This window comes from Mirounga leonina, unplaced genomic scaffold (assembly GCF_011800145.1).
Source record: "Mirounga leonina isolate KUSES-001 unplaced genomic scaffold, KU_Mleo_1.0 Mir_129, whole genome shotgun sequence".
Classification (NCBI taxonomy): Eukaryota; Metazoa; Chordata; class Mammalia; order Carnivora; family Phocidae; genus Mirounga; species Mirounga leonina.
Window position 1 is genome coordinate 1,660,173 of NW_023270323.1, and position 144,179 is coordinate 1,804,351.

The following is a 144,179-nucleotide window of genomic DNA, read 5'->3' on the forward strand; positions in this document are numbered from 1 at the left end:
CCAATTGATTTTAAGTAAATTAGTTTTAAGCAATTTGACATTCTCCCCCTAAAGGAGCCTTCCCACTCTGAAATTCTAGGACGTCTGATGTGCACTGCCCAAGACAGGGTTTGTCAAGCAGAGTGGCAGCTTTTGTTTGGCTCTATCTCCAAATAAGGCCAAGATTTCTGATACAAAGTAATGACAAAATCAGTACACAGATAAATGAGTTATTTACTGCAGGCCAGGTATACACCTATGCATTTCACATTTATTTATTCAATAAACTCTTACTGAGTATCTACTATATGCCAGGCACTGTTCTGAATGAGCTCATGTAATCCTTACACTGACCTTGTGGGTGATCCCCAAATGTGGCAGGTGGGGAGATGGGAACTGAAGCAAAGAAAAGTTAACCAATTGCCTAATTAAGTGGTGAAGGTGGGTTTTGAACCTTTGGGCTCAGTGCCTTACTGCCTCAGCACATAGGCTCTGCTGGTAAGTCATTACCTACAGGGCTCTAGGCGATTTTTTTCAAACTGGGTAAAACACCAAAGCAGGTTGTGGGGATGTAGATAACATCTCCTATATAGTTAAAAAGCAAATGTAAGGGCTAAGACTTTGCAGTGATAGCATTACCAGCAGATCAGAAATCACTCTTGGAGAGTCATTCACTTTTTCTGAGTGTATCTAATAATCTCCGTGTTCTAGACTGAGATGAAAGAAGACACCTATCAAAAGGAGCAAGTGATGAGCAAGAAATTTGAGACACATCCTATTAAAAGAGCAACAGCATGGCATGCTAATGTTCATGTTCCTTCTCCCTACTGTCTGGTTGTACATGGAGCCCAAATTCTTGTTTCCTTGCCTCCCTACTTGGGAATACTTCTGTAATGGATGGGAGTTGAATGTTTGGAGGGTATTACTGTGAGAAGGACTTCAATGCCGGCACTTTGCTGTGCAAGGTGCCACAAGTAGGAGCTGATGATGGAGGTCACTTCTGTGTCTTTTATGCTGTTGAACAGGTGAATGACTAGAATAATCAGAGATCTACCACCCTCATCCAGTATCCAGCCTTTGGTGCTAAACATCAGACACCATTCTGTCAATAGAAACTGTAACATTCTAGGGGCACTTGGATGGCTCAGTCAGTTAAGCGTCTGCCTTCGGCTCAGGTCATGATCCCAGGGTCCTGTGATTGAGCCTGAGTCAGGCTCCCCTGATCAGTAGGGAGTCTGCTTCTCCCTCTCCCTCTTCCCAACCCCCACTCATGCTCTCTCTCTCTATCTCTCTCTGTCTCTCTCTCTCTCAAATAAATAAATAAAATCTTAAAAAAAGAAACTGTCACATTCTAATATAACTACTGATAGTACTTATGGTGTCCTTAGTTAAATAAAATTTCCACTATGAGATGGTTATAATGAATCCTAAGACATAGTTTTCATGTAAATTTGTTAGCAAATAAAACAAATAAACCAACAAAATATACATTACTAATCGGAAATGTAGGAAACAATAAACAAAAAAAGAAAAAGAAAAAAGCCTCAGGTTGGAATTATTTAAAGCCAGTATTGCTTGATGATTTGAGCTTTAATTTGCAAGATTAAAAAAAAAGAGATAAAGACATTTTGGTATGGCTACAGAAATATTTGCAAAGGGTAAAATGTTCTTGCACTGCAACTTAACCCACTGGGGACAGTCTTTCCACAGAAGTAAAAATGTCTTCTGGAGCTCAGCTGGCTATCAGCTTATGCCCTGAAGCATGATTATAATGTTAACCTTGAAAGGTCCTAATAAAATGAGTTTGGTGGTCTCAGCCTATATATTTTTATATGTGCCAGTGCATGCCTTGGAACATATCTTGATGGACTGTCTGCGGAATAGCCCAGCATGTGTCTGAGATTACAGTGTGACCCACCATCTTCACACTATAACTCCTTATTTTTTTCTCACATGATGCACCTCTCAAAATTCAGCCCAGAAGGGAGGAATGACTTCTTAATGACAGTCTGTACATTATTGATGGGGCAAAGAGATAACCCTAGGTGTCTTGTTTGCCAGTTGATTAACTAGCGTGAGTGCATTCCCTAGGGAAAACATGCTTTGCAGAAAACCAGTTATCCATTCAGTGTCTCTCTAATGACAATATTGCAAAATTTGAGAACTCCCTTTCCTCAAAACCTTGACTGAGTATCACTCTTTAAATCAGACTGCAAAAAAAGACAAAAATTAAAATTGAGATGCATATGGGCCATTTGAGTCAATGGGTCTTAAGAGAACTTAAGTTGAAGTAAATGACTGAGTTCTATTATTTGTATTTCATTGTAATGGTGACAGTTCTCCTGGGTAATCTTTCCAAGTTTTATCTTTTTGTCTGAAAGGGATATGAGATTGCTATTTCTATTACATTTGATTCAAATAAAATATTTAGAAGTGATCCCATGACAGGTTAAAGCCTTAGCATCTGAGGACTGACTGGTGACGTTCTCATGTGATGGTGCCACTCTTTCATGAAAACAGAGATCAAGTTGTAGTTGTCCAGTCTTTCGTATCTACTCTGGAACTAGCCCAGCGATGTCAGCGGTTTCTTCTCAGTCCCTCGGAGGAAAAGACATTTAACTTCTCCTGAAACCATTGCTTCATGACATAAACCAGCTCAGGATGTCCTTCTCTTATATTATACAAGACTGGAATGTGGGGCAAAATTCAGTGGCGAAACTTTTTTTCATAACTAAAAACTTTGCATGTCTTGCTCTGTGAATGTGAATGTCAGACTGATAAATAGATTGCATTCTTTATACTTAACTTCTCTGAATGGAATTCAAGATTTTTTTCTCTGAGGCCATCAGGAATTTATGAACCATTTTTTCTCCTCTCTAGTCTTCAGGGAAGAATCTATTTGTACAAAGAAGACTCCAAGGCATTTGTCATTTTATAGAGTGTACCCATTAGCAAGCATTAAACAGGAACCTAAGATTTTAGGAGTTCTGAGGAACTGTGGAACTGAGGCACATGTATTTAAAGAATATAGACTAAGCACAAACTTTTTATTCTCCCTCATTGAGCATCTTTTCTTCTGCGTCTTGCAGAAAACTCAAATTATAACATTATTCAGATGTTGGCAATTTCTTTGAAAATTTCTGCTGGTTATCATGTATTAGTGGGGACATTTCCACACACCACTGCTGTTTTCTCATTACTCTTAACATACTTAAGGAATATTGGGTTTAAAATCCCCTGTGATTTCTCCTCCTGACTAATGCAAGAAACTCAGACAAGACTAAAATAAAAAAGGGAAATGAATTATTTAGCCTACAGAAGAGAAGGCTAAGTGGGTTTGAGGATCATGAAGGAAATTTAATAATAGTCTTCATGTACAGAGCAGATATTATACAGAGATTGATGGCCAGCTATTCTCTACATTTACTGAGATCATAATACGAGAAAATAAAATAGGAGAAACTAAGGTAGGAATGAGGAAACATTTCCTGATGTTGAAGTTTGTTGGTTATGAATCATTCAATATTTATTAAGTTTCTATTATATGATGTCATGGTTGCCCAGGATGGAATCGTTTACTTAGGGTTCTTTTTAGAATATATTTACATTTTGTCTGAAATGATTCAGCTGGTCTTGTTTAGAGAGAGGGAAACACATAATTGGCTTTACGATTTTTGTGATTTCTTCAAAGACACAGGAGAAAAAGTGAGATGCTGATACAAATGTCCATACTAACATAACATGGGTTTTCCCAACACCCCTCTTCAGAAGCATAGGAAAAAACAATGAAACATGAGCACCCATCAATGGAATCATTGAGGCTCTAACATCTTTAAGTCCTTCTTTTAAGCAGGGTCCAATTATGGCTGACTAATCTCCTTGGGTTCTATTAATGTTCTCTTACAGAGCTAACCATATGAAGCCTCACTGCTTCAGTGATCTTAGCTACCATTCTAGTGGCTCCCCGTGCTGAACAAAATGATAACCATTGACATGAGCCAAGATATTTCTCTCTGTTTTGCCACCAATGCCACGCTAACCTATTTGTTACTCAACTCCAATTTCTGCTTGATAGGTATCACCCTTCTCTCTCTGTAAGACATTTACTCCTCTGACCCTAAATCTATGTTATCACTAAGGTTAGAGAGGGCCATTTCCACATTAGAAAAATCACTTATTTAAACCCTTGAATAGTGTGGACTTGCTCTTAGTTAGGACACCTTCTACATTTTGCTGAGTTTGAGGAAAACATGTGAGTTGTAATATTTTATATGGACCTATAAGTGAAATCCTAACTGATAACCTAGAAGTATGTAATAATTGACTTCAAACAATTAAGACATTTATTTTAAATGAGTTTCTGCCTCCCAAGTTACCCCTCTTCATGTTTGCTATGTTCCTGGTTGTCTCCATTGCTAAGAATCTCAACTCATATATCCTGGGGCTGTCAGTTACAAAACTATCTTACCATTTTCAAATTGCAAATTAGGTCATCTTGTAAATATAGCCCTAGGTCACCAGTTTTTTAGCCATGCTTTTCCATAGTCTTACCTCTTTCATATAGTTAGGGAGAAGTACTAAATTTTAAAACCACCTGTTATAGTTACAAAGACAAAAGACGTACATCTTTGCACTCACAGGCCATCTGCTTTTGCATGACCCCTGTAGTAATTTGTAGCTAAGATATAATTAAATAGTATATACAAAGGCCAGGCCAAGGAGAAAAAGGAGCCAGAGGCATGGCTTTTTTTAAGATGGGGAGATGAACCATGAGAGGCTATGGACTCTGAGAAACAAACTGAGGGTTCTAGAGGGGAGGGGGGTGGGGGGATGGGTTAGCCTGGTGATGGGTATTAAAGAGGGCACGTATTGAATGGAGCACTGGGTGTTATACGCAAACAATGAATCATGGAACACTACATCAAAAGCTAATGATGTAATGTATGGTGATTAACATAACATAATAAAATAAAATTAAAAAAAAACAAAGGGTACCTAAAGGGAAAAAAAAAAGATGACCCCCAATTTATAAATATGATTCTACCCTTATTGGAGAAAAATGTACAGGTTTATCTAGTCAAAGCTAAAATTAAACCCTTCCAAAAACTGAATAGCTATTGAACAATATTTTCATTGATTGTAGGATGACAATATACAGCAAACTGTCAACTTCAGGGGAAGATCAGCGGATGCTTTTCTCAGGAACCTGAGATATAAAGAAGGTATGCAATTTGCCCAAGGCACACCTTGAGTGACAGAGAAAAGATTTACATTTATGTAAGTCTGAATCCAAACACATGCTTTTTCCTCTATATTAATCAACTTTTACAGTGACTATAAAATGATCTCACTATAACTTGTAATACTTCAACCCAAAATTGTAAATGTGTGGATAGCTTCTGTTGATCATTCCCTCTTCCCAGAGGCCCTTTCTTCCTTCACATGCTTTATAGGACAACACTCCTCTGGGTTTTCTTCTTGGCTCACTAGCAACCCTTTCTGTCTTCCAAACTTTTAGTTCTTGGAAGGTCCCAGGCCGTAGTACTTTGACTTACTCATATTAAACACTTATTCCTTTGGGGAATTGCTTGCAATCTTGTGGCTTTAAAAATGATTTGTGGGCTAATGGCACCAGATTTATATATACATTTTAGAACTCTGCCTTGAACTCCAGACTTCTACATTCAACTGCATACTCAGTATCTCTAGTTGGATGTCCAATAGACAGCTCATATTCAACATGTCTAAAATTGAACTCCTAACTCTGCCCCCAACCTCTGCAAAATTGCTCCATTTTAGTCTTTGTCATATTAATGGCAATTCTGCCCCACAGTTGTTTAGACACAGGTGCTTAGAATCCTCTTATTTTTCTCTGTACCTTACATCTCATTTATTAGAAAATTGGTCTGGCTCTACCTTCAGCTATTTCCAGAAGTAGACCATGCCTAAGCATCTCTACTGCTTCTACAACCAGCTCCACATCACCACCATCTCTTGCCTGGGTTACTACTCTTGCCTCCAACAATCCTCCAGCTTCCACTCTTGCTTCCTGTAGTCTATTCCCAACACAGCAAGAAGAGCGGTTCTGTTTTACCAGGGATTATGGAACAGTTCTGCTCAAACTCTCCAAATTTTCTCAATACTTCTCAGAGTTAAATCTGTAATCCTTACAATGTCTTTCAAGGATCAACTAGATTTGGCCCTGTGTTATCTTGCTGACAGGGTTGCCCATTATCTTTTCCCATTCTCAGTTTGCTCCAGCTATCTGGGCCAGAATTTTTATCTATTTCTCACATACTCCAAGCAGCTCTTGCCTCAAAGCCTTTGCCCTGGTTCTTGCCTTTCCACATAATGCTCTTTCACCAAATGCCTGCATGGCTCACTCCTTGATTTCCTTTAGCTCTTTCCAGCTGAGGATGGCCTTAACCACTCCCTTCCTTCCTCCCTCCCAATCTTCCTTACACTGCATGCACTGTTTTACCTCCTTCATGGCATCTGTCACTTTCTAAAGTGCTGTGTAATTTAATTATCATGCTTCTTTTTAACATTTTGTCTCTACTCACTAAAACATAAGGCCCATAAAGCAGGTTTTCTAGTGGCTGGTTGTTGGATGAATTCCTGTAATAGTGCCTGATACACAGTTAGCAGTCAGTAAATATTTTAAGAAAGGAAGAAAGAAAATAAATAAATGAATGGATAAAAACAGAAAGAAAAGAGAGAGGAAAGAAAAAGAAAGAAAAATGAAAATAAAAAAGGAAAGGAAGAAAGAAGAAGGTTTTTTTAAAATGGAATCTGCAATGCTCTATCTCTTACTTAAAGGGTTAGCTTATTCTCTGGATAAAACTGAAATTAAACACTTGGAATAATCAATAATATTTAGAGTCAGAATGTTTTGGGGAGGTATTTTTAAAGTAATTAAGAAGTAATTGGATGTTAGTAAAAAATAAAGATAATTCATTACAGCCAAGAAGAGCCCAAGGACACTTGAAAATTAAATGGGATTCTGGAACAAAAAAGGATATTGGGTAAAAACTAGATATCCAAAGTATGGATTTTTGTTAATAATGTCTCAGTATGGGTTCATTAATTGTAACACACACATCATACAGCTATAATATGCTAATACCAGTCGAGGCAGTGTGGGGTAAATGGAAACTCTGTGCTATCACAGCAATTTAAAAAAAATTTTTTTCATTGTTATGTTAATCCCCATACATTACATCATTAGTTTTAGATGTAGTGTTCCATGATTCATTGTTTGTGCACAACACCCAGTGCTCCATGCAGAACGTGCCCTCCTCAATACCCATCACCAGGCTAACCCATCCTCCCACCCCCCTCCCCTCTAGAACCCTCAGTTTGTTTTTCAGAGTCCATCATCTCTCATGGTTCGTCTCCCCCTCCGATTTCCCCCCCTTCATTCTTCCCCTCCTGCTATCTTCTTCTTCTTCTTTTTTTCTCTTAACATATATTGCATTATTTGTTTCAGAGGTACAGATCTGAGATTCAACAGCAATTTTTCTGTAAATCTAAAGTTGTTCTATGACAAAAAGTTTATTTTTTAAAAAATGGATGTTCACTAGAAAGAACTGATTATAAGTTTTTTTTAGGGCTTTATTTTTATTATTTATTTATTTGTTTATTTAGAACCTCATTTTCATCACATAGGATTTCTGTGTGACACCAGTCCAACCGGTTGAAAAATTTCCCAATACAACTAGTTAAAATTGTTATGAAAGTCACTTGATTTTACATGTACTCACATGTATTTTATGATTCCAAATAATTATAAAATCTTAGAAACTACCACTTATAAGAGCCTCAGAAATCTTCAATTATCTCCAAACCCCTTCCAAAAAAAGAAATTTTTAACATTATTCTTGACAAATAGTCATCAAGGAAAATTCATCTGGTGAACTGGGGAAATTTAAAAATTTTACGATTTGTCCTTTTTTTTTTTTTTAAGAGAAGGACCATGCTTGGAGTTAGCCCCTATTTTGGTTAGCCAAAATAAAAAGTAAAATTCACAAGAAAATATATTAGTATACCAGAAAATGTACAGTTAGTAATCTGAGGAAAACTTTGAAACTAAAACCAGGACATAACACAACGACATTGGAAAAACAGAGAGATTAGTTTAACACCAACTGTTGAGTGTGAGATATACTGGAAAGTAATCGGTAGTTCCTGTGTGTGTGATTTTTGATCACAGAATATTTTGCACACACCAGCACCAAAGTTGTACACCAAACTGTATGAGAGTTATCAGCAAGGATACAGCGTATAGGCAAGAGAAAGGCAGTCTATAGCATTCTCCATATCATAAACACATACAGTTACAAGGTCATAGATTGCAAGCATAATTTGGACACAGAATTAGGTAACCCTTTGAGACTATGGAAGAATTGGTATGGACCACATCGAGAGAGAGACAGAGATAGAAACAGAGATCGAGAAGTGATAGAGACCATCTTAAGATGTGGCAAAAAGGGGCATCTGAGTGGCTCAGTCCTTAAGCATCTGCCTTCAGCTCAGGTCATGATCCCAGGGTCCTGGGGTCGAGCCCCACATCAGGCTCCCTGTTCGGCGGGGAGACTGCTTCTCCCTCTCCCACTCCCCCGGCTGTGTTCTCTCTCGCACTGTGTCTCTCTCTGTCAAATAAATAAAAATCTTAAAAAAAAAAAAAAAAAAGATGTGGCAACAAACAATCCTGGAAGAAGTTCAGGAATGGAACAAATAAATAAATAAGGCTAAAGAAAGAGTGCTTTTTTATTTTTCATTAATAAGTAAATTCAAATATGCTTATTTGAGAATTTCTGGGATGCTATATGTGAATTAATGAGTTGTTCTCCTTGGTGATTCTGGTCAGATCAGCATGGTTAAAAAATCATTGATTCATCTGTGCTAGTAATCCTTTACTGCAACTTGGAAGAAGCCCCAACCCCTACCCACCTTTTGCCAGTTCGGGGACTTGGAGAACTAAAGTGTTCTAGGCAGCTTGTCCTGTTACTTACTTGCTGTCATCCACAGGAAGCAGTTGTAGGACCAGAAGACAGAAAAGCATGCCGCAGTCTGTGCACTAATTTTAGGATGGTGGGATGGGCTGAGAGTACCTATGACCTGGAGACTTTTTCAGCTCTACATGGTCAGTCCAGGGGTGGGGATGGGAGGAGTTTAACCCACAGACAAATTCCACACACAGGATCATATACCGACTTGGTTACTTTTGTGAATGAGGTAGGTGATTTATCTTTTACTCTCAATAATTGCCCCACTGAGAGTAAAAACTGACCAGATTGTTGACTGTAAGTTTTGTGGTTTCTGGCATAGGACTTCAATATTGGGTAATTTCACTTTTAGATGCATTGTCCCTACTGACCTCCAGACTTGTCATTGAGAACAGGTTATTTTCAATTTAGGAAGAGCACTTTACCTGACTCTAGTTTTATCTGGATAGATTTTTATTGTTGCTTTTACTATAGCAGTCTGTTTTCACTGGTACATATCTTATATTAACTAATCAATAATTTCTCTTGTATTTCCTCTTTGTCTTTCACTTTTAAACAGGTATGGGGTAGATGCACTCAAAGGGAGTTAGCCAACAGGACAGACTAACTTCAGGCAGAAAGACTGGATAATGTTTTTACAAACCTTTATGATGCTCCGAACAGAAGTCCTGCACTTTGATCAATACATCTATACTCAATCCAGTAATATTCCTTAAATGGTACCTGGAATCCAGGCAATTCGGTAGCACCTCAGGCCAAACCTCCCCCACAAAACTACTCTTGGGTGGGTCTAAAAGACATCACTAAAAGACTTGTTGAAACAATGCTGTTACAAATATTTTTAGAATTTGTAAGGGGATTTGGGAGATAAATGAACAAAATAACTGTTGCCTCCCTCCCCCAATATCTGGAACTTAGAAGATTGACTTGTCAGAATCAGAACAATCATAACTTCCTCATTTTGGGATATGTTTGTGCTCTAAAGAGCTGTACTACTCCCACAGGTCTACTTCTAGTTAGAATAAATTTTTTTCAGAACTATGGGTGGCTCACTTTTGGATGGGAAAGATTCCAGATCTTTATCAGGCTATTTGTATGACCACTTTGGAGTTTATTGATATATATATATACCTTCGTAAACAGTATTGCCTGGAATGAGCATGCTACTTCATCTGCCTGATATTTAGGCCCAAAGCAATAAAATTAGTACTTTCTTTTAATTGCACCATTTTGACTTTCTCTGACACCCCATCACTACCCCATACATCTAGAATTGGATTAATCAACTGCCTGACTTAAATTTTCTAAATTTAATAATTTTCCCTCAAGGTAATATTTCTATCTAGCTTATTTACTCTTTCCTTTTCATTCTAAGCCACCATTCTGCTCCCAAATTCCATCATTTATTTTTGTCATCTTCTGTTATTCTCCCACGAAATTAGTAATACTACAGACTAATGTACCCTTAATGCCCAGCCAACTTTCTGGCATATAATATACACTAAAAATGTTTTTAGTGTGAGTAAATAAGAACTATGGATAGTAGTCATTCTCAGATTATTATGTGAGTATCACATACTATCCCAATAAAATTATTCTAAGGTTTGTTGAAACATTGATAATGCTCTGACATCAAAAGTATAAACACTGATTTATTCTCTTTGATTTTTCTCAATATAATTTATGACAATGCATTCCAGAATACTAAAATGTGTTATTCATGATGTTTGTCACTATTTCCTTGTTCTTGTGTCTATGACTGAGTTCTTAAAATAAGGAAACCCTAAGACTATATGTGTATATATTGTTTTCTTTTGCTTTCTCATTTGAAAACATCACCTATTTTTCTCTGTATTAATTTTTATAGATATTGGTTTTTTTGTTTTGTTTTATTAATTTTTGTGTTAAAATGACATTTGAAATATCCATGACAGAGTTTGGGGCTCTAGCCAATAGTTTAGCATTCAGTAATTAGTAAAAAGTTACAGGATCTGATAGTGTTTTGGTTCCAGATTTGAGGAGACGTTCTGCCTGAAATTCCCTTGCTGGAATAGAATTTAAAAGCAAATACCATATGATTTCGCTCATATGTGGAATTTAAGAAACAAAACGAACAAACAAAGGAATAAAAAAGAGAGACAACCCAGAAACAGATTTTAACAGAGAACAAACTAATGTTGTCAAAGAGGAGGTGGGTGGGGAATGGGTGATATAGATGAAGGGGATAGGAGCACATATATCGAGATGAGCACTGAGTAACATACAGAATTTCTGAATTACTGTATTGTACACCCAAAATTAATATAATTCTGTATGTTAAGTATCCTGTAATTAAAATTTTAAAAAACCTTTAAATTACAATGTCTCTGTTCTATTTTGATATCTTGAGACTAAACATATCCTTTTTTTCTTTCCTTTTTTTTTTTTAAAGATTTTATTTATTTATTTGAGAGAGAGAGAATGAGAGACAGAGAGCATGAGAGGGAGGAGGGTCAGAGGGAAAAGCAGACTCCCTGCCGAGCAGGGAGCCCGATGCGGGACTTGATCAAGGGACTCCAGGATCATGACCTGAGCCAAAGGCAGTCGCTTAACCCACTGAGCGACCCAGGCGCCCCAAACATATCTTTTTTTTCTTGAGAGAGAGAAGGGGCAGAGGGAGAGGGAGACAGAGAATCTTAAGCAGGCTCCACGCCTAGCATGGAAACATGGGGATTGATCTCACAACCCTGACATCATGACCTGAACCCAAATCAAAATTCAGATGTTTAACTGACTGAGCCACCCAGGTGCTTCCCACATCCATGCTTTGAACATATTCTTAGATCATATTCAGCTCTCTCTTGTCCTTGTGTTCTTTGTTAATATCTGCATATTATTTGTGCACATTCCTGGCACTATTTAAGTGGAGAAAATATGACTTCTCCTGCCCAATAGCTAGCATAGTGTTTTGTATGAAATAGATGCTGAATCAATTTGATTAACTAAATTATAGATAATATGTGGAAGGAATAGAATTAACATTGTACTATTTCTACTAAAATTTATAATTCTTCAGTATGCTGCCAAATGGCCAAGTCTATTCTTCATTGATTTCCTGTCAATCATTAAATACATATTTTATTGTTCCATTTTACTTCATTGTTCAGAATTACCCATTTCAGCCATAATTTATTACTTGTTCTATGCTATTTAGGTCGGCTTGCTGGTTCTAAATGACCACAATATCATTTTACAGGTATAATTCACACTAGATATAAAGCTTAATATAGCTTCTCAACATTTGATCACTTAATAATGTCATGTTTTTGAATTAATGGTATATTGCATCCTATTTCACTAAGTTAAAATGAGAGTCTAATAACAATTATAGTGTCTGGAAAGTATAATTTTAGTATTTAAAATATCTAAGAGAATATATATCTAGAAGTCACATTTTTCCCTTAATTGATCACTGTAAGAACATTCTCACAGAACTGTTGTTGAATGGATGTCACTGTCAGAGAGCATGATTTAATATGATATTATGTGACTTGTGGGGAGATAAAAGTTAAAATTGGCTTTTCTGGAACCTTCCTGTCTTATCTTTCTTTCATCACAGAGAGGTATAAGTACTGATTGTACTTTTTAATTTCATGTGAACTTTATTTATTTGTGATTAGATATTTGACAGAGACCATTGTCTTGAGTCACATTCTTTCTACTGGGGCTGTCAAAAGTTTAGCTAAGCTTCTCCATGGTATTGCTGCCTAGCATTCATTTTGTTTGGCCAACTGACCTGCAGGGACCTTAAACTAACTCTAGCCCCTCAGGCAGCACATACTCTAGATAACAGCCTCCAGAGTCACAAGCAAATGCAGGTTCTTGATATGATTTCCCCAACTGTGATCAACAGTCTTTCCACCCCCTAAGGTCTTCCCCTTGTGCTTAGATAAGACCTTCATGGAACTTATCAAACTCCTGCTTTTTTTAGTTTGAGTTGACCAATCTGGCTTTAGTCCAAGAACCCCAAAGCACTGTACCCATGGACTCAAATAAAGGAATGTGCCCCAGATCCTATGGCTTTCTGTCTGTATTCTGCCTTGACCTCCCCATGTGGCTGCTTGAGGCATGCCATGTACCTTCTCCAGGACATACGAGTGATAAACTCTATTTCAATTTCTCTTGTGGTCTCTTGTTGAACTGTGGCACCGTGTGCTCCTCTTAACAAATGTTAAGTTAACAAACTCAGAACATGCACAAATTCATTTGCTAAAATATAGTATAAATATCAAATTGAGCAAAATTTGGCCAAGTATTTTCTTCTAATGGACAGAACTCAGTAGACATTAAGCCCCTGAAAAGAGAACTGTAACTCCAGTGAGGAGAAATATATTGCACTAAATGGTTGTGAGAAACAATGTGAGAACACTTAAGCAAGTATAGAATGGTATGTAAAAAATTTAGCATGGATTGATAAAAAGAAAGATGAGTGTCAGGCTTAACAAACCAATTAACTTTCATCAAGCAAGAGAGTCAATGAGTTCTTGACAGGGGTAAAGCAATAGACATAATTTGTTTACAGATTAAAAAGCCTCTTTGACGTGCTACCACATCATAGACAAGAACATGAAATTAGCAAGTTATTTATGGAGAAATTATGCATCGAAAGGAAAAAAAAGTGCACAATGGTGAAGAACATTGACAGGCATTCCAGATTACATAGAAGTAAGGAAGTAAATAGAAAGAGGGGGCTACAGCTGTGCCTACATGCCATCTCTGCTCAAAGCGACATCTGCTAACAGGAACAGAATTGAAAGCTGGGATGAAACTAGCATTGCCAATCAATAGTATTGATTGAAACAAATTAGGATCAAATTAGGTCTATTATTAGAAATTTATTTCCTTGGTTTTCTACTGGCTTTGAATTCCTTAGAAAATATTAAGGAGTTTTCATCCACAATAACTATACTTTTCATGCCATTTCACACAAATGGATAATTAGAAAATTCTGTCCAAAGGACACATAAAAACAATGGCAAATCAGATCTTTACTGCACTTCTTCAGTCATATATTTAGATATGTTTTCTCCTCTTTCTTCTTCACATTATGTTTCCCCACACCTGTAAACTCAGCCCAGGACAGTATTCTGTTATAACACATTCTGTATATCCCAATGGAGTCATATTTTTTCATATTTGCCCATCAATACTGGGTAAGACTCTACTATTTTTATACCTCAAATATTTAAAATAATTTTCCAAGGTAAGCTAAATTCTCAAGTATCTATCTCTAAAATTGGCTCCTTTTCATGTAATTCCAAATCAGATTAATGGCATAATTGCCCAGAAGATTAATTTTGATGTCCCCTTTTCCTTCTCCTATCCAGAGGCTTCCCTAATATATCTATACATTTTCTTCATTATTCTCAAACTGATATTATTCAGTTTTTATTCAAATTCTAATACTTCTAAACTATATTATTATAATCTGTAATAATATTTTTCAATTATATGTCTATTCTTTAAAAATGAAAAGTGCTAATTATTTTATAAAATTTATTTTTCTTTCTTTCTTTCTTTCTTTCTTTCTTTTTTTTTTTTTTTTTTTTGAGGGGGGTCAGTTAGGGGCAGAGGGAGAGAGAGAAAATCCAAGCAGATTTCATGCCTAGTGGGGAGCCAGACTTGGGATTCAGTTTTATATATATATATATATAATACATATATAATATTCCATTGGGTTTTTATATATATAAATATATATAGAATATAATCACATATTCTTTATCCATTCATCTGTCGATGGACATCTAGGCTCTTTCCATAGTTTGGCTATTGCAGACATTGCTGCTATAAACGTTGGAAGGGACACAAATACATGGAGGTTAAAGAGCATCCTACTAAAGAGTGAATAGGTCAACTAGGAAATTAAAGAAGAATTTTAAAAATTCCTGGAAACTAATGAAAATGAAAACACAGCTGTTCAAAACCTTTGGGATGCAGCAAAGGTGGTCCTAAGAGAGAAGTATATAGCAATTTCTCAAGAAATAAGAAAAGTCTCAAATACACAACCTAACCTTACATCTAAAGGAACTGGAGAAAGAACAGCAAATAAAGCCTAAAGCCAGAAGAAAAGAATTGATAATGATTAGAGTGAAATCAGTGAAATAGAAACCAAAAGAACAGAAGAACATATCAACAAAACTAGGAGCTGATTCTTTGAAAAAAAAATTAATAAGACTGATAAACTCCTAGCCAGACTTATCAAAAAGAAAAGAGAAAGGACCCAAATTAATAAAGTCATGAATGAAAGAGGAGAGATCACAACCAACAGTGGAGAAATACAAACAATTATAAGAACATATTATGAGCAATTATATGCCAACAAATTAGGCAATCTGGAAGAAATGGATGAATTCCTAGAAATGTACAAACTACCAAAATTGAAACAGGAAGAAATTGAAAACCTGAACAGACCCATAACCAGTAAGGAAATTGAAGCAGTTATCAAAAATCTCCCCAAAAAACAAGAGTCCAGGGCTGGATGGCTTTGCAGAGGAATTCTACCAAACATTTTAAAAAAGAATTAATACCTATTCTTCTGAAACTGTTAATGGAAGGAAAACATCCAAACTCTTTCAATGAAGCCAGCATTCCTTGATCTCAAAACCAAAGACCCCACGAAAAGGGAGAATTACAGACCAATATCCCTGATTAACATGGATGCCAAAATTCCCAAGATACTAGCCAATAGGATCCAATGGTACATTAAAAGGATTATTCACCACAACCAAGTGGGATTTATTCCTGGGCTGCTAGGATGGTTCAAAATCCACAAATTAATCAATGTGATACAATACATTAATAAAAGAAAGGACAAGAACCATATGATCCTCAGAAGAAAAAGCATTTGACAAAGGACGGCATTCTTTCTTGATTAAAACTCTCCACAGTGTAGGGATAGAGGGAACATACCTCAGTGTCATAAAATCCATATACTAAAAGCCCATACCGAACTCTATCCCGCTCACTTTTTCCCCTAAGGTCAGGAACAGGACAGGGATGTCCACTCTCACCAGTGTTGTTCAACATAGTACTAGAAGTCCTAGCCTCGGCAATCAGACAACAAAAAGAAAAAAGGCATCTGAATTGGCAAAGAAGTCAAACTCTCACTCTTCAGGTAACATGATACTCTATGTGGAAAACCCAAAAGACTCTACCCTAAAAAAATCATTCTTGTAAATATCCTCCTTAAGATATACAACTAGCAATAGGTTACTGGGTCAAGGCATGAACATTTACATGGCTTTAGAAAAGGGGTCAACAAACCATAACCTGTGGGTCAAGTATGGCCCACTGCCTGTTTTTGTAAACAAAGTTTTACTGTAACAGAGTTACACTCATTCATTTAGATATTATCTATGGTTGCTTTCATACTCCAAGGGCAGAGTTGAATAGTTTAGCCCATAAAGCTGAAAATATTTACTCTCTGGCCCTTTCCAGAAAAATTGGCCAACCTCTGCCTAGAGGACAATTTCTTATTTCTGAGAAGCAGTTTTCAGTACCTACAAAGAGTTGACTGATTTCACCATACCTTCATCTGTGATGAGAATTATGAAACTTGTAAAACATTTATGAATTGCCTTTTCTCCATTATAGTTTCACACGTTGTTCTGAAAAGAAGATTGAGAGATCTAGACCCTGTACCAAAGGGTCTGGCAGCCTAGAAAATTGCCCTGAAGCCTTGGTTATATATGCTTCCAAAGAAAGTCGATTACTTCTGGAGTTAGCATTAGCACATCAGTGACTGCCAGGTGCTTCCTCTCTCTAGCTAATGAGTTCTATGGAGAGCACACCCTCAGCTAGTTTGCAATGCCAACAAAGTGAAGAGAAATATAAGAGCTCTAACCCATCAGACTTTGTGATATTGTCTACTTTAGCATACTGAACTGCTGCAGATGTTTTCCCTTCAAGAGCACAGTTTAATATACACAAAAGTGCCTTAAAGCAAAATTTAGGTTATTGAACAAAGGTCTGCTGACTTGCTTCAGCATGGCATTATGCTGAGATTGCATGCCAGGTGCAAAAGGGCTATCACATTTCATCATTTCTGTGTTGCAAAATCAGGTAACATGGGTATATTAGAAGTTAGATTATCTTCTTGTAATACAAAGTGACCCAATTTGCCAAATAAAAATGGAATGAAAACAGCAGCTTGTAGCAACACCTAAAATATCTTCTGAGTCATTATCTCTTTAATGAAAAGCAACGTTGGACAATTTCAACACAAATTGTGGTTTAGCATCTCATTAGCTGAAAAATGGCTTATACACACCATGCATTTCTAAGCACCTGAAGTGTTATAAAAATGTTACACCAAATAAGTCAAGAGTCCATTCCTCTATCCATCCTCAGATGATAATTAAGATCTTTCTGTCCTTCATTATTTTATCATAATCATGTTTCTTCTTTTATTTTCCTCAGATATTCAGTAGAACAGAGTAAGAGTTCCAAACAGCCTATTTGACATATTCCTAGGTATTTAAATAATTTTTCCCACTGTGGATTATGTGGATGTTTGATTCTGATCTGCCATTTGACTGGCATATTTCTTTTCTTGGGGTCTAAAAATAAAAGAGGCACTGAGTTTGTATACAAAAGGCCTCCCAGAACATAAATTACTCCTGGGCATCTCCTAGTGCCAGTAAAACAAATCCTGCAACTTTTTAATTGAAGCCTACTGAGACCAGTATGTCTCTATTTTTCAGTTCATTTAAAACATCTCCCTTCAGAAGTGATATTTTCCTTTTAGTAATCAAGTAATTACTAGGCTGATTTCACTTCTTTTGCACAAACTTTGCCTTGTGTTCATCAGCCTGGTTCTTTCACTCTGATAAGCCTGGATACTGGGGCTGGCATAGCTGTTCCATACCAGGCCTGAATATCTGCAGGCATTTTCCTCCTGTTTCACACTGAGTTAGCAATCAATCCCATCTGTTCTTTATCATTAGAAATTCACAATGTGCTCAAAGCCATTCTTCAAGTAAGGTCTTAAACTTTCAAGGCAGCTTTCTAGATAGATAGATACGTACATTCATACACAGAAACATACATATACATATATATACATGCACAGAGTTTTCATACCCATAATACATAGATTTTGGATAATAAGAAAAATAGGTATCTGGAAATAATTATTTGTGAACAAACCTCATTTGTATATGCTGATTGCTTTATCATTTTCCATGAAATAGTGTAAGATGACTATATGTTTGTTTGATATACCATATTTATGCTATCACTAAAAAGTAAGTTGTTTTCAAAACATTCATGGATCTAGGCAAGATAATCAATTAGGTGTTAACTTTTTTTTATTATTTTTGCTTCAAGCAATTCTTCATTGACTTAGAAAGTATTCTTGAATTTGATGTGTTGTCAAAGTCAAGAATAATCAGTCCCAAATTCCTTCCAGTCCATTTTGTTGGGGTATCAGTGTTAAAATATAGCAGTATATAAATTAGCTAGCATATGACATGTTTCAAATAAATACAAGAAAACACTACATAAGAAAGCCCTACGAAATAGTCTTATGGCTTTATAATGAAAATAAATGAACTCTGTATAATATTTACTTTAAAATATGGACAAAGCTGAGGTACTGTGAATCCTTATGAGTGCTGTTCCATTGTGTGTGGTGTGAAGGCATTTTAGTCTAAAACTTTGCTTCACACAATGAAACCTGTTTCCACAGGTTAGTACGAGTTTCAAGTATATACAATAATTTAATCTCTTTACTGTATCTCAAAGTCTAAGTAAGTCTTGATCAAAATACTAAATCTATTTCCTTAAGAGATTTGATAATACTTTTATAGAAGTAGTTTTGTTTATTTTCATTGTCAGCATTTTTGTAAAACTATAAATGCTAATTGTACCATTTCCTAGAGCATAACAAGGTGTCCTAAGCTTTTAAAAATAATTTCAAAGAGCTGCAAAAGCTCATGGAAATCATGAACACTGAAGTATGGAACAACCCCTAAAATATCTACTTTATATAAATTATATTTCCCATCACTTGTTAAGATACTCTTAGAATAAGCATCCACTTTAATGTATCAAGTTTGAAATGTAATTTTTGTGCAACATATAGGAATTTACTAGCCAAACTTCCCCTAGTAATTGCCCATGTGATTCTCAAATATGTCTCAGTAATAAGAAAACAAATTTAAAAGGTCTTGAAATAAGATCTATGACTTTTTAAAACAATGTCTTTTGCATAACATTAAAGCATAATCATTGTAACACTTTAAAGTCAGTTTACCTAAATAAAAAAAAATTATAACAGTATGAACAGAAATTAATTGTGAAATTTATGAAGTCTCCATTGGTGATTAAGCTCTGGGGAGCAAAGCAGATTTTGTGTATATTTTCTTTGATATAGCATATCGCTGTCCATTATATAATTTCTTTTGCAGGTATCTTTCTTTATATTGAACTTGGGAAAAATGTGATTTGAAAGTACAGTGGGATCTGTGATACAAATGTCTATTAGAGGTGACTGGTACATCATTTGTCTCAAAATTTCATTAGAGAGGATGGTATAGACCAGGGAAAAATTGAAAGGAGTAATAGAAGGAGCATAGCAATGTGCTGTAAGTTTTTAGATACCTGAAGATGGAAGAAAAACATTGAGTTGGCATTCACCTGATTTCTTCCAAGTACTAATGGATAGGAAGTCAACATATTGTAAATTATTTTTCTTCCTAGCTTGTGACATTTTAGTTAACTGTATTTAATAAAAAACTCTCACCTCTTAGTCTTGATTCAAGCTAGTCATTCAGTCTCCAAAGTGTAAATGATATGTGACTCATCCCAATCCTTCTTTTTAAGATCCAGTTAGTCACCAAATTCTATGGAGTTTTCTTTCAAGATACCTCTTATCCAAGTTCTTTTCACTTTATTTTCATTATCAACATCCTAATCCACACTTTCATCACCTCACTCGGAGATGAATCAAAGAGCTTCCTACGTGTTCTAACTTATCTCCTCCATCTGCTCCATCCTACATACAAATGACAGATGAACCTTGCTTAAATCTTCTTTAAAGAAATTATATCATTATCTACTTCTCCCTCACAATGAATTTCAACAGTACATCCTGTAATGTTTCTCTTTCTCTATCCAAACAACCACATATCTTATGATATCTCAAATATAACTTTAGCTTAAATTATATCAGCCTCTACATTTCAGGGTTTTGATAACTACTGGTACTTATTTGAATTTGGCTTTGAATTGAGATTTAAAGACTGGGATAATAATACCATTACTAGAAAATGACTTTTCTAATTGTTTTCAGATGTTTTCAAGTTGATCTTTTCTTGAATCATATAATGCTTGCATTGATTGTTCTTAAAACTATGATCTAGATTAGATTTCAATCTAGTAAGCTATTATTTATTTCTCACTCAGCATTTTTCAAGATAAAGGTATATATTAATTTATATTGAAATGAACCAAATTAGAGATGGCTAAGTAGTTACAAAAAGATCTAGATAGAAAGGGATTTTTGTTTCCCAACTATTCAAATGTTATAGTATTCTTCCTTTTATTTTTTATTTTTTATTTTTATTTTTTTTTAAAGATTTTGTTTATTTCTTTTTGAGAGAGAGAATGAGATAGAGCACGAGAGGGGGGAGGGTCAGAGGGAGAAGCAGACTCCCCGCCGAGCAGGGAGCCCGATGCGGGACTCGATCCAGGGACTCCAGGATCATGACCCGAGCCGAAGGCAGTCGCTTAACCAACTGAGCCACCCAGGCGCCCCAGTATTCTTCCTTTTAGAGGTGATTCCACATAAGACAGGGTTAAGTTACTGTCCCTTAGACCCTGAAATAGGGGAAATGTGCATGTTTAATCGAATACATTTGAGTTCAGATTTTGAGGATATTCTTCCTTTGGAATTTTGGGAAAGAAACTCAACTAATTGAGATCAGAATATCACTGTGAATAATCAGTGTTGATTTTTGTTGATAGTCAACCTAAGCATATTGAAATAGATTTCCATTTTAAATTTACTTGTGTTCACCAAAAAGATGTACTGAAGTCCTAACTCCTGGCATTTGTAAATATGACCTTATCTGGAAACAGGATATTTGTAGATATAGTCAAGTTAAGGTGAGATCATATTGAATTAGAGGGGACCCTTAGCCAATGAATAGTGTCTTTATAAGAAGAGGGAAATCTGGACACAGAGACAAAAACACTGGGAACAACTCCATGTGACAATGGAGGCAAAGACTGAAGTGATGCATCTTGAAGCCCAGGAATGCCAGAAATCACTAGAAGCCAGGAGAGAAGCATGGAAGAAAATCCCCCTGGGAGCCCTCTAGAAGGAACCAACACTACCAACACCTTGCTTTTGGACTTCTAGCCACCAGAACTATGAGAGAATAAATTTCTGTTATTTTATGCCACCCAGTTTGTAGTACTTTGTTAAAGTAGCCCTGGGAAATGAAAAAATATTTAAGCATCTATCTATCTATCTATCTATCTATCTATCTATCTATCTATGCATCCATCATCTCCGGTCATCATCAATCTACTCAAACTCCATCCATCCATCCATCCATCCATCCAACCATCCATCCATCCATCCATCCATCCATTCATCCATCCATCCATTCATTCATCCATCTATCCATCCATCCATCCATCCTAATAAAGAACACAAATTTTAAAGTCAGTCAAAGCCAAACTGCAAGATTTTCAGCAAGTTCTTAGATTTTCAAGTCATCAGTTTCCTCATCTGAAACATGAATAGATTTTAAGATTAAATTAAAAAAAAAAAAACTTAGAATAGTACCAGAAACATTAGTGAGGGATCAATAATTACACACACACACACACATATAAATATGTATACACACATATAAACAGAGTATCACATATGGTTTTGTAGCAGCAAATGTTAGTTGTCTGCCTATACCCATGTTCCTTTTATTTCTTAGCAATATCTATTTGGCTAACTATGAATTTTTCTATATGTCCATACATAAATATAAACATATAAGTGGTTTTGTAGCAGAAACTGCTGGTTGTCCCCCACAATCCATTGTCTCCTACTTTCTTCAGAGCTTCATGTAAGTACATAGAAATCTGGAATAAAAGCTATATTTTCAAGCTGCCCAAACTCAAAAGTTGTGACAAAAGAACTATATTCTAGCTATTAGAATATATGCGGAATTGTTGCATTAACTTCCAGTCAGAGTGCTTAATTAAGAGACTGTCTACCTTTCTTTGACAGAGCAGATTCTATTTGCTGGTGTCCTATAATTTGTGACTTGTTGATGTCCAGCAATCATTTTGACTATTTGAAGCTGCATGTTGGGAATCATAGAGCACAAGATAAAAGTAAGATTAGTTAATCATAGTTTCTGTAGTTGTCAACTAATTCTAATAGATGTCCATATTAACAACTTGGAAATGTTTACATCTCAGTGTACATATGAATGGGCTGAATACAAGAGCATTTTATAAGTGTACTCATATTTAAGTATTTAGCCCTTTATACTTGTAATTAAGTCCCTGATGAATGTGAAACCTTCAAACCAGCCGCGAACTGCAGACCCTTAAACATCCTGTAGGTGAGAGAAATATGGGTCTTCCTATATAGGAGGCCCTTGTGCCAGTCTCTATGATTTCTAACTTAAGTGTACCCAAATGATTCACATAAAAGTGAGCAATGTGCACAGTCAATTTCAAGAACCTTTTATAAGTTTATCAGTTAACCAGCTAACAAATCCTTCATACTACGAACTAGTACTGACCCTTCCATTGGCTGACTAGGGTAAGCTCTCAGTGATCCTGGAACTAGATGTATTTTTGCTTTCATTTGTGATGTGGTTTCTTGAAATTTATTATATAACTCTATCTATATCTATAAAATATACATATATTAATCCCATTCTGCTCATGAATCATTTGTATAAGGCTATGTCTTTGACTCCCTCTGTTTTGTCTGATTTTTTCTTTGAAATGAAATTTGGAATTGTCTACCACAAGTGCATAGAAACAGCTTTGGCCTTGTCTTTGTGGTTTTGTTTCCTGTTTCCCTATACTAATCCTTCTCTCTTTTCTTTTCCTTTCTCTGTTTGCTCAAAATCATAATTTTTCTATAGGTCATTTGATAAAATTGTAGTTTCTAAGTGGGAGGCTGTACTTGCTGACCTCAGAGGTTTAATATGAGAAAAGAATAACCCGTGGAAAGAGGTCATATAAAACTACTCTGTCTCAAAAACATTTTCTGTGTTGCATTTCCTTACTCTTCCTATGACACATCCCTGTAGCAAATATAAAGTAAGATCAAAAGCATTATCTGTCCTTGGTGTTAAGGCATGGCCACACCAATCCTTGGGTGTGTTTATTCTCTATTCTTTTCATTCATAGATGCTTATGTTTAGTCACATACTAGGATCTATGTTGGGCAATGACATGACCACTGTGCATTGATCAATATAAATTCCAGCATTTCATCTTTGAACGTTGTCAACTAACAGAAGCAGTTGAGCGAAAAAATTTATCCCTGACTGGATAATAATAAAATGAGTAAATAAATTTGGATTAAGTAGAAAGAGAATGCATTAACTGACCATCGGATGCCTAATTAAGAAACTACCTCTGTGCGTATTCTTCAAAGAAAAAAGGAATCTACAAAATATTTTTTTGAATTGTCTTGATTTTGGAAAACAAACAAACAAACAAACCAGCCACCACCAAATAACAATGATAACTCTAAACTCTATTTCTCTGAGATGATTTTCGATCATAATTTCTACATATTAAAAATCAGTCCAAAATGAATAATTTTTTTAATTGTGTAGCCTTAAAAACTTAAAGAGCTATTATAAAAACTTTTAAATAGATACATAAGATATCATCTTAAAACTAGACCATGCTTTATAAATCTATGATTATACTTAATTTTTTCAAATATGTATGCATGTAATTTGCTTAATATTTAGCAAAAAAATGGAAATATTTTACGATATTGAGAAAATGTCAAAAACATTGATAATGATGATGAGAACATTTCTATTATAGTGAGAAAGTTAACCCTGCTCCTAAGGCCAAATCTTCTATTGCTTCCTAAACACTGCAAAATACTACTAGTCTTTTCAGGAAATTTGTTCCAGCTGTTATGTTTCCCTTTCCCTATATCATCATGTTTTTCCCTTGCTATTGATCATTTTATGTTTGAAAACTTACCACTAAAAACAAATGACAACTTCTGTGATCCTACATTCCAACCAAGCTGCTTTACATTTTTCTGCCTTCCTTGATAGTACAACTTCATGGAAGTGATAGTTCCTGAAAAAGATGTATTACTAATGATATATCACCTTGTGTTCTCTCTTCTACTCACTGGTATCTCACATTTCTCCCATGACTTCATAGAAAAGTCTTCTTCTTATGAACACCAGTGACCTTCATTTTGCCAAATTTTATATTCAATACTTTGTTCTCATTTTGTTTGACCTGTCAGAAATACTCAGCAAGGTTGACATCCTGCTTCATATACTCTCTTCCCTTGGTTTTCGTAACACAATCATGATTCCTCCCATCTGATTTGCTGCTCAGTCTGTCTTCTTGGCTTGTTTCTCTTCCTGTGGACATCTTCTAAATCTTGGAGGCCCCAGTCATTTTTTTTTGCCACGGTCTCGTTTCTGTCTATACATTGCTTTCTTGATATTCTAATTCGGTCTTAGGACTTCATGAGCACCTCGCATGTTTCTGACTCCCAATTTCACAGTTTAAGTCCCATCTCTCATGATCCACTGGCCTACTAGGTTATCTCCACTGGATGTCTGGTAAGTTTCTCAAACTTAGCATGCTCGAAAGAGAACTTTTGATTCCTCCTTCTCCCACACCCCATTTCTTCTTTATTATTGAAGTGCAGTCGATATATAATTTTCTACTAGTTTCAGGTGTACATCATAATGATGCAACATCCCACACCCTATTTCTGAATGTCCCCTTTCTCTGCATCTCAGTTAATGCCATAGTCACACCCCCTCCCCTGAAACTGGTCAGGTCAAAATTTCAGAAGTCATTCTTATTCCTCTCCTTGTCTTCCCCCCAACTCACAATTCTACTTGCAAATATATCTTGAATTTATTTATTTTTTATCATCTTCATTATTACTACTCTATGTGCCTATCATCTCTTCCTAACCATTGTAATTGGCCCCAAATGGTCTTTCTTCCTGCTTTCATTTTGTGTTCCACCAAAGTCTATTATCTTCATGGTAACTTGAGATTTTTTTTTTTAAAGATTTTATTTATTCATCTGAGACACAGAGATACAGAGAGAGAGAGAGAGAGAGCATGAGCAGGGAGAGAGGCAGAGGGAGAGAGAGAAGCGTGCTTCTCGCTGAGCCAGGAGTCTGATGTGGGGCTTGATCTCAGGACCCTGGGATCATGACCTGAGCCGAAGGCAGACGCTTAACCATCTGAGCCACCCAGGCACCCCGAGTTTTTTTTTCTTAAATAATGGGTCCAATTATATATTTCCCCTGCTTGAGACTCTCCAATGGCTTCCACTATACATAAATTAAATTTCTTAAAATTTATGATAAAGTCTTTCCTGGTTTGATCTGCTTTTATACTTAAATAATTTCATACAATATTCTCCTTACACCTTGCATACATGTACTGACCCTAGATTTAGTTCTATTTATCAAATATTTAAAGCTCATATTGTGTTACTTTTCTAAAGAGGACCACTTATCCAAAATTATATCCCCCTCACATATACACCTAATCTCACTGTACCAACAATCTTAAACTTAGAACCAATTCTGGTTGATGTATATGCTATTTCCATTATGTCAGGGTTCATTCTAATTAAAAGTAATAAACCTCCTATTTTTAAAAAATGATTTATTTATTTATTTTAGAGAGAGAGAGAGAGAGCACAAGTGGGAGGGGCAAAGGGAGAGGGTGAGAGAATCTCAAGCAGGCTCCACACTGAGCACGGAACCAAACACAGGGCTCGATCTCACAACCTGAGATCACGACCTGAGCAGATACCAAGAATTGGAGGCTTAGCCGACTGCACCACCCAGGCACCCCTAAACCTCCTATTTTAAATGACGGACAATTTTGTTTATTTTTGCTTTGGGTAAATCATACAGAGGAAACCTCATGTGGTCTGGGCCCATAAACATGGAACATAGAGGTGATGAGATAGTTCTTTTCTTTAGGAATGACTAGAAAAGACATAAAAGATCAATTAAAAGGTTTGGTAAGAAGGGAGCTCAACCAATCAGGAAAGAATTTATCACTTGGATGAGCCTAATGAGAAAAGCAGTGCACTGGCTGATGTGACAATGTTAAGCAACAAAATTATGATTAATTAAAGAATAACAAATTCAGGGGGAAAAATGGTACAAAAGAGAATTGGACAAACTCTTCCAAGAAAATAATTCCTTCCTCTACTTTGGTTGAATGATTTAAAATAAGAGGAGTTATTCTATTTTCAAAAAATTCTCTGTGAAATAAGTTCAAGTTTTATGTAACTTTAATAATTAAGAATTAGAAATATATTTAAAGGATTTTCAACTTCTATGTTCTAAACTTTATGAAAACTGTGCTATATTTATTCAGAGTACATTAAAAGTAGAAGAAAGGGTGCCTGGGTGGCTCAGTCGGTTAAGTGTATGCCTTCGGCTCAGGTCATGATCCCAGGGTCCTGGGATCGAGTCCCACATCCAGCTCCCTGCTTTGTAGGGGAGCCTGCTCATCCCTCTCTCTCTGCTGCTCCCCCTGCTTGTGCTCTCTCTCTCTGTCAAATAAATAAATAAATACATCTTTAAAAAAATAAATAAAAGTAGAAGAAAAGCTGATTAAGTGTAAATATAATAAAATATATTTTACTTATTAAAATGGCAACTTAATGAAATATACTTTTACACTAAATATAGTTTGGAAATTTTAGATCATATGTTTTACAGAATTGATATGTATTGTTTGACCTCTAATTCAGAGCATTTTATTTTATTTATTTAAAAAAAATTTTAAACATTTTATTTATTTGAGAGAGAGAGAGAGAGCAGAAGTAGGGGCAGAGGCAAAGGGAGAGGGAGAAGCAGACTCCCCGATGAGCAGGGAGCCTGATGCAGGGCTCCATTTCAGGACCCTGGGATCATGACCTGAGCTAAAGGCAGACATTTAACCAACTAAGATCCTCAGGTACCCAATTCAGAGCGTTTTACAACCCTCTTTCTTCTTACTTCTTTTAAGCAGAAAATTATGTATAATATGTTTTACTGACTTAAATCATAACAGTAGAGTATCATGGAAAAGATACTGGTCTTAGAATTGCTGGTCATGGATTTAAATCCTAAGCACTATTATTTTCTAACTATGTAGCCTTGAAGTTTCTTAAGTTTTCTAAGCTTCCTGAGACTCAGTTTCCTTATATTCAAACTTGACCTAACACACTGTATATGCCAGATAATTGAGGAGGATTAATAAGATGTTGTCTGGGGCAGAAACAAACAAAAATGCAAACCTGTCAGAGAACACACATCCACACTATTAATTTCCTCCTACCATTCCATTACATAGTCTTTTTTTAAAAAAAAGATTTTATTTATTTATTTGAGAGAGAGAATGAGAGACAGAGAGCCCGAGAGGGGAGAGAGTCTGAGGGTGAAGCAGACCCCCCGCTGAGCAGGGAGCCCGATGCGGGACTCGATCCCAGGGCTCCAGGATCATAACCTGAGCTGAAGGCAGTCACTTAACCAACTGAGCCACCCAGGCGCCCATCCATTACATAGTCTTAACAAAAAGTTAAAAATCTGACTTCATCCAAGATCTAATTAATAGGAGTGAGAGAAGTCAGAGAAATTTGTTTCTTGTGATGTCAAGTAGAAAGTTATACATTCCTGGGATTGACATGTTGAAGACCAGACTGGATGGAGTGTGCTCAGCACAAATAGGATAATATCCTTTTCCTTGAGGATGTGCACATTTAGTAAATGTGGATGATAAAAACAAGTACTATGTATCTAGTCATGTGCTACAAATACCTAATCTAGAGCAATCTATAAATAGGAGCAGTTTAAATAGTAAATTCATATTTTGGGTTCCTATTTGTAACATGTATTGTTAATAATTTATTCACTTCTGTTAAACTTCATGTCTTTTGAAATACCTTCATGTGTGAGTATGTTGACTGAAAACAGAAAGACATACGAAGTTTGATGACTAGAAAAAAATCTGAAGAGTGGCTTAATTCATATAGATAATACATGCAATGATAAGGAAATATGGCTCACATTAATTTGTTAATAATATTTTATTTTTAAAAATACAAGTATATTGCATAATCCTAGAGGCAATATGCATATATGCACAATGGGGAAATATTTTTCTCCCTCGGCCTAATCAGAAAGTTCCTCAAAGTGTAGGATGGAAGCTCTTTTGTTTTTGTTTTTGTTTTGCTATGGATATTTAATGACACTCTTTTCGAAAATAAAAGTTATTTTAACACACAAAGGGTCGTTTTAAGTTAAGGTCTAAAACTGTAATTATGGATATCCTCAGCATTTTTGAAATAACAAAAATAACAAATAGGGTTAGGAATAAAAAATGGGATAAAAATTGAAGAATGAGGGTGGGATCATTGCTAGGGTATAAAAAGGCCTCTGGGAGGAAACATTGACTAATCTAGGGCCCAGGTCACTTGACTCCTGACCTAATTACTTTCCATATACTCAAAGTTTATATCCTAAGCAGAGAAAGTTTGCATACATGCATGTATTTTAGATAGAAAAATTTTTCTGTACAAGCTCTGTTGGGTAAATTATTATCAGTATTAGTTATTCCTCCAAGTTGTCACAGAGTGAGGCACTTGAGCTGTGTTGCAAAGTTTTTCTTCAAACATAAACGGTCCCAGGCTGTTATTTTGTTCTCAGTGTTTAACCCTGCAGTTAGGGTTTCGGTGTTTAATCCCGCTCCTCTTTTGATGTCAAGCTTTCAGGACTCACGCTGTGGTGAGTTCAATTGCCACGGGAGTCACTTCCCTTCTCAGGGGAAACAGAGTTGTACACTCACAGTGAAAACAGAAAGAGCCTCGGAGGCAGACAGACCTGAGCTGGACCCTGGGTCTCTTGGGTTGGGCAGATCGCTCAAACTAAATGAACTCACTTTTCTCGCCTGTAAAATGAAGGTAGCGGGACCTACTTGTTGTGTGAACTAAATGAACAAACACCATCTATAAAATATGTAACAGGATTCCTGGGACACACAAAGGACTCAACAGATCCTTTTTCTCTTCCACATTCTCCCCTGCTGTTAAAAGTATGCCTTTTACGGTTGTTGATTTTGGAGAGCACTAATCTAGCTTGATAAAATATTGCCTGAAATAATGGTAAATTGGCTCTGATTAAATGCCTGAGAGACTTTCCTATGGGTTTACATTTGTCTATTTTGGCTGCTTACTTCTAGGTTTTTGGATGCATTCCAAAGAATTGAGGGTTTTTTTTTTTTTTTTTTTTTTTTTTTTTTTGAGGAAGTGAACTGTCACCACAGTATTGCAAAATCTTAACATTCACTGTTTTTTATCTTCCTGTGTTAAGACAGCCCATGTGCTAAATTCAGAACTTGTTTTCCTATTCACATATAAATAAGGAAATCAGTGGAAACATGAAATATATCAGCTATTCATCAAGTAGGCTATAAAATTTCTCAGATTGGTTATTGTAATGAATATTTTACCAAAACACACTTTAATTTAGCCAAACTGGTTCCATGTATATTTTACTACACACTCTTTAGTTGGTAGCAGTTTAACATTTCTAATTTATTTTTTTAAGATTATGAAAATAAGTTGAGATACCCATTGTTACTGAGTTCTATGTTTTTAATAAATTTTAAAAATTCCTAAAATTAGAATTCCCACAGAAACAAATTCTAAATTCAGAATTCTAATTTTGAAGAATGAGAGCTCATTTTGAGGGCTTAGTTATAATCTGGCACTTTTAATTATAAACTATCACTTTAAGGTATAATCTGATACCTGATTATAGAGATATACAGATAATAATAATAAAAAAGCTTAAATTCTGTCTCTTGAAATATGGATGTCTTCTCACCCTCTCTTCTTGTTTGTTTTAGGGCAATAAACTTACTTTTCTTGTCCTGACAATGAAACAATTATCCTCCTTTAACATAAACTGTATTTACTTTTAATCTTTTTTTCCCCATTATGATTTTGGTTATTCTGTTCAATAACAGAAACAAATTATGTATGCTTAATCAATATTAAATTCTTTTAAATACTGCAGAAAGAAAGCATACGGAAGTTGCAGTACAGAGATATAAAATGTATAAGATAAAAAATAGAAACATATATCAAATAAAGCAGAAAAATGTTTTCCTTGATTTTATTTGTACCTAAATTTTATGTTTTCTCATAATGATCTACTCAAGTGAATGACTCTAAGGAAATTTGATTAAGTCTTTTACATATACAGCATTTATTGAGATTTCATAAAGAAGATTATTTTGTTCAAGTAATGCCTCATTTCATAGCAATAGATGACAGGAGAGAAAATTGAAGAAATAAATACCAATGGATGCATTTTCAAAGATTTTATTTTATTTATTTATTTTTTTATTTATTCATGAGAGACAGAGAGAGAGACAGAGGCAGAGGGAGAAGCAGGTTCCCCACGGAGCAGGGAGCCCGATGCGGGACTCGATCCCAGGACCCTGGGATCATGACCTGAGCCGAAGGCAGACGCTTAACCGACTGAGCCACCCAGGTGTCCCACAATGGATGCATTTTCAAACTGAAATTTCTATTGAGTCTTACAGATATGAGACCAAGACTATTAATGAGATTATTTTGATAACATGGGTGATAGAACTTTCCAAAAATAGTCAAAATAGTATCACTCATTCCATATTCTATTTTTACAGTGTGACTTTAACGTTTCTTCCATCAAGAGGTATGGTCTGGGGCACCTGGGTGGCTCAGTCGTTGGGCGTCTGCTTTCGGCTCAAGTCATGATCTCAGGGTCCTGGGATAGAGCCCTGCACTGGGCTCCCTGCTGGATGGGAAGCCTGCTTCTCCCTCTCCCACTCCCCCTGCTTGTGTTCCCTCTCTCGCTGTATCTCTCTGTCAAATAAATAAAATCTTAAAAAAAAAAAAAAGAGGTATGGTCTACATTCTCTCTCCTTGAATCTGGATGTGGTTATGTATAGAGCAGAAGTGAGGTTATATGACTTCTAAGTCTATGTCACAAAATGATACAATTTCTGATTGATTTTCCTGAATACTTGCTCTTGGAACCCAGTCACTACACTGTCAGGAAACACAAGCAGCTAATGGAGAATGTACATAGAGAAGAACCAAGACCTCCTGGAGCATGGTCTTAGCTGAGCTCCCTGTTGATAGCCAGCACTACCTGGCCAGACATGTAGAAGTGTCATTTTGAAAGTGGATTAACCAGCTTCTAGTTAAGCCACCACTCCTGATGTTGAAGAGAACAATAATGAACCATCACTCTGAAATCTGCCACAATTACAGATTTGTGAGCAAAGTAAATGACTGCTGTTATTCTTTTAAAATTATTTTTAGAGAGGGGTATGGAGGGGCAGAGGGAGAGAGAGAGAGAGAGAATCCTAAGCAGGCTGCATGACCAGTGTGGAGATCTAAGCAGGACTCGATCTCATGACCCAGAGATCATGACCTGAGCCAAAATCAAGAGTCGGACACTTAACTGACTGAGGCACCCAGGCACCCCATGACTGCTCTTATTTTCAAACTATTAAGTTTTGGGTGTTTTGTTACATAGATATAGATAACAGATACAGATAATTTCCTAAAACATGATACCAATTATTCTACTAACTTTGCATAACTTAGAAGTGATTATTGTTCATTTTCTCAGTTGTGAGTCAAATAATTTGGCTTCATCAACTTTAATAAGAGAGAGAGGATTTTTATATATATGTCAAAATATATATGCACATATATATTTATATACATATTTGTATGTCAATATTGAAAGTTTTTTTTCATTCACACAAACATCTGATAAAGTCTCATTATCATCTTGAATAGTAGTTTTGCTTTAAGCTCTAGAAAGGAATTATGTATTGTATAAGAGCTGTCAAAACCACTTTTGTTTGTTTTATTGCAGCTCAATTTGAGAAATAAATTTTAGAATTGGTCATCCTAAAGAAAGTGTCTCCTAAGAGCCATTTTATGCAAGTATGGCTCAGCAGCAGCAAATATAAAGGTAACTTTATAAAGAAAGAGTATAGGTCACCATTAAAATAGCCTGGGTCTTCTCTCACCAAAATAGCTTTAATACATTAAGTGATAGAACAAATATAATCACTGAATAATGGGATAAGTTACTCTAATTTAACTTAATGGTACTTTCCCAGATGCAGTGGGCTCAACAAATGTAGAAACTCAAAGTATCCCAAATATTAATTGCCTCATCTTCCTCAGGCAACTGAGGGACAGAACTGTTCAGATAAATCCACAAAATTCTTTGTGAATATCTAAATTTTCATGGGCGGTTTTAAAGTGAACTAAGAAAAAAAAAACAAGGGAAAGGATTAAAAAAGATAAAATCCACATACAATGTTGGGGATCAAGAGCCAGCCAAAGAGTGAAGTTCTAATTCTAATGTGAGTAAACAATACACAACTATCTGTAACAAAAAAGTTGTAATTTATAAGGCAAGCTAATACTAGATGAAGATTGTAATCTAGAAAGTCTTATAAAAATAGATAATTTATTTGAATTGCATAGAAATTAAAGGTTTCATTTATTTTAATAAACAGGAAATTAAAAGTGAGATTGATTGTCAAGCACACGAAAGTGAATTGGCAGATTTAAGAAAGTAATGTAGAGTGAATATAATGATACTTCAGCTTTAAAATAATATTAAAAGTAATAAGAAGTTGAACTGACATGTAGAAAGTGAATTAATAGAAATGATAAACATACTTATGGAAAAACTTTAACCCTAAGTGTGAAAAATAAATAAATAAATATAATAATTGTATATGTACATGTATGTACACATCTATATTGAGTTACTGAGTTAGATACACTAGGGAAAAGCTGAATGGACTAATACCAAATACACAAACAACGTGGCTATGGAAAATTCACAAAGGACCAACAAACAATAAGGATTTCAAACTCATAGAAAATCAAACACAACTTACAAAAAGTATAAAACTGCATGTTTTATATTCTAGAGTGAAAGTTATTAAGACATTAATAATAACAAGGTTGCTGCGATTGTAGGAATTTGGGGATTCTCATACAATGCTGACAGGAAGGCAATCGGGTATAAATCCAACGGATAACGTAGTAACAAGTAGTCACAAGCACTTTCTCAGAGGCTTCTATGTGCTCAGAAAAGCCCACTTCCCTTTTCCTCTTGGGCACACAGCTGGATGAGATTTCCTATTAGATGTTAGACCTACTGTTAAAGGGTCATATGACTAAGATTGGCCCATGGAGAGTAGTTAAAAGTGATGGATACCCCTGTAAATCCTGACCACTACAACATACTACATGCAATCTTTTATGCACTCTCTATAAAATATCTATCAGTTGAATTATGATAATCCAGCAAAGGATTTGAAGACCCTAGTGAATGGAAGAGCTATGTATTGGTAGGTGTCTGAGTGCCTGATTCACTGCACGGAAGAGAGCCATTCAAGACAACTGGCCGATAATAAATTCATGTGCTGTTGCACAGTTGCAAATGAAAATAAATACTTGTGTTAATCCACCAAAATTTCAGGGTTATTTGTAACAAACACAGACTTATAGATGATTTGGTATCTTAAAGTATGGTGCTGGCACAGTAAAGACTAATATATGAGACATTAAGCGGTCAGGTGGCTCAAAGCAAGAAAACAGTAAGGATTTCAAACTCATAGAAAATCAAACACAATGTACAAAAATTATGAAGCTTCATGTTTTATATTCTAGAATGACAGTTATTAAGATATTAATAACACTAAGGTTGCTGGGACTGTGGGAATTTGGGATTCCAATACAGTGCTGACAGGAGGCTGAGAAGATGGTAATCCAGGTTATGCAGTAGTGAAACATTCAGTAAAACTCTTGCCTGTGAGGATCTGGAAGGCGGACAGACCACATGTCTTACTAATCTTGTAGCTCTAGAGAAAGTGGTTTGAAAGAATCAAGAGTGTTTGTGTGTTGTTGGCTCTTATTAAGAAAGTGATAAGCTCACGAAAGTCTTGGCTTTCTAGATGTGAAACTAGATATGAAAAGGAACTTTGAGAGCACAGAGATTTGGAGCAATAACAATTTATAAAAACCCTATAGTTTCTAAAACCTAAATAGTGAAGGATAAGATTGAAAAATGCTTTTGCAGATACTGTAAATCTTCTAAACTGAAAAAGAATGAATCATTTCTGTGGTAAGGACCTAGAGGGTATTATGCAGAGTGAAATAAGTCAGACTGAAAAAGACAAATACCATATGCTTTCACTCATATCTGGAATCTAAGAAACAAAACGAATGAACAAACTAAAAGCAGAATGAGACCTGTAAATACAGAGAACAAACTGATCATTGCCAGAGGGGAAGGTGTGTGGGAATGGGCAAAATGGGTGAAGGGGAGTGGGAGATACAGGCTTCCAGCGATGGATTGAATAAGTCATGGGAATAAAAGGCACAGCATAGACAATACAGTCAACCATAATGTAATCGCGTTGTATGGTGACCGATGATAATTACACTTGTGGTGAGCATAGCATAGTGTATAGAGAAGTTGAATCACTATGTTGTACACCTGAAACTAATGTAACATTGTGTGTCAAATATACTCAAATAATAGATTTTTTAAAAATCAGATTAAATGTACAGACTTCCCATGTATTGTTTAGGTTGACTAAAGCAATTGCCATTACATTGAGAGAACAGCATGTGTTTGAAGAAGCAAAGAAATAAGTCTTAAGATTTTTGTTGCCTAAAAATAGCCTTGGTTGTGGTGAATGGCACATGAAACTCACCACTAGTATAGAACAGCAATCTACTAAATTTATGAGAGAATTTTATTGCCAAAAGAAACATGAGCCTAAACTTAAAAGCCATTGACCATTCAAGTGATAAGATAATGTTCAGGTTACAGTATTTGTACCAAGAGGAACAGATTATGAAACTAGGGAAGACCTAAGAAGGGTCTGTTCCTCATTGCTTACCTTAGTCTACTTTGGCTATGAATGTGAAAGACAGTAACTTCTTAGTAAGTAGAACCATTAAATAAAGCAGGTCCAGACAAAGACCAAATCATAGCCTCAAAAAGGAATATCCTGTATCCCATGTTCAGGAGTATTTATAAGGCCTATCTAGTGAGATCTCTAGATGTCTGCATACAAACGACTGCTCTGAAGATCCCATCCTGACCTTCTCAAATAGGATTTTCTTTTGTAGCTCTCCTATCCCAACTACACCAGCATATATTGAGTGTAGGGGGAGCCAATGCTCTAATTCAAGGTCGTCAGACTAGAGTAGCTATATCTGGATCCTATAAAGAGGGCTACATTCATATCACAATTAATAGCCTGGACTTCCAGTTGGATGCAGTGACCAGATAAGACTTCAGAATGTATCACTTTAGAAAAAGGATGAGTAGGAAAAGGTATAAAACTGATATTTGGGGACCTCTGTATCAGAAGCTATTATGGGCTCACCAAAAGCTATATTCCTTTTCCTCTGAGGCACACATTTAGACCATTCTTCATGTAGGTATATCCATGTGACTGAGTTACAGCCAGTGAATTGTGGGTAAAAGTGATGTGTGATACTTCAGGCCTCCTCCTAAAAATCCTCAAGTGATCCTTCATACTTCTTTTGTAGAGAATCCACCAGAGGACTCTGAATCTTAGGGAATGCACAATGATGAAATAGGAGAAGGCTTAGGATTGAAAACACCACTTGGAGATCTGCTTTACTCATGACAGACTGCTGGATGACCCAGAAAAAACTTTTATGAATTTTGGGGCAGTTATAGCAGTTAGTACATTTAGACTAACATACACTCTGAGTCAATAATTCTATTTCATTGATTTTTTTTCCCTAAGGCTGTAGTCAAGCAAACATACATATGTGCAAAAATATATACACAGGATGTTAACTGAGTTATAAAAACAATATTTTTAGGGCACTAATTAAATTGATTACAGTTCTTTACCTAATTGAATATTTTCTGTCAATTAAAATGATGACACATATATCAATATAGAAATAGACTTAAGCCATATTATTCATGGAGAAACTTTTATAATAAAGTTACAATATTTATTTAAAGTTAAAATAAATATGTGAAATTATTTGATAACTGTACACAATAAACTGTTGATAGTGATTGAATCTGAGTAATAAAATTAGGAGTGAATTATCACTTTCCTTTTTATTATTTTTTGTACTGTGTGAATCTTTTACCACTATTATGTACTGCTTTCATTATCAGAAGTTTTAAAAAGGTATTTTCATTTTTTAATTGATCTCTTACCAGACACATAAGATTTAATCTGCACATCATATCTAATATAGGTTGTGCTTTTCCCAAATCAATTTTAGTGAATTTGAATTTTTCAAAGACCTCTTCCAATCATCTTAACTTGCTTTTTTTTAAATAGGTAGAAAGAATTTGGGGGAAAGTGAATATTATCATTGCCTTGCTGTGTTGGACTAGGATTTTTTTAGAGTAACCAATTCAAGCCATAATGAACTCTTCAGTGATCTTTTGAAGACTCCCTTCTATGTGTTGATTGGATTAGCTATTTTGAAAACCCATGTCCAACTCATCCAACCTTAGTTTCTTTAGTAAACCACCAAGGTCTAAGCATTAATCTATATTTATGCCATCAATCTGCAGTCCTCAGCTTTGAGTCAAACTCACAATTTTCTTCTCCATCTCAATCCTGCCATTATACTGGTTAGTTTATATCTGTGTAGAAAATGTATTAGTTTCCTAGGTGTGCCATAGCAAATTGCCACAACTGAGTGGCTTAAAACAACAGAAACATATTCTCTCACAGTCCTGGAGTCTAGAAGTTAAGAATCCAGGAGTCAAGAGGGCCATGCTCCATCGAAGGCTTTTGGGAGCCTCTACTCATCTCTACTAGGTTCTGGTGGTTGCCATCAATCTTTGGCAATCCTTGACTTGTAGATACATCATTTTAATCGATCCATCTTCACAAACTTTTTTCCATGTTTGCCTATTTCTACCTGTGCAAATTTCTGCCTTTTTTATAAAGACACTCGTCATATTAGGTTTAGGGTCCACTCATCTTAACTCAATTATATCTGCAAAGATCCTATTTGTAAATAAGGTCACATTCATCAGCTCCAGGGGAAAATGAATTTTGGGAAGACATTATTCAACCTAGTATAGATGGTCCATCCAAAAGCAGTTTTCTGACATTTTCATTTTCAACAAGGTTATAATAGTCCTTAGTTACACTCTCTTTCCATGGTACCCTGGTACTTGTCACAACCTGAAGCTGCTTCACTTCTGAAATATTGAATTTAAGCTTTCTATTGTCTGACCAAAATTTTTTTCTTCTTGCTTGCTTTTCTCTGTTCCTGCAATATCTATACTTCAAATTCTTTGAGGCTTCTACTCGATTTTTCCCTCTAATTTTCCTGATGCATTAAGCTCTTCTCATCTTTGCCCACATTCATATTCTGTCCTCAATCCTATGGTCTGTCTCTTGGGAATATCTTCACCATCTCCCTGCCTCACTCCTGTCTTTTTGTTGAGCACATCTAACAAAACTCCAAACCTGAATGAAAAGGAATATCTATCTTTGTACCTGTATCCAAGAACCTCAGCCCATATGCAAGATAATTCATATAATCAATTAGACTGTTATCACCATAAATTTGGTCCTAAAAAATATGAACTGGACTTTCAACATTCCTGAGTAATTACACTGTACGTCTATTCAGATCACTTTCTTATTTCCCTCAACTACAAGTTTCCATCTTTCTGTGACTTTCCTGTCAACAGGTAGCTGACACTGACATAGCCTCCTTTTAGAAATGCTCTTAACTGTAGGAAACAAACCGAGGGTTGCTGGAGGGGAGGTGTGTGGGGGGATGGGGTAACTGGGTGATCGGCATTAAGGAGGACACTTGATGTAATGAGCACTGGGTGCTATATGCAACTGATGAATCACTGAATTCTACCCCTGAAACTAATAATACACTATATGTTAACTAAATTGAATTTAAATTAAAAAAAAAAAAACAGATGCTCTTTTGGCTTCCATAACTCTTCTCTTCTTTGGTACCTCTTTCTTAGTCCTCTTTGCAGGATCATCACATTTTTACATATTTTTTAATATTGATATATTAGTGAACCTCAAAGTTCTCTCTAAACTTATTTTGTTCTCATTCTATATGCATACTAGGAAGGCAATATTACTATTTTTATATTTGCCATTATAATTTATATATTGAAGATTTCCATTTTTTTTGGAAAAAAATCTCTAATTATATCTGTCTTCTAAGCATCAGGCTACATATCCAAATGCTTACTGGATACCTTCATTTGGATGTTCTATTGGTCAGTTCAGTCTGCCATAGCAAGATACCATAAACTGGATGGTTTAAACAACAGAAATTTATTTCTCACTCTTCTGTAGGCTGTGAAGTCCAAGATATGGGTGCCAGTACAGTTGGGTTCTACTCTTTTTTTTTTAATTAATTAATTTATTTTTATTTTTTTACTATTTATTTATTTATTTATTTATTTATTTATTTATTTATTTTTATAGTACAATTGGGTTCTGGTGAGAGCTCTCTTCCTGGCTTGCAGATGGCTGCCTTTTCACTGTGTCCTCACATGGCAGGGACAGGGATAGAGAACATGTTCTCTGTTGTCTCTCCTTATAAAAGCCCTAATCACCTCATGAGGGTACCACCCTCATGAACTCATCCATACTTCATTACCGCAGAAAAGTTCCATCTCCAAATACCACCACTTTGGGGTTTAAGGCTTCAGCATGTGAATGTGGAGGGGGACACAATTTAGTCCATAGTAGATATCTACAGGTAGATCAACTACAACATGTTGTAAGATTAATTATACCCTGACAGACATAATTAAACTATCATCTATCCCAAACTAGAGATCTTATCATCATATTCGACCTTTTGACATTTCCTCTTCCTGCAAACACCAAGCTTTGTCATCTAGTCACTTAAAAAAATACTTATTTAACACCAATAGTATATCAGGCATTGTGTTAGGCGCTGGGTCAACCACAGGGCGAAAGAATAGGTGTAATTCACATCCCTAATAAAGCTAAGATTCTGGTGTTGGACAGGGATCACAGACATTAGTCCTCTAACCAGGCAAATACATAAAATGTTACAGTGTGATGAGTATTATGAATGATAGGGACATAGCACTATAATAGAACAACTTATGGATGTCAGAGAAAGATACCCGGAGTGAAGATTGGGCTAAGATGTGAAATAAAAGTAAAGATTTATCAGGTGGAAAGGAAAGAAGGGGAACAGTATTAGCAAAGGCCTTATGGCAAGAAAAAATATTGTTGGGACAAGGCCTGGTAAGCCAGTAGGGCGGCATGATATGAGCTTGGCAAGATATGTAGGGTCAGACTGAACAAGGCCTAGGAGTTCTTGTTAAGTGAATTTTATTTTCATCTTAGCAGACAGAGAGCTTTTGAAGCATTTTAAGCAAGAATGTGATGTGATTAGATTTACATTTCAAAAGGACTCATTTGTCTGCAGTGAGGAGAGCCTTTTACAGAGGAGCCCAAATCTGCCAGTTAGAAGACTGCATCAGTCATCCAAAAAAAGAGATAATGGTAAGGGACCAGAGTGATATCATTGTGAAATGGAACAAAACACAAAGACTTAATAGATATTTGGGTAGTGGCTTAGTCCGTTTGGGCTGCCATAAGAAAATACATAGATTGGGTGGCATGAACAACAGAAGTGTACTTCTTGCAGCCCTGGAGCCTGAGAAGTCCAACATCAATGTGTTGGACACATTGGACATCATTCTAATACCTCTTTTATTTGGCATGTAGGTGGCAGCCACCCCACTGTGTGCTTCCACAATCTCTTCTTTGTGCTTGCAAAGACAGGAGAGAGAGACAGCAAGCTTTCTGGTGTCTTTTCTCTTAAGGGCACTAATGCCATTATGAGGGCTCCACCATCATTACTTCATCCAACCCAAATCACTTCCCAAAGGCCTCATCTCCAAATGTCATCACATTGGTGTTAGGGCTCCAACATATGAATTAGGCAGGAGGGCGGGTACACAATTCAGTCCAGAGCAGGAAGCAGAATTGCTAAGGCCTGTTGCTGACCTGGATATGGGGTGGAAAAGTGGAAGATGAGGGTGTCAGGAAGAATCTGAGCTCTCTGGTTTGCACAAGTCAGTGTTCTTCCCTGTCACTCATTTAGATGTCTACAGCAATTTTCTCACTGGTTTCTCAGGGTTCCTGTTGCCCCCCCACCCCCACCAGTTTCTTTTCCTCTTTGTTCAGTATGCCCTTTCTAAACTGAAAATCTAATTTTGTTTATGCTTCTCAATGACACTCAGGATAAAGACCAACTCCTTGATGTTATCCTCAGAAGAAATACGATCATCTGAATTTTTTTGAATCTTCCAAGACCCATTTCTTGCCACATTCTACCTAAACGTCACTCTAAGCAGTAATTGTATTGAAATTATTTTCAGTTTTGTAAATGTTCCTTCTTGATCTTGGAATTTGCAAATGCTATCCCATCTAATGAGAAAGTGCTTCTACTTCTCATCCTCCTTTTCCTGGCTAATTCTTATTTATTCTTAAGGGTCAGCTTAGATGGCACTCCTCTAGGAAGGCTTCTCTTAAAGCTCCTCATTCTCAATACTTGATACAGTGCCCTGACTGGCTCACAGTCTCCTAGCACCCTGTATTTATTTTGATTGTAATATAGCCTAACCATGTTTGTTACTTTGTTTTTGGTGATTATTTATTTATCTATGTCTTCCTGGACTATAAACACTTGGACTGTAGTAGCCATATTTTGGTCATTGTATCTTTAGAACCTAGTATTATAGACCCTCAATAAACAATTGTTGAAGAATAAATTGCATACATGAATAAATGGATGAATGGGAATTTTAAACTGTATGATAGGTAATTTGGATTTAATTTGGGTGTTCCAGTGCATAATACTGCCAGTTCAACTCCAGAAGAATTCTTTAATAAGAGACAAATTTGATAATATTTTTTAAACTTCCCTTTCTTTTTATAGCTTGGATTGTATCATCTTATTGACCAGTTTTCCAGAGAACATTCTGTATTTTCAACAGATTGTATGTTTATAGTGCTTCTTTTATGTGAATAAAGTTTTTATTTTATTAGCAATAGCTAACATCGACTGAGCAGGTATTATACGTATTCTAGGCATTGTTCCAGGTGGTTTGCATATATTAATGTAATTCTCATAACAATGTTATATAGGAGATATTATTAGTATTATTTTGTATATGAGGAAAATGAGACACCAAGAGGTTAAGTAAATTGTGCAAGTTCAAACATCTAGCAAGGGCCAGAGTCAAGATCTGAATCCAGCCACGCTATTTCCAGTGTCTGTGCTCTCATTTCCTATACATATTACCTCTCAGTCTCACATACAACATGAAATAATCAGAAGACTTTTTAAAAACCATTTTGGGCTCAGGAGAAAGACCAGAAAATCCACGTAGCATTAAATAAAATCAATGCATATTTTCTCCCAAAATGATACTTAGTTTCCCTCCGTAATTACATATGCTCCAAACATTTCCGCAGCTTCTAGATATAGTCTAAGTACAAAAACAAAAAGGAATTTTGTTCAGGACCTAGCTCAAGAATAAATGAGTAGAGCTCACATGAAAAGGAAAGGAAGAAAAACAAACAAAAAAATTAAAAGAATCTTTGGACCATATCCAAATACCTTTATACTCCAGGCAACAATAAATACACCATGAGGAGCTATGTGACTCTAACTTCTGTTTGAGATAGTATTCGATGGAGATACATGGGTAACTTTTTGATGGAGCAATTATTATTTGAAGTATTCGACAAGGTCTGTAGTTTCAGAGCTATTTTTTAGTTTATACAAAATGGGCAGAAGGGGTAGTTGAATGATATCTTTTTCTTTGGAATATAATTATTATCTGTCCACATTCATATAATAATAATAGCTTTGGCAATGAGAAGCAGTAACTAGCACCAATTGTTATTCCAATTTTTAGCTGTTCTACAAATACTAGAGGAATAAAAGATGTCTATTTTCTACTACCCTTCTCTTATTCTTCTCTATGGGAGGAGAGCCTAATTTCACAGTGACTAGATAGGTTTTACATCTCATGATGGATGCTTCAAGTAACAGGAAACACAATGTCACAATTAACAAGAATGGTTGGTAAGGATATATAGATTGTATCTTTACATAGATTCATTTATTTCTCAACAACTAACTTATTTGCCAAAGTCATCACAACACTCTGATATTTTATTACATTAATCAATTAATTCATATATTCATTTAACAGATACTTGTTGAACCATCTATGTACAGGGCACTCTTTCCAGTGATGTGTATCTAGTGGTTCATAAGACAGACATAAATACTGATCCTCACGAAGGTTACATCCTTGTGGAAGAGGCCAACAATAAACAAGATAATTAAGGAAATGTATAGTATGTTAGATAGAGGTAAGTTTTATGGAGAAAAATAAAGCAAAGAAAAAGAATAGAAAATGCTAACTGGAGGGTAACTAGAGGAAGTATATGGGTGAAGACTTAAAGGAGAAAGCCAAAAACATGAATATATGGAAAAAACCCAAACTTTTAAGGCAAAGCAAAGAGCCAATAGTATTCTTGCTGTATTAGTGTAACAAGGATGCTCATATGCCTAGAGCAGAAAGAAATAGGAAAAGAGCAACAAGAGATGAGTAAAGAAGTAATGGACATCCAGGTCTAAGACATTTTATCATGAGTGACATAGTGTGCCATTGGAGGGTTTTGAGTTGCTGTGTTTTAACAGGATTACCCTGGTTGCTATGTTTGGAAATAGACAAGGAAGAGGCAGGGAGATTAATTGGCAAGCTAGAACATTAATACAGACAAGAAATGATAGTGTTTGAACTTGGGTTGGTGAGAAATGTTCAGATTTTGGAAATATTTTGAATGCAAAGCCAACAAGATTAAATGTGGACTGTGTGAGCAAAAATACATCAAGAATCACTCGATTTGGGGCTGTATGTTTGGAATCACAACCTTTGCTACTAACTGAGATGGGGAAAAAATGGAAGATGAGTTGTTGTTGTTGTTGTTGTTGTTGTTTATTTTGAATGTGTTAAGTCTGAGATTAGAATTAGGCTTTCAAGGGGATATATCAAAGTAGGTAGTTGTGCCTAAACGCATGAACTTCTGAGAAGAGATCTGGGCTTGTAATACAAATTTGGGACTCATCATCATATAGGTGATAGTTAACACTATGAAAGAGGAAGGAAACATTAAGGGACTTGAGATACAGAACTTTACTATCTCGTATGGTAGTCACAACCACATAAGGCTATTGAGCATTTGAAATATAACTACCGTCAATTGAGATGTGCTTTAAGGGTGAAATATCCATCAGATTTCAAAGACTTAGTGTGCAAAAAAGCATGTATAATATTTTACTATAATTTCTATATTATTAAATATTAAAATAATACCTAGAGACATTTGCATAAATATTAAAATTAATTTCACCTATTTTTTTCGGTGGCTCTTATTTCCTTTGAGCAGTGTAGATATAGGGAAAAATGAAGTCTAAGAATGGAGCTCTGGGGAATTCCTAGTTTAAGATACTTGGAAAATAAGGAGAAACTAAAACATAGATTGAGAGGGGCAGTTAGTGCTGTGGAACAGGTACCAGGAAATGATTGCATCCAAAAAGGCAAATGAACAAGGCATCTTAAGGAGGAAGGAGCAGACATGGAGTTTGATTTACTGTGCCCAATTTTTAGTTGACTGTGATACTTGAAATAAAACTAAGGTTGAGAAATGACATTGAAATAGCAATATGAAGATCACTGGTTTGGGGGCAAGAGTAATTTCTGTGGAGCTGTAAGGTGAAAGCCTAATTGAAATGTTTATGAGAGAATTAGAGGAAATAGATTAGAGGAAATTAACATAGAAAGCTCTTTTGAAGTGTATTGTGGTAAAGGGGAGACAATGAAATGTTAGTTGGAGGTGGTAGTACAGTGGGGTTGAGAGACATCATTTTAGGAAGGGAAAGACAGCAGCATAATTATATGAGTGATTCAGTACTGAAAGAGTAAATGTTCATGTATGAGAACTATTTTGGTGATTTCCTTGTTAGTCTATAGGGGTTGGAGTCTAGAGCAAAATGCAGGTGAGTATATATGCAGCTGACTTGCTCACAGAATACTTAAAATCTAAGGGGCATTGAGACAAAGCATATCTGCATGGAGGGAATTTGTTACTTAAGAATAAACACAGGTGAGGGTAAAAAGTGGAGGTTCACTCTTTAAAAATGTAAAGAGGTAAGATATAGAAGAGAGGTGGTTAAATAGTCCAAAAAATCAGAACTTTTATATGAAAATCTGCCTTTAATTCATAAACAAAAAAATATTCTTGGGCAATTCAAAACAAATTTGAATACTGTGTGCTCCACAGTATTATTTATTTTATTTAAAGAAGTTGTAAACTCTAGGGGAGAGAGGAATTAAAGAGAACAACAGGGTTTAATTTTAGCAATGATGGATGATACTTTGGCTTTTCTTTGCTTTACTTTCATGAGCATACTTTGAAGGTTTTGTTTTCACTACTGATTGTAGTTTCATTAAGTAATTAATAATGAACATATTTAATATTAAAGCCAACATAAAAACTATGTTTGCTTGAAGATGAAGGAAATAGAATAGCTGCATTGCAAAATTAAAACTTTTAACTTTTATATAAAGAAACAGATTCCAGGTTTTGTTTCTTGAATACCTATCAAATAATTAAGAACCCAAACCACTAAGTATTTCTAAATACTTGCTTTTAAGAGGAATAAATATAATACATGTTATTTCCATGACTTAATTTTAAATTCAACATTGATTATTGAATACTATATATCAAATACTGTGATACAAAAGTGGATGAAGGCATTATCTCTGCCTTTGAGAATCATGTACGTAAGCAGAAGTGTCACTCCTATAGACAAATACAATAAACGGTAATAGAGCATCAATAGAGCATCTATTATTTGTGGGGCACAGTTCTCACAAAAATCATGCAACATAAGGAAACTGATATTGTAACTTATCTAATCCATTGTTAACAATGTGGCAGAAGTAGAATTTGAACTCAGTTTGATTAGTTCCAAAACTTACGTTCTTTCATCTAATCCATATTCCCCTTGACAAGCAAATAAAATAATAATGCTATGTATCACTGATCATAGTTGAGTCATAAATTACCTCAAAGCTTAGTGGTTTAAAGCAACATTAATTATCTCAAGTTTCCATAGGTCAGGAATCTGAGAATGGTTTTCCTGAGTCCCCTAATATTGGTCCCTCAGAGGCTAGAATCAGGTGACAGCTGGAGCCACGGTCATCTCTAGGCTCTGCTGGAGGTGAAGCCACCTCCACACTCACTCACTTGGTTTTTGTCAGGATTCAGTTCCTCTCTGGTTGTCGGGCTGAGGAAACTGGATCCTCATGAGCTGCTGACCAGAGGTTTGCCTTGGTTCTTCGCCACGAGAACCTCTCTGTGGAGTATTTCGCAACATGGAAGTTTGCTTCATTACAGAGAATAAGAGAGACCTAGCAAGATGGAAGCTAGAGTTTGTTTTTGTTTTTAACCTAATCTTGGATATGGCATTTCATCCCTTTGGCTGTATTCTACTCATTAGAATCAAAGAATTAGGTTCTGTTAACATTCAAAGGGAACAGATTATACAAGGGCTTGAATACTAGGACTCAGGCATCACTGGGAACCATTTTAGAAGCAGCCTACCATAAGGCATATAAAAAATACAGTAGTAGCTCAGAGAAGTTGTTAAATCTGTTAGAGTGGAGACCAGAGTTAAAAAGAAGTAAGATGTGTTTGAAATATGGGTTGAAGATTGTATAGTAGTTAAAAAGTTATTTTGTTTTATGGGTTTATTTATTTATTTATTTATTTGCTTAGGGGAAGTATAGTTAAAACATAGAGGGGGGAAGGAAAGGCATACCTGGAAGCTGTAACAATATGGGAAAATATGCTGAGTCATAAACCTGGGAAGGTAAGTTAGAGATAAAATTATAGAATAACAGACCTTAAATTTTGGGAGTTCCTGAACAAATTTGAATAATTGATGAAAAATAATTATACTGCCCTCAGAAGAAAATTGCACATAAATATAACATTTGTTACTTTTCTGAAGGAAAAGTGGATCTGTGGATCCAGGTTAAAAACCAACAACTCCCCCCACCCCCCACCATGGTTAGTTAGGCCCAGGGAAATTTTGAAGGTCATTCTTACTAAGAAATTGAAATTGTATCCTACAAGTTTTCTGAAGAAACTTAAAGGAGGGCAGTGAGTTGATGACATTCATTAACAATGGGTGCAATGTCACTAACTGATTAGAGTAAAAGAGACAAGTTATGAAGCTATTGTAATAACCTAGACAATAAGGTAAAGAGATCTAACTCGGGCAATGATAGCTAGATAGAGAGAAAGACAACCTCTGGAAGATATAATCAATTGGACTTGTTGGTTGATTTAAAGTTTGAGTGATACAGAAAGGAGAATGATTTTAGATTTCTGGTTTTACAAGCTGGGTGATAACATTGAGAGGATAGGATACATTTGGGATGAAAAGACAAAAAAGTCATCAGCATATTATATGTACATATTAAAAAAGTATCAATTTTTAGGTACAAAAGAATAAATATAATATTGATGAAAAAATATATACTTATATTTGGCTATTTCATAAGTAATTGTTTAAGTGCATCATCTGCCTGTAATAGAAATACAAATCATGGTCCACATGGTATCTGGAGAAAATAAGAGTTGACAGGGGCCATCTACAACAGAAATGAGATACAAAAATGCTGAGAATTCCAAATGGTTCTTTTAGGATATTGTAGACTAAATTAATTAATGGAATTGCACTTCTTAATTTAATTAATGAAGTTTGCAGCCAGAAAATGCTTCTTTCTGTTATTACTCTGACATTCGTTTGACTTCTGTAGGCCAAAGGATATTTTAAATCACCTTACACTCAGGGTTATTCTCCTTATTTCATTCTTTCCTTCTTGTTCCTTCTCCTTTTCCAACTTCCTTTGAAAAATCCAGCTGGGCTATGGTGGACAAAAAGAGTAAAAAGCAGTAGAGGTATGAGTTGCTTTCCTCCCCTTGGCAATGACAAACTGATGATATTTTAATAATCATGGCCATGTGGATCACCATAAATCTAGGATTTAGAAATCAGTTCCCTGCCCTTGTGTTCTCAAGCCACCCTCCCTAACTTCTGATAGATTTAGGGGTTATAATTTAGAGAGAAATATTTTGACCCTTAAATAACAGACCTTAAATTTTGGGAGATCCTGAACAAATTTGCCATATGAATTCTGATGCTCTTTCATTTGAGCTTTGGCCTGATGATGACTTCAGTTTAATTCTCTAGGAATATTAGGGCCATTTGGCTGAACCATTAACAATAAAACATGTTTACTGAGTTCTTGTGTTAAGAATACAGCAATGAATATAACATATTTATAAAATATGGCCATATTCTTCAATAACTGTAAACCTAGTAGATGCAATAAGAGTATGTTAATAATTGTGAAGAAGAGAAAATTTATAAACATAATATTATTAATATAAATAAAGTATTATGGAGGTCCAGAGAAAGGAGACATCATACATATCATTAGGAATCCAGATATGTTTCATTTAGTGGGTGGCATGTGAAGCCATTTGTGAGAGACAGGTAGGATTTTTGAGAAGTAGAAATAGGAGAAACCATAATCTTAAGATTTAGGGATATATCACTGTTTAGTAGTTTTTCCAAGGAAAATGAAAGATGAGATTGGAAAGAGTTGAAGTAAAATTAATTTATCTTTACTGGCTTTCACTAAAAATAAAACAAAATGTTTCTTTTTTTTTAAGATTTTATTTATTTATTTGAGAGAGAGAGAGAGAGACAGAGAGAGAGAACAAGCCAGGGGTGGGGGCAGAGGGAGAAGGAGAAGCAGACTCATTGCAGAGCAGGGAGCTCGACAAGGGGCTCAATCCTAGGACCTTGAGATCATGACTTGAGCCAAAGGCAGACGCTTAACTGACTGAGCCACTCAGTTGCCCCCAAACAAAATATTTCTTGGTCTTTGTTGTAGAAACTGTCTGGCTGTTTACCAAACCTGTTTCTTCTTCCTTTTTTGCATAGAGCTAACTTGCATTTACCAGCATCCCCTGCAGTTAGGTGTGGCCATGTGTCTGTATTTTGACAATGATGTAAGGTGTACTACCTCCAGAACTGGCCCCTAAAACACTGAATGCAATCCTCCATGTTCTTTCCCCTTCAGAATAAATTTAGAAAACCCACATTACCTGATTTGAGACCTAGAACAAAGTTACAGTAATCAAGACAATGTTGTTATTGGTTAAAGTATAGAATCATAACCAATGTAATAAAATAAATACTCCAGAAGTAGACCCACATAGATGACTGATTACTGACAAAAGTGCAAAGGCAATTCAATGGAAAGAGGGTAGGCTTTTTGATAAATGGTAGTAAACAATTAGACAATCATAGGCAAGGAAAAGAAAAAGGACCTCAACATATACCTCACATTTTTTATGAAAGTTTAGTCAAAATGGATGTAGGACTAAATGTAAAATGTAAAACTATAAAGTTTTAGAAGATATCATGGGTGAAAATCTTTATGATCTCGGGATAATCAGTTATTATACAGGATACCAGAAGCATATCACATGAGAGAAAAACTGATAAATTAGACTTCATCAAATTAATACCTTTTGTTTTGTGAAAAAAGTATTGAGAGAATAAAGAGATCAGCCACAGAACTGGAGAAACCACCTGCAAATCATGTTTCTGACAAAGGACTTGTATCTAGAACACAAAAAGATTTCTAAAAACCAAACAATTAGAAAATACATAAAATTTGAGCAAAAAAATATGGATACTGCACCAAGGAAGATATTTTAATGATGCATAAGCATATAAAAAGATATTCAACACAGGTAGTCATTAGAGAAATGTAACTTAAAACGACATGACATACAAATATATAGTGTTAGCATAACAAAAAATACCTTACAATAACAAAAAAACCCTTACAATAACAAGTGCTAGTGAGGATGTAGGGCATCTGGGACTCTCACATTTTGTTGATACGAATGTAAAATGATACAACTGCTTTGGAAAACAGATTGGCAGTTCCTTATAAGGTTAAACATACACTTGTCGTATGACCGGATAATCCTCCTCCTAGTTATTCGTGTTAGAGAAATGGACACCTATAATCACATAAAAACCTGTTTCTGAATTATAGCAGCCTTATTCTTAATTACCAAAAACCGAAACCAAACCATTTGTATTTCAATTGTTGAATAAGTAAACAAACTTTGATACATCAATACAATAAAATTCTACTTGCAATTAAAGGAATAAAATATCAACTCATGCAATAATATGGACATATCTCAAATACATTTTGCTAAATGAAAGATATTAAATGTCAAATGCTATATAACATTCTTGAAAATATAAAACTATAGAAATGAGAACATATCATTTTTTGATACGGATTTGGGGATTTGGGGTTGAGGAAGGGGTTGATTACAAATGAGCCTCATAAGGGAATTTGGAGAGGAATGAAACTAACATATATCATGACTATGGTGGTAGATACCTGACTCTGTGCATTTATTAAACCTTATAGAACTTATACCATAAACAGTGAATTTTATTTGACATAAATTAAAATTTAATAATTTTTAAAAATTAAAAATATACAGGCACAAAATTCTGTAGCTTTAACTTTACTGGTACTACAAAACCTAACACAGTTTTAGAGTCCAGATTCACAGATACTGTTAATGTGTTCCAATAAAATTTTCAGTAATAAAATGGATTTCTGAGAATATGCACTCTTGTTTTCAAAATAGATTAATGATGTCACTAGACAAGAGGATATAAGAAATTGGTACACTTAAGCATATCATCTTGAACTGCAAAAATATCAAAGAGAGAAAAACTCCTGAAAGAATCCAGAGGTAAAAAACAAACAAACAAAATAGAAAAACACACCTTATATATAGCGGAACAAAGATAAGACTTACATCTGACTTCTCCTCAGAAACCATGCAAGCAACAGAAGAGTGGACTGAAATATTTAAAGTGTTGAGAGGAAAGAAAAAAAAAAAACCAATAACCACCAATCTAGAATTCTGTACTTTGCAAAATTATTCCTTAAAAGTAAAGGGGAAATAGGACTTTTGCAAACAAAAAGTAAAGGAATTTGTTGCTAGTAGACTTGCCTTGAAAGAAATGTTGGAAGAAGTTCTTTTTGGAAAAAGATAATAATGAATCAGAATCTTAGATTTACATAAAGAAAGAGCATCAATGAGGAAATAAGAAAAGATAAAAACTTTTTCTTGTTCTTAATTGAGCTAACAGATAACAGTCTGTTCAAGATAATTAAAACAACAATGTATTCAATTATGTGTGCTTATATATATATATCTAATGGATTCATATGCTTATGTATGCTTATACATAATTGAAATGAATAAAAGCAATGATACAAGCAATCAGAGGGAGGAAATTAGGATTATTTTGCTATTATAAGGTAGTAATACTACTTGTGAAGTGGTATAGTGTTATTTGAAAGTGGACTTGGATTGGTTGTAAATGTGTACTGTAAAATCTAGAGCAACCACTAAAAAAGTAAATTAAAGGAGTATACTTGATAAGCTAAAAAAAAGAGGGAAAATAGAATCATACAAAATGTTCAATTAAAACTAAAAAAGGCAAAAAAAAGTGTGGAAGACAAAAATAAAAACAAAGAACAAGGGCCAGAAATAGAAAACAGTAACAAATATGGTAGGTATTAATCCAACTATACCAATAATCACTTTGGATATCAATGGTCTAAATACCAATTAAAAAACAGAGACTGTAGATTAAAAAAAAATGACCCAACTATAAGAAACACAGGTTATAAAAAACACATATATATTGAAAGTAAATGGATGGAGAAAATTATACCATGCTAACACTAATCAAAAACAAAACAGGAGAACCTGTATTAATTTTATACAGTGCAGACTTCAAAGGAAGGAAAGTTATCAAAGATAAGGAAAGGTATTACATAAAGATAAAAGGGTCAATTCTCCAAGAAGACAATTCTTAAAAGAAAGCATCAAACTACAAAAGGCAAAAACTGATAGAACTACAAGGAGAAATAGATGAATGTACTGTCATAGTTGGAGACTTCAACAGCCCCTTCTTAGAAATGAACAGATCCAGCAGGAAGAAATCAGTAAGGACATAATAGAACTCAATTATATTATCAATAAACTGGATAGAATTAGCATTATTATATACTACATATATATACTACTTCATCCAACAATAGCAGAATAACATTTTCTCAACCTCATAGAAAACATTCACCAAGATTCCACATTCTGGGCTATAGTACACGCCTTCACAAATTTAAAAGAATAGAAACCATACACTGTCTAGCCTTAGACCACAATGGAGTAAAACTAGAAACTGATGATAGAAAGATAACTAGAAAATCCTAAAATACACAGAGATTAAACAACTCACTTCTGACTAACAGATGGTTCAAGGAGGAAATCTCAAGAGAAATAAAAACATTTTGAACTAAATAAAGTTGAAAAAAAGAATTATCAAAATTTGTGGGATGCTGTGAAAGCTGTGCTTATAAGACAATTTATAGCATTGAATGCATATATTAGAAAAGAAAGTGTAAAATCAGTAAACTAAATTTTTACTTTAGGAAACTAGAAAAAGAAGAGCAAATTAAATCTAAAGTAAGCAGAATGAAAGAAATAATAAGTATAGAGCAGAAATTAATGACATTGAAGACAAGAAATCAAAAGAGCAAATCACTAAAACCAAAAGCTCGTCCTTTAAAAAGATCAATAAAATTGATAAGCTTCTAGCCAGGTTAAGAGAAAGAGAAAAGATACAAATTACTAATATTATAAATGAAAGAAGGGATATCTATCACTACAGATCTCATGGATATTAAAAGGATCATAAAGGAATAATATGAACATCTCTATGCCCACAAATTTGAGAACCTTGATGAAATGGGCCAACTCCTTGAAAGATACAACCTGCCAAAACTCACACAAGCAGAAATAGATGATCTAAACAGACCTGTATCTATTAAAGAAATTGAATTGAATTAATCATTAATAACTTTCTGAATCAGAAAGCACCAGACCCAGATGGGTTCACTGATGAATTCTACCAAACTTTTAGGGAAAACGTTGTACCCATTCTCTATAATGTCTTCAAAGGATAAAAGCAGAGGGAATACTTCCTAACTCACTATAGAGGCCAGTGTTAATTGAATACCAAAAACAGACAAAAATATTACAAGGAAAGAAAACTACAGACCAGTATCTCTCATGAACATAGATGCAGAAATCCTCCACAAAACATTAGCAAATCAAATCCAAAAAGGTCTAAAAAGAATTGTATAACATGACCGAATGGATTTTATCCCAGATATGCTAGGGTGTTTCGACATTCGAAAATCAATTCATAAAAAAACATAAATTCATGTAATCTATCACATTGACATACTAAAAAAATCATATGATCATATCAATAGATGCAGAAAGAGCATCTGACAAAATCAAACACCAATTAATAACTCAGTAAACTAGGAATAAAGGGGAACATTCTCAATTTGATAAAGGCTATCTGCAACCAACCTACAGCGAACATCATTATTAATGGTGAGAACTTTGAAACTTTCCCACTAAGATCCAGGATAAGGCAAGAATGTTCCTCCTTGCCCAAATCACTCCTTTTTAACATTGTCCTGGAAGTGCTTCCTAATTCAATATGGCAAGAAAATGAAATAAAAGATAAACAGATTGGGAAGGAAGACATAGACCTGACTTTATTCATAGGACAGAGAATGCTCAATTCTAGGAAGCTGTGGATTCAAAGCCCTATCCCGAAACAACCTCCATGTGACCTTGAGTAAGATTCTCAAGTCTGTCTCACCACCTGTAAAATGGAGTAATACTGTCCTCAGAGAGTTTTCTTGAGGACTACACTAAGGTACTGTGCTTGCAGACATTTAGGTGAGTAGAGGCATATAAAGCTTACCACTCAGTGTTAGGTGAAGCTGAATCTGAACAATTTGGTGGTAATGAATCTTTAATCAAAGTTTAATATTCAAATGATACTCTGGTGACTTTCTAGGTACTAACCTAAACAAAGAAGTAACAAGATTCAAAAGACTAGCCAATCTTTGTTAGTAAAAATGCTCTCTGGCATACATTTGTCTTTCCCTTCCTAAAATGAATAGCTATGCATTTTAAATCTATTTCACGGAAAAATAACCCTTTTGTATTAATTTCATGCATAGTTCAACAAGGTCACTTCTGATATTTAAAAAAACTTAGAGAAGGTGCTAAAGTAAGTTTTTAGGAAATAATATTACAAGATTTAGGAAAAACACAGTCATGACTTACTATTAAAAGTTCTGCATGTTCCGCATTTTACCTGAGCACAAGATACATACAAATGAACAATCATGTAGTTTGCAATTTCTTGATTTGCTATTCTCATTCACATAGACTAATACTTATAGATTTTTTTCACTCTCTAGAAATACTGAAATAATAAATATGAAAAAAAATCCTCTTTTTTTAATCAATAGTCCTGTAAAACTCATCTGATTTAATAAAGAAAGAAGAGAGAGCAAGGGAAAGAGAGTAGAGAGGACAAAGGTTGAGAAGAGCTGGGGAAGGAGAAAGGAAAAAGAAAGAACTACAATGTTAAACTAAAACTTTAACATTCAACTCCAAGTTGAGTTTTGATTTAACCTGCTAACGTCTTGATTGAAACTCAAATGCCCATCGCAAATATGAATGTCTTTTGTTCCCAACAATTTACAGCATTTTATGGCCTATTTCATTGCATCATAAATGTCATAATGACCAAATGTTCCATGAAATGTCATAAAATGACATGAATTACAGCTCTCCTCTAGGTCTACGTCTGGAAAACTGAGTTTCTGGCTCATGCTCAGGTAACGTGCTTTTTGTGTTTGAAATCTCTTTGTACTGTGACACTGAGTTAATTAATTTTACTTTATCGTCCAAATGTACTAAGATTCCCTCTCAAAAGGTAATTCATTTGTCTGGAGAGTATATACATAACTGGATTAAGTATCTCCCAATTATAATGCTGTTATTTCCTTAAATATCAGCTATTTAAGGATTCTTAAAATCTCATGGTAACAATGCTCTTTGGCATGATAATGCTTTACAACTAATGTTTCATTTTCAGTATTAGGACATGTGCTTCTCTGGAACATATTAAGGTGTATGAGATTTTATCATACTGTTCAAATTCAGTAATAACTGCCAAGTTCTTCGGCCACCCCATATTCCCATTAATCCTGGGCATGCCAGAATGTAATTTGATAGTTTCCTAAACATGAGAAAGGAAAAAGGGGAAAGGTCATAATAATGCTATTCCCACAATTGTTCTGCCTATACTAGATTACTGACCCTAATTTCACAAGTTGGTTTTACTACTTAGCTTTGATTCAGCGGGAAGATTTAGCTTGTTGGCTAAAAACAGTTTTTGAAATGTTAATCTTCAATTTATATCAGCATTTTCTAGCATTTTGCTTCCTTTTTTTCTTAATCCAAACAAAGAAATGATGTGACTGATAGACAGGATTTTAAGACACCTATGCATTTATTCAACAAGTATTTATTGAGCCCCTTCTGAATCTGGGCACTGTGACTTAGAAGAAATAAACATGACAATTGTTTCTGCTTTTATAACACTTATCCAAGATCTCAGAAAACAAATATGTAATCCTAAATCCAGTCCTAAGTGTCCAGTTTTGGTAAGCTAGGGTGTTTTCTACAGAACACCATGACTCCAGACCAACAGAGAAATAACAATCGAAATATTTAAACCAGCATTTTCAATTCTGCAAGCTATTACTATTCCTTTTTACTTCCTAGTGAATTTTCCCTACACTTTACCACTGGATAAATTACAGGCAATCTAATTTAATCCATCCTTCTTAGTAGGAGAGCATCTTTATGAACAACTGATTTAATTGTACCAGTGAACACTTTGCTACTTTCAATTTTCCAGTCTCACTCAGTATATTCCTCTGATAGAGGAGAGTAAGGAATAACTGAATGTCCTAAGTAATATACATCCTGGGCCTCTGCATTTATCTAATTCTCTCTCTTACTCCTACCTTCCTCAACAAAACATTTGTCTCATATCTTTCAACACCCAATTAATTATTCACGACTTGGTTTATTGCCAATCCCTAGCCTGACATACAATAGTTATCCGATAAATTAACTGATACAACCCCCAAAATAAGCTATAAAAAGTTAAAAAAAATATTTGCAGAAATGTGGTTCATTCCATTTGTCATGACACTTTTACCTATAAGGACTATTGTGCTTTCCCAAAATAATTATTTACTTTTCTGTAGAAAGAAGCTAAAATGATTTTTTTTTAAATTTTTGTTAGGGTTAAACAAAAGAGCCATGAAATAATGGGATTTGTCACATTGGAGGCTTATGTAGTTGGACAATGAATTTTAAGACAAATATAGGTGCTTGGCTTACTATGATGTCCCAAGAGAAAATCCTAAAGCCTAACTCAGGAACAATAGTCAGAGTTTATGTAAGGCAATTTATATATTCCAAGGGGGGAAATTACTACAATGCTTGGGGCACTTTAAAATGTGGAAAAATACAGTGAGAAAGACTGTCACAATAGCGCTCAGTATATATGTGAATAATTCCTTTGACTTCAATTTTTATAAAATGGATCTTAATCACCAAAGAAAAGACTGGAAGAAAAATGTCTGTTTAAGGGTTTTGTGAAGTTCTGAAACTTCACATCTGCGTTCATTTACCTAAAATCTACTTGTCATGCCAATGCACTTTATACTTTTTTTTCTCAAGGATTTTTTTTTTTTAATGTTTAGCATTTCATGAAAAAATCTTACATTAGGTAAACCTAAACTTTGAACTCCCTGTGGTTTTATAATTAGTAATTCCAACTGCAAGAACTTCTGATTCAGGAAAAAAAAAAATCTACAGAAGAAATATTTAAGTTCTTGAAGTAAAAGTATTGGGCAATAACAAAAGAGATATTTGGCATTGTACAAACAAGCCAATGGAAACATTTACATTATAGAGAGAACAATATATTACTTAACACTTGCAAAATCATGTTTCCTATATGGCTTTTTAGGTTCTGGTATATCTTTTCAACTTTCTATTTAATGTGATATCTTAATATCATAGTTTTACGTTAGCATTTTTTATAATTTTTAAAAAGAAATTCAAATATATTTACAGAATGTTTTACTTCATGAATGGCATTATGCTAGGGATATTAAAGGATATAAAGATAAAGGAGACATAGTCTATTTCACGAAAGAGCTTTATGTGGTCTATAAGGAGAGAGAGCTCAGCACATTTAATATAGAGACAAAAAAATTCAGACTGGAATATGGTAGGAGATGTTCTGAATGTTAAGTACACTTTTATTTTCAAGTATGCTAAAATTTTCAATTGTTAATAATAGAAGATAAAAAAATTAAGAGTTCATCTCCAAAACTTGAGTAACAAATATATGTGCATTCATTATAGTCCCACTATTTCTCAGTTCCTTTGTTTTGAAAGAGCAGATCACAGGCAGAGATTTTCAGGCCTTTTAAAACATTTTACACATTTTTGTATATGCAAAATTTGGTTGTCTTCTCTATCTTAACGTTTCCTCTTGAAGTCTAGCATTTCTTCAAAGACAAAATTAACATTTTAATGTTTATTGTGTGCTGTACCCTGTGATATTCAAGACTCATGAAAAATGAATGAAAGTCAACTTGGACTTGAATGAGTTGAAAGAAAAGCACCCAGATAATAATATTGTTACAGGAAAAGTTTTTCTGTATGCTCATTTGATCTTAAAAAGAGGGGTCATTTATTGTTTGGGAGAAAATTTATGGTTTGGAGAACTGCCTAAAGAAAGCTCTTCCTTTCATTATTTGTACTAGGCCAGATCCAAAGAATTCTCTGACTGCATCACTTTGTTAATTCACTGAACATAAATTCACAGAAAACATATGCTATGTGGCAAAGTCTATGCTAAGTATTGGATGTACAGAGGTGCAGGATCTGGTCTCTAGGCTAAAGGAACTTACAGGTGAGGCTGGGGGAAGCACAAGTAAAAAAAAAATATGTAAACGTAACGTGGAAACTGTAAATTTTACCAACACTTCAAAGAAGCTAGAGTTTTCTTAATTTTAAGTTTTCCAGATCTTCTAACAAATTCTACAAGTTGAGCAGAAATCCTGATAGCAAACAATAGGAAGAAAGCAAAAAAAGAACATTTTCACATTTAAGCAAAAGTGTGATACTCAAAGTATTAATAAGTACAAACTATCACTGTATTAAAGGAAAAACACCTCATGAAGGAGTCTCATGACTTCAAAAAGTAGTTGATGCAAGGAAATCTATTAATGTAATTTTTACAAAAACAAGTTAAGGAGGAAATAAAATAGTATCATGATATTGATCACTATTCCAAATCATGTTAAGAAGTTTAGTACCCATTAACTAAAAAAAGAAAAAAAAAATTGGTAAACAAAGATGGGATAAAGAGTAAGCACCTCTCAGAAAACTATTACAAATCATATATTCTGGTGATCCGTTAAATGTATGCTTAAATGTAATTAAACATGGTTGATAAGTTAACTCCTCCTAACTATTGTTTAAATCTCTTTCTTTAATAATACATCATGTGTTCTTTTTTTTTTTTAAAGATTTTATTTATTTATTTGAGAGAGAGAGAGAATGAGAGAGAGCAAGCACATGAGGGGAGAGGGTCAGAGGGAGAAGCAGACTCCCTGCCGAGCAGGGAGCCCGACGCGGGACTCGATCCCGGGACTCCAGGATCATGACCTGAGCCGAAGGCAGAAGGCAGTCGCTTAACCAACTGAGCCACCCAGGCGCCCAATACATCATGTGTTCTTAATCCTTAGATCCTTGGACTTCTCTTGAGCTCCTTTATGGTGAAGATTAGGTTGGATTTTTTACCACTCTCCCCACAAAGAATCCTCAAAATATGGGTTTGCAATACAAAAGACTTGATAATAAATTAATTTCTTGGTATTTGGAATGCATTTTCCTATAGAAAACTGTTTCTGGACTAGTATACAAAACCTATTAATACTAGGGAATGAACTTACTGAGAAAAAGAACTAAACTACTATGTAAGTGAAATACAGAATACTGAAATAGTGAAACAAAATACTGTTACGCTACAAATAATATAAAATATATAAATAAAACATATAGTGGAAAAATTTCAATTTGAAGCAAGTAAGGTGAGTTTCTAGGCCATTAAAAATCAATGGCACTTCTTTTGTTTTGTTTTTCAAGTATGATTTCACTTCAAAAGTGGATTTCTTAATTATTGAAAAATTATTTTAATTATTTTAAAAGAAGTTTATATTTATTAATTATGATGCTAGTCTTTCATTGGCTTACAACAGGTTTTTCCAAAAATAAGCAAATGATTGAATTTATATAACTGAGAAAAAGTCAGAGGACAGACAACAGAGAATATACTTGAATGAGATCGTTTCATATAATACTGAAATAAGGAGGACCTTGATGGAGAGTATTTGTACCACTGCCTTGAGAGAGAGGAAGAACGATGAGTTAGTTGGTTCTTTAGCCAGCCCCTAGGTTCTATCAGCAGAGGTCATCTTGGTTATGGTCCAAAGCAGGTGTGAATAGTCAGGAAAAACGTGAAGATATGCAAATAGTCATTTAAAACTACAGAACATTAACCAGATGCACACTAGCAAAGTTTTGACAACTACATAACTAAATGGACTAATATTTCTAACAATTTTGCTAGAATTAAAATGTATGTATTAGCATGCTGTCGCCAAATTTTAGTGGTCTGTTAACCAGCCTTAGGCTAACTTGCCAAACAACAGTAATTTGCTATTTTGGAGTAAAAGCTAACTTAAATGTAATGTGTTTCATCTTTCCTTTTAATTGAGCTGTGCAGGCCTAGCCTTATTTTAAAAAAAGTTATAATCTGTTCAACATATCATTTTTAGAGTATCTAGTATTGGTATTCAACAAAATACATATAGTTTTTGCTGTCTTAGAATGATACTAAACAAGCAAACAGAAATAAATCCATAGTTGAAATGTGTGAAAAATGCAATGAAGGAAAAGAATAGGATACAATAATACACACTAATAGGGAGAATGACTTTTAGGGGTCGTGGATATAGAAGATCTTGTTCAAATGGCATTTAAGCAGCTTTTTGAAAGGTGACTAGGAGCTATCCATGAGCAGAAAGAGAGGATGTACATTTCCGGTGGAATGAATAGTGCATTAATAGTAATAATAATAATAATAATAATAATAATAATAATAATAATAATAGCAACGATCAACTTAGATGAAGGAAGAGCTAGTGGAAAAGTCCAGGTTGGCTGGAAGATATTTGAACAACTGGAGTAGTGACAGAGTAGAAGTTGATGCCAAGGCTTGAAGCTTTTACAGTATTCTGAATAAAATGAGGACCGTAAGGCTGCGGTAATATTGTAGTCACTTTCCCTGCCAGCTTGGTTCTCCGTGGCGGCGGCACGCCTGGCCAGAGAACTAACCGGAGTTGTCTCCTCGGCGGGCCCAGGCGAGAGGGTGAGGGTGGGAGCCGTCTAGGGAGCCAACCTCGCCTCCGCCAGCGCCCTGCAGCGCCCACCTCACCAGAGCAGATGGAGAGCCGCCCCCGAGGCTCCCGCACGCCCGCCATCCCACACCGGCTGGCCCTCGCTAGCTGCTCCAGTTTCCCATTTTCCCCACCACCTAAGCCTTGTCTCCCACGTCAGCGGCATTGCGGTTTGAAAGAAATGGAAGAAAAGGAGCGATGTGACCAATTCCATTCCGTCCTCCTGCATTGAGGCCTGGTTGGCATTTGCAGAGAGGAAAATACAGCAAGAACACGGATTTTTCTGGAAGGGAAGGTGGGAGAAGGGAAACAAGGTCTTAGACTTTCTACAGTTGTTTTTTTTTTTAATTCTGCTTTGACAGTGGTGGCAAAATAATCTGACGGTAGTGTATTAAAAAAAAAAGAAGTGGATTTTTTTTTTTTTTGCCCTTTTGATTCCAGGCTTTTCTCCCCATGACAAAACTTCATAAATAAATAAATCCAATAATCCATAAATCATGGATGCCAGAAAATGAGGTGGATTTCAGGAATCCTGAAAAAATTGAGACGCTTACGTTCTTCCCCTGGAGGGAAGGGTGGGGTGTTTTTAGCTCTCTCCGGAACTTCAAAGGAAAATCGAGTTGGGTGCCACGGAAAGGAGACAAGGCCAAATCTGAATCTTTGGAGCTGTCCCAGGCAGCACCCCCCACAAACAGACCATGAGAAACAGAGCAAGGAGCTGTGTGCCCTGCATGCCCTCAATAATGTCTTCCACGACAACAAGGTCTTAACCCAGGAAATGCTGCAAGAGATTTTCCAGAGAGTGTCTCCAAACACCATGGTGAACCCCTGCTCCCCCCAAGAAGAGCATGCAAGGAAATGGGAACTACCATGCGAACGCCATTATGGCAGCCCTTCAGACCAAAGGCTATGAAGCTGTGGGGTGAGACAAGCCCAGGGAGGTCAGCGCCATGGCTCTCACTAACATCATGGGCGCCACCATGAATCTACCCTCCAGCCCATACTGGCAACTGAAGTTGCCTCTCAAAAGGCAGCACTGGATCTGTGTTTGAGGGGTAGGAAGTGTCTACTACAACCTCGACGCCCAACTGAAGATGCCCAAGTAGATTGGAGGAGAGAGCAAGCTCAGGAGATTTCTAAAACATCACTTGGGATGAAAGAACTGTGAATCCTGCTGGTGGTGCCAGAAGAGGTGGGGGCCCATTAAAGTTGGAGGGCTGAGGTGTAATGCAGTTCTACCCAATCTTCCTTCACCTCAGCCCTAAGTCCTCTGTAGTGTGCTGGGGCCTATACAGTGGGTCAGCCCCTGTCACTTCCCCAAACATCTCATTGGGCTTTCCCTTCAGATTTGACAGTTGGGGGGCGGGGGGAGGTATAAGGTAGTCAATTTTAACTCATGCTATTAAGTCCAGAAAATGTGGGAGGAAAAGCACAAGAGCTTACAGGCAAGGTAGTCCATATGGGAACCAGAATTACAGAATCTGTCATTGTAAATAACAGAAACAAAACAAAGGGAATTTATGAACACATGCAACAGGAAAAGTTAGTGACTGGTCTAGTTTTGTACACATGAGTCCAGGGGCTTAAACAATGACTGCAGACAAAGCTGGTTTCATTATCTCTAAGTTGTTTTTGTGTGTGTGATTGTACCTTTCATACAGACTAATATGTGTGGCCAACAGCATCTCTGAGTTTATATTCTATCAGCTAAGTGACCCCAACAAGAGAGTAATACTTTCCTCAGGCAATTCCCATAATAAAAGTCTCCTTTTAAATGCAGATCATCTACCCATCCTTGAACCAATCACTGTGGTCTGGAAACAAAATACCCTGCTTGTCCAGGCCTGGGTCCCGTGCCCAACCCTCAAATAGGCAGGGGGTCGGGCTTTTCTGAATCACACTGGCTCAACATGAGGGTGCAGAAGTTGTTCACCAAGAGAAACCAGGATGATATTATTGGAAGAAGTAGAAATGTACACTGGGTGGGAGACAGATATGGAAGTGGGGGATTACAGAGGCAATCAGGATACTGAGAATAGGAGAAGGACCAGAAGAAATTAGAGGATAGAGATAGATTCCAGGGGATTTCTTTTGTTTTTTTAAGATTTTTTATTTATTTTTTGACAGAGAGAGAGACAGTGAGAGAGGGAACACAAGCAGGGGGAGTGGTAGAGGGAGAAGCAGGCTCCCCGCTGAGCAAGGAGCCCAATGTGGGGCTCCATCCCAGGACCCCGGGATCATGACCTGAGTCGAAAGCAGACCAGGGGATTTCTAAACACAAGTCTGAGAATAGGATAAAATTACATATTCCTCATCTCCACCCAAGGTCTACTGAATGTGAGCCAGAAATTCTAGAGGTTTGTCCTATCAATATGCATTTAAACAATAATAATAAAATGATTTTTTTCAGCACTCTAAAGGTTGAGAACCACTGGATTAAAATTATAACCATGAGAAGGTCTGAGTCTCTCAGTAATTCAATGTGTAGACTTTCTGTGAGCTATGAAATTATATGATTTTTATGTTGCTTGTTATCTGGAAAAAAATAATGAGTACAAAACGGACCTCCTACATAATACTAAAATGTTTTTAAATGTTGGTACTTCTATTAGTGCATTTGTATGTAGAGCAAAATCAACCAAAATCTATTTAATATCAGAAATACCTCTTGGAGATTTTGTTTGGACCTACAACGTCTCAGAAGATTTTCTCCACATAGTAACTTAGAACAGATGAATTGAGTTTTTGAAGATAGGGGCAAAAACTTAAAAATGAATACCCATGAGTATCTTTAAACATGAATAAGTTGCAAGATTTTGCTTTGACTCTGAATTTCTTACTCTGCTTAGACTGGAGTTAGTATTTAGCCCTCCTTCAGTGTCAAGTGTGTTGCAGATCCTCTATGTTTTACTGTAACAACAGCTCATCACTGGTTACTGTGAAATCTGTTGAGATTTAGCCACCAGGTGTCAGTAAGCCTTGCAAAACAATAGGGTTTTGCAAAGTTCAGTGATTTTGTTCATTCAGTCTCTGGGAACAAATTAATATAGTCTTGAATTATATCTTTTTTTCTTTCCAGGGAAAGGGATGCAATCCATTGACAAACCCACTGAACACAGCAAGAATCTAAATCTACCCCCCGCCCACAACCCCCCCCCCACACACACGTTAAAGCCTTGCTTCACCATACTTTCAGAATATGGGCTGGGTTTTAAATTTCCAAGAATTGAGTCCTTCAGGATTCACAGTGAGTGAAGTAGTTTAGCCCAACCAGAAGGGAAAAGGATGTATCTGTGGAAGGTGATAAGACAGGGAATTTTGCCAATTACATGTAAATTCCATGAAATGTCAATTAACAAGGAAGCAGTAGAAAAGGTGAGTACTCTTAGACTATTTATAATATTGCCAAAAGCAATACGCTGGGACAATTGTGAAACAGAAATAAAATGAAGTCTTTTAAAACTATTCATCCAAACTGTTGCATTAGCAGTCTCACTTACTGTTGATGTAGTTGCTAATATTATTATTATTGTTTGCGACATTAGCTTTTCCTCTTCTGTTGTTGCTTATAAGACTTAAATATAAAATCATTTGACCCTTGTACCAAGCCACCTGAACACCTGTGTTTATTTTTCCTATTTCATATAAACCTTGAATTAAAACTTGAAATTAAGGGTGCCTGGGTCCCTCAGTCAGTTAAGTGTCAGACTCCTGATTTTGGCTCAGGTCATGATCTCAGGGTCATGAGATTGAGCCCTGCTTCAGGCTCTGTGCTGGCCATGGAGCCTGCTTAAGATTCTCTCTCTCCCTCTTCTTCTGTCCCTCCCTCCTCACTCTCTCTCAAAGTTTTTTTTTTTAATTAAAATTTTCAAGGCATATCATATCAATGATACCATTACCAAGAAATATTCTATTTCCTATTGTTCTGGGTAGAGATGAGATTTTTGTGAAATGTATTAACTCTCACCTTCTTGAGAATTACTCTAATAGTCACTGTGTTCTGGTAAATCATTTGGTTCAATTCCTGTTTCACTCTGAGTTTCCTCAGAAGCGGATATTTCAAACACTTGGTGTAGCCAGCCTATCTAGTTAAAGTCTGAGCAAGGTCACATAGTCTGTTGACTCATATGGCAATTCCTGTGTAGAACACAAAATTCTACATCATCTTTGAATCAAATCCAACAGAGCAAGATCCCAGCTGTCCTGGTATCTGTTGAAAGCATAAGACTGACCTAGTTTAAATTGTTTCATGGAGTTATTTTGGAGAATTAGTCTTTTAAGACTACAAGAATAATACAAGTTTATTTTAGAACATTTGACAAATGAAGAAAATACTAAGATGAAAAAGAAAAGCAACTGTTAATACTTTGACCTACAACTCTCTCAAGATTTTATTTTGTTATCTTCTTTGTTTCAATGTTTACAGTATTTCAGACAGCAGCAGAAGAAAGTACTAATTTTGTACCAGAAATTACCTATTTCTGAATGAATGGAAAGACTTGATAGAGCGTCTATTCTCAGGATAATAAATGGTAAGCTACAACGGCCAGATTGTATTGTTCCTTTGCCTTGGCAGAGTGAGGTACCTGACAGCTACTTCCAGACATAAAGCACTAACATACATCTTTTTCCTCTTTCAAATACAACACATTTCTAGAAATTGAAGTAGGAAAGAATGATTGCATAAAAAGAGGTATGTGGCTGGGAGAAGGGTTTAAACAGCTTTGAATGCTCTATAAACTAGGTCCAGTATTATACGGGTGTGACTTATTTCCCTCTGGTTACAAAAAAGTCTGGGTCTGTAGGGAGTGAGTGATTGCAATACCGGGGAGTATCATGTTTTTTCCTTTGTGTGCACCTGCTGTTTTGCCTCAAGCCTTCATCAGAACTTTGGTTGGTGGACATTCTATTGATATTTGACAAATTTAAAAAAAAAAATTTGTCAGTACTTTTAAATCTTACCATATCACCTTTTATTTTGTGCTGTGTTTCAGTGAGAATGTGAGGAGTGGCTAATCAGGCATTACTAACCTTCTGACATTGAACTTAGGGAGGCCCTCTTTACTGTCACTATGGATGTTCTCACTCGGAGTCATTAGTAGGCACTTTTTCTTTTATGGCTTTTCAGTATGAGTCAGTCAGATGCATTTCTAGTGCCTATCACTGTGCCCAGGACAGAGCAGATGCTGAAAAAATATGGAAAGAGGCAATAAAAATAATTTTTTAGGAGATAGCAATCTATTACCAGATATTAATAATATAAAAGAAGTCATATTTCTCATTTGTCATGTTTCATCAATGTAGTTGGGACATCTGGTGGATATAATTCAAGGCAGACACTGTTAATATATATGAGTGGCAAGAGGCATGCACAAATCAGAATGATAAATATTGGACAGAATTGTAACAAGACAATATTGAACATTTAGATTATATAGAACATAAGTACAGTTTCATTCTGGGCAATGAATAATAATAGAACTAGAACTCAGTGTTTGGTATGAATGCATGAATGGAATCCCAGTTGATAAAAAGTGATATTATCAAGAAGGAAGCCATACTTGGATAGTGTGTAGGGGAGAAATTGGATCACAAATTGAACTTTGGTTATACTCAAACTGTGAAGTTGGAACATGACCTGGGAATATCACTAGATTTATCACTTTTGATGGTTTTCAGATTGCTTAGGCGGCCAGGATGCCCTTTTAAACTCTCTATCTGACTGACTGTCTGCATCCTTTCCTGCAGAGCACAGGACTTTGCTACAGTGATCCCTGCATTTATCATGTTCAGATGTGTCTATTTCAATGTGTTTTTCTGAAACTGGAGCAGAAAACCATGTGGAGATTGCATCTGGCACCTGATGCAGTATCTCACCTCATGATATAAGATAATCTTCAAGAGAACATTACTCAGACTCCCATGTACACAAAAAGAAAACATTCCCTAGGGAGGATTATCTAGCTCGCTGATGAATATCTAGTTGAATATTTTTCCAAAATGATATGTAACTTCTAGAAAGCCACACAAATATCCTAAAATATTACAAATAGCACACAAGTCACTTTCAAGAGAACTTGTAACTTATCAGGACATTTTTTTATTCAAAATACCTCGATTTGAAATTTTACTTTAAGAAGGAAATAGTTTGTATAGTAACATCTTCCTTGGCTATAGGCATGCATCTTTTCTCTTCTAATGTGTTTTGGTTCTAAGCTGCATTTGTGACTTTGGCTTTATAGAATATAATTGTGACTTACTGTTTTTCTCATTCATTCACTAAATGTTTACTTAGCACCTCTACCTTTAAACAAGTGTACTATACTCCATAGGAGATACAAAAACGTTTAACTCACAAAAATAAATAGGCCCTCCAGTGCTTACAGGCCAAGAGAGAAAACAAGAAAATCACACAAATCTTTTAAGTCATATATATAAAAAAGTACGTTCCCTGAGAAAAGTGCAAATCAGTTATTCTCAGTTGGGCCAAAGGGAGTGGTGGAACTTTCTAAACATTTTTCTTGTAAAATCACATTGAATTCCTTAAAATATGATGAATTTGAAATCAAGCCAAGAATTAATTGAAGCTGAGTACCAGTAAACAAAACAGTCCTGAATAGTGAGGCATATGCATTTATATTTAATTGGCAAAAGTTACCTGATTAAAAATCTGTCAATCATGGTGATATGAATGGCTGACTCAACCACCTGAGTGACTGATAGGGCATTCAATAAAAAGTACTGTTGTAAAAATGACTAGAAAATGAATCAGCCAAAAGTAAATCAATTGGTTGGCTGGGGATAGACTCTGTCTCAAATTTATACAGCAAGTAGGAATCTCTGTTTTATAAGTTTATTTTCTATAACTCAACTACATTTCTGCCAATATGGCAGAAAGATAATTTCATTTAAGATACAACCTACCTTTCTTCTTTTTCCAAGGTAGTGCTAAGCTTTGGAAAATCTCCCATAGGACAAGGCATTGGAGAGACTCACTAGGTCTTCAATATCACCTTTCTGTATCGGTTAGGTCTATCGTTTTGTCTGCACCCATCTACCAATCCATATATGTTGCCACACAGGGATTTTTTTATTCCTCCCTGCCTTACCCAGTGGCCATATTTCCTATAGTTTCATGCCACATTGATAGGCACAAGATTCATACTGCTATTTTCATTCAGAAATAAGGCACAAAAATCCCTGGAAGCTTGCCTAAGGGCTTGCTTTCTTCTCCAGTTCCATGGTGCTATCTGGGAAATAAAGCTCAGACTCTTTTTGTCTGGGAGGGGACCACCCATTTAATATCCTGACCTCATCATGTGCCATCACTCACTTGCCTCTCTTCCAATGGAAAATTTTCTGTTTGGAGTGAGAGTGGAGATTCCCATCTTCAATCTACCCCTCTTTAATATTAATTATATACATAGTATTTCTCCATTTACTTACTAAGGGACTTATGCTCTTGGAAAATAATAGGCAGAGCATGTCTCCTTTCTGCCTTGTTCCATGAGGTGTTGAGTAGCAAAAGGTCTAGCTGCTTGAAATGAAGGACAAAGCAAAGTAAAAGGGAGAATATCCAAGGCGGGGTGCACAGTCCTATTTCAAATATGTTTATTCCTACATATTATGATCACCTTATGAGTTTTTTGATCAAATAAAAATCAAATATATATTAAGCAAAGCAATATAAGTAGAATAACTTATATCAGAAAGCATATTCATTATTTTGATATCAAGTTTTAAATGGACTGTTTCTAGTGGCTTGGTATGCAAAACCAAATTTTCTCTCTCTCTCTTTTTTTAGATGCTTATATGACCTAGAGGGCAATGATAACACATAGTGCACAAAAATATTATAGATTATGAAAATATAGGAAAAGTAGACTCTAGATAAAGGTTTAGGAATGGTCAATTCTATTTGGATGAGGAAGGATTAGGGAAGTCTTCATTAAGAAGTTCTTCAGTGTTGAAGAACACTGCATGGTTTTAGGGGAGGGGGTTAATAATACTGAAATTGATCCTAGGCATATCATGTTGGCTTCAATTGTGGAGGACAAGTGTGAGGTTAGCACAGATAGAAGCAGAGACAATTTTGGAGACTATTTCAGAAGTACAGGCAAGCCATATCATTATATGTTAAAAAAAAAAAAAGATAGTAGGAAGGGAAAAATCAAAGGGGCTAAATCAGAGTGGGAGATGAACCATGAAAGACTATGGACTCTGAGAAATAAACTGAGGGTTTTAGAGGGGAGGCGGGTGGGGAGATGGGTTAGCCTGGTGATGGGTATTAAAGAGGGCACATTGAATGGAGCACTGGGTGTTTTGGCAAACAATGAATCATGGAGCACTACATCAAAATCTAATGATGTAATGTATGGTGATGAACGTAACAAAATAAAATTAAAAAAAAATAAAAACCAAAATAAATAAATAAAAGGAATCTGCAATAGTGGTGGGGAAGCAGAAGCTTCACAGCATTATAAGGAGGCTGAATCAACAAGACCTTGAAATCCAATGCACATAGTAGCTAAATACAAAGTAAAACCCTAGAATGATTCTAGATTTTTAACTCAGGTCTCTGGTGCATGGTGATATATTTCACAAAGATAAACAAACAATTAAAAAGAAGAAAGCAGTCTATCTGGGGAAAAAATTAATCTAGTATAATAATGAAATCTAATTGATAACATGAATTTGACCTTTTTAATACTGAGAATGTCGACTTTTTCATATTCTTATAATAAATGAAGGCTTTGAAATGCTAGGTTTAGTGCACATAATACCAAACTGACTATATATACTTTTCTAGGTAATCCATTGTGGATAATTTCAGTATTCTATATTAAAATTCTAGCTGCCACTTGGAGGTTATATATCTGATCAGACCTCAACATCTAGAATCCGTTTCCCTCTTAACCTGTAGTATACTAAACTAATAAATACTTTGTGTAAGTTAGCAAACAAGATTTCAAAACTACCACACTTCTACTTCTTTTAAAGATTTATTAGCTTAATTTAACGTTTTATTTCAGCTGGGGGATTGGCCTGTGTCATATTCTGGACTGTGTTCTTCATCTAATGTCCCATTAACATTAAACCAAAGCCAACAATAACAACAAAATCTTATAAGAGAAGGTAGTGAAATCTTTGGGGGATGCAATTATCTTTACACATACAATAGTGTACTGCCCTTTATGGTATTTTTAAATTGACAGAATTTCATCTTAACTCAGCACCTAGACAGATGGTATTGACTAGTAGAAATCTATTTAGTAAATGGAATAATTTCTAAAGTGGTGTATACAGAAAGGTGGCTATAGCATTTAGGAAAGCTGTTCTGACTCCAGACCTGTTAAAGGATGGAGGAGGGAACAGTAGCATATGGAATTAGTGTCAAGTTTGTTTAGCTGTCACTTTAATGTTAGGGCCGAAAAACATACTATTTTTTGGTCTCTCTTTCTCTCACCTTACCCTTTTCTCTTGTGTTTTTCCTTTCTGATGCTTGTCCCTTTCCAGACATCTCTGCCATAAATGAAACCAATCCATTGACTCTTTCACTTATTTTGCTCTTCAAAAAGCATTCATTGAGCCATTCAGTAAAGGTAGGAAAGCAGCTATAAATTGGTTTATAAACTGCATGGACTCTGATGCAAGGAACAACTTTCTATTGGCCATTGTTACTTGACTACTAGATTGACTAATTTTCTTTGCTATTTTTTTTCCTTCCCAAACAGAATAGTGCAATCAGAACAATTGTAATGTATTTCTACTTTTCATGAGTGTGTGCTGTGGAGTGAGTGCATCAGTGAAAAGAAGTAATTGCTTCTGGAAGACAGTCCCAGGGGAGGTGGCCCAGTGAGGAACAGGAGAGGACAAAGCCATTCAAGGGGATTGTATGTAATCAAGACATGGTATCACACCATTGTGGGTCCCAATGATTTCAGAGAGGTAGCCTAACCTTGTTAACTTCTCCTGTGAGGAGGAACAAGTCACAGTTCTAGAAAGGGCATAGCTCCAGGGAAAACACCCAGCTTGTAGGAGTATCACAACTTGAACCAGAGACAGGAAATTAAGTAGGGAAAAGCTTCCTGGTGCCAATAGGTCACTACTATAGTGGCACTGTAACCAATATATATCCTATTTCTATTTCTATTAGTTATCTATCACTGTATAGCAAGTTACCATAAACTTAGTGGCTAAGAAGTCACATATTTATTATCTCATAGTTTCTGAGTTTCAGAAATCTAGACACAGTTAGTGGACACTCTCTCAAAAGGCTGAAATCAAGGTGTTGACCAGGGCAAGGGACTCATCTGAAAGTCAAATAGAAAAGGATCCACTTTCAAACTCAAATGGCACTTGACAGGATTCTGTTCCTTTTTTGACTATCGGGCTGGGGCCCTCAGCCCCTGGCTGATGGTTGGCCAGAGGCCATTCTCAGTTCCTTGCCATCTGGGCCTTTCTAATGGCTAGCTTACTTCATCAAAACCAGCAAGGGAAAGAGTCAATAAAGAGTATCTCCTCACAAAATAGAAATTAGAATCTTAAAGGTGACATTGCAGCCTTTTGCCTTATCCTCTTATTTATAAGCAAATAATAGGTTCCTTTCATACTCAAGGTGAAGGGATTACACAAGGGTGTGAATGCAGAGATAATATGAAGTCACTTTGAAGTCTGTCTCCCACAATACTTATATTCACATTTTTTTTTAAATTACAAACTATTTCTAATAAATAGCAGACTAGAAGAAGCATCAATGATAAACTTTGGAGCCAGAAAACTTGGGTTCAAATTCCAGCTCTTCTACTTTCTAGCTGTGTACTTGATATTCAATTATTACTTAACTTCTTTGTGTCTTAATTTCCCTATATATAAAATAGGGAAAATATTCATGATCATCTCTTAAGATTGTTACAAGGATTAAATGAGTTCAGATGTTTAAATAGTAGAGCAGTCTCACTAAATGTTTGTTATTATAGTTTGTGGGTAATAGGTCTGAAACAGATCTGTAGTCATTACCCATCTAGACTCTGGATCATCCACTAAAGGGCATGTTTGGGTTTGCAGAGAAGACAACAATATCCAGAATCACCAAATCGCTGATTTACAGATCTGTCTCTAGAAAGTAGACCCAGGCTTTGGCTTTCGTTATGGAGATCAGGGTATGGAAAGAATTATAGCCATCCTAAGTGTCCTTAAGCTAAAATGAGGATGCAGAAGGAGCTGAGTCACACATACTCTACTTCTCTTAGGTAAAGGGTTAAGAGTCTTCATACTTTGTTTCTCTCCTGAGAAATGAAAATTCCCACCTTTCTATAGAACCAAGAAGAATATGAATCATGTGGTGTCCTTAGCCCCCAACTCAATACTTACCATGAACTATAAGGCACTGCATAACTCTGGCTCTATCTACTCTCCATCATCATGACAATACCCTTCTTACCTCACTCAACTGTCCCCAGACTTCCTTTCTGTTCCCCACAGGAACCAGGAGCTTTCTTACCTCACAGACCTTGCATATCCTCTTTCTTCTGACTGCTTTCCCTACATCTCTTCACACTGTCATTGTTTGGTTTCCCCAAGGAGGACTCTGCCTGGGGAAGTCTCCACCATCCCACGGAGCTGTCCAGCATATAAATCTTGCTTCTCTAATTTCTTTATTTTACCTTCTCCCCTTATTAGACTGTAAACTCCATGAGTCCCAAACTGTTTTCTACCCAGTTTTCTGTAGTACTGGCATTATCTAGCATATTAGGTATGCTGGTAGTAACATTTGTTGAATGAATGAATGAGATAGATGCAAAGATATGATTGTTGAATTCAACCATGTCTTTACAAAGGAGGAGAAAAATCATTTTTGCCATTTTAAACTCTCAAGATTTTCAAATAAAATACACTCAATAAAATGGTCACATAAAGGTAATTATTTTTTCCCTAACAATGATCTAAAGCTGTATCTTATTATTCATATGGAAGCATTTTAATAAGTGATAAGTTAATTAAATTAATAATTTTATTCAGGAGCTTAGAAGCGACAATTTATCAATTTGAATTCATATACTATCCAGGAGGCAGAATTTAGCAATTAGCAATTAATCATGTACTGATTGGTTTTGAAAGAACTAGTTGTTTGATCTGATTATTTTCATGTGGAATATCTACTGGAGTTCTACATTCGGCATGCGCAGCACTGGAATGCCAATAAAAATCGTGTTTCTAATATCATGGGGAAATTCTCACAGTATACTGTTAAGTACAAAGAGTAGTATACAAATTCTATACACTCTGTGAACTCGTTTTTTTTAGAAAGAAAGATTCTTTAGAAATATAACCAACTATTAAAAGTGGTTATTTCTAGAGAGTGTTTGGGTTGCGGGTGATTTTAATTGTATTCAACCTGCTTTTATGCTGTTTCACAATCTTTGTACTTCAGATTATTTTTAATAAAGAGTTTCCTAATGCAACTGCAAAGAGTTTCTCTGTGTGTGGGCATCTTCATAGTTGAAAATCAATGAATGGTTGAGGTCAATATGGATTTCAGTATTAAAGTCTTTTTAGAATGAAAAAGGGACATGAACCAGCTGCATTCAGTAAAGTCCAGGACAGGGACAAATGGACCAACGATGGTTGAGCAAAGTTTGGACAATAATCTCAAGGAAGTGTTTCAACCAGTGGGCGGTACCTGAGTAAAAAACACCCCGCCAAGAGGAGCAGTAGAACAGTCCCCTGGTGCCACTTCAGGAGAACAGAAAGAGCACTTAACAGGAGGGACCCCTGAGGACTATGACTATATTAATGACTAAACCCACTACTGAAGTCAGGTGGGAAATTGGCCGGGACTCTGCTAAGTCTCAGGTGCTTGATGTAGCTGCCTTTAGACAATGACACATTTTCTGGAGCCTGTGCAGGCCCAGTTCACAGAATTTGGTGGGTAACTTTTTTTTTTTTTTTTTAGATTTGTCTTTTTCAGAGACTTAGTTCCACACATTAACTCAAAATTATTTCTGAGCCTTCATAGTTGCTAATTAATTTTCTAACACATAGCACAAAGAAAGGAAAAAAGCCCTTCTTTTTTTTATAGCTCATTCATTTTTACATTTCTTTCTCTGCCCTACCCCTTCTCTATTAGCGCAAAGACTCCTTCTATTTTATATAGCTGTAAAAACCAGCAGGCTTCTCTCTTAATCAGTGTTGTCTGGGTTCGCCTGAGGGCCTAGGTCATTAGTAATAAAGGTCATTAGTTGATGTTTCCAACATACAGAGACTGTCAAATGATCCCCTCATTTAATCTCCCATGATTAGAAACAGGCCTGAGCTTGTAGTATTTAGTCATTTTATTTTCTTGTTGTGGGAGGTAAAAGGCTACCTCTTGGAAACAAAAGCTTTTAAAAACTAATAGCTGCTTCACTGTAGACTTGAAGGAATAACAGACTATATAAAGGCACTCAGAACCGAAACAAGGGAGAAAATGCAAAGAATTGGTATCTGCTTCTCCCCAGGTTTCTTCAAGGAGCTGAATTAAACGTGAAAGGAAGAGTCCCATCGAGCGGTAGGCAGCCCTAACTTGCCCGCCCTTGTTACCTTACATCTTAGCACTGTCTGATTTCCAGCATTCTAATTGAAAAGACACTTTGTAGTAAAAAGCTCTGTTTGAGTCACTTTGAAATCATGATCCTCAGGTTTTCTTTCTGGCAAATGTTTCTTAGAGATCACTGAGCTTATTAAACAGTTCTGTGTTCGGAAGCTTCTAATGTGGGAGCAGGCATAATCCAGACACCTTGGTCTAGGACAAATAGCAGCCAATTCCCCATGGACTCTTTGGACAGAGGCTGTGCGCCGGTTTCCCTCCCTTGACATGTATCTTTAGAAGCTCAGTGCCATGTACACAGGAAGCACCTGGTAAATATCTGCTGTGGCAGATAATTATATAATCATCATTAGTCATAGAACAGATTAATTTCTCTTCTTCATCTAATTTCCTTTGTGTGCCCAAAAGAAGAATGAGGATTTATAAAATATTACAGATTTTGTAAAGAAGGAAAAACAGTTGTATTTGAGTGGAATTTAAATGATCTTTAGGGAGATAAAAGCATTTATGAAGTTTGGACACCTAACAACTTTTCACAATTCATTTTGAAATGTTGAAAATGAAATTAATGAATGCAATTATAGATTTGTTTCTCTTTTCTTCCAATATTTTCCTCAGCATTACACAATGAGTATTTTGATGTAATAATTGTCCTAAGAAAGTGATTTTTAATGAAGTCTTTGTTTTCATAGTTATTTTGCAGTACAGAAAAAACTCTTTTAAGCTTTAAAGTTCCTTGAGACAGGAGATACATGAGCCAGTTAAAAAGAAAATGGCAAACTTACAGGATTTAAAGCTCAACCTAATAAAAAAAAGCATAATCAGTTTCATCAGAGGTGACCACCTTTGATCAAATATCGATAATTTATCTCAGTTGAACTAACCACTCCTGGAGATTTGCTTCCACTCTGTATAGTCAGCATATTTGTGAGCAGTCAGGGTCTCACTAACTCCAAACTGAGGCAGAGAATTCCAGTCACCTGCTCATTGATACACACTAATTTTTTAAAAAATATTTTATTTATTTGACAGAGAGAGACAGCGAGAGAGGGAACACAAGCAGAGGGAGTGGGAGAGGGAGAAGCAGGCTCCCCGCCCAGCAGGGAGCCCGATGCGGGGCTTGATCCCAGGATCATGACCTGAGCCGAAGGCAGACACCCAGGGACTGAACCACCCAGGCGCCCGATACACACTATTTTTTTAATGAAGAGGATTTGTGATAAAGGAAATGAAGGGAAAATACCCATGTTGAGCTTCTGTGTACCAGGCACTTTCCCAGCTTTATCTCTTTTAATCCTAATAAGAATTTTATCCTACAGGGTACACATCATTATTTCCATTTTACCAATAAAGACAGACAGACTAAGAAGAAGCTGTGACTTCCCCAGCGTGATAAATTTGGGTAGGATGGGAGATAGATTTCAAACCCAGATGAGACTGCCTCTAAAGCTTATATCCTTTCTTCTATTCCATATTGGTGAAAGTACTCTTGAAAAGATACATCTACTGCATTTATTCTCCCCACCCCATTCAGAAGTTTACATTGCCTGTTTACTTTTCCAGCTATTTATATACAACATTATTAATTCTAGCCATTAAGGATATATTGATTTTTCTTTCAGTGTAAATTTTCACTTTGTCTTACTTTATTTTTGCCATTTATTTCCTTTCTTCTATTTTCTTTTTCCATTGCACTATTTCCTTCTTTCTCCTTATCCTTTCTTTTACAAAAGCAGTTGGCAGGAAGGAGGGAAGAAAGCAAAAAAGAAAAAAAAGAAAAGAAAAAAGAAAAAAAATTCCCAGTAGCCCAAGTGAAGAAAGAAAGAAATATATGAGACTCAGGAAGTAATCCTGGGAGGTTCACCAATAAGACTGTACATGTGCCCAGGCCAAACACCATTCATTCGACTCATGTATTGAGTTCCTAGGATGTGCCTTCCATTGTGCTGGTCATAGACCTTAGCATCAGGAAATACAGAGTTTAATGGACAAGATTTAAACATGAAGAAGGTAATGACAAAGAGGACAATATGGCCAAGGTGTTGAGGAGAGACACTGGCTGGGCCCCTAACCAAACTGGGTGCCAAAGATGGTGGTAGACTAGAGCTCCATAAAGAGTTGAAGCTTTGAATGAATCCCGGAGTCTCAAAAGACATAGTTGAGTCCAAGGTCCACTGTGTGAAGAGGAAGATTTACCTGTGGTTCTAGCCTAAAATTATGACAGCAGCTAAAGACTGTGATTTATCAATATTAGGGTCTAGAGAAGAAAATATGCTTCAAGCTTAATGGAGGTGCTTTTGGATTTTGTGTTCTTCACCAGAAGGGCATGCTTGGAGTTTTAAGGCTAAAACATATTTCACTCTGCTAACTGTCCTTAATCAGCACAAGACTACATTCTTAAGTTGTGAATTATGCTTTAGTATTCATAGACAGAACAAAACAGCTCTGTTCTTTTGTACTTACCTAGTTACTTACGTTGACTTTTTACTTTTTTTGGATATCTTGCTATGTGACTGATTAATGTAATGGTTAATCATAGGGCAGTCAGATAGAACTCCTCTGTCTGACTGAAGGCTAGAAAACTGTGACATACATAGTTTTATCCAAAAGATATCCTAGTAAGCAAATTATTCAGTATACTTTTAAAATTAGAAATTTTTCTCTAAATAGAATTTATAACTCTATGTAGAGTTTCCATTAGTTATGGCATTACATTGAAAATGATAAACAACAAGAAAATAAAAACAGAAAGGAAGTAATTCAAATTTATTTTTATTTTATGTCTAAGAATCACTGAAGTTTGGAACACACTCAATAATTTTAAAAATATATGTGTCACCGTTACTTTTTTGGAATTACTGTTTATGGGTCTACTAAAAAAACCCCTAAGAACTGACCTTAGTGTAGACTTTGTTCTTGAAGGTGATTTGGGGAATAAAGCATGAAGACATGGCCTAACTTTATACTTTATTATTTTTTTTATTTACTTATATTTCTAACTTAATACTTTAGTCAATAAAAATGGACTACTGTGTTTATAAGAAAAAAAAATCAGTGTTAATACCCAATTTCCATCTCCAAAGCTGGTGGAAACAGAAAATGTACATTCTATAAGCAGAAGAGATACAATCTCCAGCATTTCTTTCTTTTCTTTTAAAGGTTTATTTATTTATTTGAGAGAGAGAGAGAGCACGTGCATGCGAGCACGAGGAGAGGCAGAGGGAGAGGGAGAGAATCTCAAACAGACTCCCCACTGAGCCCGATTCGAGGATCAATCTCAGGACTCTGAGATCATGACCTGAGCCAAAATCAGGAGTTGGACGCTTAACCAACTGAGACACCCAGGTGCCCCCAGCATTTCTTTTTCTTCTTCTTCTTCTCCTTTTCCTTACTCGTTTCCTCCTCCTCCCCTTCACCCTTTTTCACTTTTATGCTGGCTATCTGCCTGCTAGATATACGTTGATAGGGCTTCAGGAAAGTTTTGGTTTAACATATTCACCCTCTCATCCTTCCAACTCAATTGAAATTTCTAATAGCCCATAAATCCCACATGTAGCATTTCTTTTTCAAAATAAATTTACAATGAAAATGTTGACATTTTCCCTTTGCAAATCAGAGAAAGTTCAAAACTTCCCCTAAATAGCATTGTATCGATGAGCCAGACTGAACAAAGTAATCAGTGGCTGTTGATTTAGTTTGAGTTCCATCTTTAGGTGCCTCTCCCTAACGTCTTCGTCGGCTGAGTCGACTGCTGCTCTGAGGGGAGAAATCCCCAGCAAGAGGATGCCGATAGTCAGAGACGCCTTGACATGCTTGAAGCAGCAGGAGAAATCAGGAGAAATCAGGCAAGAAAGAATGAAGAAGTGAAGAAAACCAGCTGAACATAGGCAAAGAGAGTTTGGGCAGGCATATGCTAATCAATAGGTTACTTTAATTAACGAAATCATTGTTTATCAGCATTTACATCTGATCTGCTTTTGAATACTCATGAAGAAATATATAAAAAAAATTACTCCAGGGCGCCTGGGTGGCTCAGTTGGTTAGGCGACTGCCTTCGGCTCAGGTCATGATCCTGGAGTCCCAGGATCGAGTCCCGCATCGGGCTCCCTGCTCGGCAGGGAGTCTGCTTCTCCCTCTGACCCTCCTCCCTCTCATGCTCTCTGTCTCTCATTCTCTCTCTCTCAAATAAATAAATAAAATCTTTAAAAAAAAAAAAGAAAAGAAAAATCAGGTCAGTTAGTACCAACTGTGCCATCCACTAGGGATACAATTCATGATAAGGGGCTGCAAACCCCCAGCCCCGTACACACACACACACACACACACCCCTCTTCTACAGAGACATCTTGGTAGTTCCATTAGTCTCAAGTTTTGCACATTAGAACCTGTCTCTGGGGGCGCCTGGGTGGCTCAGTTGGTTAAGCGACTGCCTTCGGCTCAGGTCATGATCCTGGAGTCCCTGGATCGAGTCCCGCATCGGGCTCCCTGCTCGGCAGGGAGTCTGCTTCTCCCTCTGACCCTCCTCCCTCTCATTCTCTCTGTATCTCATTCTCTCTGTCTCAAATAAATAAATAAAATCTTTAAAAAAAAAAAAAAATTACTCCAGTTCTACTCTAGGAGGCACTATTTATAGAGAACAGAATGGGAATGATGTTTCCGGAATTGTACATCATGGTAGCCTTCTTGAACACTTACAGATTTGCAGATTTTCTTCATTTTTTACAGAAGCTTTTTGCTATGTACATATCAATCTCCAGTACAAAAACTCTAGAAAAGAGGTAACTTTAAAGAAACCTTATTTAATTATTAGATATTATTATTATATAATTATATTATATAATTATTAGATATTCAGGATGCTAATTATACAGAACTGATAAGCCAGATTTCTGGTTGAAACTGTTTAAAATAACCAAAAATTCATATGAACCTCTCCATAGATTTAGAACTCATATTTGATACAACTTGATGAAAATTATATTGTTATGGATGAAAAACTGTTAGAATTAGATGTAAATTTCCTTAAGTATATCAGTTTATATATTTATGATGTCTACTACATATCTGAAAGTGATAATGTTAAAACCTAAGTTCCTAATCATCTCCCAGAAATCTTGGTCTATTTAAAATCTTCTCCATCTATGTTAAGGAAACTCTATCCTTTCCGTTTTTCACACCAAAAAACCTGCGAGTCATCCTTAGCACCTAGAAAATCCTGTTAGTTCTTTCAAATTGGTTTAGAATCTACCACTTCTTGCCACCTCTATTGTTACAAGTTTGGTACTAGTCAACAAAAAGAATGAGGCAGCCCTATTAGTAATAGTATATGGAAAGATCAGTATGATATATTAAGTGAAATAATGAAGCTGCAAATTAATTTTCTTTTCTACCATTTGTGTTTTGTAATTTCTCACTACATATAGTAATTTATTGTATTTATATGTGATTTTATTTTGCTTGTGTAGAGAATAGGTAAGACAGAATATCTTTGTAAGACTCCTGGAGAAGCTGGCTGCAATAAAGATGACTTGGGGAAAAAGTGGGAGAGAGCTTTTTCTTTTGATTGTATAATTTCTGCTACCTTCTGAATTTTATACCAAGTGAATGTATTACCAACTTTTAAAAATGAAATTTTGGAAGACTATAATTGCCCAAGAAAACATTTCATTTATTTTTCTTTCAAGGCTTACTTAACTAATTGGTACTTTAGAAAGTTAAATATCTTAAGATATAGTTCCATTTTTCACAATAAAATAGGTGAAAAATAAATTTAATAATATGTGGTTAAGGTAAAATCGCACTATGATCATTTTATATCACTCTCTTATGGAGAGAATGTAGTTGGAAAGTGGAGATAAATTACTTAAGCCATTATGAGGTCTCTTATCTAGTGAAAATTAAGTGAAATTAAGAAAATGGAATGTATGTTTTGTGTATAAAAGAAAAAATCATAAAACCCATTAAATTAATAAGGGGTCAAATGATCTTTCAGGGAAAGTGACAGAAATCATGTCTCTGGAGACAACTGTAACCAAAATGGACCAAGTACTAGAAATAACCTTAAGGGAATAATCTTGCTATGAGCCAGGAAAGTACATGACATCAGAGAATGATTTCTTTCTTCTTCCTCAACGATCCAGTACTATGATTATGAAGAGTAATTAACTCTAAAACAACAGGGAAGTTGGATGGAAAGAACCATACCTAAAATGTTGGATAATTAAAGTGAATGAAACAGGAAGCATGCACTGGGGACATAAAACGTGCTACTCCAGCAGAGCTATTAACTGTTGCATTAGAGCCCCTAAATCATATGCACTTTTTACCTTCATTGACTTAGGTCAGACTGGATCTTTCCACTAAAGGAGCCAAATGAGTTTAATGTTTTAGCTGGTTGATGCCAATGGCAAAGAGACCTTAAGATGCACTTCAGGAAAGATGTATGATCAAGGAGGCATATGCTTTTCTCCATTAGTGTAACAAGTCGAAAAATCATTTATTTCTGGAAGTGTTTTTTATTGTAACGGATATGGCTCATCATTTAACTCAGTTCACCAAACATCACACACTAGTATTTTATTATAATTTTAGGAAGGGAGAGCGGAGGTCTTTCAAGGGTGATTCGCTGACATTTCCGAAAAATAATATCACTGCTACAGAATTCTTAAAATGTTAAGTATAGTTTTGAATTTAGAACACGTGGGCACTGAAATTAAGGGTTTCTGTTGCTGTTTTAACTGTGTATTATATAATACATGCTTATAAATCCACATAAAACATTGTGGAGTTTCATAGAAGAGACAAAGTATAATCAATCCTACCACCGAACACCAAAGGGAAACAATGAAATTGGAGTAAAATATCAGTAAATATTAATGTAATACTAATAGGTACACTATGACTATTTGAGCTGTATATGAATTAGGGCCCCCTTCTCATGCCACAGATTATCCACATGAAAAAAATCAAATATTCGCATGTTATGATTTCTAATCTCTAGTTTCTTGGTTTCATACAGGAGAAAAAAAAAACTTTCTGAGAGTTCAACTTTTCAGTTGTCTCTTTTATAGGTTAGTGACATGTAGATAATATAGATTCTCTGGTAATAGCTACACACAAGAAGTTTTGAGTCATAGATAACTGAAATAATTTGGAGTGAACTACGTAACTGACTAGTTATATTGTGAATCTAGAAGGTAAAATGGGCATTTATAAACGTGTTATAATAATGCATAAACATGGAAATTATCAGGTATCAATGAAGTATTTTTAGGATGCCATTTACTGTAGAAATAAGAACTGCAGAAAATCATACTTAAATCATTTTTTTTTTACTTTGGAAATTGAACGAGTATATAAACATCTCTGAACCTCTATTTACTTAGTAGGAAGTAAGAAATAATATTAGGAATAATAATTCCTACATCATAGGGATATTATGGATAAATTAAAAGTAAAAGGCAGTACTTGGCATAAAATAAATGCTCAATAAATTATAGCCATAATTCTGTGCGAATTTTGCTATGTTAAGCATTTCTTGTAAATGTAATTGTGAATGCATTTTGTTTCTTTTGACAGTTAGTGACCTAACTCTCACTATTAATCAGGTGTTAGCCTGATAATGTGTAAGTATGGGGTAGGCTTGCCTTTAAGAGAGTGAATGGTCATTAAGCTGCATAAAGAAGCAGATCTGGCTCTGGCTTGACGATAAAATTGGCCTGCTTTTTTCCATCATGCTTTTTGCAAGATTTTGCAGTTCGATCCTGTAGATGCACCCTACCAGTCACCTGGAGTCTGTTAGTTTTCCCTCAGGCAATGTTACACAATGGTTAGAGCAGGGACTCTGGTCAGAGTTCTGGCTGTAAACCTCATATCTGCTGCTTTCCATCTTGGAGCATGTGACTTTTCTGTAGCTTAGTTTCATTATACTAAAATGAGGATATATTAAAAAAAGAGGATATAATAGCACCAAACTCAAAGTTTAATCGAGAATTAAATGAATCGATGCATGTGAAAATAACATAAAGGGCCTGTCACATAAAAGCTGTTCGTAAATGTTAGCTATCGTTTTAGTGACTGCTATAAACTGATTTTTCTCAGTTACTGAAAAGTGAATCTGAGAATCTAAAAGAAGTCTTTCCTGAAACCTACATTCAAGCGCTTATGAAGTGATATTTGTATAGTTCAGGAATCAATTTTATTCTTTTTTTTTTTTAATTTATTTATTAGAGAGAGAGAGAGTGAGAGAGAGCGCAAGAGGGGGAAGGGTTAGAGGGAGAAGCAGACTCCCCGCCGAGCAGGGAGCCAGATGCGGGACTCGATCCCGGGACTCCGGGATCATGACCTGAGCCGAAGGCAGTCGCTTAACCAACTGAGCCACCCAGAATTTTATTCTTATTAATAAAATTAAACACATATTTTAAAATGTGTTAGTAATAATATTACCTAAACCTGATTATGGTGCACATTCTTTCTATTCGGCTTAAAGCTCTACAGAATTTGTTTTCCACCAATCGATTGGCCTTGTTTTACCCTCACTATTCTCTATTTGCAAAATAGATAATGAACTGAATTATAATTTTTTTAATATAAATATACAGACATAACCTTGCATACTTTATGTATAGCAAAGGTTGACTGTTATGACATTCAACACATAACAATTAAGATATAATACATGTATCTTATATCTTAAGATACAATATATTTAGTTTATCTTTTGTGACTTGATGTAACCAAATCATTTTTAGGTATTTACAATTACATTACATATGAGTAACTACTTTCTTAATTAGAGAAATGGAATAACTATCCATTTAATCACAGATTAACATATGATACATTTTAAACTATGATTGCTTAATAATTTTTATCTATGTACCTGTGTTTATGTGGTAATTGCATGATTCTTGTCTTCACTTTGCTAGTACCTAAATAGTCCTCAAATTCTAGAGAAATTAAAACATTTTCCCTTCATTTTGCATGAATATGTTAAGTATACATATTTTTTAAAATATTTATTTATTTGAGAGAGAGAGAGAGAGAGAGAACCCTCAAGCAGACTCCCCACTGAGTGCAAAGCCTGACTCAGGGCTTGATCTTATGACCCATGAGATCTCGATATGCGCTGAAACCAAGAGCCAGACACTCAACTGACTGAGCCCTCCAGGTGCCCGTAAGTATACATATTTAAAATCAAAGTAAAGTAAAATAAAATTAGTTTAAGAAAGGCAAAATATTTATGTGTACAAAAAATGTTATATGAAAAACATACATAAAGTTTAAAAAAGAACTTGGAAGCCCAAATAAAATAAAGAACTGCTTCAATGTATTTAGTTCAAAGTCTGATACAAATTCTTGTAAATGCATTACAGAAAATTATGTGACAAAACTTACTAGACAGTATGACTCTACAATTAGAACACTAGGTTCCTTTTTCTTGGGTCAGGACTAATTGACCATATAGGGCTGAAAATAATGAGGATGGGCTCACTTAATTATGCTCTCAGAATCTTAACTTTGTATTTAAATACTATTTTCATTATCCTTCTGATTCTTTGCCTCTCATTAAAACAAATTCCATCTTCAGAATATGGAAATCTATTTTAATAGGACAAAGGAAACTAAGTTTTTAAATCTAGGCTCATGTTAACAGAACATATGGACAACTGGATATATATTTTGAACCAGCTAAAATACCGACCTCTGGTTATTTCTGGGTTCTAGAAAATGTATACTTCTGATACGTATAGTAATTTTTCAAACCAAATGATATAAATATATGTTTGTTTTATACCTACCTATGTATTTTAGGTTGTATGATGTTTTCTAATTATAGATTAATCTGAGATTCCATATATGAAGGATATATTAATTTATTCTATTTTTTATGTGCAGTAATGTCTTCACTTCTCATCAGCAAATGACAACTTTTTTATTTATTTATTTTTTAAAGATTTTATTTATTTATTTGACAGAGAGAGAGATAAAGAGAGCAGGAACATAAGCAGGGGGAGTGGGAAAGGGAGAAGCAGGCTTCCTGCCGAGCAGGGAGCCCATTGCAGGACTCGATCCCAAGACCCTGGGATCATGACCTGAGCCAAAGGCAGACGCTTAACCATCTGAGCCACTCAGGCACCCCAGCAAGTGACAAATTTTTTCACATCTCTCATTTAGAATGGACATTGGCAAACAATAACTGTGCTGAAATCAAATTTCTGGTTTTACAAGGAAATGCTTTTTCTGTGATTTTTTTTTTATAAAAAAGTCACTAATATTGAAAATCAAGCCAAATCATTATTTTAATTATGGTTTGATAAAGTTCCACTATAGTCATAATCTTAAACATGATTAACACACATTAGCCATCTACCCCATCTGAATATAAATCCAAAATTCACTTAATGATTATCCACATTCTGCATTGTTCTATACTCTTTAGATGTGCCATTTGGAAGCATCTGAGTATCTGAAAAATACAGCTTCCCAGCAAGGAGCTTCAGACCTTGAATGATTGGCTATGAGAAGTAGTTCCAAAATTCATCTTATTGTTGCATATTGTGTTTATGTAAGGTATACTTATATCTAACTTGTTACTTTTTAAGATTCCTACTCTAAATCTAGAAGGTGCAGAACTCTGGAGGAAGAAGATTTGGATAAAGAAGGTCTTGAGGCCCAAAGGACTTGGAATCTCCTAAGATCACAAAGGAATCAACTAAGTCAGTAATGAAAAGATCATTATCTTCCTTTAACAGTTTCTGTTATATTCATACTTGCAAGGGCTCCCTCATCAATGCGTCTGACTACAGTGCATTCAAGCTGCTCCAAATAAAAAAAAAATACTGTAATTTGCTGTAAACCTCTTTTGGAAAAGAGCCACTAGGAACTAACATTGTCTTAGTCTCAGAACCTATATTTTGTTTCTACCTCAGTTGCTACTATACATCTTCCATCAAGCTTTAATGCATCTTGCCCCTAAATTCGACCTTATTTTCATAACTGTAATTTAGCTCCTCTGGCTGGAGAATTTGATGATCCATCCATATGTGCAATACTTTGAACCAATGACCTTGCCAGCCTGATTCCCTGTCTCTGGGTATGTATCCATAGCCCTTGATAAGCTTACTCCTCCCAATAAGTTCCAGGCACCAGACTTAAATCCTAGCTCCTGGTACAGTTGTGGTTAAAATGGTAATCAAGGCAGATATTTTCATACACATAGTAATAGTTTTATATATATTGTAAAGCAAACAAAAGAAAACGCAGTTTTGAAAAAAAAAAGGTTTGTTAGAAAAGTTACCGGTTATATATACCATCCTATCATATTAAACTGTTACATTATTTTCTCAAATGTTTGTGTACTACATTGTAAACAGTCTTTTTTTTTTTTTTTTAAAGATTTTATTTATTTATTTGACAGGGAGAGACAGCCAGAGAGAGAACACAAGCAGGGTAAGTGGGAGAGAGAGAAGCAGGCTCCCCGGTGAACAGGGAGCCTGACATGGGGCTCGATCCCAGGACCCTGGGATCATGACCTGAGCTGAAGGCAGATGCTTAACGACTGAGCCACCCAGGCGCCCCCATTGTAAACAGTCTTAATGAACCTTCATAAAATAAACAAAACACTTCCTTTAGGCCAATAGAACCCTGTCTAGTGTGCATATAATTAGCCATGTGTATTTTCTGAATCTAATACATTCTAAGTGAGAATTCATTTCTCTCTCTCTTCTCTCTTAAAACAGTTAAGAGTGATATTTCAGGAAGCTATACTTACCTTAAAGATTCTCAAGTCGCCCTTAGCTATTTTTACACAGGTCAAGATACAGCTTACATTCTAGCTTAATAAAAGAGGAAATGATTTTCTTTCCTTTCCATTCTCACATAATTTACCTTGAGTGAGAGAGTTGTCTTCAGCACATCTGGTTCCAAGACAGAACAATGAGATGTTTATAACAAAATAATGTTGCATAATGAGGCACTTCAGGTATATGAAAAGTGAATCTCCAAAGAGATTAGAGCTGTAATTTATATTTTGTTCTGAAGATGAACACCTGTAAGTCATTTTTCCTTATGGTAGCGATCTTTATAAAATTAACAGTGATTTATATTTGAGGATTAATCCATATTAAATTTGAGTGCTAAAGCAATTTCAAATGAGTAAAAATGCTTTTTCTCTAGGTCAAAAGCAAGTATTGTGAGGATGTAAAACTGTCCTTACAAATGAAAGACAAGTGTTAGAAAACACTTTCTTTGGCTAATAAGTTTCTCTTTGAACATGCAAATGCGTACAAAGAAAGGAGACAAGTGGTGAGTGGTTATTTGTCATTAACATTGTATTGTGTCTGTTTAATCAAATGCTTTCTTCTGAACACCTAACTAAGATGTAATGGAAGAATACTCATAAAATATCATTGCTTTTTTTTTCTTTTTTACGAAAACATTTCTGAGTTGATACTCAATGTATAAATATATACCAGTTCCCTCCCAAAATTGAAACACTTGAACTTTGATTACTGTAAAAGATGAATATTCAGGATATTCCTAAATTGTTGTTAGGTAAACAAAACTCTGAGTGGTATCTGCTGAATTTGTAAATTAAAATAATTCGAAAGAAACAATTCATTTCGGAGCCTGCATTTGACTGCACAACCCCATATATGATCACTGTTAAGCAAAATAGCGTGGTAGTTAGAAGCACTGTCTCTACAGCCCATCTGTGTGTGTGTTTCGATACGGTTTGTGACCCAGTGCAGTTGCTTACCTTCTCTGAGTCTCACTTTCTCATTTCTGAAAGAAGGACGACAATAAGTAGCTTCCACTTAAGAGGGCTGTGATTGGAATTCAATGCATCAGTACATGCGAAGTCCTCAAGAATAATGCCCAGCTCGTAATGTAATAGTTATCATGATTACAACTTCAGGGATGGCATATAAGAACAACTTAATGAGAAGTCATATTTTTATCATAACTAAATTATTTTGAAAGTGAGGACAATCGGGACTTAACCTTTAAGGTGCTACAAGGTATTTAAAGTACCCAGGTATTATGGGCTGAATGTTTGCATACCCCCCCCATGCCCAACTCCACTGATAAACTGAAATCCTAACCCCCAAAGTGAAGGTATTGGGAGGTGGTGGCTTTGAGAAATGATCAGGTCATGAGGGTGGAGCCCTTATGAATGTGATTAGTGACCTTATAAATCAGACCCCAGAGAGCTTTCTAGACTCTTCTACCATATGACGATCCAGCAAGAAGACAACCATCTAAGAGCCAGAAAGTGGGCTCTCACCAGACACCAAATCTACAGGAGCCTTGATCTTGGACTTTCCAACCTCCAGAACTGCAAGAAATAAGTTTCCATTTTTAATAAGCTGCCAAGTCTATGGTATTCTGTTATAGCAGCCTGAAGAGACTAAGACACAAGGTCTAGACTCTGACCTAATACTAAATGCAAATATCTCCTTCTTCCTATCTCCCTCCATCCCTCTCTCCTTCCCTTCCCTCTTTCTTGTGGAAGCTTAACCTCTAAAAATATAGACAAATGATCTTGGCCACAACCTCAACAAGATTAAATAAAATCATGTCAGGACTTAGGAAATTATTGGTAGTTATGACTCTGTTTACCGAGAATAAAAAAAAAAATCTTTTATTTTTCCTGACTTTTCTCCTGTTTTGATAGGATTATTTAACTGGGATAGTAAAGGAGGGCCATAGACATCTGGATTTCAACAAGGCTGCTGAAAATGTCTTTCTTTTTTTTTTTTTTTAAAGATTTTATTTATTTATTTGAGAGAGAGAGAATGAGGGAGAACACATGAGAGGGGATAGGGTCAGAGGGCAAAGCAGACTCCCTGCCGAGCAGGGAGCCCGATGCGGGACTCGATCCAGGGACTCCAGGATCATGGCCTGAGCCGAAGGCAGTCGCTTAACCAACTGAGCCACCCAGGCGCCCTGAAAATGTCTTTCATTATGTTTTTGTGAGAACTGACTTAATTGAATTTTAAATAAGAGTGACCTAGTGATTTTAATTGACTATAAGCTCATACTGAGACAACCCTGAGCTGCAGCTGCAAACAGAGATAAATTACTTTAGGCTGTATTGGAAATGCATCTCAAGCAAAGGAAGTGAAAGTTTTCAGCCATATCTTGATTTCTCTGTTTATTAGAGGAGCACACTTTAACATGAATGTGGCAAAAGAGAAACCTATTATAAGGCCAGAAGATTGGAAAGAGCAGGTTAATTGTCTAAGAGCTCTGTCACATGAGGGGAAATGGAGGGAGCTGGGGATGCTTAGCTTGAGAGGAAGAGAAATAGGAAAGGTATGTTTATTGGCTCCCAATGTGTAAAGACCAGTCATACGGAGGAAGTTACTCTGATTCTGTGTCATTCTACAGGACGAAGTTAGGGCAGTACGTGGGAGCACGTGGGGAGTATTCAGCTTGAAGGAGGGCAAAATACAGCACCCCTGATTATTTTGAATTAAAGTTATTTAAGTGGGGTGCCTGGGTGGCTCAGTCAGTTAAGCGCCTGCCTTTGGCTCAGGTTATGATCCCGGGGTCCTGGGATTGAGCCCCATGTCAGGCTCCCTGTTCACCGGGGAGCCTGCTTCTCCCTCTCCCACTCCTCCTGCTTGTACTCTCTCCCTGTGTCTCTCTGTCAAATAAATAAATAAAATCTTAAAAAAAATAAAGTTATTTAAGAAACAGCAAGTGCAAGGACATTCTAACCCTCCATTGTCCCCTTGAAAGCAGGAAATATATGTCCCATGTGAAGGTACTTTCCCTATACCAGGAGAGTAGGACACATCCTTATTGCCAGAGAGAGGGAATTCAGGGCCATGAAGGCTGTACAAACATTTCTACTTCCTCACAAATTTGCTACCCCACGCCCAAACTTCTTTGCCTTGTCAGTTCTTCACAAGTTTATTGTTTCTTTCTCTAAAAGGTATAAAAGCTGCCTGCTTTGGTCATTTCTTTGAGTCTCATATCTTTGGGGATCCTGTACATACAATATTGAATTTGTTTTTCTCCTGTTAATCTGTTTGTCAGTTTAATTATTAGACCAGCCAAAGAACCTAGAAGGGGAGAAGGGAGAAGTTTTCCTCCCCTACAAGCTCAAACTAAGAAAATTTTTTTTTTTGCTTTTTCAAAAAATGACAGCTTTTTTTTTTTTTTTTTTGGTGGGCAGCAAAGCAAGGTTTATTGAGTGATAACAGTGATAGTACAAAGCTCCTGAGGAGGGAGGGGACCCAAGAGGGTGGCCACGGGGAGTTTCTAAGTCTAGAGGTTTTTATGGGCTTGTTGACAGGCTGTTTTAATCTGATTAACCCTCCCTGCACCTGTCATCCAATCAGGTTTTTGTCACCTATCATATGGGAAAGGGTGGAGGGCTTCTTCCAGGGTGGTGTGAAATCCTTTTAAGGGTGGTTTCATCTTTGGGCGGGACCCCTTGTCCCTGCTTGCCTGCCTCCTAACTCTCCATCATTCCCCCCTCTGAAGACGTATCCTTAATTGCCATTAGGGAAAAAGGGCTATGACTGATCGTAGCAACTTCCTGTTGGTCAAGAGGGTTGGATGGAGTGGCAGACAGGGTTCTTCTTGTCCTGATCTATCAAGGGCTCCCTTGTAGATACCTGGTTTGACCTTCATATGAAGCTCCATCTGAACCACCATTTGGAATTTGATGACCTTCATTCTTAGAGTTCTAGAGTCCAGAAGTCTGAAATCAGTGTGTCAGCAGGGATAGTTCCATTTGAGGGATGTGACAGAGAATCAGTTCCATGACTCTCTTTTAGCTTCTGGTATCCTCAGGTGTTCCTTGGGCTTGTAGATGGCATCCTCCTGGGGTCTTCATATTGTCTTCAAAATGACAGCTTTTTTAAAAAAAATATAAAGAAAGAAATATTCTTAGGTTCTGAAGTTTACACAAAACTGGTTGATGATCTGTCAAAAGTGATGTAGAGATAATTTCTTCATTAGGTGCTAGATTGGGCTAACTAAACTCAGTCTCGGTTTTCATGATAGCCTCTGTGTAACTTATCCTGAGATAAGTGGGACTTCAATCCCAAGTGTTATCCTGGTCTATGTTTGTACAATCCTTATATGTTGTGGAAATTATACTGAGATGAAAATATTTTACACAAGGTTTTGTGATATACCAGTATTTTTTGGTGTAAAATGCTTTGAGACCATGCTGTGTGAAAATGTTTACAAATAAATAAAGAAAAAAATTTTAAAAAAGTTGCTATAATGCAATCAACTGAGTAGACTAGTGCTTATCCTATGAAATAAGTCTTTCAGTTATATTACATAGCTAAAGGGAGTAATTGCTAAACACAGCAACAACAACAAAACTTTTCCTAGTAGCTCGGCATTCTTACGATGTCAGTGGTTATGTCACTAACATCATACTCTAATCACCAGAATTGACCAAATACCTGAAAAACTGGTATTCTGGATTATTTGAGATTAATCTATAGATACCATAGAGTTTATTAACAATCTTGGATTTCATTTAAAAAGTTATTATTTTGTGCTTTTCATTTGAGAAGTCAACATTTATACTATGTGTTACATTTACTGAATTGAAATAACCATAAAGTCAAATATAAAGTCATATTTTCTTATTTAGTGAAGAATCCTATAAGGATAAAGTATGACAGATGTTTCATTTATTAATAAAAATCACTGAATGGGAAACGAATTGTTCTTTCTACAATTCATAATATTATTTTCAGATTTTTAATGTTATGCTGTCTCTTCAAAATCTGAATCATTAGGATTTCCTCAAAAAGGTTTTACCTTTCTGCCTGTATCAACTTCCTAACTAACCGTTCAAAGTTTACAGAATTGCTCTTTTGTTATTCTAATATAATGTCAAATAAACGGGCCTCAATTATCTTTAAAAAAACACATTTAGTAATACTTTTCTACCCATCATTGAGCCTATATATGGCATTCTATGAACCAAGCTGTCCATGAGCATGCATAGTTAAGAAGCAGTGAAATTCAGGGATTATACACAATCAAAATATAAAGGCAATGAGAAAATAATTAAACACCTGGTCACATGCAGGCCACTGAGCCAGAAATTGCTAGTTACTACTTGATATCCTTTCTCTCCTTTCTTAAGAAAAGATACTCCCCCACTTCTATCCTCCATTTTATTTAAGTGGTCCTGTGGTATAGCTAAAAAATTATATTTACAGTTCTTTCTTTACTAGTTGTGGCCATGTGTGTAAATTCTCATTGATAAGATATAGATACACGCTATTGGTAGGACTTCTAGAAAGCCTCCTTAAATGGAACTAAATTAGCTAGGAGGAGTCCTTTGTCCTTTGCCCTTTCCTTCCCTTTGCCCTTCTTCCTGCTGCAACATGTACATGGAATTTGGATTTCTGGTACCATCTCACTTTGTGGATAGGTACAGAAAGATGTGCATGCAGCAGATAAATAGAAGGAGTCTAAGTTGCTTAATGACATTATGAAGTCATCTCACCCACCAATCTAGTAATGCCTACTGATGTTCTTTTCTGCGAAGATAAACACTTGTTCCATTTTAGCTACTGGAGTCTGGTTCTAGTTATAAGTAACAAAACAAAACACCTAACTGATAGAGACACTCAGTGACATAAAATGTGAGTGGATGCAACTTTCATGTCTATAAGAGTTGCAAAATGATTTGATTTATTTTGCATGAGGTCACAGTGTAGAAAATATTTGGGGGAAGGTGTGAGTGTATTAAATTATTTTTGTGTGATTTAATAGATCAATCATCAAAGAAATATATATATAGAAATTTGTGATTTAATAACTATTTTTCCTTAAGTAAAATATCCACCATAGTTCAGTTGAAAACAACTGGGTCAGGGATAGGTTTCTAGAATATTTGTGAACTGATTCTTAAATATTTCTGCCAAGAAAATTATGGCAAGGAGGGACCACCTGCATGACACAGATGATCCTGAATTATCACACAGAAAAATGAACCTAGCATTGGAAAACCAGCCATCATGCTTCTCAAAACACTGTCCAACAGACATTAATGTCTCTAATGGATTCTCTGTTGCTTTTTTGGCATGAGAATTGATTAGACTTGGATAGTAATAGAATATATTCTAACAAAAAAATGAGGTCATTGGAAAACAACTGTGTCTAATTCAGTATTTGACATAGCAAAAATGCCTCGCTGATGCTCAAAGATAAAATGCTAATAAATACACTAATTTCCACTACTATACTCCATTTCGCCTCTCCCCAACTTACCTCCAGACAGAGAAAGAAAACTGATCATAACTACAACAGATTTTTAAAAATTTACAAAATCATATGTGTCCCCTTTAAGCAGTAATTCTCAAACTTATAATTTTGACCTCTGATACACATTTAGGCTTTTCCCCTTTATTCTTTCTCCAGCTTCTAGGTGTTTAGCCCATAAAATAAACGAAGCCAGAGCAGGTCCCATATGATGCTAGTTGCATTTGATGGCAGAGATACCAGGAAGCTGTTAGTGGTGAGCCAGTGTAAACATTTGGCCTTGGCTATGATACTTGCAAAAGCTCTAAGATGGGGGCGTTCTCCTGGCTGCAAAGTTGGAGAACGTGAGAGGTGAAGAGAGGCAGACCATTCTTTTAACACATGAGAGACCATAAATAACCATCTCTGATTCTTATCATACAACTTGAGTTGAAATATAATTTAGTTCTGCAGTTTAAAAAAATAGCATAACTTTTCAAAAGAAAGCATATCATAGAATTCTAGAGTCTAAAAGTGATAAAGCCAATAAAAATGGAGCTCCCCTGGTTAAGGTTTGAAGGGAATAACCTAGTCGATCTTCCCCACTTTCCCTTAAACAGCTTTTATGGTTTTCCCAGAAAGTTCTGAGTTCTACAGGACCCGCAGAATGGACGAACATAGTTGGAAACTTCTTGTCTAACTTCCTTCCATCTCCTGCCATTGTACAACTTGGGTGCTGGATGAAGAAACTGAGACCAGTTTCAGGAATTTCCCCACACTTGCACTATTAGAGGGAGAAGTGAATCTAGACTACTGATCTATGGTTTATTTGTTTATTTTTTCTTTTTGTTTTAAGATTTTATTTATTTTATTTATTTATTTGAGAGAGGAAGAATGAGAAAGAGCACGAGAAGGGGTAGGGTCAGAGGTAGAAGCAGACTCCCTGCTGAGCAGGGAGCCCGATGCGGGACTCGATCCTGGCACTCCAGGATCATGACCTGAGGCAAAGGCAGGCGCTTAACCAACTGAGCCACCCAGGTACCCTTGTTTATTTTTCATTATACAACACTGTCTAGATATAAAGGGAATAATTCTTAATATCATTTCAAACTGCTTTTTGAATCATTTCCCATCTGAGTATATTAAACTGCAGAGAGTGGAATTTGTCACATACTTTGGTTTACTTTAGAAACTGAAGGCTATCATGCTTAATCATCAAGGGAGTAATTCAGGGACATGATCTTCGATTGTATAAAAATTCAAGGCAACCATGGACAGTTAAACCAATCAGAATATTATTTATTCATTACCAATTGTTTTCCCAGGATTCTGGAAGACATAAAAGAAGCATAAGACATGGTACCTGACCTTAAGAAGTGGCCTATATTGTTAGGTAGACAGTGTGTGTGTGTGTGTGTGTGTGTGTGTGTGTGTGTTTAGAAGATAGTTATCAACTGACCTGTGTAGAATTTAATAAAAACTTCATTGTTGTTAATGAAAGAGAGGAAGACAGTCAGATTCTCTTATCAATTAAAAAATGAGTGAAAGAGAGAGAGAGAAGTTCAGAAATTTGGCTTGTGGTCTTTGAAGTTATCAGAGGTTAATGGATCTTTGGTTGTTCAAAGTCTCCTGGCCTGTCAAACTCCTGGAAAGCGGAAGCTAAGAATTTTGAGGAGAATGAAGGGTAGCATGGTGTAAAATAGATTATATATGAAAAGAGAAATAGAAATAGAGAATTTAGAAATGGAATAAGGAGCTCAGAATATTCTAACTACTATATTTCCTGAAGTTAGACTGTGAAATCTCCTTCAAAACTTTCGACTCATGAGTCATTCTCTAAGCTTGTGTGAAGGGTTTAAGTTGTACTCAATCAAACTTTTCTTGACTAAGTCAGAATAAATGGATACAAATTACCTAGTAGAGTGTATAGTACATAGAATGCAAAACATGATATATATCATTATTATGTTGAAATATAATTCCTGGCACTCAGGATTCCACATGGTTAGAGTTATAAAAACAAAAATGCAAAGCTGCTGTACTTCTCAATGTGTTGTGTATAGGAAACCACTGAGTGGAATTTGGGAGCTGGGAGCTTTAGTCCCATTTCCTCTACCAAGTGTCCAGTTGCCCTTGGTTAAGACTGACATAAAGAAACCTCAATTTTCTAATGACAAAGGAGAAGATGAATGATTTCAAAGGTAACTTCCATCTTTAAATTTATGTAAAACTGGGGTTGACTCCAAGGACTGGTATAATCTGCAAATATTTCTTATATTTTTCCTGTGAAATCTTTCATGCATAAACTTATATGAGTTCAAAATGAGGAAAGACATGTTTTTCTTTTTTTTATGTGAACTTTTTCATATTAGCTTTCCAGCCCTGTGCTGTATGCATAAACTCATTTCAGAGAATTATTTAATTATCACTGATTAAGAGATAGGGGAATTTTAGTTTCTAAATCATAACATGTGGGAAGTATATGCTTGTTTTCCTTGACATTAACAAGATCTTAATTCCATCCAAAAAGCTGACTTAACAACAGGTTTAATCTTGTATATGTGTTATTATTGAGAATGGATCTGCTTTTCCATTTGATAGAAAATATGACTGTGCTCTGATGAGAGTGACATTTAATATTAGTTTCCCAGACCTGGTGTGCCCATTGAAGCCTCACAGATGGAAGAGGAGAAAAATGTCAGAGAAACTCATACACTCGGATTTCTTTCTGCTGCCTACACTTTTCTCCTGATACCTGCTCCTTGGCATTGCCTCTAGTACCTCAAAGGGAAAACATGTTGCAAAATGATATATTAGAGTACTGCGCACTATTTTAATACAGTTTTAAAGGGAACAACTTTCTTTGCTCTCCTATTGCTGACCTCTCCACCCCTGTATTCATCTTCCTTCCTTCCCTTGATTCCTCAGGACACTCGAGTGTTTTCCTGGGGGATGAAAGCAAAGAGAAACTCTTGGTGCTTTAACAGGCTTAGAGACTGCAGGAAATTCTCATTTCTCACCGTGCCCCTTTTGATAGCAATTCAAGGACTCACTGTTGCAAAGACTGATGTGTGTATTTTGAGCAGAAACAACAAGGAAAAGCAAGAAGTTTTTCTGTATGTCACAGTGTTTTTAAAATTGCCCATCACTTGGTTACCATGTCTTCCTCTCTAAGGCAAAACTTTATGGAGGTTTGTCTTCTAGTATAAGCCCATGACAAGTGACCTCTATGGTGTTGGTGGTGGAAATTGTTTTGTAGCTTGTAAATCACATAACATAAGGGAAAAATCTGACCCATGAAAAAACCCCAAACAAATACATTTATTTGCTAGACCATATTTTTTGGGAAGAAAAACAATTTAAAATGAAACAAATTGATTTAATCTGGCAAAATTTTGGTTCATCTTGGATTCATGTATCGCTAAGTAATGACTTCATGCTTCCTTTCTTGTTCTCCATTGGGATTGCTTAATTTTATGTGAAAATGTGACTGGGCTAAGGGACGCCCACACAGCTGGTAAAAATTATTTCTGGGTGTGTCTGTGAGGATGTTTCCGGAAGAAATTAGCCTTCGAATCAGTAGACTTAGTCAAGAAGATCCACCCTCACCCTCTAATCCTTTGAGGGTTCTAATAGAACAGCAAGGCAGAGGAAGCTTCAACGCCCCACCCCACTCTCTTCTTGAGCTGGGACTGACCACTTCCCTCGCCCTTTTTCTCAGGTCTTCGAACTCTGGAACTTGCATCAGCGACCCCCTCTCCCCTGCATTTCTCAGGCCTTCAGACTTAGGCTGAATTGCACCACTGGCTTTCCTGGTTTTCCAGGTCAGAGAGAGTGGATCGTGGAACTTTTTGGCCTCCACAACCGTGTGAGCCATTGCTGTAACAAATCTCCTCTTATATATATATCGATATATATCCTACTGGTTCTGTTTCTCTGGAGAACCCTGACTAATACACCTATCATCCTCCCCCTTTCTGGGTCTTGGATACAAAAATCCATGTATATTTATCTATTTTCAGTGACACTGCTCTCAAAAAAAAAAAAAAAAAAACCCCAAAAACTTACGTTTGACTTCTGTGAGATACTAATCTCATCCAAACTTCAGTACAAAACACAGGGGTCAACATTAAAATTGCTAGGATATCTTACCTTTCTCTGCAACAGAAAAATTATTATTAATGTTCTAGCAAAAATGCACATGTGTTCTTTCTGTTCAATTTTCCAGCACTCTAGCAAAAATGCACATGTGTTCTTTCTGTTCAATTTTCCAGCACCCTTAAAACTGTGACTTAGCCGAGTAGCCTGAGACTACGTTAGTTTTCACAGTAGGTTCTGAACTAAATGCCTGAAGTAACAGAAACCAGAGGAATAATACTGTAGTGGCCAGGTTCCCTTAACAAGCTGCAGCACTCAACAAGGGAAGATTCCAATCTGGCCACTGAAACTGAAGCAAAATTGCCACTGTTACAATTTTGAAACAGGAGGAGATAAGAGGTTAAAAGTTAAATAAGGAAAATCCTTCTAAAACTGAAAAGCAAGCCAACCCAAATGACAAACTGAGTGGAATTTTTTTACAAAACTGTGAGCTCCCCATGACTGGAAGGGTTCAGACAACAGATGGATACTAATCTAGAGGAATCCTGCAATGGGTGGGGGTTACACCAGGTGAGCTGTAAGCCTCTTCGAATGCACAGATTCCATGGTTCTAGGAACCATATGGTGAGGGCATTTAAAACAGGACTGAGAGAAAAGAGACAGTGTCAGTGCCCCAGTGTTTTTCCATTTTCTCTCTACTGGCTGGCTCCTGGGAAATGCAGTCTCTCCTTTATAACAGAGATGCTAAATTTAATTGGTATGCCTACCCTCACCTATAATCTCCTAAACTATTTCCCAAGTTTGTTTCTGTACAATTATAGACACCATTTAAACACGATTGATAATTGGGTCCATTAACTATGTTTTTCAAATGTTCTGAGACACAGTCTCAGAGATGAGGCATGAGAGGTGGCTGGAGCCTGAAGTAGATAAGAATATGAATTGCACTCAGTCTGTGCCAGAAGGGAAGAGCATAGGAGACTATTCCCCAGTTCACTTGATTTTTACCTGATGATTTACAAGGTATGTAAATTAGGAGACAACCACAGAAGGTACATTTAATGACATCTTAATGCATCACAGAATTTACGACAAGGCATGAATAGCTTGTGCACTCAACCATTGGAAGCAGATGCTGCAATAATTCTACTTAATACTTAGAAGCAAAGTAAAGCATATTGTTTTTTGTACAAATGTTTATGAAACATTAATAAGAATAATATGCACCATTCAGTGCTGAACATATAATCTGAAATCCTTTCCTATAAATATTTATAAAGGAGACATTTTGGTTCTCAACATAAATTGATTTTAAACCCAGATTCTGAAATACTGCATGGTTTTCTTTCCCTGAGTATGTATTTAACTAGAGTAAGACTGACTCAAAGGACGGCACTACTTTTTACTGTACCTACTTACTGTTGAGTCTAAAGAGAATGCTTTGAATCAATTTGTAAAATATACTCTTTGCTACAACAGCTCAGCTAGTTGCTTGGAAATGGAATTTTTACTATTGTGTTAGCTAGTAAATGCTTACTGTGTTGGGAAGAATTAATGAGCTTCATTAAGTTCAAGAAAGTACACAGTTTCTAAATTATGTGGTAATACTTGATATTTAATAATATAAATAATTTAAAAATGCTTTTTCCATCAATGCCTCAAATGTTGGCTTGGCTATTCACAATGACCAATTATGTGTATTAAAGGAGCTAGAATATATTTGAGGAAAAAAAAAGAACTTTACATTCCCTTAGTACAGTAAACGTGATTTACTATTCAAAATGCTATAGTTCTTCACTGCTAACTACAGTTGCAAGGCTCTTAGTCACACCATTTTCTTTCTGACAGTATCTTTTCCATTTTCAGTTGTATTATGTTTCTTTTAATGACTTTTACTAGCCAATGTCAGGTTTTGTTTTGTTTTTCCCCTTCCCTTAATGGGGAACCATTTTAGAGAAATAGGATACTCTAATGGTGATTTTCTTCCAGTTAAAATAATCCTAATTGCTAATTGCTCTTCAACTTTGCAGTGCTGTCTCTCCTTAGTTTCCTGAGTTCGGTCAAAAATGTTAAGATTATGAAATGAATTATTTTTGTGACTTTATTTGTGTAAGTATTTAAATCTGGAGAAAGTTTAACACCGCAAATTTAGCTTTCTCAAGGAATACAGTGAATTTATTGAAAAGCATCAGACAAAATGTGAGCCTTGAGAAAAGTAAAAGGACTTTACGTTCTAAAGAATATCCCACAGCAACACAGCGGAGAAAGGACAGAATGAGAAGGTTGTTAGGAGCTATGCATAGGAGCGATTTTAAAAGTAATACAGATTTTGCTGCATTAATACCACTTAAATCTGTCTAACCCATTTGAACACAATATGATTGGTCATTTGAATCAGCCTTGAGACATTTGATCATAGCGTTATGATGTCTGCACTTTCTAATCTATTGGCTCATGTCTTATCATCTAAAGATGCTAGGATTTGTAACATCTTCTCTGACCTTTGTGTTCGTCTTGGATTTCCAAATACAGATATGCACACTAGATGTCCAAATTCAAAGAGATCTATATCAAGTATTAGAAAACTATGCCATATCTTAAAATATATAAAAAGCTATTTTGATCTGCTCTTGTCCTACTAACTACCAGAAATTGAGACACTGTAAAACAGAATTGGTGAGAAAGTTCTTCTTTTCTATTGCCATGTATCCACTATATGTTATGAACTTGTTCAACATTGAAAGCTTTTAACAAATTTAATCTCAATTGTGTCTAGAATACCCCTGGTGAAATAAATTTTAACACTAAAGTAAATATGTGTTTATAAAAAGTGTGTATAAAGGGGTGCCTCCGTGGCTCAGTCGTTAAGTGTCTGCCTTTGGCTCAGGTCATAATCCCAGGGTCCTGGGATCCAGCCCTGCATCGGGCTCCCTGCTCAGCGGGAAGCCTGCTTCTCCCTCTCCCACTCCCTCTGCTTGTGTTTTCTCTCTCTCGCTGTGTCTCTCTGTCAAATAAATAAATAAAATCTTTTTTAAAAAGTGTGTATAAAAATTTCTGCTTAAGTACCAGTGACTTCGAAAAATTTTAGTACTAAATTTTAAGTCATTGGTACTCAAGCGAAATTTGTTCAAAATGGAATAAATTAGGATAAATTGAGTTGGTATCAGAAAATAGCTATGATTATTTTGAAGTACCAATTGATATTGTAAAATAAAGGCTTCACAAATATTTAAGTTTAATCAAATCACAAAACTTGTCATGCAGTGGGAAGAGAAAGAATGGAAAATAATGAATATATCCCACAGCCCATTTTAAAGTAGCTAGAGGCAGAGATTATGGTTTAAATAAGCTTTAGAGTAAGCCTAGGATAACAGTATTCCTGAGCCCATTGTGGTCTAGGCTTGCTTAATAAAGTGGTAAATGTCCTTCTTTTAAGGCCATACTCTTAACTGTCTCATTAGAGTCCACATTCACAACATTACCAGGAGGCTGGGTCTGGTTTATCGCCTAGGTTCAAACCCCATGCTAGCCCCTGCTTATTCGCAAATACTGGATCATGGGGCTCCAACAGTCACTACAAAACGAGCCTCCTCTTCTCTACTACTTTCATCATTACCTTGATCTGAGGTGAGGGTATCTCCTGTCCTCTAGTTATTATCCCAGCCCTTTCTGAGAATGTCTTCTCTCTGCCATTCTCCCTTGAAGTCTGGTAGAGATAAGGATGGCAATGGTAGCAGTGGGAAGGAAACACAATTTTATATATTTATTGCATTTAATATTCATCATAACTCCATTTGGAGAGATCAGAGTAAAGACTTAGAGAGGTTAAGTAAGTAACTTGGCCAAAGTCACACACCAGTGAAGTGATGTGCCTGATATTTCTGATTTCAAAACCCCTTTGCCCTTACTGGATCATTGTGATGCCATCATGAATGCCTGGTGAGTATGTGCTCTTACATGCAAAACTATCATTTTTCCAAGGCCAGTACCATGTCTACCATGATTCCTGGTTCCATCTAGGGTGGATCAAAAATTATCAGAACATTATACCATTTAATTTGATAACAGATTATGAACTAAGCCTAACATCTTCAATTAGTTTGGAAAGTAGACTATTTAAATAAGCAAATGTAAGTCTTTTTCAAAGCTAGTTTTAAATAGATATTTTTAAGTATAAAGTAAACTCCAATGATCAGAGTTCTGTGGCCAAAGTTCTTAATCAATTATTTTCTAAATTTTTTTTTCTCTGAAAACTTACCTTAATACTTGACATTTGGCATGTGAATAGGAGTTTGAAAGAGAGAATAAGCTGGGGGTAATAAAGAAAAAAATGATTCTAAGAAGAGGCCCGAGGAAATGTCAAACTGATTGCTGGGACTGTTACTCTTATAACTTACTTTCCTGGATATGCCCTTTGACATACTTTCATAAATATTTTCTTTGTCTCTCCAAATGAAGTTCAAACTCCTGAAGCTTGTAGGGCAGATAAAGTGCTTTATTAACATTACTTCCTCAGTGTCTCACATTTAGTTGATATTTAATAAATATTTATTGAATAAATGAATATAAATGAAAGAGCAAACTTTAAGGTTTGTATATTGTATGTTATACCATATTTGCTTGACTGTAAACTGTCAATTGTCTTTGAATCAATAAGGAACAATAATAAAACCTATGGAGCAAAGATATTAATCAGAACAAAGTCTTTTAAAAATATGTTTGAGTTTGCCTGTATGTGTGCAAAGGTATGTGAGTTACAAGTATGTGTGCATGCTTAGTGTTTGTAGTCATCTCTCTTAGTGTGTTTTCAAGTGCATATATTTTTTTTTGTAAGTTATTTGAGTGATCAACATTCATATTGTGCTTTTACTATCAGCTATTTGTATAAGTAATCTAGAACTAACTCTGTACCTTAGGAACTCGAGAAGAAAGTTCATGGATGCTAGTTCATCATACCAGTCAGTAGCTGATAAAGGTGACAAATTTGATAAGAAGATGTCAGAATCTCTGGGCTCTGACATTGCTGATGGTGAGAGAAGCAAGGCCATTACTCCTGAACACAGGTTAAAATCATTAAGTGTTAGGTTTGCCCAGAGATGCTTACATTTTGTTTTTTAGTCATATCATAATTAGACAACTTTTATTGTTGAAATTCTAACCACTAATTACTGTTTTATATTGAAACAACACTTTTTAAATTATGAGAAACACAGTATTTATTAGAAATGCCTTATACTTTTTAAAATCAACCAGGCTTGGGACTTCTAATTCTGGACCAAAATGGAGTAAATTCACTTCCCCTTATTGCTTTAATAAGTACAGCTTAAAAAACTGGAGATTTTACGTTTACATATGTATATATACATATATATATGGAATTATATACATATATGTGGAATTATATATATATGTGTATATATATGTGTGTGTGTGTGTGTGTGTGTGTATATATATATATATATATATATATATATATATATATGTAGGCATATATATAATAGGTAGGTAGGGAGAGGAGGGCATATCAGCTAGTGACTTTGGGGCCCATGGAATGACTTGGTGAAATTTCTCAGGGTTTTCTTTTTGGCTCATATATTCATGATGGGGAAATGAAAATGCAAGCAACTTGAAAACACCAAAAGGGGCATAGCAAGAAACAAGTAAAAAAGAACCCCACAAAAAACAAATAAATATTATCTTGCTCTAGCCAAAGGACTAGAAAAGGGTCAAATTAGCAAGAGAGAAAACTTTGAGATAATAGCTTCCCCATCCCAGCCAAACACCATGGATAAGAAGCCACGCTCCAATTCACTCCTGCCAGCAAATGCTGGGTAGGGAGTGCAGACATTCATCATCACTATTTATAATGAGCACCACTTCCCACACCACTCTCCCTCTTCCTTATCTTCTCCCACTAGGGTGGGATCTAGGAATAATGATTGTGAAGCTGGGACTTTCATGCGTGGTGGTAATGAACCCACCTGTTCTCATGATATCAGTGTAGGCTTCATGAGGAACCTAGACTTCCACACTCATGCTAGGCTGTGGCCTCCTTCCCCTGCTGGGTAGGATGAGAAAAGGCCTACTAAAACAGAAGATTTAAATAAGATCTGGAATCTATCAATATAATATCCAAAATGTCCAGGATACAACAAAAACTCACTTGTCATAACAAGAACCAGAAAAATATCAGCTTAAATGAAAAAGCCATCAACAGATGCTACCATGGAGATGACACAGATGCTGGAATTATCTGACAAAGATCTTAAGGTAGCCATCATAAAAAAACTTTCAAAGAGCAGTTATAAACTTGTTTTAAACACATTAAAAAAGAGAAAGTATAAACAAAGAAATAGAAAATACACAAATGGGAAGTTTAGAACAAAAAAATACAATAATAGAAAAACCCTTAGTGAATGAGCTCAACAACATAATGTAAAGAACAGGGAAAAGAAACAGTAAACATGAAGATAGAACAATATAAATTACTTTATGTGAAAAAGAGAGAAAAAATAAATTGAAAAACAAAATAAACAGAACCTCTGAGATGTGTGGACTATAAGAAAAGATCTGACATTCATGTTGTTGGATTCCCAGAAAGAAACAATGGCTAAAAATTTTCTAAAATTGTTGAAAGTATAAACCTACAGGTTCAAGAAGCTGAGTGAACCACAAACAGTATAAACCCAAAAAAAGTCATGTTAAAACATAAGAAATTTCTGAAAACTAAAGACCGAGAAAAAATCTTGAAAGAAGCACAAGAAAAACACCTTACATACAGTAGGAAAACAATTAGAATGCTCTACATTTCTATATCTAGTGAAATATCCTTTAGGAATCATAGGGAAATAAAAATATTCTCAAGTGAAGCAAAACTATGAGAATTTGTCATCAGCACATCTGCCCTAAAAGGATGGCTAAAAAAAGGTCTTGAAACAAAATGGGTATGATTAAAAACAACAACAACAACAACAACAAATCTTGGAGCATGAAGAAAGAACTGAAGAAGTAAAAATATGGCAAATACAGTAAATGTTCCTTCTCATGAGTTTCTAAATTGTGTTTGATAGTGAAGTAAACATTATTATATTGTGAGATGTGGTTCTCTATGTAGAGGAAATATTTAAGAAAATTATGAACTACTATAAACTGAAAAGGGCAAAGGATTTGAAGAAGGGAAGATATTTTGCAGTGATGAAACTATTCTGTATCTTGATTTTGGTGATTGTGTCATGAATCTACACAAGTGATAAAATGACATGAAACTATATATATACATTATACCAATTTTAATTTCCTGGGCTTTGCTATTATGTTATAGTTATGTAAAACGTAACCATTGGGGAAAGTTCGGCGCAAGGTCCATGGAAGCTATCTGTACCATTTTTGCAACTTCCTCTGAATCTATAGTTAAAAAGTTTTTTTTTTTTTTTTAAAGACACAAAGGCGGGGCGCCTGGGTGGCTCAGTTGGTTAAACGACTGCCTTCAGCTCAGGTCATGATCCTGGAGTTCCGGGATCGAGTCCCATATCGGGCTCCTTGCTCAGCAGGGGGTCTGCTTCTCCCTCTGACCCTCCCCCCTCTCATGTGCTCTCTTTCTCTCATTCTCTCTCTCAAATAAATAAATAAAATCTTAAAAAAAAAAATAAAAGGCACAGAGGCTCTGTATACATTTAGGTATATATATATTTGTTATGTATTTTTTTCTTTGAAGAATAAATATACACCATATGTCATATATGAAGACCTGTTTAGGACTGTTCATTCCAGCTCACATTCAAATTTGGTCCCATCTAGTACTGGATCTCTGGAAATCACAACGTGGAGATATGTTACAGGATATTTTTAACATCATTCAACCTGTCTTTATACACATAAGATGTCAGGATGAAATGCAATGATTAAGAAAAATTTCAAAATGAGATTGATAATTTCTAAGCCATTACTTAATCAACTGAACTTCCTCTTTGTCACTTCACATAAAGTATTAACTTAGTTACCTTTACTATTTTAGATGTGTTCTCAATCTATTAGATATAAAGAAAAGTGCCATCTCTATAGCTATAGAAATAGCCATTATAAAGATGCTTTCTACTAAGTTTTTGAATAACTATTATACACTACATACATTAAGTATACCATCTTATTAAAACCCACAACAGTCCTGAAAGGCAGATACTATATTTTTCCCATCTTTTTATCAAAGATAAAGATGAACCTCAGAATATTTAAATAACATACTCAGAATTATTCATCTAGTTAGTGGCCAAAGACATATTCAAACCTACATTTGTATCAGACAGCTTACAATCAGGAAAACAGAACCACACAAAGGATCTCAAACAGAAAATATTTAACACAGGGAAATCTTGGTCACGCAGGTTTTTGAAAATAGAAGATGCAAAAATCAGAAAGTATATTAATTCAGAAATAAAAAACTGTGAGAAGTAGCTACTACCTGAGGGGCTGGGAGAACACAAATTGTTAGAACACTAATGGTTAGTGCCAGAACCTGGCAGCACAGAGGAAAGGTCTCCATCTTTGGTGGCCAATGCTCCAGAGGCAATGTCAGAATAAGAAGAAATGGAGCTAGAGTGAAAGCAAAGGAGAGCAAGAATGATGACCATGTTCCTCTCTTCCCCATTTGTCTCTGAATACCCAATATTTCTTCCTACTGATCACACTCAAAAGAGTAACTAACTGGAAAAATACTCTGGGAAACAGAGTTTGCAGACCCCCAGTGTAGACAGGGGTGAGGGGACAGGAATTAAAAATTTAGTTTAGACTGATTTTTTGGTCATAGCATTTACATGGGAACATGATGCCTTCAAACCAGGGATGATGCATTAATACTTAAAAGTTGAATTTTAAAGGCTAAATTTCTTCATTACATTTTCTAATTTCTAAGAATTCTAAAACTATGTAATATATACATTAGTTTTTTTTCTTACTTCCCCTCATTCTTCCAGAAGTGCAAAGGTATGTAATTTTACTTTTATATTTAAGCAGGAGTCTAAAAATCTTTAACATTAAGAAATAATTCTAACCTTTGACATGATCCAAAGACAAAAAAGTGCTGACTTGTTTCATTTTCTTTTCATAGATGCCTGGTTAGCATTCAAGGGCTAATAAGGCCAAGGTCTCAGGTATATTCCATAATGGGACAGTTAGCATCACTGCCCTCATGTCCAGATGATCTTCCTGAAGTTAGTGAGACATGTTAACAGATACTGTTGTTCACTGGAAATACCCTGATGGTTGATGGGCCATTGCAGAACTCACTAGTAGTATTGATAGAGGCAGAAGTAAAAGTTTTTCTCTGACTTTTGCTTTTAAAGCTATGTTACTTAGATGTATATGTTGGTAATATGAGATGAGAGATTTGATTGTAATTGTGTCTACTTTGTAACAGTATAACTTAGTGGGTGATAAAACAAAATAATTTAGTAGATCTGGACTATGACTTTTGAAAATGAAATTGAACAGAATAATAGAATGAAATGGAATGGAATGAAATAATAGAATAGAATAGAATAGAATAGAATAGAATAGAATAGAATAGAATAGAATAGACTAGACTAGAATAGAATAGAATAGAATAGAATGGGAGACAATGGAATGGGAGAAAAGAGTATGGAATCATAATAGATCAAGAGGTGAGGGATATTTGGTGAAATGTTTACTTTGGTTAAATATCTGCTTGTCTGTGTGTGTATGTATTCTGCATCATAGTATAAAATGTGCTTCTCACTACAAATTGTGGAAAAAAATGTTTGAATTTGAAAAATACAGTGAAAGAAACCTAACTGAAGCAATTCTGTACTTCTTGTTGCCTATCTAAGTAAAACTACTGTGGCTAATTTTCTTCCTTTCCTGGATGAAAGGAAAAGGGTAGTAGACTTGATGTCTTAAAATACCAATTCTTCATAAAAAAATTTATTTGACCTGGTCAATTCCTTCCATCTGCATTTTACTATAGATAAAATTAAGATTTTGAACCTGTTTTATAATTTTTTATTTTATTTTTTATTTCAATTCAATTAATTAACATATAATGTATTATTAGTTTCAGAGGTAGAGTCCAGTGATTCATCAGTCTCATGTAACACCCAGTACTCATTACATCCCATGCCCTCCTTAATGTCCATCACCCAGTTACCCCATCCCCCCCAGCAACCCTCAGTTTATTTCTTATGATTAAGTCTCTTACGGTTTGTCTCTCTCTCTGATTTTGTCTTCTTTTATTTTTCCCTCCCTTCTCCTATAATCCTCTGTCTTGCTTCTTAAGTTCCACATATAAGTGAAATCATATGATAATTGTCTTTCTCTGATTGACTTATTTCACTAGCGTAATACCTCTAGTTCCATCTATGTCGTTGCAAATGGCAAGATTTCATTTTTTGATGGCTTCTTCTTTGTCCATTCATCTGTCAATGGACATCTTGGCTCTTTCCATAGTTTGGCTATTGTAGACATTGCTGCTATAAACATTGGGGTGCAGATGCCCCTTCGGATCGCTACATTTGTATCTTTGGGGTAAATTCCCAGTAGTGCAATTGCTAGGTCTTGGGTAGCTCTATTTTCAACTTTTTGAGGAACCCCCATACTGTTTTCCAGAGTGGCTGCACCAGTTTGCACCCCCACCAACAGTGTAGGAGGGTTCCCCTTTCTCCACATCCTCGCCAACATCTGTTGGGTCCTGACGTGTTAATTTTAGACAATCTAACTGGTGTGAGGTGGTATCTCATTGTGGTTTTGATTTGTATTTCCCTGATGGCTAGTGATGTTGAGCATTTTTTCATGTGTCTGTTGGCTATTTGCCTGTCTTTTTTTGGAGAAATGTCCGTTTGTGTCTTCTGCCCATTTCTTGATTGGATTATTGATTCTCTGGGTGTTGAGTTTGGTAAGTTCTTTATAGATTTTAGATACTAGCCCTTTATCTGGTAAGACATTTGCAAATATCTTCTCCCATTCTGTCAGTTGTCTTTTAGTTTTGTTAACTGTTTTTTTGCTGTGCAAAAGCTTTTTATCTTGATGAAATCCCAATAGTTCATTTTTGCCTTTGGAGACGTGTCTAGCAAAAATTGCTGCGGCCAAGGTCAAAGAGGTTGCTGTGTTGAACCTGTTTTAAAACCAGTATTTTTCATCACCCACTAGGCATTCTGCCACTCCAAATCATATAGATTTATCTTGTAGATCTGAAACTTCTTTTTTTAAATTTTATTATGTTATTTTAATCACCATACATTACATCATTAGTTTTTGATGTAGTGTTCCATGATTCATTGTTTGCATATAACACCCAGTGCTCCATTCTGTACGTGCCCTCTTTAATACCCATCACCAGACTAACCCATCCCCCCACCCCCTCCCCTCTATGTGGTGGTTAGTTTTTAAACTGTCTTTATATCCTAATTGTATACTTTATACCTTACCGGTTATTTAGGATGTGGGGAGAGCAGTTGTGATTGTTCTAGAAAGCAGAACACTGAATAATATTGACATAGTTTATGAGCTGTCAGGTTTTGCCAATCTGATTGTGATAAGCAGACTCTAAGATGGCCCCCAAATATTTTCCACTTCCTAGTAGTCATGGCCTAATGTAATCCCATCCCCTTTTATAACTTGATTCTTACTAATAGAATACAATGACATTGAGGGATGTCACTTCTATGATTAGATTATGTGGCATTGTGACTTCTGTCTTGTTAGTAGATTCTCAGTATTGCCTTCTCAGCTTGCACAATTTGATGGACAAAGCTTCCAAGTGGAAGAGATCCACATGGTATGGCCTCCAGACAATAGTCAGCTGGTAACTGAGACCTTCCAGCTCTCTAGGAACCACGGTATAAGAACCAAGAACCGGATGCTGCCAATAACAAGATGAACTAAGAAACGGATCTTTCTCCAGTTGAAACCTCAGATGAGATCCCAGCTCTTGCTGACAACTTGAATGCAGCCTTTTGAGAGATTCTTAAGAAGAGGACCAATTTACGCCACCTCTAAATTCTTGATCCACAGAAACTGGGAGATAATACATATGTGTTGTTTTAAACAGCTAAGTTTGGGTGCAATTTATTACACACAGCCATGAATAACCAATACACTGGTATATACTCAGTTATGAAACAGGCACATTTGCCATTGTCTGGAAGTATTTTTGGTTTCTATAACTTCAGAGGTGCTACTGGAATCTAGTGAGTAAAGGCCAAAGACGCTGTCAAACATTTTACAATACACAGACAGCCTTCTAACAACAAAGAGTTTTCTTTTTTTTTTTTTAAAGATTTTATTTATTTATTTGACACATAGAGAGAGAGAACAAGCAGGTGGAGGGGCAGAGGGAGAGGGAGAAGCAGGCTCCATGCTGAGCAGGGAGCCTGATGCGTTCGATCCCAGGACCCTGGGATTATGACCTGAGCTGAAGGCACACACTTAACGATTGAGCCACCCAGGCGCCCCAACAAGGAGTTTTCTAATCCAAAATGTCAACAGTGCTAAAGTTGAGAAACCCTGGTCTAAAGCAGATTACAGTACCTATAGACAACAGATTTTAGATCTCATTCCACACGCTACTTCTAACATACACTACCAAAAGGAAAATTATTTTTTAAATCTATTCCTGGGAATGTTATTGTAAAGTCAATGATATTTCATTCACTTTTGAGAGATCACAACATCTTTTTCTTAGAAATGTTCCAGAAAGAAAAGTATGAAACATATTTCCATTAAAATACTTTATTAATCCTAGAGATATGTCCATTCTGAAATATATAGGTAAGCTAGAAGCTGATAACAAAACACCTAAGTAAGCTAGAGAAATTTCACATATTAAAATTACAATGGTAATACCTGAGTAGCCAAATTTATCTTTCTCTATATTCGGTAGATTATGCTCCCCCCTCAGGCTAAGACTCATTATGCCAATTTATATCTTACACTGAAATGGTTCACACACAAAACAAGGAGATCCTAAAATCCTTGTGGGTGTGTCTGTAACTTTTCACACTCAAATGAAAATGCTTCATGAATAAATCAATGGCGTTGTCACAGAAAGAAGGCATAAATTTTTCCACAAATGGAACTGTAAGCAACCAGTGCTCACTGTGAATAATCAGTATGTTTCCTTTATGACTTGTCCTGTCAGAGAAACAGCATAATTTGTATTGCCCACAAATTGATATATTTCTGCTACATAAAGACAACCTGGATGGTAAGAAAAAATACTGGTATGATTGTGCTTCTGCGTTATTCAGAACAATAATATTATTATCAGTTTTTTAAGGAAATAAGAGTAACAGCTGATATTCCATTAAAGAAATAGCTCCTCCCACTAAAGCCAAGCATAGTCATACTCAGAGTTACCATAATCATGCAGTCTCACAAAGCCGTGCTCCAGTCACCTTCATCAAATAAACTATATAGTCCCTTGGTCTTGACTGCACACATTGCCCACACAGTCAAGGGAATACTGTTGTCCTTCAAGCATATTTCTGTCCTACTTTTATTAACTAGACTAAAGACAGCTGAAAGGCTGATTTAAGCCCACGTTGTGATTTTGCTCTCACGATGATGATGATGTGATTCATCAGGATAAACTTGAAAAGAGGTTAAAGGTTACAACATGAAAAGTCAAAGGCATTGCCTCAATATCATCCCTTCTGTTCACTACTCAAAAACTTCAATGCCTCCTTATTCTCTACAAAAATTTTAGTCTCTGACTTGCATTTAATGATTTCCCTCCAATTGCTTTTTTTTTAAAAAATATTTTTTAGTACTTCCTATCATGAATTCTTTACTTTGGTCAAATTCAATCGCATTCTTTTCTCCTTCTAATGTCTGTGTCACAGCTCATGAAGTTCCCTCCATTTGAACTAACCCCTTTTCTTTTTCTGTACAAAGTGTAACCATCCTCAAAAGTCCAGGTAATATTTTACTCTTCATGATGCCTTTTATAACCCCCAGCAAGGCAATTATTTTCCTCCTCAAAAAAGACAAAATGGGTTTATTTGCATATTTCAGTTTCCATTTTATATTTAATTGCATGTCTGAGTTATCTTCGCATTTCTCCAATGCATAATGTCTACTATATTAAACACACACGTAATCACTTGACCTAGACCCTAATGAAAAGCAAAGCACCTGCCTAAATTTGCAAATTCATGTGTTTGTTGTCCAATCATTGAATCTGGATTTCTTGTTTGGTTTGACTTGACTATTACTGAGTATATCATTCACTTTATAGAATAATAATACAGGACTGACAGCAGTACTTACATGATAGTTAAATACTTAATAGTGGTCTATAGAAAGCTCTCTAATATCATGTATCAACCCTTAGTCTGGCACTATCAAATAAACATATTGATCTTCCTTATTTCTTTCCTTGGTAATGAAAGATGATCTAATTCATCTCAAAGATACTCTTGAAAATCTGAACTGTTGACTGGCTCTGGAATAAACCTTTCTTTTCTAGGACAGGAAAGGCAATGTGGTTAGTGTGTAATAGCTATAACGTAGGTGAAATACAATTAAATTTAATTAAGCTGGTTGAATGACCGAAATGTTAATACAGTTCTAGTTTATAATATCTGGCCTTAATATGTGTTTTGTCTGATAAATTCATAGTGCCTTCCAAGATTCATTTGGCTTGACTCCATTGTCTGTCACAGAAAGAAGCTGAATGGTTCAGAGAGAAGAATAAACAATTCTCCTTCTTGTATAGCATGTTTATTTATGGCATATTTGGGTTATAATAAAATAGAAAAGTTAGGCAGGCTAGCATCTGTCCTGAAGAATAACACATGAAGAAGCAAAAAATGAAAGGAAAATAAGGGAATATAAACAGGGATCAGATAATTATGCTTTCTCATTAACTCTGATTGCAATCTTGTAAATGAAACTAAATATCCGGGAATATTTGGAAGACTGAATGTATTCCATTACAGGGATTTACCTGCTAATAAAATAAAAATATTCTTCTTTTTAGATTGAAATTTGGGTTAATTCCATCCTCTTGCCATCATATCATAATGGCACTAGGCAATTAATACCTACTAATGGCATCAGAATTTTCTTCTGAGAGCAAGCACAGTCAGGAAACTACAATTTGCAATGCCAAGGACTGTGTGTGAACCTGTTTTGTGAATTTGCCTTTTATACTAAGGAGTTTAAACATGTGATTCTTTAAAGGTAATTTCACAAGTTTCTTTTTGTCTTCAGGAGAAATATCTAACACTAAAGATGGTAATTTTTTTTCCATTTAGTTCTTTTCTTTTTGGAGAACAACAGTCTTCGAAATATATAGCTCTTCACTCCATTGAGTAGCTTCGATTTAAATAAAATATATTCCAGTACTATTTTCTCTTTTGGGAATTTAGGTATATGGTTGATAGGTGACTAGACAGAGGAGAAATAGAGAGATAATTTTGTACTTGCTTCATGTAACATTATATGTGGTAAATGCATATAGCACTTCATAAGGAGATTTGTTTCTTGGGAAGCAGTTAGATGATGATGATGTTGGGAAAGAAGCCTGGAAAAAAGGAATGCAGAGGAAGTAGATAGAAGGAATATGACACAATGCAGCACTTTCCAAAGAGTGTTTCTCATATACCTGCACTACAATTAGCTGGAATGCTTGATAAATATGTAAATTCCCAGGCCCACTCAAAACACATTGGGTCAAAACTTTTCAGGTTTAGACAAAAGCATCTGAATTTTTAACAGGCACCTTTAGTGATTCTGAGGCACATTAAAAATTGAGAACCACTGCTAATAAGAAAAGCACATTTTAAATTTTTTATAAGTATAATAAAAATTTTTAAAAAGCATCACGGCACTCATGCTTAGTATTTTCTCCATATCTTTTTACCTTTTTAATTCAGCATTTCTACATCATGGTTCTCTGCAGACTCTGTCTGCTCTATAGTCTACCAGGTAGAAGATGATCACATAACTAAGCCCATATCTTTACATTGCTGTTCAAGAAAGCAGCCAAATCTGAGACTATATTCATTTCGTCTCAATTCCAAATTCCTAGGGAAGGGAGTCTCACTAGCTTAGATTGGACTAAGTGCCTATCATCTGCCCAATAATCTATGGCCCAATAATCTAGGGTCTTGAAATAAAACATAGTTAAATGGTGCCACCCAACCACCTATGAATTCTTTGCAAAATATATTGAACATATGCTATTTGACAGAGACAGGACACCACATCCAAAATAAAATAGTACACAGTTAGAAGGGAGAAATGTCCCTACAGATGAACAAATTACTCTATTCTGGTCAGAGAACTTAAAACATGTCTGCCAAAAGTAGCCAAATAGTGGTAAGACTCTCAATATCTAACAATAAGGCTTAGTTAAAAGATAAGATACACCCACAAAATAGAAGAGTAAAATCCATTCTTTGAAGAATGTATAGAATGAAGGAAAATTGTTTAAGATCTATTACCTTGCCAAAACACATACAAATTTTAAGGTAATAAATCTGTGTTGTTTTAAGCCACTACATTTATGGTAATTTATTATGGCAGGAATAGAGAACTAATACAATATGCAAAAGGAGCGAGGTAGCCAGATATGATGCTGCAATTATCATAGATATATGTGATAATAATAGCATTATTTTAAATGCCCGTCATAAGGACATGAATAAATAAATGTTAGCATGTTTATATTAGTTAAAACAGAATAAACTAATATACATGTATCAACATGTTTAAATCCTCAAAATATCATGTTGAATGATCAAAACAACTTATATAATAACAAATAAATTTTCATATGATTTATGATTTTTTATTGACCTGGAAACACCATATATTGCATATGGATGCTTAGATTTAGTAAAAGTCCATTGGAAGGTTATACATCAAATTCATTATAGTGGTTGCCATTGTGAAAGTAGGAAATGGGACTGAAGAAAACTCCAAAGATAACTCCAAATGTGTATGAAATGTTTTAGGCTTTTATTTTCAAAATCTGAATATATATGAAAAATAAAGAAAAGAAATAGAAAGAAGACAGGGAAGGAGGGACGAAGGATGGGAATCATGAAATGTGGAGATCAGATGCCCTGAGATTAAGATGAAACATTTCTGTGTGCTGTGTAAATTCAGGCAAATTACTTGAGTGTTTTCTAAGCCTTAGTTTTGCTCATTGGAAAAGAAAAAAAAATAAGATATAATAATTTTTTCACCTGTTGGAAGAATTAGAAAAGATAATTTATGTAAAGTGGGTAATAAAAATAAAAGCCTTGCACATGGTAAGGACTGAATAGAAAGTATTTATTACTCCTTTCCCAACATTATCTCTGAGGAGATCTCTCTGTCAGGTAGAGAGGGAAAGATGGAGTCTAGGACAAGTGCAAAAAACTTGTTACCCTGACTCACAGAGACATCTGGGTAACTGAACTTCATTTGAGCTCTATAACAATAAATTCAGGAAGGTACTGGACCAAGCTGTATAAACTTAGAGAGATTAAGAGTGAAAGATGAGAAGTTTGTTCAGCTCTGTCTGTTCTGTGTACTATCCCTTAACAATTACACTGTGCATTGCATTATAAATGAGATGCACCTGGCCCAGGTATTGGCTTTCCAGCATGGATCTAGGCAAGACTGTATCCTGAACTCTTTTAGTTATGTTGGGCCTGAAAAGGTTCCAAATTCTGATCTTTATTTTTTTTTTTCATCCTTATTATCTACAAATGTTGGTCTACCGTTCAGCCCCTTTTGGGCAGATTAAAATGCTTGACCTTCATATGTCATTGTAGAATGTTGATGAACTCTACTATACATCCAGCATGCTATCCGGTGCTGGAGGGAAAATTGTTATTATTATTATTTTGTTCTTGCCCTTTCTAGTGATGGCCAAGGATGTAAGAAGCTATTGTGATGGTCATAAAATGAGGCTAGTAGCTTTAATCTTTTGTCTGTCAGGTGTCTCAGCATCTCTAAGCATACCATTTTCCCCTGGCTACATTGATTAATTCAGAGATGAGGATGCAACCTATGGGGATATTGAGATGTTAGCCAGACTTTTGCAAAAGAAGCCCCTACTCTTTTATACTGGACTTGACCCTGGGAAAATAAAGCCATGATACTTATGGTAGCCATCTGGCTACTCAGAGGAGTTTGTAATTAAGCCAAAATGGAGGAAAGAAGAATCAACAAGTGGCAGTAGAACTGGTATAAACACCCTTTAGCCCTTCATACCAAGCTGAAATTGACCAGATCTTTTCATGGACTTTTTAGTTATGTAAGGCAGTAAATTACCCTTTTTACTTTAGACATTAATAGAGTTTTCTATAACTTCGAAATGAAAATGTGATGCATTTCCTTCCTTATGGAATATGGCAGCCAGAGGAATTAGCCTGGTAGCTCTAGATTGAAACAGTTCCCGTTGGGGTTTATGGGTCCTTCCCAGTAGTACTGAATAATGTCCTGATTAATACTCACATTCTCATTTCCGATCTAAATATGCATTTTCTCTTAGCTCCTTTCAACCCTTGATCCTTTTCTGGGGCTACATCTTGCTTTCTATAATCCCCAATTCCCAGAGAGTTGGAAGTTGAGGTTTGTTGAATATAGATATACTTTGTTTCCAAATCAATAATCTATGTAGGATTCCTTAGTGCTGTGCTTTGTTTGGTGTAGGGAACTTTGTGGTGTTTCTAATTACCTGAAGCTTTTCTAACTATCATCATTCTGAGACGTGTTCTTTGAAGCATATGCTGATTATTTCCCAACTAACAGACTGGCTTGAGGAAATCTCTGGGCATGGCTGGATTTTAAGACTGAAGGGTATGAATATAGGAACAACCAGATGCTCAACTGAAAATTATACAGACTAAGAGCAAATTATTGGAGAAGGGCAAAACTAGTACCCTGAAATTTGGCTCAAAAGGAACAAAAAAAGGTTGAAATAATCATGAAAATAGTTGAATCTAGAAGGAAGAGCCACAAAAGAAGCTGGCCAAAGGTAATGGAACATCTGTAGGGATAAAAAAAACCCAAGCAAATTCAGACATGAATATTAGACAAAATGATAGGAAATAAAACAAGCAAACTCATTCACTGCTACTTCTGATAATCCTTTTCCAGCTTCTACTATGTATGGAAATTTGATCATCTTCACACAGACTTCTTAGCCTCTGAAAAAGGACCTTTTCTATTTTCCAATTAGAACATGATTTTTCTACCAGACACATGATGCATTTCCTCCCAGCTGCTTTGCCCCCATTTGGAGTTCCTACTCCAGATCCTGCCTAGTGTACTTTGGCTTCAGGGAAAATTGAGATGAAATTTTTCTTGCTGTTTTCTGGGTCTAAATCTGACTCTTTTTCTAACAGTTCAGCATCCAACTGATTGTCTAACAATTCAATTCAATTCTGATGTTAACTACCCCAAGTTAGCACAGATCCCAATGGTTAAGGATTCAGTCCCATAGGATCCAAGATTGTTCCCAATCAGATTTCAGGAAGCAGCAAAACTGGGGGTCCTCAGGTTATCCGCACCTCTGCCCAGCTGTCTACAAATTTGTGCGTTGCTTCAATCTCCTCCTCAGTTTTGATAATTCACTAGGACACTCACAGAACTCAGGAAAGCACTATACTAATGATTAGTTTTATTACAAAGGATTAAACTCAGGAAAAGCCAAATAGAAGAGATACATAGGTCAAGGTATGTGGGGGAGGTGGGGTAGGGGGGTGACACAGTGCTTCCATGCCTTCTCTATGAACATTACATTCTGAGGACCTCACTGTGTTCACCACTCCAGAAGCTCCCAGAAACCTTGTCATTCAGAGTTTTTAATTGAGGTTTCATTACATAAACACAATTGATTAAATCATAGGCCACTGATTATTTAAACTCAATGTCCAGCCCCTCTCCCAGGAGATTCAGGGATTGGGTTAAAAGTTCCAACCCTCTTATCAGGTGGTTGGTATCTCTGTTGACCAGCAGTCATCCTGAAGCTATATAGGGGCCTACTAGGAGTTAACTCTTTAGCATAAACTCCAGCAGGGTCCAAAGAGGCTCCTTATGAATAACAAAAGGCACTCATCACTGAGGAAATACCAAGGGTTTTAGAAACTCTAAGCCAGAATCTGGAATAAAAGATAATACACTTGACCTCTGAACAACCAGAGGGCTGAGGATGCTGACCCCATGCAGTTGAAAATCCACGTATAACTTTTGACCCCCAAAACCTACTGTTGGCCAGAAACCTTACCAATAACAAAAAGAGTCAATTTACACATATTTTTATGTTATATATATTATAAACTGTATTCTTACAATAAAGTAAGATAGAGAAAAAATGTAATTATGAAAATCATAGGGAAAATGTTTACAGTACTGTACTGTATTTATTGAAAAAAATCTGTTCAAACCTGTGTTGTTCAGTGATCAACTGTATGTAATTTGTACTATACCACAGAATTTTTCCCTGAAATTCCAGAGGTGACATGTAGACCAATCAGAACTTTCGTATCAGCCTCATAAACTCTTGTTCTTTATGCTGGGGTCTTCATAATTTTCTGGACATATCAAAACAGTGTCTCTGAAAATTATTTAAAATTACATGGGATGATTAGAACTTTTGATTTAAAAACCCTAACTTATTCATATATATTTTACGAAATTGAAAATTCTTCACAATCTTTACAGTAATCTTTAAAGTAATTCTCTCTCTCTCTCTCTTTTTTTTCCCCCTAATTAACCATTATGCTCTGAATGGCTTGAAGGACCCTAAAGGTATGGCTCATGATTTTCTTTTTTTGTATATTATTTGCTTGTTATAGTTTCACTTGTTCAGTTTGCATTTCCATAGTCACTACTATATTGCATAATATCTTTAATTCTACAAGTTGATTATTGGCTTGTATTATTCAACACATGTTAGATAATAATAAATAAGCACACAACTCTGGCTTAATAGAACCCAATGTCTCTTCTCTTGCTTCATGTCTAAACGACCAGCAGGGGGCTCTCTTCACCATACCTATCAGGGTCAAAGGCTCACAGAGGCTTCAACTTGATACCTGTTTCTTACATTGCCGTGGCGGAGAGAAGAGAACCTGGCAAAGCATGCGCTGGTCCTAAAAGCTCTGCTCAGGATGGATGGATGTCATCTGCTTACACTTTATTGACTAAAGCCCCATGAATCTCTCTCTTAACACAGTTGCAGGTACCATGATCTTATCAGTTTTTAGTAGGAAATCTAAACATTTAATCTCTTTTCCCAGAGATATTTTGACTTATTGAAAGGGTTTCCCCCCTCCATGTATTGCCATAAGCCATTCAGAGGTTTTAATAATGAGTTCAATGGCCATGCCTTTGAGTCAATGCTTGCCAAGAGTCTGAATTTTAATTGGCCTTTTTAATGCAAAGCATTTCTCCATTTTATTTTTTTACTATTTGGAACTCAGAAGCAGTTCTGCTTTCAAACCAATATGTCCTTGAATTTGCAGACTTGTTCTATTTTCTTTAAAGTCTGTTTACTTCGATGCATCTTGTGCTGATACCTTGACTAATGCAGTCAATAACAACCACTACATACCATTAGCGTTTTATTTTCTCATCACTTCTCCTAGGTCCACGAATTCACAAAGTATATGAGCTGCCTTCAAAGCAAAGGTGGAAATACTACAAAACGTTTTGACCCTGCAAAACATGGACCATCCTTTCAGGCTCTGATATCATGCCTCCCTACTTGTTTTCTCACCTTTATATCAATCCCATGTGTTTTAGCCTTGTTGTCACAGCAGTACCCAGTATCAGTTTCTGTATCAATCAGGATAGGTTACATTGGTGGACATTTCCATTTGGCCCTCTAGATCTATATATTTCTCTTCACTACTTTGGGCTCCTTTCTAGGCACCTGATGTTATTATCTGCTTCAATACACTCCCTTTTCTTCCAGCTTCCAAGAGCTTTCATCAGTAGAAGTTACTGGAAAAAGACTGGAGAGTAAAGGGAAAAAAGGGTCAGGGTGCTTATTCTCCTTCAGGTCACTCTGGGTTGGCTGCATTCCTTTACTGAAGGTGACAGCTATTGTCAGGCCCTCTCCACACAACCATACTATCCATGTCCTAATAATGAATTCGCCCTCTTCCTGCCCCACGTCTAGTCATCATAACATCTCTCCAATGTCACCAGCCCCACACACTACATCATTCCTGGTCAGTCTCCTTAACCTCTGATGACTGCAACTTCATACAACACCCTAATTTAAATCTTTTCAATCATCTAGTTTAAAGGGCTTCCTTTTAGAACTCTGACTGATTATTTCAGTGTTCAGGTTGTATTTCAGTAGCACACAATCCCTGAATCTTAGTGGCTTAACATAATAAAAGTGTATTTCTTTCTGAGGCTTCTATCCCATATGCATGGGCAGGGAGCTCTAATCAATTTAGTCACTAAGCATCACAAGCTTCTTCTTAGTTCCTGCTTCTGTGACCACTAGAAGTCATAGGAAGAGTTTACAGCTTACTCATGTAAGGGCCCTTCTACTTCTGCCTGGATGTGACACCTGCCACCTTTTCTTACATTTCTAAACTCAAAGGATAAAAGTACCACCCTAACATGCAACCCAAAGGGGGAAAACTGGAAGAATTTAATGATTACTTTACAAATGGTTCAAAAATGGTCTTTGAGGCATAAAGTTATGATGAAATTAAAGCAAATATTAAAAGTCATGTTAACTTCATACATGTACAAAGTAAGAATGATGACAGTGCATATTTAGAATTTAATTCTGTTTGTGCTCAAATAAATCTATTAGTATAATGATGCTGCACAATTTGTCAAAAAAAGACTGTAAAGCTCATAGACAAATAACTGAAAATTGAATTGTATTCAGGCCAGGTTCTGAGCCTTCCAGATCTGCTTAGCTCCACTCTAGCCCTGGGCCAGAGAGTTGGCCATTTGCCTGTTTCCCACAGAGAGTAGTTCCGGTGGTGGCTTTCACTGTTCCCACAGCTTAAAGGCAAACTTTATTACCATGGCATTATGACTCCTTTTCTAACATTGTAAATGATCTTACTACCCCAGGAGTGAGAGGGGGGCTTCAGCGAGAATTCGACTGCCCTCATGGTATGAGATGAAGCAACTCCAGCTCTTCAGTAGGACCAAGTTGGACCCATGGAAATTCCAGATTCCCCAGGAGCTACCCAAAGGGGCCAATTAGCAAAATGCAGAAGAATGGGAAAGGAAATTAAAAAAGGAAATAATCTTTGCCCAAAGAAAGATAAAAGACTGGAAAAAGTACACTAAAAGATTGCTTTTGCTTCCTCTCCTGACGTTTTTGAGCGGGTGGTGTCTTCTAGCCTCTGGGTGTCTTTCCCAAGACTAAGCAGCTGACTGTACTTCCTGTGAAGCTGGGACAGTTTGGTGGTATCCAACTTTAAACCTCCTTGCCCTTCTTCACTGCCTCACTTCCCTTCGCCCTCACTCCTGTTCCTCTGTGAGTGTACAGCCTCTCTCAATGCAGTGTTTACACATAAGCTTTGCCTCAGGAAATATTTGCTAAGGAATCTAGGCTTGGAAAAGTAGTCTAGGATGGTCATAGAGAATAGACCCTCAGGAGGAAATCTGAAGTTAGATATCCCTCCTGTCTGAACGCAGTAAAGACCCAATTGTTTGGGGTAGTAAATGGAATGATAAAAATCTCTGGAATGCAATAGCAGTACCATCATTAAAAATTTTAGAAGTAATTAATAGAATTTAGGAATATTTGTTTTTCTTTTTTGGCTCATCATTCTAATTTTAATTTCCTCTTGACCTTTATTACACTCGTGCCCTATTAGAGTTTTTTTTTTCCTTCTGCCACTTATATTTTTGTGTATGTCTATTAAAATCCTTGCTCAGATTTTTTCTAATGACAAGCATATACTCTTTATTAAAAGCTATAGAAATGTTGAAATGTTAGGATTTTTTTTTTTAAGATTATTTATTTATTTATTTATTTGAGAGAGAGAATGAGGTAGAGAGTGCATGAGAGGGGGGAAGGTGTCAGAGGGAGAAGCAGACTCCCTGCTGAGCAGGGAGCCCGATGCGGGACTCGATCCCAGGACTCCAGGATCATGACCCGAGCCGAAGGCAGTCGCTTAACCAACTGAGCCACCCAGGCGCCCCGAAATGTTAGGATATTTTACAGATTAGGCCCCACTGAGTCACACTCCCCCAGAGAATGTCAATTGTCAGCAGACTCATTAAAAAAAAAAAAAATCTATTGAATTGAATTTAAATTAATCATGATCCTTATGCTGATTTTGCACCTGTCATTTGAATTTTCGGACCCAAATCTGGCTTGTTTACTATTTCTGGACAGTTTGGTAAACAAAACGATACACAAGTTTTAGTAATAGTAAGTTCTCATGCCAAACGTAGATTCGGGTCGGGCTTACCTGAGAGTCAAAGAAAAAGGAGGAGTGTTCTAGTTGGCAACTGAAGTTAACAGAAACTCTGACTTAAAATGGCCCAAACGAGTAGGGGATATTTATCTCACATAAGACTAGAGTTAAGAAGATATTGGTGTTGATTTACCTATCCAAGCCCTGTTGCATCATTCGCATATGTTCGGTGGGGTTTGTTTGTTCGTTAGTTTGCTAGAGTTGCCATAACCAAGTATCACATACTAGGTGGTTTAAATGACAGAAATTTACTTTCTCACAATTCTGGAGGCTAGAAGTCTGAGGTCAAGGTGTCGACACAATTTTGGCTTTATTCTGAAGCCTCTCTCCTTGGCTTATAGATGGTCCTCTTTTTCCTGTGTCTTCGTAGGGTCTTTCCTCTGTGTGTGTGTGTCCCAATCCCCTCTTCTTATAAGGACACCAGTCATATTAGACTGGGACCACCACAATGGTTTCATTTTAACTTAATTACTTCTGTGAAGATTTTATCTCCATTAAAGTCACATTCTGAGGTACTGAAGGTTAGGGCACCAACATATGAATTTTGGTGGAGGAATACAATTCAGCGCATACCACTGTGGTTATTACTTTGTGGTCTTAAGATGATTGCACAGATCTACTGTACATATTTACTCTAAAGAGCAAAAAAAATGGAGTCTGTTATATTTATCCCTTTTTTTGAAGAAAAACAAAAGCTTCACATACCATCATACTTCTTTCATGAAGTTTATTCATTTATAGCTCATTGGCCAGAACTGTGTCACATGGTCCCTCCTACTTGCAAGAAAGGCTGCACAAGTGACAGGATTTTTCAGTATCCATAGCGAAGGAGACAAGGAAGAGAATAACTAAAAATGAGTTTTGAGGGGCGCCTGGGCCGCTCAGTCGTTAAGCATCTGCCTTCGGCTCAGGTCGTGATCCCCGGGTCCTGGGATCGAGCCCCGCATCGGGCTCCCTGCTCGGCGGGAAGCCTGCTTCTCCCTCTCCCGCTCCCCCTGCTTGTGTTCCCTCTCTCGCTGTGTCTCTCTCTTCAAATAAATAAATAAAATCTTTAAAAAAAAAAATGAGTTTTGAGCCACTCGAGCTACAAAGTTTGTAACAGAGGATTTCATGGAATATTTAACAAATATATATTTATGACCCACTACTAATGACAGAGACTATGACAAGCCCCTGAGATGACTTATGAGTGAACAAAACACAGACCCTGCCTTCACAGAGCTTACAGTGTGGTTTGGAAAGCAGACAAATAGGCAGTTGTTACAATGTTGCATAGCAACTGAGAAGGTGAGGAGCAGCAGAACATACTTTAGAAACTCAAAGGAGAGGCCACAAACTTAGTTATAGAAAATCATCAAAAGCTCCACAAAAATGTGACATCTAAGCTTTTTCCATCTTTAACATGTAAGCAATTTAATATGTGCTTTGTGGAGGTATTTTAAACTGTAAATAAACAACAAGTACAAAGCTTGGGACAAAGTAATTAAAATGTATGTGTCCATTTATTCATAATTTTTTGTTAGTTTATGTACTATGTCACCATAGCAAACCCTTTGTACTTCTTCAAATTCATTCCACACAATTTGAAGGGTTCCCTTTTACTCAGTTATTACTCACAATGATTAAAGCAGGTAGTTACTATCACTGTCCTCATTCTACAGATGAAGAAATCGAGACATTGAAAAATTAAATGATTTGCTCAAGGTCATGTAATTATTAAAAGGCAAGGCTGGGATTTGAGTACAGCTAGTCCAGCACCAAAGATCATGCTCTTAACTACCCTGCCATCAAGACTTTCCTCATTATTCTCTGCTTCTGATACTTATCTTAAGTGGTATGAAGAATGTACTCATACTAAAACCATAATATTTTCTAATGCCTGAGTTTCTATCTCTGGCAGTGACCTACTCCTGCACTACTGAAAAAAAAAATGTAGATGCTTGCAAGTAAGACTGTAGTGTAATTATTTGCTACTGATATGGGAAAAATGGGAGGAACTCTATAAATTCCATCAGTACACAAAATGTTTTTGTTTCCCCAAGGCTGGTCATTTCCTCCACTCACATTTTCTCTTCCGCCGGGATATGCTATAAACTGAATATTTTTAATTTGACATTTGCAACTTGGATACCAGGTTTCAGAAATTGTTTTTGGTTCTTTCTAGGCAATGAAATATAGAGGTTTTGTTTTTATATAGCAACTATCTCTTTTCTTGTTTTGTCATTTTGTTTATTTTTATTGTTTTGCTTTCACATTTCATTTTTATCCAAACTTGACATGGTTTCTATTTAGTCCTTTGCTTCAGAATGTCATTAAAAGAAATATATTCACTAACTGTAACATGGCTTTTACTTTTATTTTTCAATGACCCACATTTCAGAGTTAGTAAAGCTTCCATTTTGCTTTACTTTCTTCTGGCTGGGAAAGGAGCCTGCTAAAGTATCACATGCAACAGTGGGATTTGAAGAGTACGTTGGAGAAAAGATACAAGAGAATTTGTAGTAAATGTCTACATATGACTAGCAATTATTCATAATGAAATTATATGCTTTAGAAGTCACCAAATCCACAATCCTAAAAAGCTGATTATTTTTATGCAAATATGTACTGTGGGTAAACTACAATGGTTCAAGAAACTAGATTTTTCTTTGGAGTCAAACAGTGGTAGTAAATTTTTAACCATAGATTTTAGAGCATGCTGCCACCCATTATCCGTTTTTCCATAGTGATCTCTCTCATGCAGGTATATTGGAAAACTGTATTTTTAAATTTCCAATTGACATAGAAAGCTTTCATGTCTCACCATTTATACTATTTGGAGTTACATGGAATGAATAAAAATTGTCATTATAATTATCCTTATTGTCAAGAATTAGCAAAGTCTCTGAAAATTCCCAAGGACGTGCTCTTTTGTTTTGTTATGATGCTACTATATCCATTTTACCTTGATGCAGCAGCACGTAATTCTTATGTTGCCTGTGATAAAGTATGATTTCTATTAAAACTGCAATTGATTCTGTATAATAACTACATTTTGAAATAGACCTTCTCAGCTTTCTCTTGGCAATGCCTATTTCTTTTTCAGTCTGTATGGATTTAGTACTTGAAGCCAACTGAGTTTTATTACATTTTAATTTTCCCAATACTGTGACGGCATGAATTACCTAACCTCTGACATGTTACCGCCTTGCCATTAAGATCTGACAAACCAAAACTTTATTGTGTTTATGATGGTCCCACAGTTCAGCTCTGTTCATCTCCAGGAATCAACCTTGGGGGTTTTCTGTTCTGTCTAAGCCTCAGCTCTCTCATCTCTGTAATGGTAATGGCTCTCCCTGGCATGGCTCTTTGACTGATGGCTGGGAGAGTCAAATGATATAAGGTGAGACTGGGCTTCTGAAATTGGGGACATGGATTCCCAGGAAGAAAAAGTGGTAATCAGGAGATGCAGAATTCTTAGAATAAAGATATAGTACATAATCCAATAGAAAGAATTTCACTAGAAGATTTTGGGGAGAAAAATGAAATGATTTGGTGTTAAAAGCAACACAAATATATTATGGCATGGAATTCAAACCTACATGAATGTTTAAGATATAATATTCAAAAGTAATAGTAAGGAGGGCTTCTCCCGGCACTGAAATTCCCTTCTGTCACTCTTCTCTCTTTGTCTCAACCACCTACCATACTTGTATGCATTATTCTGTACTGTTAGCGGGACTTGACTTGAAAAATAAGCAATATAACTGTGTTTAAATATGTATAAAATGACATTCAAATATGACATATTAATATCACCTTTAGTCTTTCTGAAATTAATGTGCAGGATTTTGAAAATCCTTCTACATTTCTATTCACTTAATTTAATCATTTGATACAAAATGCCATCTTTCTTTTGTGGATCACTGTAACAGCCTTGCAACTAACCTACTATGTCCATTCCTGTCTCTCTCAAAGTTATCCTTCAATCCTCAAGTAAAATGGTGCTTCTGAAACTCTAATCCAGTCATGGCACCTTCTCCCTTAAAACCCAGCTGTGACTTCCCATTGTTCTTAAGAAAAACACCAAAGACTTTAACATGTCTTCTTGGAGCCCTTCACAATTGATCTCTTACATTCCTCCTAGCAGTCCTTATTCCTCCTGTTCTCATTCCTCTTTCAGCCCCTGGTAGAGTTCAAATTCTGTCTGGTCACAGGGCCTTTGCACATACTGTCCTCTTGCTGAAATGGTCTTCCCTCCTCTTCTCATCTATTGACTCCCCCCCCCCCACCATTTGCAATCTTCCATGAAAAAACAAACTTCCTAGATAAAACATTCCCTGCTCTGTAGAGTTAGGTAAAACTCCCACTATAGGCCTCATAACACCTGACATATCTCATTTGTGGCACTTACTATAATTGCAACCAAACATTATTTGTGCAAGAATTTCATTAAGATTTTTCTTTATTAGTTCTCTACTTAAATTCCATCAGTCTACTTTGTTCCATAGCAGCACATAATAAATCCTCCATATATATTTGATGAATGAATAAATGAATGAGTGGATACCAGTATACCTTGTATAACAATTTTCATCACTTTCTTAAATTTTTATAGATAAATAGCTGCAAAATAAAGTTATAATATTCTTCCCAACTAGTAATAATACCATACTGCTTGTTTCATTTATATAAAATTTTATTGCTGGCATAGTGTTGGGAATATAATAGGATCAAAATAAATTTTTATTGAAAAGAATTGAATGATATAATTTATAGGAAAATAAAGAGCAGATATATATTTTATTTTAATTAGCTTAATTAGCATTAACATTAGTTGATATTGTCTGATTGAGATAGAACTATGAGTATACTACTTAGGAGGAGTATACTTCATCATCATCAAATCTCTATACACTATCATGGACAAAGGTAGAATGATCCCAGATAGATGTACTAATGATGTGGGGAAATGTAGAAAAACTATTAGCATTTAATACCAGATGGGTAATCACCTTTTTTTTTTTTTTTTAGAAATTAGATATTGGCAATTGAAAAATGGATTGTCAAAATGATCATTTTATTACTTATGTATTAAGATTCTATTATAATCAAGAAACAATGATAGGCATTCTGAAGAAACCAATTTGAATAGGAGGATATTTCTGTCCTTAAGAAGACTGGGATCCCATAAGAGAGAAAATAAACTCAAAATAGAGTCAGACTGCTGTTATAAATGCTATAGTACAGTGTTATGGGCTGAATGGTGTCCCCCCAATTCAATTCATAGGATGAGGTCTTAACCCTTGGAAAGGTAAAGGAATAAATTTTAGTTGTTTAGGCCACTTGGTCCATGGTATTTTGTTATGGCATCCCTACCTAATACACACAGTTATAATAAAAATGTTTTAGAAGCACAGAAAAGAAAAAACAAAACAGTTTTTCTAGAGTTTAACAGTGGAAGTAACATCTCTGCTTATTTATTAAAGTTGTATAAGACTTTCACAGTAAGATCACATTCTTCTCCATTTCCATGGATCACTCCGTAAATCTCTCAAGTTTAAGTCTTATAATTCAGTGCCAGTTTTGGTCACCCATACTTTAAACCTTTTAACCAGGAATCCTCCATATTAATTCTTTCTGGTGCTATAATAAATTACCACAAACTTAGTGGCTTAAAACAACACAAATTTATTTTTTTATAGTTGTGTGTGGGGGGGGGGGCACAAGTCCAAAAAGAGTCTTCTAGAACTAAAATTGAGGTGTTGTTGTTGAGTAAAATTGAGGTGTTGTTTCTTCAAAAGGCTCCTGAGGGGAATTTGTTCCATCTCTTCCAGGTTCTAGAGGCTGCTTGGATCCCTTGGCTCCTGGCCTCTTCTCATATCATTCCACTTGCTTCCTTTGGTACATATCCTACTACTGCTTGGACCTTTGTTTTCCTTTTATAAGGACTGTTGGAATTACATTGGTTCACTTGAATAATACAGGATAATCTTCCCATTTCAAGATCCTTAGCTTAATCATATTCACAAAGTCCCTTTTGCCATATAACATATCCACAGGTTGTGGGGATCATGATGTGGGCATCTTTGGGGAACTTTACTCTGCCTACTACCCCTACAGAGCAGACCTCTTATATTCCAGTATTCTGCTCTCCATCCTTCCATTTTCTCATTCTTATTAAGCCTGCTTATTGAACTCCAAGCAATATCCAGTGTTGGGTTCTTTCTTTCTTTTTCTTTCTTTTTTTCTTCCTTTCCTTCCTTCCTTCCTTCCTTCCTTTCTTCCTTCCTTTTCTTTCTTTCCTTTCTTTCTTTCATTCTTCCTTTCTCTTTCTTTCTCTTTTTCTTTCTTCTTTCTTTCTTTCTTTCTCTCTCTCTTCTTTCTTTCTTTCTTTCTTTCTTTCTTTCTTTCTTTCTTTCTTTCTTTCTTTCTTTTTTTCTTTTGTCTTTTCTTTTCTTTTCTTTTCTTTCTTTTTTTTCCTGGCTTTGCTTTTGTCATTATTCTATGCTGACTGCAATTTGATCTTCTGAACCACTATCTCCCTTGATTCTTCAGTTCCCTTACTCTACTGTCATATTATTGCTCAGCTGAACCCCACGCTGAATCGGTCACTGACCTTCTCCTCTCCCATACTCTGCTGTTCCTCCAGGGTAGAAGACCACATAACAAGGGTCTCCAACCTACCTCAGTTTGTAATGAGGGAACTTTAATTCTGCTTTTCCTTTTTGTGTCAATGTCTATTAAAATAAAGGAACACTTTTACCCTTGGCCTCATTCTCAACCTTACCATTTCTCAGTAGATGATCTAACTTCCTATTCCTATAAAATAATTAAGCCCAACCCACAAAATACCTGTTTCTTGCTCCCCATTCACAAAAATCCTAGAAAGGATATTATCTAGATATGCAATTCTACACCACTGAACATACATGTCCAACTTTTTCCTCTGCCTGAAATATTCTTACAATATGTCCTAAAGTAGCAGGCTTCTACTTCTCATCAACAATCTAAATTACATTCTTTCTGGGAACCCTTTCTTAATTCTTCTAGAAGAAGTCAGTAGATTCTCTTCTTTACACCAGTCTTAATTACTACTTAGCATTACGACTACTGCTACTGTTAATATTACTAACACTATTATAAACAGCATAATAATCAGCTACCATTTACTAAATAAATTACTAAACTCCAGCATAGATACTGTTTCTTTTGAATTCCCCAATCACTCCTGAGTTTAAATATAATTCTTATCCTTTTTTACTGCTCTACATACTGAAGTAGTTAAATGTTTTACCCAAGGTCACACAGTTGCAGGATTTACACTCAGGTCTGTCTGATCCAAAGCTTTTACTAAATGCTAAACTCCTTTGGTTTCTTTGCAAATACATCATATTTAACTGCAAGACTATATATGCGCTATACTCTAGACTATATACTCTGAAGATGATAAGTAATTCTGTGGAGCGATTTCTGTAATATTGAGAAGTCAAATTCTTATTATCCCTCCCTGACTGCCAAACTAATGTATTACTCAGAAAGAACATGGGAAAAGCAGTTGCTGTTACTTAAAACATAAGCTTTCTTATGTAAATTGAGGTGTTTAAATTTAAACTCACAAAAGGCTGTGCAATCCACAATCTCACTTATATCTTTTAAATTCCTACTGGACAGAAAAATACTTTTATAAATGTTTATAATACCATATGTTTTTCTTTGTGTAAATTATGATTAGAAATAGCTAAGATTAGAAATACTTAATTGGCTTTATTCTGGAAAAAAGGAACCTTGGACAATTATAGTACACAAAGTTAGGATTTTTTGTTTATTTTTATTTTTTACTATTTTTAACTTCTCATGAGACACGTGCCATGTAATATATAATGCACTACCATTTCAGGAGAATTTCTGTGTAAACAAAATATTTCCAACTAGTGCTCAGTCTGACTGATGCTAATATTGCCGGCTGCATTAGTATACATTTATGTTTAAAAAAAAAGTGATCACCTTGCAAATTATCTTTTCATTTACAACCTACAGAGGGAGCAACAGGAGATGGACTGCCAGCTTTTGAAGGCTCCCCAGAGGATACAGTCTACCAATTCCATTCTAGCCCACAGCATTCCAGAAAAGCTGAAATAGGATACAGAGCACTCCATCTCCACCAACAGTCACCACCACTCAGCAAATACTGGTACAATTGGCTTTTTATGGATAACATTTCCCAAAAGAGCTGGAGTTTAAAATTTCCTACAGCTAAGCCCACTGCGTATCTATTTCAATATATGACAGATCCAACTGAGGGTCTAACCAATAAAGTCTAAACCAACTGGTATTATATTAGAAGCCATTTATCAGTTGCATAGCTGACGGTGCTCATCTCATCCTGAAAATGAATGAATGAAAATACATCACTACAGGGTTGGCTAGCTAAATAAATACTATGGAGTTTGAAACTATTACCACCTTATTCATGCCTATAATTAAATTTTGAGAGTTTATGTACCAGAAACCTTGAACAGAGTCCTAATAACCCCTAGAAGTCAGGTCTTTTAAAGTGAATGTGCAGATGTACTATGACTGGTCCCAAATCTGACCCAAAGGTCTTTGTGGTTTACTTTGAGGATGAAACTGATAAATTACTAGCCTTGATTCCTGAAAGATCTTTCTTTTATGTTCTGCACTGAATGTAATGTAGTTCATTTTCATTAGGGGAAAGCATAGAGCTTCAGGCAGAACATTCTACTGAGACGCTGTAAAAAATACATGTAGCACACACATTAGCGCATATATTGAGAGAACACACTTAGTATGAATATCCTTTCCTATAAATCAAGGGATTGGAAACTATGAAGAGCTACATTAATTTTTTACCTTTAGAAAACTACACTGTTTTGAAGCCGTTTATATGTATGACTAAAAGAAATGTGAAGTTAGGCAGCAATGATAATGTTACTTATTTCATAAATTTAGACAAATTATCTGACTCAATCCCCAAGAGCTTTGTATCTACTTTAAAATTATTTCCATTGTTATTCACCCCAGATTGTGAGGCGTGAATACATAGATGTTTCTAGCCATACAATCTACCCTTTTGGTAGCTGCTTGGATGATTCTGAGGGCTTTATAAGAACATTCAGGAAGGCATGAAGAATCCTGATTGCTAAGCATAAAAAGGAGAGTATGCATTATATGGGAAAAGATTATGAATTTTTATTACCCACTTCTCTGAGCTCCATTTTTCAAACATGTATAGAGTCAGCATGGCTTAGTAGAAAGGACATTAGACCAGAAGCAGCAGGGCTAGACATTCCACCCCCAGCTCTTACAGGAGCACGTAGTACCTTAGAGTTTGAGCTAATGAACTTTCATATTTGGTTCAGGCTTAACACTTTATTTTATTTTTTTAAAGATTTTATTTTATTTATTCAACGGGAGGGGGGGCAAGCAGAGGGAGAGGGAGAAGCAGGGTCCTCCGATGAGCAAGGAGCCCAAGGTGGGACTCAATCCCAGGACCCTGAGATCATGACCTCAGCCGAAGGCAGACGCTTAACCAACTGAGCCACCCAGGTGCCCCATCATTTTATTATTCCATTTTGCAGTTCTTTTCACAGCATATCATCTGCCTACCTACATATGTACCACTCTACCTTGTATCTCATTTTTTAAGAACTACTTCTCAAATAGAATTATTTTATGTTTACTTAGCATTACCAATTTCCAAAATCTAATGATATGCTGGATAGTTTGGAAATGTGTGGTTAAAAAAAAGACTCTTGGTTGCTGGCAAAAATATTTCCAAAATTGGAATATACTGTGTAATGAAAAAATGTGCCAAGTTGTGACAGTTATTTTAAGTATAACAAGTTGATGCTTACTGGGTAGAACAACTGGTTATAAAGTTAATAAGCTTATCACAGAGCAAAGAGAAAGGGTTTACACAGGATATACAGAAGGGTCAGAGACTGAATAAATCAACTAAAGAAATGATAGCACATTAGGAAAAAATTATTTTTTTTAGAGCTTATGGGTTTATTTGATTGAAAAGTAAATCTCTTATTATCCTTTCTCTTGTATTTTTTTCTTAAGACTTATTGTGCTGTGACTCACATACATTGATAGGATAAAAAGAGAAGAATATTTTATTTTTTCATCTATAGTATTTACTCCTACATTAAACATTCTAATTCTCATATCTCTACCTACCAAATTCTCTAAAAAAAACACTCCAATAGAAAAAAATTGATAGAATAATTATGGAAACAGGAGGCATATGCAACAGAAGGGGATTATTTGTAGTATTTTTCTTTAGTTTCCCCACTTAATTATTATTATTTTTTTGAGATCAGCATTCAGATAATTATCTTCAGATCTCTTCATGTTTTTTTTTTTTTTTTTTTTGATATGTTAGAAACGTGGAGTAAAAGGGCTGAGGAAAGCAGCCAGTCGGGGGAAATGCTAAGTCTCTGAATATGAACATAAAGGAAAATGCTCATAGCACTACTAATTGCTTGCACTCTGTAGTGAGAGGCTGTCAAAACAGCCATGTTATGAGCCCCAAGCTGAAGCAGCTGCGGCTCTTAGTGCACAGAACACTCGGTGTGCTCTATTCCCTATGGAAACACTTCCTATGTGGTCTTTTGGGAATCTTTGCTTTGATTTCCATTGGATGCATTCATAGTTTTCACTCCCTTCAATAAAACATGGCTAAAAGAGGCCTTTCAGCTGTCTTCGGAAAGGACATCTTAAAATAGAACCTGGTTTAAGAAAAAAAGAAAAGAAAGGAACATTTACTAAACATTAATAGTAAGGAACAAACATTTATTGAATGTCTACCATGAGATAGAGTCTATGTTAAGCTCTGAAAATAGGTTATATTCAATAAAATTGTGAACATAATTTTTGGACATTAAACCAGAGAAATAGAAGGGAATTTGTAGATAACGTTATTAGAGCCCTGTCGCCCTTTTCTTTTCAGGGTTATTATCCATTAACAGAACTAATAAAATGGTTACAACATGCCAGGACCTTCACTTATGTCACCTCTTTAAGACATGTGTTAACTCTGTTTTGAGGTAGGGAAGTTCAGAAACCATAGTGCTAAATAAACAATTTGCTTCAGGTCACACTATGGCTGACAGATTCTCAGACGGCTTCCCATGATCAGCCCCTCTTGGAGTTCACACCTTAGTATAATCCCTTCACCTTGAGAGTGAGCAGAACCTGTGATTTTTTCTAACTAGTAGAATATGGAAAAAGCAGTGAAATGTTCCATCTGCACTTATATTACATTATGTAATACTCCATCTTGCTAGTGGATTTCTGCTAGACATTCACCTTGCTCGGTTCCTGAAGTAAGCAGCAATACTGGAAAATCTCATGTGTCAAGGAATGATGGGCAGCCTCTAAGAGTGGCCTCTGGTTAACAGTCACCAAAATTCTTAGTCCTACAACCAAAAGGAAATGATTTCTGTCAACAAACTGAGGGAGCCTGGAAGTGGATCCTTCCACAGATGAGCCTCTAGATGAGAATTTCACTCATTTAAATTTCATTTCAATTTCACCCAACACCTTGGCTCCAGCTTTATGAAACCATAAGTAAAGAATCCAGATAGGAAGATTCAAACTCCTGAACCACAGAATTTATGAAGTAATTAATAGATGTGCATTTTTTTAAGTTGTTGGTTGTATGGATATGATATATAGCAATATATAACTAACACACATAGAATTCGAGATAGAGGCAGAATTCAAATCCAAGTATGCCTGACACTTAAACTAATTCTCTTTCTACAACACCAGTGTTCTGAAAATATGGGTTCCAGGATCCTTTTATAATAATCATATGGAAGTTTTATAAAAAATATTGTTTTGGGATTCCACAGCTGTCCTACTGAAACAGAATCTCTGGGATAAAGGCTGAGGATTTGCATTTTTTACAAACTCCTGAAGTGATGCTTATACATTTTAGCACTGTGAACGTTTCATTATACCTTGTTGTTCTTATAGCTGGAGTTATTTATTTCAATTGCCTAGAATGAATTTAGGTCATAACAGTCTTTTATCCTTCGAGAAAGGATTATTTTGGAAAGTTGATCATTCTAAGGCTTTTATTATAATATAACAAAATTATCAACTGACAGTAGGGAGATAATCTGTCTTTTCAACTTAGTTTGCATAATTTCAGTTGCGTTATCATGCAAAAATAATACATACTTATTTTATGGCTCAAAATAAAATGGAAAAAACATAGTATCTGTGAAACTCTTCATAGATTAAGAATTTGTGAACTAATCTTGACAGCTTTAAGAACTTTTCTTGTTTTAAACATTAGTAACCCTCTCATTTAAAAGGTCTCAAAGTACCGATTTTAAAGATTTTATTTGTTTATTTGAGAGTGAGAGAAAACACTGAGTGAGGAGGAGAGGGAGAAGCAGGCTCGATGTGGGGCTTGAACCCAGGACCCCAGGATCATGACCCTGAGCCGAAGGCAGATGCTTAACCCACTGAGCCACCCAGGTGCCCCTCAAAGTACCTATTTTAAATTGAATTCAACTATGAAAAGATCTTAATAACAGCCAGGAATTATGGGAGTCATATAAAGAAACATATCTGAAATATTTGCAAACCCCAAATAACCCAGACCCACATTGAAAATTGGTGATTACCAAGTGATTCAAGAAGTCTCCTTACTTTTCAGAGATGGCTGCATAAATTTCAAGTACAGATTCAAAGTTGCCAAATTGTTTCCTCCTAAAGCTCAATTTAAAGTTTTTGACAGACAAGAACTGTATCTATAGCATTCTCCACTGCATGTACCCAGTGGCTAGCAAGGTGCTTGATACACTAATGAATATTTTCTAATGACTGACTAACATATAGCAGAAAAGCCTATCGGTCTTCAGCTTTTTTAAAGACTTGATCCTTTAAGACAGAACTTCTTAACCTGAGTTACAGGTATATCAATATAGAGACCTCCTTAGTGCTGCTTGACAGGGCCTAGGGTAGCTAGAGCACCCAAGCTGGTTTCTACTAGATATATGTAGCATTGCCTATTTACCTCATTTTGCCTATTATTATTATGTTTGCCATGACTTTAAACAGATTTGGAGAGTTCTACATTAGGGTTTATATGACACAAAGGCTACACAAATAAACTTTAACTAAACTTGTATTTTAATTTATGAGAAATATGAGAATCTCACTGTTTTAACTTTATCTGACTCCTCAATATGACAGGCAGGTTTCCCAGAAACTGCCAGAAATGCCTTTGCATAACTAAATAGATAAAATCATCCCACTTCCTATGATCTGCAGCAAACTAAATGTGTATTACATAGTAAGGAATTCAGGTACTAAGACTATTACATCATAATGTGGTAGTCCTTAAAGAGTCCTTATTTCTTGTCTTATAAAGTGTTAAACTTAGATTAAAAGAGTGAAGAGTCATATGCAGGCCAAGAACCCATTTTTCAAATCCTCTTCCAATGCTCATTCTTTAATACTTGTTTCAAATTTTAAGCAATAAGCTTCAATGACATTTGGAAGTATAGGTGAGACATGGCAGGATAGTGTTAGCCACAGAGGAAACACAGAAAAACAAGTTCCTCAGTACAGATCATCCTTGACTTACGTATGATGGGGTTACATCCCAATAAACCCACTGTAAGTTGAAAATACTGTAAGTCGAAAATGCATTTAGTACACCTAGCCTACCAAACATTGTAACTTAGACTAGCCTATCTTAACTGAACTCAGAACACTTACATTAGTTTACAGTTGGGCAAAATAATCTAACATGAAGCCTATTTTATAATGAAGTGTTGACGGCCTTATAGAATCTATTGAATACTGTACTGATTGTGAAAAACAGAATGGTTGTGAGTGTACTGGTTGTTTAGCTTTGTGACCATGTGGCCGACATGACTGCTCAGCATCACTAGAGAGTATCATACCACATATTGATGGCCCAGGAAAAGATCAAAACTCAATTTTGAGGTATGGTTTCTACTGAATGCATATCACTTTTGCAACATCATAAAATTGAAAAATTGTAAGTTGATCCATCATAAATTGGGGACCATCTGAATGAAGAAATTCCCCAGATGGCAAGGGAGATATACACAGAAAAAAATAGAAAACTATAGGCAAAGAGGCCTTTAATGCCTCTTTAATGCCAAATAGATCCTCTTTAAAATCTCTTGGGTGAATGTCAACTATGTTTTCTATGTTTCTGTTTCTATTGTGTTTTTCTGTCTTTCCCTCTCTCTTTCTGTCTCTCTACACCACAAACACACCATCTCCCTTATGGTAAGATAGTTACTATTCCTTTAGTTTTGGGCACATAGGAAGACAGCAGTTCCTAGTCGCTCTTGAAATTAGAGATGGCCAAGTGACATGTTTTGAGCAATAAGGTGAGAGCAGGCATAATGTGTTCTTCTCAGATGAAAGTAGTTAATTGCCAGAACTCAGATCTCCAGCAATCTTTCTTCTAGCACCAGTGATCATAGCACAAATTGATGTGAAAATGCTTTTAAGTCAAAGCAGCCTAGAATACTGAGCCAACACATGGAGAAAACTTGACCTGAACTTTTATTCAGATGCAGAGAGTACTGAATATGATCAACTACCTTTTTATGGATAGTTGAGTAGCTAATTATTTGGTGTTGTTTGTTACTAGGACACACCTAGTCCATTTTTGCTAAAGCATCTCCTGAGGACAGATATTAATCCTCAGACAGAGTTGAATCTTAACTTAGAAGGCCATGGTGAAACTGTCCTATAATTTTCAATGCTGAGTTTATCTCCCAATGAGAAAGGACTGAATTTTATTTAGGGCGGTCCTCTTTTTTCACTGATTCCATCCCCTTCTGGCCTCACCCTCCACATACTCTCAATTTATGTCTCCTTAGGTGGATTCAGACTAAGATAATTGAAGTTTTCCCCCCAGTCTTATTAAGATATAATTCACACACAACATTGTATAACTTTAATATGTACAATGTGTTGATTTGATATTATGAATTGTAAAATGATTATTACCATAGTATTAGCAATGGCCTCATCCCATGACATAGCTACTGTTTCCTTTTTGTGGTAAGAACATTTGAGATCTACTCTCTTAGCACATTTAATAATATGATATAGTATTATTAGCTATAATCACCATGCTGTACATTACATCCCCAAACTTGTTAATCTTATAGCTGGTAATTTGTATGCTCTGAGCAATATCACCCTTTTCCTCCTACCCCAACCTGACAATTGAACGTTTTAATTTTAAACGGCTCTTCAGCTATGAAAATCTGGCTGATACTTTGAAATTACTCCTTGCTTAAGAGAGACCTATTTAGATCTTAGCATTCTGTGTAAATTTGACAGAATTAGACAAATAGTGGCTGTAAGCTAAAATGTACAAAATTTTAATATAGCACAGAGGAAGAAATCATTAATTCTGTCTCAATGTAGTAGAGAAAATTTTATAGAGATGGAATTTAAATATGGCATTTAAAGCAAGGGTAGAAAGGGAAATGGGTAGGTAAAAAATTATATATATGTAATAATTATTTTTATGTATAAATACATATATAAAACTTTATATAACTATATACATATGTGCATGTGTATAATAACAAATGTACACCATATATATATATATCTCATATATAGACACACACCCACACTTACACATATATCTATATATTTAGATATACACATATATCTATATATTTACATATCTGCATATTTCTACCATGGAGAATTTAGAACACACAGTAACAGCAATTAGAAGCAATGAACCACCTGTACACTTAAGAATGACAACAGACTTTTAAAGATAATAATGAGTGGAAAAAATAAGGAACAATATGATTTATACCACAAGCCATTATGGAAGAAATATGCACACAAAACAATATGCAATTTATGAGTACATATAATCAAAAGAATATATATATAAATGCATTAGAATGTTTATCTGTGGCAGAGAAAGGGAATGGTAAATGGGCATAAAAAATAAAAATAAATAAATTGGACAAAAAGGAGGCCTTCTAAAGACAAGGAATAATGTACCATGAATTAAGATTTTGGTTTACTCAAGCTTCAATTCCTAGGTCCCCATACCCTACAAAGATGTGGAGGGCATGTATTTTTTTTTGGTAATGTCCAATGACATTTAGGAAAATACATCCAAGATTAGTTATGGAATGGGGTTAATTGAGAGATAGGCCATAGAGGGCTTAGAGAATAAGGGAAGATCAAGAAGAGTTTCCCATATTTAGGAGAACAAGAATAAACAGGACCTGGGTTTATTTGACAGATTTTTGTTGCACATAGGATTCACCAAAGGCTGAAATGCAGAAATCTGAACTACAGCTACCAGATTCTTTTTTTTTTTTTTTTAAGATTTTATTTATTTATTTGACAGAGAGAGACATAGCGAGAGCAGGAACACAAGCAGGGGAGTGGGAGAGGGAGAAGCAGGCTTCCCGCAGAGCAGGGAGCCCGATGTGGGACTCGATCCCAGGACCCTGGGATCATGACCTGAGCCAAAGGCAGACGCTTAACGACTGAGCCACCCAGGCGCCCCAGATACCAGATTCTTATCTTGTGCTAATCACTATATATACTTATGGAATTCTTGTCATATCTAAAAAGCAATGATTGATCTACCTGATGGTTAACAGTATAAGAACATAAGGAAGGTACCTGATATGTTTGTGTGTGTGTGTGAAAAATAAATAAATTCTTGGGCAGTTGAAGAAAAGCTGTGAATAGTAAGGGGTAAAGGAAGATTTTTTTCTAAATCTCTAAAATATGAGAAAACCTTGAAGGAGAAATGGAAAAAAATAAAATTAAATTGAAAATTGATATGGCTTTTGATCTGTATGACATCTTGCATTTATAATTTTAAATAGATTAAATTTGATTAACTTATGATTTCATATGTTAAAGTTTAATTTAGAAATATATGATATCCTAACTTCACTGGAAGTATGTGTCTAGTGCATACATACTTCAAATTTTCTATCCAATTTCAAAGTATTTATTGAAACACTAAACCATAGTATGTTAATAGAGAACAGTATTTTAGTATGGCATAAAACTTTAATAGCACTAGAACATAAATAAAAGCTAATTTTACTTCTTTTTCTGATAAAAAGAGACACCGGGTTTTCTTTTTTTGTATTTTTAAAACTATTTTAGGGGCACCTGGGTGGTTCAGTTTGTTGAGTGTCCAACTCTTGATTTGAGCTCAGGTCATGATCTCAGGGTCATAAAACTGAGCTCCTCATAGGGCTTCACACTCAGTGGGGAATCTGCTTGAGACTTGCTCTCCCTCTGCCCCTCCCCATTGCTCACATGCTCTCTCTCTCAATAAATAAATAAAAATAAAATCTTATAAAAAACATTTTTATTGGGTTTTGGAAGGAATTCATTTCAAATTTATATGCTGTAAATGCAAAATTTATTGCAGTATAGGCCTACCTCAAGAAATAAGAAAAGTCTCAAATATACAACCTAACCTTACACCTAAAGAAGCTAGAAATGGAACAGCAAATAAAGCCTAAAGCCAACAGAAGAAGGGAAATAATAAAGATTAGAGCAGAGATAAATGATATAGAAACAAACAAACAGAAAAACAGTAGAATTGGATTAACGAAACTCAGAACTGGTTCTTCTAAAGAATTAATAAAATTGATAAACCCTAGCCAGACTTAACAAAAAGAAAAGAGAAAGGACCCAAATAGGTAAAATCATGAATGATAGAGGAGAGACCACAACCAACACCACAGAAATACAAACAATTATAAGAGAATACTATGAAAAATTATATGCCAAAAAACTGGGCCACCTGGAAGAAATTGACAAATTCCTAGAAACAAACTACCAAAACTGAAACAGGAAGAAACAGAAAATTTGAGCAGACCCATAACCAGCAAAGAAATTGCATCAGTAATCAAAATCTCCCAACAAACAAAAGTCCTGGGCCACATAGCTTCCCAGGGGAATTCTCCCAGACATTTAAAGAAGAGTTAATACCTATTCTTCTCAAACTGTTCCAAAAAATAGAAATGGAAGGAAACTTCCAGACTCATTCTCCAAAGACAGCATTACCTGATTCCAAAACCAGACAAAGACTCCACTAAAAAGGAGAATCACAGGCCGATATCCTTGATGAACATGTATACAAAAATTCTCAATAAAATACTAGCAAATCAAATTCAAGAGTACATTCAAAGAATTATTTACCATGATCAACTGATATTTATTCCTGGGCCACAGGGGTGGTTCAATATTTGCAAATCAATCCAAGTGATACACCATAATTTTTTAAAAAAGATTTTAGTTATTTATTTGAGAAAGAAAGAGAGAGCATGAGCAGGGGGAATGGCAGAGGGACAAGCAGACTCCTCACTCATGAGCGTGGAGCTTGACACAGGCTCCATTCCAGGACTCTGAGATCATGACCTGACCTGAAGTCAGACACTTAACCAACTGAGCCACCCAGGCACCCTACGATACACCATATTAATAAAAGAAAGGATAAAAACCATATGATCTTGTCAGTAGATGCAGAAAAAAACATTTGACAAAATACAGCATCCTTTCCTGATAAAAACCCTCAACAAAGTAAGGATAGATGGAATATAGCTCAACATCATAAAGGCCATATATGAAAGACCCACAACTAATACCATCCACAGTGGGGAAAAACTGAGAGTCTTTCCCCTATGGTCAAGAACAAGACAAAGATGTCCATTCTCACTATTACTATTTAACATAGTACTGGAAGTCTTAGTCTCAACAGACAACAAAAAGAAATAAAAGGCATCCAAATTGGCAAAGAAGAAGCCAAACTTTTACTATTTGCAGATGACATGATAGTCTATGTAGAAAACCCTAAATACTCCACTAAAAATTGCTAGAACTCATACATGAATTCAGAAAAACTGCAGGATATAAAATCAATGTATAGAAACCTGTTGTATTTCTATACACCAATAACTAAGCAGCAGAAAAAGAAATCAAAGAATCTATTCCATTTGCAATTGCACCCAAAACTATAAGATACCTAGGAATAAATATAACTAAAGAAGTAAAAGATCTATACCTGAAAACTACAGAATACTTATGAAAGAAATTAAAGAGGACACAAAGAAATGGAAAAGCATTGCATGCTCATGGATTGGAAGAACAAACATTGTTAAAATGTCTCTACTATCCAAAGCAATCTACACATTTAATGCAATCCCCATCAAAATACCAATAGCATTTTTCACAGAGCTAGAACAAACAATCCTGAAATTTGTATGGAAGCACAAAAGACCCTGAATAGCCAAAGCAATTCTGAAAAAGAAAAACAAAACTGGAGGTATCATGATTCTGGATTTCAAGTTGTATTACAAAGCTGTAATCATCAAGACACTATGGTACTGGCACAAAAACAGACACATAGATCAATGGAGCAAAATAGAAAACCCAGAGATGGACTCTCAACTCTATGGTCAACTAATCTTCAACAAAGTAGGAAAGAAAATCCAATGGAGGAAAAAAACAGTCTCTTCAACAAATGGTGCTGGGAAAACTGGACATCAACATGCAGAAGAATGAAACTGGACCACTTTATTACAACATACACAAAAACAAATTCAAAATGGATGAAAGACTTTAATGTGAAACAGGAGCCATCAAAATCCTAGAGGAGAACACAGGTAGAAACCTCTTTGATCTCGGCCACAGCAACTTCTCATCACCCATAAGCAAGGGAAACAAAAGCAAAAATGAACTATTGGGATTTCATCAAGATAAAAAGCTTCTGCACAGCAAAGGAAACAATCAACAAAACTAAAAGGCAGCCTACAGAATGGGAGAAGATATCTGCAAATGACATATCTGATAAAGCATCAGTATCCAAAATCTACAAAGAACTTATCAAACTCAACACCCAAAAGACAAATAACCCTTAAGAAATGGGCAGAAGACATGAATAGACACTTTCCAAAAAAAAAAAAAAAAAAAAAAAAGACATCCAGATGGCTAGCAGATACATCAAAAGATGCTCAACATCACTCATCATTAGGGAAATACAAATCAAAACCATAATGAGATACCATCTCACACCTGTCAGGATGGCTAAAATTAACAACACAAGAACCTACAGGTGTTGGTGAGGATGCAGAGAAAGGGAACCCTCTTGCATTGTTAGTGGGAATGCAAACTGGTGCAGCCACTCTGAAGAACAGTATGGAAAGTCCTCAAAATGTTAAAAATAGACTATGATCCAGCAGTTGCATTACTAGGTATTTACCCAAAGGATACAGAAAGACAGATTCAAAGGGATACAGGCACCCTGATGTTTATAGCAGCATTATCAACAATAGTCAAACTATGGAGAGAGCCCTAATGTTCATCGCCTGATGAATGGATAAAGGAGATGTGGTGTGTGTGTGTGTGCGTGTGTGTGTAGTAGAATATTGTTCAGCCATCAAAAAGAATGAAATCTTGCCATTTGCAATGATGTGGATGGAACTAGAGTGTAGTATGCTAAGTGAAATAAGTGAAATAAGTCAGTCAGAGAAAGACAAATACCATATGATCTCACTGATATGTGGAATTTAAGAAAGAAAACAGATGAACATATGGGAAAGGGGAAAAGGAAAAAAAAAGGAGAGAGGGAAACAAGCCATAAGCGTCTCTTAATGATAGAGAACAAACTTAGGGTTGATGGAGGGAGATGGACAGGGGATGGGCTAGATGGGTGATGGTTATTAAGGAGGGCACTTGTTATTATGAGCACTGGGTATTGTATATAAATGATGAATCACTGAATTCTACTCCAGAAACCAATATTGCACTCTACATTAACTACCTAAAATTTAAATTTAAAAAATTGTATTTTGTAAGTGCTATAAATTTTGTCTTTCTTCAAGAAAAGAGAAACCAAAGTCAAAATAGAAAGATATATATTATTTCTATACTAAATCAAGGAAAATCTCGTTACTATTTCTTTTGAAGATTTGCAATTTAAAGTAATGCAATATTTCTATGAAATTTTATTACTAATATAAATTATGCCTAAATTTCACATATGATATAAGTGCATTTGAATCTGTTACATAGGACTGGAAAAAAATATTATTTTTTTTGAGAGAAATATTCCACCCTTCCTTTTAAATCCCACCTGCACACAAAAATAGGTATGATTTACTTGCTCACAAATTTCAAGGTCTACATTACCTGAGTAATCATAATAAAAAAAATAAAGAACACTTAATGAACTAGGCACTTAATACATTCTAGGCAGAGTTCGAAGCAGTTGACACATGCCAAGTCATTTAATTTTTACCACAACCCTATGAGATACTTACTAGGAGGAAGAAATTGAGCATGCAGAATTGAAGGCTCTTGCCTAAGGTCAGAAAAAGAGTTAGTAACCCAACTGAGCTTCAATCATGTCGTCTGGATCCAGAATTTATGTTCTTAACCACTTGCTATCTTTTTTCCTCAGTGTGGCATTCATGACTCTTATCATCTGGTAGGAGGAAACCTTTCTAGAATCATTGCATTACTTTGATACATACATTCAACTTCCTAGCCCATTTCTCAAATCTATACCATGTGTTCCTGTTCCCATGATTGTTTATGCTGTCCTTCCTTATTTAATGCCCATCCTTTTTTAAAATAGCCATGTGAAAGGTTAATGTCTCTGACTTTTTCCCCTGGTCCTACCAACCAAAGTGGATTCTTCCTTCCCTCTTTCTTGTCCCTCTAATCATCTAGCACTTAGCTTAAACCACTCATAGGTCTCTGTCCACTTACTGCTTTCTATTTTGTCTTGAGGTTATGTGCACACATTTTTATATCCCTAAACAATCTTCCAGTGCATGAAAACAGAGCTGTTTAATTTTAATCAGAATATCCAGGCTTATCTTTGAAAGCATCTCTTAGTAGAATATATTAATAAGTGAATATATAGTTTATTTAAATGGAAAAAGAGATAAAAAACAATAAAAATGAATCAATCTTGGAGAACTAATTGATGTGTTCATTTTTGGGCAGTACATTATCAGTTTTTTCAGACTATTAAGACTTTTATAAGTAAATTCTAAGTGAGGGTTAAGAACTCATTTCCTCATGAAGTGAAAAATTTACTTTCACATTATAAGGTTCAGAGTCAAAGATATGTAAAAATAAGATATAATGTCCAAATCCTTCATAAAAATTTATGAGAATGTAATAGGTATAGCTAACAAAATGTGATTTTTAAGTTTAGACAAAACATCTTGGTAGTATTTCTCCTAAATATAGTCTAGGTGACTTGAGCATAGAAGATATGAGTTTCTCTGTATACTTAACTCAATTTTATTGTGCAAATCCCTAGAAGTTAATTTGTATATTCTAGGTGAGTAAAAAAAAAAGAGAGAGAGAATACATAAATGTGTGAACAAATTAAAGAATGATTAAAGAACTTTAAACTTCAAGAAATAACTAGAGTACATAAGTTTGTTTAAACTTTTACCCTAGAAAGAACAATTTTTTTTTTTTTTTTTTTGGTTAGAGAGCAAAGAAAGTTTATACTCATTAAAAGGATTTTAGGCTCTTCCTGTTATTCCAAATTGTTATCATTAATGGAGATTGAGACAATGTCTATGCAAAGAACAACATACTAAACCACCAGGTAAATATATCAACTGAGACTTGAAGTCAGGTCATCAGATTGTGGTAAAAAAGCTAGCACTGTGAAAAAAAACCTAGACAAAATTTGCATTTTGGGGGGGATGTGGAATTAGGGAGCATACCTCCAGTCTTTCATTTATTGGATATTATCCAGCACTGGATATTTTCTGAACTTTCCATTTCAGCCATTTTCACATATAATAGTCTCATATTATAGTTTTCATGATTATTTTCCTTATGACTAAATATTTAAGCAGTTTTTCATATGATTACTTTCTATTTTATACCTTTTCTTCCCCTAAAATACTTGTTTAAATTGTTTAAGAGAGACAAATGGCTTGTCTCTTCTTTTTTATTAAACTGTAGGATGTACCAAAAAAAAATGTAGGATGTCTTCTGATATTTTTGATGTATGTGTTTTTTTTCCTGATATATGTATGGCAAATATCTTCTTCATTTCTTTAGTTTTTTTTTTTTTAATTTTTTTTTTAAAGATTTTATTTATTTATTTATTTGAGAGAGAGAGAATGAGAGACAGAGAGCATGAGAGGGAGGAGGGTCAGAGGGAGAAGCAGACTCCCTGCCGAGCAGGGAGCCCGATGTGGGACTTGATCCTGGGACTCCAGGATCACGACCTGAGCCGAAGGCAGTCGCTTAACCAACTGAGCCACCCAGGTGCCCCTCATTTCTTTAGTTTGTTCTTCATACTTTGATGTATCCTTGACGAACAAGTTGCTAATCTCATTATCATCTAATTTATCGTTTTTAAGAGGTAATACTTTTGAGCCCCATGGAAGAGTGCTTTGCTTACTGTAATATCATGAGTATGTTTTCCTGTGCTTTTCCCCCCTAAAATCCTCATTTTTCACCATTAACATTTAGATTTGCAATCTGTATAAAACTGATTTTTAGGAAAGATGTGAGATTTTTAGGAACGGTATAAGATTGGTGGGGGAGGCACTAAGTATATTTTTTTCTTATGAATATCCAATTGATCCAGCATCATTTATTGAAAAGATCATCCTTTCTACACTGCATTTGTGATTCACATCTGTCAAAAATCAGTACACTATGTATGGATCTCTTTC

The 144,179-nt window shown here is 35.7% G+C and overlaps 1 pseudogene; it reads left to right on the forward strand.

Moving 5' to 3' along the window:
- The first annotated feature begins 60,594 nt into the window (after positions 1-60,594).
- Positions 60,595-61,321, forward strand: LOC118010830 (annotated as a pseudogene).
- The last annotated feature ends 82,858 nt before the right edge of the window (positions 61,322-144,179 follow it).